This window comes from Semicossyphus pulcher, unplaced genomic scaffold, assembly GCF_022749685.1.
Source record: "Semicossyphus pulcher isolate SPU_LCO1_2020_fin unplaced genomic scaffold, fSemPul1.0.p SCAF_11, whole genome shotgun sequence".
Classification (NCBI taxonomy): Eukaryota; Metazoa; Chordata; class Actinopteri; order Labriformes; family Labridae; genus Semicossyphus; species Semicossyphus pulcher.
In genome coordinates, this window is record NW_027211615.1 from 27,809,025 (window position 1) to 27,950,712 (window position 141,688).

The following is a 141,688-nucleotide window of genomic DNA, read 5'->3' on the forward strand; positions in this document are numbered from 1 at the left end:
TTTTTAAACTCTACTTTCATTTAGAACGTTTAAGCTGCTATTTGTACTTTTAGATTAGTAAAGGAACCACTTGTGGTTGGCATCTCAGAAGCAAAGCTGGTTTGTTATTATAAGCTGTTATAAGTTTGATATCTGTGACTGTGTAAAGTATAAATGGCAGTAGACCCTCATTGACAAGGCTGAAACACTCCACATGTCCACCCTAAGAGCACCTAATCTCTTGGTCCACCTGAGCTTTTATCTGATGTTACATTTTCATTTATCAGATGCTTTTGTCCAAAGCGACGAACATCTGAGAGTTAAAACAACACAAGCAACGATCGAGACAGGAGGGAACGAAGTCAGTCAGAGCCAACAAACAGCTTCAAGTGCGATCGGACACTGGTGCTGTTTTGTAAGCAAGCAACAGGGTTCTGGGAGCCAGCGGAGGGATATGAGCAGTGGAGGGACCTGTGCCGTTTTGGGTTGATTGAAGACCAGTCACGCTGCTGCGTTCTGGATCATCTGCAGAGGTTTGAATGTGCATGCAGGAAGGCCTGCCAGGAGGGAGTTGCAGTAATCAATGTGTGATATCACGAGAGCCTGTACCAGCAGGTGTGTTGCATGCTGTGACAGGTAGGGTCTGATCTTCCTGATGTTGTACAGGGCAAATCGACATGACCGGGCAATCGAGTCCACGTGAACCTTAAAGGTCAGCTGGTCGTCAGTTGTGACGCCCAGGTTCCGGGCAGACTTAGTGGGTATGAGTTCAGTTTGTCCAAGCTGGATGTTGATCTGTGGTTGCATAGAGGGACTTGCTGGGATGACAAGGAGCCCAGTGTCGGATAGGTGCAACATGTACTACAGTAAGATAAAACTAAGTACTTACCAAGTGTTGCAGATTTTTCCTGCTTTGTTTTTTTGTATTTGTTGGAGCCAAAAAGATTTTATCAGTTTTTCTTTTATCTTGAGACGGGACAATGGATGGTTAACCAGATTTTTCTTTTTGTAAATAATATTTGTTTTGTCTTTCTTTAGTGCCAATGTTTCCGGAAGTCTTCCAAAGATCTTGCCTTGAACACAAAACTATTCTCATACCACTGATAAGTTAACTCAAAGGAGCAGTGCGTACGATTTAGTGCCATCTAGTCGTGACTGAAGGAGAAGCACGGTGGCCATAACACTCACTAAACACATCTGACTCGCTGCTCCTTGTTTGTGTTATTTTGTCAAAACATTCTTCTTGTTCTTCTGGGAGATGCAGAGCAGATGTAGTGATCTAACTGTCCTTTAGTTTATAGAACAAAACAATTTAATTTTCTTACCACAAATCAACTATTTTGCATGTTTCGTACCTGCACTTTTTCATCCAGATCAATGAAAGAAATATTTTTCTTTTTTTTAAGGGATGAAAGTTGAAAGTGTTTCATTCTTCATCATGAGACACTTTGTAACACAGACTGTTAAGTATTAGTTTGTAACTCTGACACAGAACACAGAGAGGAGCTTTGATTATGAGTGTGCATAACGCCAGGCTCCAGGTGAGTGTGGAAGGGAAGGTGACAGGCAGTTTCTATTTTTCATGATGGCTCAAATTTATTTCTTTACATTCGAACAGTTTCATCCAGACCATCACATGGAGGCTCGGAAGTTTGTCAGAGTTTTTTCTCATCTTCTCTTGGCTGCGTCAAACTCTGCTCGCTTCTTTTAGCTCAGATGAAACCACAGAAATGTGATGCTTTGTTGCTGTTTTGTTTACGACCACTAGATGGCAGCAGTGCACTTTGTATTGGTCAGTGAGGGAGCACAAACGGACAGAAATTAAACCTGTCTGAGACACAGAGATGAACAGCAGAGAGGTGGAGGTTTCTGCAGGATTCGATGAAGACGTTTCTGTCTTGTTACCGTTAGAATCCATCGAAACCGACATGAAGTCACACTGTAAGAAAACCTAGAGGCAGAGTGTTCACGATCCCTTTCAGCATCACCTGGATGATACTGCAGGTTTCTGGAATCATCCATCCATCCATTATCTATACCACTTATTACGTTCAGAGTCGCAGGGAGGCTGGATCCTATCCCAGCTGTCATTGAACGAGAGGCGGGGTTACACCTGGACACACAGAGACAGACAACCTGTCAGGCTCACACTCTTTAGAGTCACCAATGAACCTAACGAGCATGTGTTTGGACTGTGGGAGGAAGCCGGAGAACCCGGAGGGAACCCATGCATGCACGGGGAGAACATGCAGACTCCACACAGAAAGACCCACTACGTCTGAACCGGAATTCGAACCAGGAACCTTCTAGCTTTAGTGCTAACCACTGCACAACTGTGCAACTTCTCCTCTCACATTTGAACAAAGGTCAAAGTAACGACTGTGTCATAGGATCCAGTTCTGTAGTAAATGTGTTTCTGTTTTGGAAACGTTTCAGCCTGAAGCGTGTTGACTGTAGCTGCTCTGTTCAGTGCTGAAAGGATCAATACTTGCACTAACGCACAGCATGAGGAAATAAATAGCCTCTGCATTGATCGGCCTCCTGCAGACATGATGTGTAAAGTGTTAAAGCTGTCGCCGCTGGAACCGAAGACGAGACTGAATCATCCTCGTTTCATTGAGACGTCCTGAAAAGCTCAGGTGGCTTCTTGTCATCTCACCTTGATGGCTTCATCCTCACAACAGAGAGGGAGGGGGGGGAAGGAGCTCTGCACACACACACACACACACACACACACACACACACACACACGGAGAGAGGTGAGCCTCCGCTGCCTTCCAATCCCTAAGCTGCTGCATGGATGAGAAATGAAGGATTATTTCTATAAATCTGCTGCTCGTCTAAAACGCACACACACACTGACACACACACACTCACATCTGCAGTGGGACGTAAGCAGATTACTTTATGAGGAGCCAGGCTGTGTCGTGGTGTCAGAGTGTACAGGACTGTCAGTCCTCCTGTCTCTCTCCGTCTTCTTCTTCTTCTTCGTTGGTTTTCAGAGAATGGTGCGATCTTTTCCAGCAACTTCCGTCTTTTAATCCACACACATATTCAAAAGTTCTGATTATAACAGCCTCAGTCTTTTGTTGGTGGACACTGAGCAGATGTTGAGGGCTGATCGCCTTAAACAGAGAGGAGCAGTGCAGTTTGTATGTGGAGGTTTTGAACTGTCTAAAGTATTTCCTGTTATTTTTTACCTTCTGTGCATCTTTAACTTTTGATCACAACTGGACGTCAGACATCTGAGTTACTTGTTTTCAGTTAACACCAGTGTTAACCTGACTTCTTCTCACCTTCCTCTCCTGCAGCCTGAACGCTGCCTCGCTTTGATTGTGAGCGGTGAGCTGCTGACAGCCGAGGATTATGTAACAGCAGCTTTATGTTGTGATGAGCTGTCAGCTCCTCCAGCAGCCTTTTCAATCTTTGCAAGACTTTCATCCTTTCAGGTAAACATGTAGTGGTAGTGTAGATGAGCAGTGGTTCTATTGGTTATGTAATGTTTGACCAATATAACTCGAATCATTAAAAGTGTCATTATATTTACGTAAAAAGATCTGAATTCAAACGTTTCATTGTAGATAAATATGTAAATGATATGAACTCTATAAAAGGTAGATTCATCAGTATTTTTGTAGCCTGAGCTCCATAAACAACAAATAAATCCATAAAAACATTAACTGGAGTTTTTAGGCCCTTTCAGTAATACTGAGTTAAAAGAAAAAAGTAATAATATGATAAATATGTTGTCAACATCGAGATTCTCCTGACGCCGTTGGTAACCATGGAGATAAGCCCCGCTTCCTCTCCTCCATCCTGGAAGTGAAGGGCGAATATTCGCCTGTTATTTAAATGTGAATTTTGATCGGGCGGTCAAACTCGCGCGAGTAACGCGGGGCGAATATTCGCTTCGCGTTCGGTGTGAACGCACAGTTACAGGCAGAGATGTGGAGCTTAGGGATTGCAAGTGTTCTGGTTTCTGTTTGTAGGTTTGTAGTACGAGCAGTATCGACCAATCAGGTATCAGCAGGATGTGATGTATGCAGGAAACACAGTCCGTGTGGAGAACAAAAGCAGGCGGAACGTAATCCACCGTAACGACATCCCGGCTCCCATCAGTGTTACCTGACAACGATTTAGCTTCTTATTAATCTCTATAAACAGACATCTGCAGCTAACAAGCTAACAGCTAACAATCTGTGACAGATCAACAATTCAACTTGAAATTAATTCCCTTGACGTTGTGTCACGAAAGCCGCTCAGCGCTCAGATGTCCCGACTCCCTAGAATGCATCATAAACGATGGCTCCGCCCTCCATTCAACAAACATGTCATGTGAAGGTGGTTTTCTTCTCCTCCTGAGGACAGACCTGACAAAGCTTCATGTTGTTCCTAATCTGCATCATGATGTTGTTACTTCAGCAAACTGAAGAGCCGTTAATTAAAGTCGATCACAAGAAAAACTGGTTCTTTTTCTGTGAACAATGCAGCACGCGGGAAAGGAAGTCTTGACTGGAAATCGTTTATCGCTAACGACACGCCCAGCATGTTCCCCGTCGTCCCCAGAGGCTTTAACTCCGTCAGACTACAGCCGATGATATCTGAGATTGTTGGTAATAAGACAAAAAGGTTGTGAAACCGGGGAGGTGTTTATTATTGCTGGATTATTGAGAGTAAGGTTGTAGATTTACGAGCAAAAAGCTTGGGTATTTTTTTTAAGTTTAAAGGTCCATTTTTTAAGTAAATACCCCAAAAATTTCAACCAAAACGCTCAGAAAACAGCGTCTGCTTTTCTCCAAGAAACCACATAGCTTCAATTCGGATGACCCAAACACACCTGTGTGCGACGTCTGTGTCCTTCAGAATGATCTTCTGAATTTGTGAGATGTTTTTCTTTGAAATTTTTACCACTTATATGTTAAAAGTTTTTCCTTTAATCGTCAAAATTTAAAATCTTATATGGGAATATCACCCCTCTTCTCTCTCTTCTTGTCTGGCTCCGTAAAGTATTTGTGAAAAGCTAAAAACGGTGTTATTGGTCTAACCAGGCTCTAACCAGCTGATCACAGTAAACTCGTTAAAGGTCATATTTTGCTAACATAGTTGCGATCATCACACTGATGTAAAACATTGTGAATCCTGAAATGAAACTATTGAAGTGGCAGAACTTCTTCCAACCAATCCCACGTCTCCGTCATACACCTGCGTGAACAGTGAAAGAAGACACATTTAAAAACATAGATCATTTATTAAAACACATGCTGCTACAGTTGTTGATAAAAACAGCTGCTGTCACACCACTGAGATCCGAACAGTGGGAGAGTTACGATAATAATATAGACCGGGGGCGTCACGTGTTCTCCACAGGAATACAAAACCACAGCACGCCCTCACACAGGAAGCCGGACGGACTCAACAGCGCTCTTTCAAAATAAGAGTCCTTTAAGAATAATAATAATAATAATGTGTGTGTAGAATCAGTCCAATGAGTGCTCTTTGATCAGTTAGATGCTGGTTGAATACTGTAACAGTGGTTTTGGATCCCACACACACACACACACACACACACACACACACACACACACACACACACACACATCATCAGAGTTTGATAAAAAGCCGAGTGAAAGCAGATCCGTCTCAAACAGGAAAACGTTCCTTAAAACAGGCATCGGAACGTTTCTTTTGTCACAGAATCAAAACAGACACTCGATGACACCTTCAAAATAAAACATCTCATGTAGTGCAAAAACAACTTTGACAGAATCAGTAACTTTTTTTGTTGCACAATGCATATTGGCAAATCCTCCAGACGACACACAGCAAAGACTCACAACATGAAACACAGATATGTTTGTCTGATTAAAGCCGACCTGCCGAGGCGCCGGATGCTTCAGGCGGACATTTTTCTCATCCACCAAATATGTTTAAACGTTCTCCAGATTTGTTCCTCTGAATTTGTTTCGGTTATCACGAGCAACAGCAATTTTTAAGCCAGAAAGTGTCTCAGATGTTTCAGGATAAATGAGCGTGTAGCAGTTATAGTGTAGTGGCGCTGCCGCTGCTAACGTCGGCCTGCAGAGATTCAAGTTGTGTCGCCAAATTTGTGTCCGGCGTGTAAAAGGTTTCCCAATAAATGGCTGATATCTGATCAGATTACAGTACATTACACAGTATGGTAAGTTAAGGGTTTACATGATATGAGAGACGTTGTATCAGCACTTTGGAAACAAATCAAAGGCCATAAAAAAAAACACCTGCTACAAACACAAGATGTTCTTTTTTTAAAACGGATCCGTCTCATTCAAAATGATACAATCAGTGAATCAAACCCAAACGTCTCCATCAAACAGATCCAACGAGTCAAACCAGGAACAATGTTGTAAAAAAAATCAGAAAAAAGAAAACATTCGATCAGATAACGTTTTTATCGCACGCTGATGTAAAGCTGATTTCAGTCGCTACATTGACGTTCACTGTTTTGGGTTGTTTCGTCTTAACACGGTAAATTGTCACTGTCGTCGGGTAAAATCACAGAAGTCTTTAAATCCAGAGTTTTTATTGTCTTTTGTCCTTGTGGTGAAATCTGTGAACTTTAGGTCCTTTGTAGCCGTTTAATCTCCTTTTACGAAGCTCCAAAAATACATCAGTCAGAAACGGTGTTCCTGAAAAAGTACTCCAAGATATGTCGCTTCTTCGGTGCGAAAACGTCTCCGTCTGTTTGTCCACAACTCTGGTGAGTGAATACTTTAAAGCAAAGCAGCGTTGTGCTTCTCCTGAACGCGAACAAACATCGAGCCTCTAAAAAGCATCACCTCTGATACACACGTCAACACGTGGAGCTGGTCGGGTTGGGCCAGAGTTGTGAGTGTCAGATCTCGTCTCCGGGCTGTGCTATGGTCCGCTGCTGGCCAAACATCAGGAATACGTATAAAATATTCTGCTTTTCCTCACAGCACCTTGAATCAGCGCTAACAGCTCAGACTGGGTCTGCATGGAGGGAAAGCTGTGGACTCTGAGCCACCAAATAGTTGATGACTGGAGTTATTCTATGGTTTATTTCTGTGCAGATTGAAATGTGTTTTGTTGTGTCGATCGAACTCCTTCCTTTCCATCGTTTGAACTGTGGAAGACAAGGATTTGAGTTTTTTTGCTCTCTAACGCAGCGTGTGCATAGCTCGTCGTTGTAACAAAAAGCTCGGATAAAGATGTTGGCAACAAACACTCGTTCTGCGAGCGACAAACATTCAAAGAAAGGAGATAAAAACAATCAAAGATGGGATGCAGAAACGACCTGTACACAGACTCCTGCTGAGGATGGATGTGACTTAAACAACACAAGTGAAATGAGGCTGCTCGTGTTGAACACTTTGCAGAGACGAAGGATCATCTTTGCTCCGTACATCACGAGTTAAAGTCGCACCGGGCAGGTTTGGAAAAGTGGCTGCATTTGGAATCAATCTACTTCCTAATAAAACAGTTGTGGAGAGAATTTTTACACTTTCTAACTTTTGTTAACCTCCATGTTTGCTCGCTTGCAGTCCCTCGTTACTCGCAGCTCGCAGTTAGCTTGCAGTCACTCCTTATATTTGTTGTTTCGCTGCTACATTTCTTCCAACAACTGTAATCTATTGGCAGGACTGTCGATCATCTCATCTGTATGCAACACAAGCTGCACAGAGTCGTGAAGACATCGCTCCACAGCGCAGTGCCTTTAAATAGACATTATGGGCCTTTCTCAAAGCGGACTCCATCGCGGTGTCACGCTCACAGCTGAATGGAGCATGAGGTGAAGGGATTAAATACAGCGCCGAGCTTTGAGATGAACTCCCAGCATCGGTCTACTCGTGGACTCCCCCTCCACACACAGATGTATTGGACAGCGTTCAGTGTGGCTGACGCTCCATGCAAGCGTGCAAGCAAAGTGTGCAGGGAGAGGGTTTAGGGAGTGATAGATACAAACACTGTAGACTTCTAGAAAGTTTGCAGCCGTCTCCAAACCCCACCTGGTGCAGCTTCACTGAACAAAGATGTTACAGTACGTGGGCTTGATTTAGCGGAGCACTGTTTCCTTCAGAAGGAAACTAAAGGAGTCAGTTTGAAGGATCAGACGGTTGCATCATCCAAACCTTTAGACAGCTCTGAAAGATGTTTGATTTAAAAACAGACTTTTACAGTTCTCAGTGTGAAGGCTACAAACTATATAAATACAGGTGTGCTTAAATGTACAAACGTATGTGTTTCCATGTACAGTGTGTGTGATGAATGCATGTTTCGGGTGCAAGTGACATTTTAATAACGTTTGCGTGTGTTCAGTCTTTTTAAGCACTTGTATCAGAACGGTTCATGTTAACTACTTCATACATCGAAGGCCTCAACGGGAGAATTTTGATACGTCACGCACACGAGCGCGAAACAGTGCAAACACAAGTGAACGGACTCCGACAGGACACTCTGTGCCGACGCCTCACAGACTGAAGACGCTCGTTCGTCTCCTGAAGCTGCACGGACTCGAAAACTACGACTGTGTTGATGTGTAACTGTCAACACGAAGCAGAGGATTAGCACCCTCACGTTACAGAATTACATTAAATACTCTTCTCAGAGCATCAAACCATCCATGTTTAAGAATACACCACCATCGTATCGGAGCCCCTGGATGACCCCGAGGCCGCCGTCCTGACAGCACGCCCAGACCTCTACACGAATCTGTCTTGAATGAGGCGTCTGTTCCTCTCAGCCAACAACATCTGCCTTCGCTCCCAGTTTGTCTGAGCGGACACGCGGCCGGTCCAGAAAGTCATTTTATATTCCAGCTGTGACGGCGGCAGCCAGCTGGACATCAGCCTGTTGGATTAATGTGTGAACACGCAGGTCGCCTACAGCTGACACTCTGCGCGCCTTCTGCTTACATGTCAAACAACAGATTATACTTTAGAGTGAATTTTAGGATGTACTTTTAAAGGCAGCTTTGTTTTCTTATTAGCAAATACAATACTGGTCTAAAGTAGGAATTCGTGGGGGTTTTGGGACCACATGTTTAAAGATATAATTACGAAGATCTCAGTTTCGTTCTCTTTGGTGATAATCTATTTCACTTTCACTTCTTGTTGAAGTTGTATCTGTAGTCATCCATCTTTTCTTTGTTTGTTCAGCCATAGTAGATTACTGTTTACTCGCAACACTTGCAGAGACCGGAAAAGCAGCCGCTTAGCTCCGCCTACCCTCTCTGACAGACCAACCACTGCTGGCTGATGGAAAACGCGTCACTTATACCCCTTTCCCACTAAATTTAGTGCGTTGACGCAGGTTTTTCAGACGCGGGAAGACCCGCTTATAGATGGTGATTGTCTCTTTTCCCATTCCCAGTGAAGTATCCTCCTGTCGGTCTCTTTTCTGCTGCGTCACCGCCTGACGTCACAAACGCGCCCGAGACAGGGTTAGTAACCAGTGAGGATGTTACGGTGGTTAGGTCTTTATTGTATCTGTTACTCATTCAGTCTGGTTATCAAACTCGGCGCAGACAAATTTGGAACGATGTTCGAGCGCTGCTCGGACGCAGACGGGCGGAATTTGTGGAGATGACGAGGAGTCGCAGACGTTACCGACGGAGCATAGCATGGCGCCGGAAAGGGGGCGGAGATTAATGCCACAGGTGCCACAGACAGCCAGTCTGTAATACTGCAGATGCAAAGGCTTTCATCAGTGGGCTGTAGGTTCAATCACCATTGTGTTACCTTATTCGGCGATAGAGACTTAACAGTAATTATTTAAATGAAAATCTTCGAGATTTTGACTTTCAGGAATGACGCAGAAATGTCTCTCTAGTATTTGCTTCTTCTTCTTCTTCTTCACTGGAAACTTTCACCTCCTCAAGCCTCTGAAAACTCACTGGTCTGGATCAGTGGTTCCCAACATTTGTGCCTTGTGAACCCTGAAAAATGAGTCCATGTCGACTTCAATCACAGGCTGCGGGTTCAGTGTGGACGTGAGCTGTAAGCTGTTCAAACCAAAGAACTGTTTGTCTTTTGAGGATTTAATTTGAGGCAACAAGAGGTGAAAGAAACGAGCAGAAATTAGCAACATTCCTGCAGCTAGAGATCAATGTGTTTAATAAATAATGTTGTCGACCTTTCAGTTCATATTTCACCTGCTCAAACCGCCTCTTTTTGCCTTGTATAGAGTTTCAGCAAGTGCCTGTATGTGTTGGTTTAATAACTTCTTTTTTAACGCTGGTGTTTGAGGAGTTTCTGAAAGCTTGGATGGAAACACAGAGGTGCTAATGTATTCAGTTATGTGTCAACAGAGGGCAGAGGACGAGGGGAGCGAGAGAGAAGGAGAGGAGGGGAGAGAGGAGGTTTGCCGCAGTGCTCTCATGATCGCTCTCTGATCTTCTGCAGTGAACCCTCTCTCTTCATCACCCCTCCTTCTCTCACTCCCTTCTTCTTCTTCTTCTTCTTCTTCTTCTTCTTCTTCTTCTTCTTCTTCTTCTTCTTCTTCTTCTTCTTCTAACCTTCCCTTTTCCTTTCTATCGACTCCGTCGTCTTTGATTCGCCTGCATACTAAATTGAACTTCCTCTGCTTATTCTCGCCTCGTCCTCTCTGATCAATAGACTCCACATATTGAAGTCTCCTTCTTAGTCATCATATCTAAACTTCTGTTGGTTCGGGGGAGGTTTTGGAAAGTCAAATTGTACCTTGAACGTCACTCCTGAAAGTGGCCTTTTCTTCAAGACCCAGTCCAGTGTATTTTATCATTTAAGATATTTACTGAATTAATTTCTGCTTCACTGTCGGCCCAAAATGTTCAGAAAACTACCTTTAATTTCCGCCTAAACTTTCAATAGATTGTTTTAGGCAAAGACAAGCTGACGTGGCTTATTGTCTCTGCTAACCAATAAAGAACACTTGAAGATATTTGTACGTTAAATGTCTCCTCTCTCACGTCCTGTTGAGGGTCGTCTTTAAGACACTGAAACACGTGGTGACTTCTGTACTTTCGTCCTGTCAGTTATGATCTAAATATAAACTGATATATTATGTTGTCCTGCGTCGGAGGGTAAGTGCTTCAGCAGCGTGGTGTAAAAGAAAAAGCGGCCGCTCTCAGACTGCCTGTGATAATGAGGCTGTGTTCAAGGACTCACTGCTACCACAGCGTCCACCTTGCAGTGTTGAAAGCAGAAAGTTCTTCCTGTTTCCCGCTCAGAGAAGCTCTTATCACATACTTTAGCGTGTTTATCATCCTCCTCGTCTGTGTTCACTCCAGCTGAGTGGCTCTGTGCTGCAGTGACTCCTCTCCTGAACACACCGGTGGCAGGTAGAGACTCGTGGATCGGGGTGGATTTGAAGGCAGGACGGATTTAAGGATGATTGGGAGGCGAAGCAGGAGATCAGATGCGGATCTGGTAGCCGTCGTTCAGGGTGCTGAGCTCCGGAGGTTTCCTGTCCACGGACGCTGGCCTGAGAGACAGAGAGAGGAGAAATGATAACAGAGAACGGCGGAGGACTGCAGAAATCCTTCTTCCTAAACGTTGCACAGTAGAACTAGAACGGAACCGAACTGTCTCCAAACCAACATCCATCCATCATCTACACTGCTCATCCTGTTCAGGGTCACGGGGGGGCTGGAGTCTATCCCAGCTGTCACTGGGTGAGAGGCAGGGTTACACCTGGGCTGATCACCAGGGCTGACACAGAGACAGACGACCTTTCACACTCACATTCACACCTACGGGCAATTTAGAGTCACCGATGAACCTAACGAGCATGTCTTTGAGAGGAACTGTGGGAGGAAGCCGGAGTACCCGGAGGAAACCCACACATGCAAACTCCACACAACCGGGATTCGAACCAGGAACCTTCTAGCTGTGAGGTGACAGTCCTTCCTAAATGTTGCACCGTAAAAAGGCACTCTGTTTCACGGTGTATGGGATTGTTCTAAACTAAAACAACACTGGCAAACAGTTGTTCAGACTGTATCTGAGATTGTTGCAGTAAGAGTGCCTCATCAAGCAAAGACGAGTACAATAAGTATCCAAAAGATTTTACTGTTCATTCAAAACTTGGATAGACTCTGGACTCGTGCAGGCCAGGAGGATGATAGCTTCGGATGCACCTTCGATAAACGTGTGGCTGAAGGAGACGGCGTCTTGTATTGTAGTGGAGAGGCTGACTCACATAACCAAAGGAAGAGAATCTGAACGTGTGTGGAACCTTTAATGGAGTTTCTGAGACGTTAAAGCACACAGACATCTTGTATCTCGCCTGTATTTTTTATCGTAATTAACTTTTTAATCATTTTTCTCAACAGGTGCAACACTGCAACACTTCTTTACTTAACTTATTAGTTCTGTACATGTTTTTGTTTAGGATACACTGACTCACTTATTACTGAAAATCTTCATCTTTAAGATTCTTAAATACAAATCATTTAAAAATAGGCCTCATTGTTAGATTATAGAAGTGCTGACCAGACATCTCTACTAAGAAGAACAAAATCACTTTGTCGCAGCATGAACACAGAAACAAAGCGTTTCATTATGTAACAAAGGTTTTAATCACTTTGATGATGGACAACTGATAACGAACGAAGCTTTGCGACAGTAAAAGAGACGGAGAAACCATCCTTTTGATTTGTTTCTTTTTCTGCAGACTTCAACCTTCGAACATTATTTATATCAAACTGTTTCAGAGGTCAAGAATAAACCTCCGGGACTCTAAATGTTTTATACGGGAGGAAAAAGCTTCTAGTTTCTATATTTGGAAAGCGGAAGTTCTTAAAAAGGTTGAATAAAAATAAAAGTGTTTGCGGCGCACATTTAAAGTGAAAGAGAAGAGAAGAGGAAACGAGGGAGAATCAGTCTCTCACATTTCTCAGTAAGAACTTCTAAAAGGCAGAAAGTCATCAGTTTTAATCCTCTCTCTCTCTCTCTCTCTCTCTCTCTCTCTCTCTCTCTCTCTCTCTCTCTCTCTCTCTCTCTCTCTCTCTCTCTCTCTCTCTCTCTCTCTCTCTCTCTCTCTCTCTCTCTCTCTCTCTCTCTCTCTCTCTCTCTCTCTCTCTCTCTGACACTTCAAGGAAGTTATTTGTTGAAGCCAAATTGGAGAACTGACAGTCCTTTTTATCCCTCCTCCTGTCCTCTCTCTGTCTTCCCTTCTTCCTGCCCTCTGCCAGACCTTGTCCTCATTACCTTTCCTTTCTTCCACCTTTCTTCCTTCTCTCTCTCTCTTTGCCCTTTCTGCTCATGAAATTTTTTCTCCCTCCCTAACTCTTCTCCTCATCCTGTTCTTGTCATCTTGAACTCTCTCGCTCCCATTTCTTCGCTTTCTTTCATCTTTTTTCTAAATCCAGGAGAAGTTCACAAAGTTGTCTTGTAATTTGTATTCCATGTATTTCCCACCATGGTTTATATTTCTAACTCCTGTTGTATCAATTCATTTGCTCCGTGTGGTGTAAAGCGATGTGTTACTCACGCTGCTAAATGAGCCTGTGCCGCTGAAGCGTCCGTGCTGTGGGCTGTTTAAAGCAGCAGCACATCATTACAGTCGCTCTCTGTTGAAGTGGCAGCATGTTGTTAAGTGTCTAAGTGCTCTGCTGATAACAGTAATAGCTTTTTAAGTACCACTTTCAAGTGCTGGTCTGCCGTTCTCATCGCTTCAACTGTTTCTCTGAGCTGATCACACGATTAACTTTTACGGAGATCAAAATGACAAAGAGTTTCACTGGACCCCGAAGCACACTCACACTAATAAGGAAACTTTTTAGGTCCTTTGGCTCAAAAGGAAAACTGTCCTCTCTCTAACAAGCCGCTTCTGTTAACAGCATGAGCGTAGATTTAATAAGAAAGTGTGTAATAATAAGTTTCACCTCTCTGAGCTGGATCATGAAAATATTTAGCGTCTGTAGCGGCTAACAGGTTTCAGAGTTCAGCTGGAGGACACGTCAGCAGACGTGATGACAGACAGCGTGACGAAGGGTCGGACCGGCCTGAAGGTCTCCTGCCGTGTTGATCACACCGGATTTAAACTATTTCATTTGACATATTTAAAAAGGTGTCCAAGTCAGACGGACTAATCTGTTAGACCCCGTCTCATCACACCTGTGCTGTTTTTAACCTGATGAGAATGTGTTACATCATCGATCCAGAAGGTCAGGACGCTGAGAGAAACATAAATCAAGTGTGCAGGTAACAAATACAGAATGGAGAGACAAGAGAGTTTATCAGTCTGAATATTAGACGTCCTGTTTTCTAATAAATATATGAGCTAATGTTTTAAGTTCTACAAGATGAACTGTTTCAGAAGGTTTGAGGTTTATGTGTACAAACTGAAAAACTACGAGCTACAGTCGTGAGTGTTTCTGAAACTAGAAAACTTTTCCCGATTTTCCACAACTTCCACTCAGAAATCTTCTCTCTGGAAAATATCCTTTAAAATGTTACAATGTTGGAAACCTGAATCAGAGCTGGGTAACTGCTACATGTCACATTTATAATCTTTGAATTATGTACCGGCAAGTTCAATATGGATTGTGAAAACAATACATATGCAGACATGTATCCATGCATTTTATTTACCCCATTTTCTCGTGATAAGTAATTTACGGTTGTTTTCTCAAAATCTAGAGTTAATAATCTCGTAATCTCGAGATAACAAAGCTGGTTTTCTCCTGATGACGGGGTAATTTTCAGAACAACAGGCTGGTCGCTGTGATGTTACAGAGCAGGACATGCTGCCATCGCTCACACTGATGAGGTGAGTTCAGCCTGTTTCTATGTTTGTTTGTGCTTTTGCAGCTCTGAGGATACGAGTTATGATCATGATGTTACAGAGGTGCAGCATCGCGAGATAAATAAGTCAAGATCGCGAGAAACCAACCAGAAATTAAATGAAATGCATGGATGCATTTCCGCCTAGGGTTTCCGTAGATTTCTATGTAATAAGGCTGCAAATTTTCATTCTCTTTTAATCTGAGGATTGTGCTCTAGATTACCTCATCGTCTGGCGTCTAAAATGGCAAAAATAAATAAATAATATCCATTTAACTTCTGAGAGTCCGAGTTGACATGTTTAAGTTTCTTGTTCAGTCTGACCAACAGTCAAACATTTGAAGATATTCACTTTACGTTGATTTAAAAGATTGAAAATGGAACTTTGGAGAAGCTGAACTTGTTGGCATTTTGCAAATAACTGAAACATTAGTTTTCTCTTCAAATAGTTGCTTAGTTGCTCTTGGATCGCCTCTCACAGGGAAAATAAGCTGGTCTGAACTGAACTGAAATGAGACAACACGACTCGGATGATTATAATCACCAGAAAGGGAGAAAAAAGTAAAGAGTGCAATAAAGTCAAGATATGTTGCAGTCTGCATTTTATGTTAGATATTAAATTACACTCAAAGCTAATTAGCTTGAAAAGGACAAACCAAACACACACACTGAGATCAACAATATCAGCTGTGATGTTTTATGTTTTTATAGCTTAAGTACATTTGGCGTTTTATGATCTGTTATCCCAAAGGATCTCATACCCGGGTCAGTTCTACATAATTTAAGCTTCTCATAAAAAAGGTCACTGCAGTGCCACATCAAATAGCCACAGCGGGTATGTCACTAATTCTGGTGCAGCTTGTGTGAGTGTGTGTGTGTGTGTGTGTGTGTGTTTGTGGTGACGCTGCAGTACGGCTGGGCTGCAGCTGTTGTCAGATTGTGTTACATCCCACCACACAGCTGACAGCACACACAAACACGGTCAGCGTCCTGCATGTGTGTGTGTGTGTGTGTCAAAGTTTTCCTGCCATTGAATCTGAGTGGTGAGTCACCCTGTTTTTAAGAGCTGCTGGTAACCCTGAAAGAACTTCATGCACCTGGATTTCAACTACAACTCATCATGCATGTTTCTGTAACAGATCTTACATTTACGACGTTAGACTTTATTCATTTCACTTGTCTGACATATTTTCAAACCAAGAAAACTATTTAGAAAAGGCCATATGTGTGACAACTTGTCTTTCATTTGCCCAAATGTTCCCAAATGTAAGTAAGATATGATGTTTTTTCAGAGATTCATACACTTAAAATCTATTAAAATATCCAGTCATCATTCCTTTCAAGCCGAATTAAGAAGCAGTTCCTAATTATTCAAAAATATATTTTTTCCGGTTCTATAATAAATGTTTGGTGAAGACTGAGCAAAGGGGCTTTAAATTGACTGATTTCTCAATGGGGTTTGGTGCTATGTTCTCTTTGATTCTATACATGGATAAGTGTTTTCCTGCTGAATCAGTGTCCTGACATCCTGCCCCTCTGTCAGACAGAGAAAGGCACTCTGCTGCTGAGTGTTGGGCACGCACACACACACATGCACGCACACACACACACACACACACACACACACACCATGATGACAACGCCTGGTGTCAGCTTAACAGAACAAGGACTCTTCTGATGGGCGATAATGCTGAGCTGTCAGCAACAAAGACTTCAGATATAAACTCTCCTTGACCCGGGGAGCAGAGCCATGCAGGGAGGAAGGGTGAGAGGGGAAGGGAGGAGAGGAAGAAGGAGGGAACGCATGGGGGTTGATAGATACGAGCATCCACCGTTCAAACACTCACGATTTGTCTCTGCGGTGTGGGAAGCGTCGCTGGGGACTGCTCTGACGTCTTCGTGGTGATAAGGATTTCCCCCGGCTCCGCTCCTTGATTGGTGACTGGGCACTGGATGATTTAAGGATCTGAAACAACAACAGTCAACATCACTGTTTTCACCTGTATTAATCAATATGTTTACATTGATGTTGTGTAAAACTATTATCCATTACCATCCACTCTGTAGCTCTTCTGAACTTATTAGCCTCTTTTAGCTTGTTGCTTTGATTTAAAGCAAATCTACGCTGTAATTCAGTCGCACCGCTCTTATTAGTTGCTCATTTCAGCAAACGAGCTGTGATCGACCCACTGTAAGCTACCTACCCTCTACCACACAACAACGTTAGAGCCCTGCTGCTGAAGAAAGTGGAACAAACAGCTGCTAAAGAGCCGGAAAGTTTCTCAGGAGCTGGTGAAGACCAAACCAGAGCAAAAAGAAGTTTAACATGCATGTTAGCTAACATGCCTTATTAAATGATGAACAAGCCAATAATTTGTTCTCTTTGTACCATAAAATTCAGTGTATAAGACGCACTTTTAATACATTTTCTGCATCTAAAAAGTGGGCTGCAGCCTACATACCGGTGTGACCAATATACTAGTATGTGCAGACAGTATTTTATTGTGTTACTGTATTTTACCCAGATGATGGCGCTATAATCCAGCTAAAGCTTTGTCACTGACATGCGACGTCATGATTGCCAGTGCAGCCGCCATGATCCTCACAACAATCAACGTTACCGTAGGCTGAGCTCAACGACCGCACCGGGAGCCAGCAGGACCGCAAACTCGACACGGTGAAAACAGATGGTCGGCTGTAATTTGTGTGTGTTTCATATGAAAATAAATTGAAATATTGTTGAAATAAATTTTATACAAGTTTATATTATTAAAGCTGTAGAAAACATTTTCCCTCTGATATACTTCCAAAAGCAGACTGCGTCTTATATTCCGGTGCGTCTTATATTTTGGATTTTACGGCCTGTCTTTTAAATCTTTTTCTGCCTCTTTGAATAGTTAGAAATTAAATGTTGAGAATTTTCCAAATTAATCAATTAAACATTTAATCAAATTCCTTGTTATTCTAGGGGCTTGTTTTCTCTTCACAGTCCAAAACCCAAAGATATTCAGTTTACAGTGACATAAAACAAAAATGTAATCCCCACATTTTGTCTGTTGATTGATCAGTTTCGACTGTACTTGGATACTTTCTGAGTCCGTGTTGTCATGACGAAGCAAACAAAGCAAACTGCCACAAACTCACTCAGTGAAAATGGTGAGGCTCAGCACACATGCTGGTTTTCTATCACCACCCGCCTGCATCGTCACACAGGCATTTTAATGTACAGAAATTAAGCTAGCATGACGCAAAACAATCACTGCTGCTATTCAGCCACAGGGCAGAGAGCGCAGCTGCAATGAGGGGGACCCCAGGAAAACAAGCCCACTGTGCAGAAGCGTGTGTGAGGCTCTCTTCCTTTCTAATCTCCCTCAATCTCCAAAAACTGCTCCTGTGACAAATGAGCTGTTCAGAGAAACACAATTTAAAGCTACAAATGAAGCAGTTTGTGTCTGTGTGAGTGTTAAACAGCTGTTTGAAGCGATCATCAAGCACTCAGCAGGAGGGGAGAGCTGCAGGATGAACATGGATGGAAAGTTTTCCCGGACGAAGCAAAAGCCAGGAAGTGGCTCATATTCCACAGCTGGTCATGTTCGTCATGTGATTCTGACAGATATATGGGTCAGTGTGTACGTGTGTGTGTGTGTGTACGTGTGTGTGTGTGTGTGTGTGTGTGTGTGTTTGCATGTTTTCCCCATCTCACATGTCTTGCAGTTTTTTTAAGCCTAATGCTAAAGCATGTTATATTACACGACATGTTATTTTAGATCTACTCCATGATGCAGTAGGCAGGTAGTGCGATGCTGGGAGTCCTTCACAGTCAAAGAAAGACACGCTTTCTAAGCTGAGACTGTATATAAGAAGTGGACTAAGTCATTGTGTTGTCACCCAGTGGTTTGTGTTGCCTTGTGTTTGGCATTTTGACCATCACCATGTTGGATGACCATATTTAGACGAGAGGGTGGAGCTCGGGAGGAGCGAGGTGTTGACAAACAGTAAATGATAGAGCTAGCTTGGTGAGCAAGGTGCATCAATGAATCAGGGTAGCTGTGATACTATTTGGGATGCTGATTTTGGCCGTCGAATAACAGGATTTAAACAGAATGTATTTACTTAAAAGTAAACAACATCTTAGTGTCTTGTAGGGCTGTCACGGTAACCGCAGGACCGCAATACTACAGTTATGTGACGCCAACTGCGGGGTGAACCCAGTGACCATCAGAACACCTTTTTTTTAAAAATATAGACCCAGTGATGTTGTTAGGTAAATGTCCGGCATTAAAATCTAAAGAGATGCAGTGAACTCACTGTCCATACGTCTCAGGGAACCACCTCATCTTTCCAAACAGAACCATACATGATGAACAAACTCATTTTTAGAACTCACAGTAATCAGCAGAAGAAACCCGACTGTCAGAGCGCTGCTGTTTCAACCCTCTGCACATCTAATCGGCGCAGACGAGCCCGTGTGCAGTCTCACGACATGCTATAGTTTAGCCGCTACACCCGCTTCACTCCGGCAGCAGGCTGAGGCGGCGCCGAACCTTAAGGGGCGTTAGTGTTTCACCGCGGTAGAAAAATGAAGTACCATGACAGCACTAGTGTCTTGTATACAGCAGGAAGCTGAGTTAAAGCTTGGTAGGGACTTTTTAATTCTTATTTCTCCTCTAATTTACAAAAACAAACATCACACTGTGTTGAAGACGACTTGAAACTACAGATTGAGACAGGAAAATGTTTACTGAGGGAATAAATCAGGAGAGAAGGAGGCTTATTTTCTCACAGACTTCTGTACAATTGGACTTTCTTATGAGGAACCAGTGGAGTCGCCCCCTGCTGGACATGAAAAAAAACTGCAGCTACTTCCAGATTTGCGTCGCTCCAGGCTGCATGCAGCTCTTATACACAACCTATAGTTTAAATATATACTTGTGAGGACTGTGAATGACTTACTGTAGTCATTCTAGCCTGAACACTCAAACAGCCCTTTGTATCGGGAGAGGATAAACAAACACACCTCAAGGTCAGTTACCTACTACTGTGTATTTATAAACATGGAGGAACTTGAGCACTCACACACACACACACACACACACACACACACACACACACACACACACACACACACACACACACACACACACACACACACACACACACACTAAGGTCTGTAATAAACTGACATTCTGCGGAGTACAGTAGAGATTAAACATAAATCCCACAAACCTCTGAACAGCTGATCAGAGCCTGACTTTGTTTCCATGTGCATGTGTGTGTGTGTGTGTGTGTGTGTGTGTGTGTGTGTGTGTGACAGCTGCATACTCGCTGACCTACATATCATGCTGACATGCAGACACTGCAGTCCATGTACCACTATCCATCTCACATGCAACACACACACACACACACACACACACATACACACACACACACACACACAGACCCACATAATGCTTTCATGGAACCGCATGTGATGCATGAAAACAGAAAACTGCCAAACAACAAACAGCAAAGTGAAGCAAAAGAAACACCCGGCGGTTCATTCAACATGTAACCTCAAACAACCACTTCTCTGTGTCACACTTTCTTCCTCGCGCACACACACACACACACACACACACACACACACACATTCCTTCCTTCTCCATCATGCCCCAAATCATTCCCGACAGTCAGTATTCCATGTTCAGCCCAAAGGAAACCACATCCATCTCTGCCCTCATGGAAAAACATAATAAAGGTGCTTCCCTTGTTCAGTTCAAAGGAAACAAAAGTCCTTGAATTGTTGTTTTTCTTTCGGTGAGTTTAGCAGCGAAGATCATCACAACAACACAGCCTGGAGTTAAAGCTGAAACCAAATATCTCGATGTGAAATGACTTCTTCACAGGGAGACCAAAGAAAAAGTGAAGCGCACAGAGGAGCTGAAGCAGAGGACGCGTGCAGCTAATCAGTCGCATTGTTTACCGTATAAACTCATCTCAGCGCGAAAAATCTAATCTGAGTCACCGTGAGAGGAAAACGAAACGCAGCAGAAAACATGGAGTCAGTTTGTTAAACTCAGTTTGGACCCGACAAACTGTTTTATTGTGTCTCGATCTGATGTCGGAGTCTCTCTTGTTTTCAGCTATGCAGTAATAATTCTTTGTTTTGTGTTTTGGCTCACAAAGCCTCCAGTAGTAATTCCACTCTGAACTGATTTTGTTCCACTCCTGGAGACCGGCCCGATAACTCCCTAACAGCCCATTTTCACTCTGTTGTTGTTTCCGTCCTGCTGGATTTACTCTGTGGTTTGTCTGCAGCCTGTTTCTCTTGCCTCTTGCTGCGTGGTGCCAATTTTCTTTCACAGCTTCAGGCTGCAAACTCTACTTGCTTATGAGAGATTAAAACTAGGCAGCTGCTGATAATGTCTGCATGTTTTTAGTCAGACGTGACACCATCCTATAGGAGAGACGGAATGGCAGCCAGCAGGGCTCAGAGTCGTGTTTGTTTCAAAGTTAAGAAAGTGAATGTGCGGAGCGAGTTAAGTTATGTTCATAAGGTAAACTAGTTAAATGATCAACCTAGACGCTGGTTTAGCTCAGCGGTTAAATCGGCGACCACATACAGAGGCCACAGTCATCGATGCAGCGGCCCCGGGTTCAGCTCCCGCCCTCAGCCCTTTGCCGCGTGTCTTCCCCCGCTCTCTCTTCCCCTGTTTCCAACACCATCCACTGTCCTCTCTAATGATAAAGGTTCGACTCTTTTTACTAACTCGAGTTAATATGAATGACTCACTCATCTTGCTGAACCTCCCCTTGTTTTATATTGGTCATGCGCTGCTGATGTGTGGGCTGGGTCGCAGCTCGTTTCGCACGATTGACTCTCAGCATTAAGCACAAGGAGTACAGAGCTAATAGCAGTGTTAGCTGCTCCTTTGTGATACCAGGGCGGAGAAGATTAGCCAGTTCATGACTGAAGATTTGCTATTGTTAAGCTCTGTTGATGAAGAAGGCTTCCATGCATCGATGGTATACTGACTTTCTGGGATTTCTTTTGGATTAAAATTGTCAAAACAAGTCAAAAAGTATCGAACCCTGGAGTGTTTACGTGTGTGCGTCTACCTTCATCCTCATGTCCCGGCCGTGTTTCTCCAGCTCCTTCTTCATCTCCTGAGCTCCCAGTCTTGCAGCGTTCAGCACCAAATGCTTCCACTCGATTGGCTGGAAGACGTGAGGGTCGTGAGGCACATACAGGCCAATCTTCACCTGGGAGAGGCAGGGGTTAAAATCAAACACACCCTTAATATTCCTACATCCATAACACACCTCTACCCTCCTCTCCCCCCTCTTACCTTCTTCAGAGTGTGCTGGTATCTCTTGTAGGAGCTCTCGAACTCGGCCACCAGTTCTCCCAGCGTGCGGTGCGTCAGCGGTTTGTCCATCAGGTCCTGGCGGCGGCTCATGCCCAGTGATCCGTAGCGGCCGTTGCAGTAGACGCCCAGCACGACGTGGTGGAAGCAGTGGCCTGAGAACTGAGTCTTAAAGCTGATGGGGAAACGCTCGAGAGAGGTCAGGCCGTTGGTCAGGTAGCTGGTCAACACATCGGAGTTAAGGAAGGATCTCAAGGGGAGTCATTTCTGGTTCTTATTATAATTATAATTATAATTTATGTGTTAAATTAACTTGAATAAAAAGCCTTTTTCAAGCTGCTTTTTTTTATTAAAAAACCTGAAATAAACATTTGAGAACAAACCTGAGAGTGAATGTGTATTTGTTTATGTCCCAGCAGAGGAGGCAGCACAGCAGCTCGAGTCGTGTGAAATCAGATTCAGTCTGACTCTCGGGGGGACAATCCTATGAAAATACCACACAGGGTAAACAGTGGCTCAGTGCCTGCCAGTTTGTGTTTATGCAGCTCCTCCCGTCTGACTGAATCTGTCTGATTCATTGTTGTCTTTTCTCTTATTTAACCAGAGAAACCAGAGACGAGCTGGCACCTCCGGGGCCTGAGGAGATGCTCAGGGTGTGTGTTTGGTAGTTGAACTAGCGAGTAGTAACTACGTGCACCTACTGACCTTTGACCTCTTCTCAACTCAATCCTTAGGTGTCATAGCTGTGGAGAAAGTTGTACAAACAGCTTGTGGTTCGCCCATTCTACATTCCTACAACACCCATGGTGCATTGCGCCCCTCCCTCTGAAAGGAACGGCACAGCGAGAGACGCTGGAGTTAAATACGACCGTTTTCGCTGCAGGCAATGGCTCAGAGCGGTACAGAATCTGAAATACGACGAGAATATACCGGTGGATCGTCTAAAAACTCTCCAGGTCTGCAGTCTACATCTCAAACCTGAAGGTTCTGAACGAGACATGACATCGGAGGCGGGCGTCCTAGATTGAGGAAGTGTAGTTTAGCGAGCTCCCTGGCCTCCAGATGATGCGTTTTACGTAGTCTGGCGGAGGTTTTCCAGGGCCGATTGGAGAAGCAGATAGCGTCCTCCAAAGGCACAGACCATGATGAAATTAGCTCCCCATAATAGCATGATAGGACTAAGGTTGAAAATTGGCGAACTGGCCCTTTAACACCAAGGTTTCATATGCACGATCAACGAGTCGCAACTACGTTTATCTGTAAGTGACAACAATTAAATATAGTGTTCAGTGCTTAGGCTTTAGGGTGGAGATTGGGATTGGGCCGTGGAAGCCCGAGATGAGAGCAAGTATACCTTTTCCCAGGGTCGTGTTTGCCATGACACCATCCACATCATTTCCACCAGTTTTTTTTTTATCTACTCTTCTCTTTTCACACCTTTCCTTTTTCTACTGACGTGAAGTATCGACTTTATTTTAAATACAAAAAGCAAAATAAATCTTCTGCAGGCACTGAAATGCAAAATGAAACATTTCTCCACCGTGCCTTAAACTCTTTCGTACTTTGCACCTCCGTGCTGCCTCCCAAGCCAACAAACAAGGCTCACATGAAGTTCTAAATTTGGAAGAGTTCATTTCGCTTTGGGCCGTTATGTTTCCAAAACAACTTTCCATTTTAAATTGAGAATTTCTGGATTTCTCTGCAAACAATGACGTTTTTTCAACACACCCTTTGAGGTGTAAAACCTGCATGCATCGAGAGAAAAGGACACCTGGAAATGAGTGAACATAAAGCTGAAGTGATATGGACACACAGAACTCAGATCAATAACATAAGGATCCAAAAAGAAAGTTAAGAAGAGTTCTGTTGTTGTGATTTGTTGTTGGTTCTGTTTGAGCTCATTTCACAGAAACAGGTCGACAACTTGATGATAAAATGTTTCAGAAGGAAACTTTAAAAACTTGAATCCAAATGGTTCTGAATGAGGTCTATATTTAGACAGAACTCATGCTGTGGACTTCAGAGTACACTGACTGGGATCCAAATGGAGCAATCTGTTTAGCCACACACACACACACACACACACACACACACACACACACACACACACACACACACACACAGATCTGGACGGCATCTCTGTCGGCCAGCAGCTCACCATCTGCTCTGTTCAGTCCAGGGAGGCCCGTCATTGGTCAGAACGTCTGCCCGTCACCCCAGCAGCCTGGATGCACCAGCACTGCTGTGTTTCCATGAAATATTCACAAAGGGCCACAAACACAACTAGACCACTGATCTCACACACACACGCACACACATACCAGCATGTATCGGCATGACTAAGTGTGTGCCTCTGTGCCCAAGGGAAGCCTGTTCACGTGAATAAGTTGGGCGACTCCCTGAAGAAACCTCTGAAACTCCACAGCCTACTGAAGTCCTTTAGCTGGACACAGATTGCCGTTTTCCTGCAGCCGCTACAAGTTCATACTTTGACCTGTTAAATGACTAAACCTCTGCATGAGTTAGGGAGCAGTTTCTCTAGTTTAGCACCATAATCTTAACTGTGATGCATTTTCTGTTGCATTTCCACACAAGCAAGAAATATCTAGTTGCACTTCACATTCATCAGACTGACAGTGCAGCTGTGGCCACGACTAGAGATATGTTTGTGTCTTGAAACATTTGATGAATACATTACCCTTTAAACAAACCGCAGCGTAAGTAGGCCTGCATTAAATACGAGAGGTTTGCACCACAAATATTTGCAAGAGGGACCAATAATGTGTCTCTTTCTGCATGTTTCTCTGCAGAACATGTCATCGTCAGCCCTTCCTTCACCAGCAGAACAAACAGATACGTGAGGGGTAGACAGGGAACATTGTCCACTAATCTACATAGAAATGTAGAACCTGCAGGCCGGGACGTGTATGTTAGGGACGGCGTTTGTACGTTTGAAGTCCGAATAATATTGCCGAATCGCGTATCAGCAGGCTGCGGCGGATGTGAGAAAAACATCTCAAAATCGTATCAGTTCATCTTTGGGTCCAAACAGACATTGGTGTCAAATTTGAAGATATTCCCTCCGGGTCTTTCTGAGATATCAGATTCACAAAAGTGGGAAGGATGGACATACAGACATAAGAACAACCTAAAAACGTAATACCTCCTGCAACCGCTGTCGTCGGTGCATGCGTGTAATCAAACACACTCAGGATCACAGTAACTGCTACAGTGCTAAGTCTCACTGCTTAACATTTATGTCTGAGGCCGGGCTGCTCCACCTAAAGCTGACTCCAGAAGATGTCTCCAGAAGCATCACACACCCTGCTGGTCCTCTCTGATGAATGGCTCATCAAACACACACACGTCACGTGATGGAGGACATGTGACGCTGCTAATAGTAGCTCTTTCTCCTTCTCTGAATCTCCGTCTTGGTTGCGATGGAAACCACTATGAGAGAGCTGTCCTAACCCTCTCTTTATAAGACACAGTTTAAGGCTTTAAGACTAAATTTAACATAATAATTATAAACCAAGGATCAGCTTTATCTGTCCGCCTATTCCCACCCTGACTGTAGACAGGATTAAACGACTCCTACACTTCATGCAATCCTTCAAACAGCCTGCTGTATTTCTCTGTACATATCTCAGGTAAGTGAGAAACCTTATCTGAGGATATAATGCAGAGCTAATCCACTGGATTTCTAAAATCATTCTCTCTGTCATCATTTCTTTCCCTCGTGTCGCTGTGTCTTTCCCTCTCACACGTTCTCCCCTCGAGTTTCTCTCTCCAGTCCCCTCCTCGCTAAATTTCAAAGCGGCAAGATTCAAGATAAGAAAAGGCATTAAGTCCTCCTTTTGTGCGCCGCTTTTCACTGAGTCATGTGCTTTTTGCTCCTCTTAATCATAAGGAAACACCAGGCTGTGAGTTTCAGGAACAGAGGGGAAAAACATCCCTAAAGTATGTGGACAAACAAGTGTCCTGGTTTAAATAAAAGACTGTGAGGAGTATTAAGCTGGTTATGAAACAGACTGAAGTTAATAACGCTGCCTCAATATGAGCTACAAAAGCAAACAAGACCAGCAGTGACCAGACTGATTAAGTCTTTATAGTTATTTTTAATGCCTGTATCCACTGCCGGGGGGTAGGCGTCAGACGAGGCGATGAACTTTGTGCTGCCAAATCAGCCTTTTCTCTTTATTTTCCACAGCAAAGACTCACAGCGAGTGACCTTTTTGAATGTAGAAAGGAAGCATGATGAGATTTTTCGTTAAAAAACACGAGTTACACACACGCACAAGACAAGATCAGCAAAGAGATAAGAGGTACCACTTTGTCCACAGGGGTCGCCAAAATCAACAAACCAAGTTGCTCACAGGAGCTTTAATGCTACAGGACAGAATAGCCAAAGGTTACAATCAGCAGTCAGACTCGGGTTACATGACTCTGCAGTAGACCCGGGTAATTATCGCCTCGGCTCTGATCAGCATTGATGGGAACACAAAACCTGTGTTGACACGCTAACCTCCGCCCCCCTTTCCGGCACAATGCTATGCTCCGTCTGTAACTTCTGCGGCTCCTTGTCATCTCAAACTCCGCCCTTATTTCCCCCAGATCTGGCTTAAAAGACCTTCAACCCTGACCTCAACCCAATCCAACACCTTCGGCATCAACTAGAACAAGACAAGTCTTCACAATCCACAGTTTTGGGTGAGATTTTCTTGCATTCACATATGTTTAGAATAATGGAGGCCTGACGCCTCAAACATGTCGCGATGGATGGACCCATTTCTCATGGTTGATTATAAAGTGGAAATGTTGCTCACTATGCCGGGAAATAGAGCATAACATACATACGATGAGTAACAGGAGATATTCCAAGTCTGTTCAGCTCATAGAAACGTATTACTCAACTGTGAGCCACAAAGCTAATAGTATGCTAACAAGGCTCAAAGTCAAAAACATTACGTGCAATTTACAGAAGTAAACGTGTGTTTTTTTATGCCTATAATGCAAAATTAGAGAGCGAGGACAGTGGATGGAGTCAGAAACAAGGAAAAAGAGAATAGGGATGACACGCGGCAGAGAGGCGAGGGTGGGAGTCCAACCCTCTGCACATGGGACGCGTGATTTGACCGCTGAGCTAAACCTGCGCCCCGACTTGAATGTATGTTTAACAAGTACAGCAAGATATGTGAGATAAGTTGTAAGTTAAGTTATTCTGTATTCTAAAATGTTGAATTTCATTGTTAACATTGTTGTTTCATTGTGTTAACAGGATGCATTAGATTATACACAGAGCTTTTGACTGCTTCCTGATGCTATGGTTATTCGTTTTAGATCCCAGGGCATTAACATCCAATAACGAACACACAGTGTTCAATGTCAGGGATAATGGACGCCCTGCAGCCAATCAGAATAGAGTATTCATCCAGGCTATGGTCAACTATCTGGGTGTCCACATACTTTTAGTTCCAGACATCTGTAGTCTTTTTTGCAGCCTCCAAACTTCCTGCAAATTTAATAACTTTCTGCAGTCTTCATATATTACTCTGTTTATTCTGTATTTTGTTATTTAGAGATCAGCTCGTCCTTTATTATTCAACACCAGGCTGCTTTGTTTTCTAGCCTTAGTCTGCAAAACAACAGCCAGTTGATGTCTGATACAAAAAGACACTGAAAGTCAAACACACAAACCCCAAACAAAGAGCTGCTGAGACCCAAGATAAACCCTGAACATCCTGGAGAGAAGGCGGATCAGTGTTAACAGGGACGGAAAGGAACCAGCGGCGGAGGACGGACTGAAGCCAGAGACACGGACAGGAAGACGGACAGCTCCAACTGCCACAAGCCACAACAACAGATGCTATTCATCCCTCAATCCCTGCTGCTTTATCTACCACTTTCTTCTCCTAACACTGCCTCATCCTTTATTATTGATAACAAAACCAGTGGAAACTGTTTGGGCTGCATAAGGAGAGCATAATCTGTAGAGAGTCAACTGGTTAGGCTGGTATCACATTATCCTAACAATGCCAGCTGTGTTAGCAGGGTGTGTCCGCGTCTGTCATTAACATTTAAATTGTCTCTCGTCCCTTGAAGGAGGCAGGTAAGGCCTCATAGCTCAGTGGTTAGAGCACTGGTCTTGTAAACCAGGGGTCGCGAGTTCAATTCTCGCTGGGGCCTGCTCCCTTTTCAACCCGGATGACCTCAGGGCCGGAAAGGTGACACTCCTCAAACACGCCGTCGCTCCCTGATATGAGTGTGAGCGTGTGAGGTTGTTTAAAGGGCAATCACAGTGATAGATTGTCGTATCTTTTCTCCCTCCCTCTGGCTCTCACGTCCCGTCTTTCTCTCTCTCCCCCCTCCTGCTTTTTTTTTTTCCTCTTGAACTCTTGCCACATTTTCCATTTCTCTCCCTCCCTCCTCCTTTCATCTGAGGGCTAAAGTCAGTCTCAATTACAGTCACTGTCAGCTGCCACCCTGACAGCCCGGGAGAGGAGAGCCACAGTGAAAGCAGCAAATGTGAAACTTGAAGACTCTTTCGCAGAGAAACAGAGAAATCTCTCATGGGTTGACACGTTCACACCACACGCCATATATTAGCTCCTTTATACCCTGGAGGACAGGGCTCCATATCCTGTAATAAAACTAGAAAGAAGAACAAGAAAACTTTTATGTACGTTTGTTTTTTCTTGTATAACTTAAACTAAGTATTGAGAAAGTTGTCTACAAGCTATGTGTTTGTAAAAAGGGTATGTATAATAAGCTTCCGCCTGCATCTTCTCAGTCGCTAATTTTGGTTTTTCATTCTTATTTAAAGTAATAATCTCAAAGATTTTCATGTAAATAAATGTCTGTTAAGTCTCTATCTATCACTGAATGAGGTAACACAATGGTGACTGAGCCGATGGCCCACTGATGAAAGCCTTTGTATGTGCAGTTTTACAGACTGGGTGACTGTGGTGAGATTCGTAGAAAAAAATCACAAGCGGCGCCCAGTTAGTGACGCGTTTTCCATCAGCCAGCAGTGGTTGGTCTGCCAGAGAGGGTAGGCGGAGCTAAGCGGCTGCTTTTCCACTCTCTTCAAGTGTTGCGAGTAAACAGTAATCTACTATGGCTGAACAAACAAAGAAAAGATGGATGACTACAGATACAACTTCAACAAGAAGTGAAAATCCAAAGAAGAAGAAACAAACTCGACGCTCAGATGAAGCAAACAGTCTGAAAAGGAAAGCGACCGTCAGCCAGGAAGATCAAGAGTTACAACCGGAGCCGACCGTGGACGTCACACATGCAGCACTGTCTGGATATCTGGGAAGTGTGCTCCTGCAACTACCGTTTATCGCCACAGGTGCCGCCAAAGAGAACGAAACTGAGATCTTCGAGAGTTACCATTTTAAACCCTCAGTGTATTTTTTTGTAAGTTTTATATAACTTTAATGTGTTTTTGGGTTGGTGGTGGAATTGTTAAATACTGACTAAATAAACGACTACTACTCGTGTAGCCTGTACTGGTATATTATGATGGCAAAAAGCACACAAATAGAATGTGAAAACATAAATCGCTAACTGTATGTAATCAAGCAGAAGCTCTGATCTAAGGATATTGGATATATTGTTTTTTTACTTCCTTTAACTGATAAATTGTAAGTTTCATGTAGACAGATTAATGTCCAACACAAGATCAAATAGCTTGATCTGTCTTACAAAATCTCATTTACTGGAGCGGCACTAGCTTAGTCTGGTGGACTGAGGGTTGCTGGTTCAAGTCCAGTAAAGAGCAGTTAGTTTGGAATGTGGACTGGGAGCTGGAGAGGGGCCAGTTCACATCCTTAGCACTGTTGAGGTGCCCTAGAGTGAGGCACTGAACTCCCTTGCTTTGCCAGAGAATGTCCATCCATTATCTATACCGCTCATCCTGTTCAGGGTCACAGGGAGGCTGGAGCCTATCCCAGCTGTCATTGGGCGAGAGGCGGGGTTACACCTGGACTGATCACCAGTCAATCACAGGGCTGACACACCTTTCACTCTCACATTCACACCTACGGACAATTAGAGTCACCAGTGAACCTAACGAGCATGTTTTTAGACCTGGGAGGAAGCCGGAGTAGCATGCAGACTCCACACAGAGAGGCCCACTGTGTCTGACATGGAAACATAAATTATAAATCTTTTTTTCTTATCCTTCTGATTTAGGAATTTATCTTGTTAACGCTTTTAAGTGTGATTTTGGCAACAATAAACAGGAAGACTTTTCTTTGTAATTGCTCATGTTACAGTAGTTAAACTATATCAGATTTAATGCGTGATTATGGAGTAAATTTGCAGCCACAGACAGACAGGGTTTAGAGCTCATCAAGGAGCAAGGATCAAGAGCGGCCTTCGATAGATGTTTGTCCACAGCGGCTTCACATCAGCACATAATGATGAGAAGCGACCGCTAAGCTGTTAAACACGTCTTTGTAGTCTTTGTAGTCGAATCAGAGCTTCGGCTGTAGCTGACCAAATCTCTTTAGATAAAACAACGCGGTGGATTTTCTAAAAATTAAATGTTGCACACTCTCCATACTGCTGCTTTATAATTTAAGCTCCTCTGGATCATACTAAGCTTCTGTGTGTGTTTGTGTGTGGATGTGTGTGTGTGTGTGGAGGGGGGGGTTAAACTTTGAAGAGGGCTGGTTGCCAAGCAACACGGTTCTGTAAGAGCTGGATAGATTGGTGGTGGTGAGGGAGGGGCATTAGGACATTAGAGCAACATGTCTCATTGATTTCACCCACAGATAACAAAAAATAACCTTTTGGCCCAGAGCTGCGCACGAGTGTGTGTGTGTGTGTGTGTGTGTGTGTGTGTGTAAGGATACATTCCCAGGATGACGGCCTCGAGACATTTGATTGGCAGAGACTCCCTGATCATCTCTCTTGCAGTCTCCATTAACCTGCAGGAGAGGGATGAAGATGAGGAGGAGATAAAAAGGAGGAAGTGGCAGAGGAAGGAAGAGCACGTGTGAGAGTAGGAGGCAAGGAGAAGGAGCGTAGAAGGAGGAGCAGAATACGGGCAGAGGAAAAGGGTAGCAGCAGGGGGGAGGAGAGGAGAAAGGAGGAAGAGGCAGAGAAGGAAAAGAGGGAAGAGAGAGTAGGAGGGAATGAGAGAGAGAGGAAGCAAAGAGGAAGGAGAGAGAAGAGGATGGGCAAAAAAAGAGATGTGAAGAATTCATTTAAAGCAGTTGTTTAAATATTGAAATTCACAGGAGCAGTACACATCAGGTTTTAAACAAGGTCACATCATCTCGCAGCTCAAGATGTAATATGTTTTTGTTTTAGATCTCAGACAGATTTCCTTCAGTTATACAGAACAAAGGTTTTGATTTAACGACATACAGACCCATGCGTAGGGCTGAACCCGGCGGTCAGCCAAAAAATAACAACAACAACGGCCCGGGAAACACTTCAAAATAAAAGCATTGTGTACAAACGAGGGGAGTCAGAATTCCAGATCCGGCTTTTACTTTGAAAAAGCATACCGGAAGTGTTGACCTACTTTACTCTCCATGCCTGTGACTTTAAGAGATGTTAATATTGCTGTCAGAGATCAATAGGTCTCATCACGACAGCATTGTGAAGACTCATCTGTTGGCCTAGTCTTGCTGATGGATGGACAAATGTCAAAGTTGTGTTTCGCTCCCCTTACTGTGCGTTCACACCGAACACCAACAGACTCGAATTTGCGACAAGATTCCATACAAAGTCAATGCAATGACGCGAGTAGAAGCAAATTGCATCGGGTGGCACAAATTCGCGTCATGTGGTGTAGCGAAAGCCTATCAACATCAAGATTCTCCTGACGCCGTTGGTAACCATAGAGGTAAGGCCCGCTTCCTCTCCACCATTCCGGAAGCAAAGGACGAATATTCGCCTGTTATTTAAACGCAAATTTTGATCTGGCAGTCAAACTCGCGCGAGTAATGCAAGGCGAATATTTGCTTCACGTTCGGGTGAACGCACAGTTATGGCAATCTCTTGATGTAACGTGGTCATAAAACTCCCCGAGAAGTCTTAAGCCAGTCTTTTATTCTGCTTGACATTCCTTTAAAACCAAACTTGTTTAATTTTATCAGTAGATTTTCGTATTGGCTCATTCAAATACAGCTATAGCTCGCTATAAACCAGAAGCATGCTGGGAAATAATCTCAACAGGAATCTATGTTGGCTTTTACTGAGTGACCCTGCAAGTTGCCATCTCTTTGTGAAACCTTACAGACTGTGACTGAAATGTGCTTAGATGTGAGGGGGTGTCAGTGTTTTAATACTGTTGTATTGTATGGTAGGTACAAGCCGGGGTCTACTTACCCACATAGAGGACGGCTCTTCTTGATTTCAAAGAACTGTGTGCCTGTGTGGTTGTATCTGATAGACGAGTTAGGGGTAACAGAATGTTGTACTTGTTTATCCTTTGCTCTACTGTCGAATGCTGCTGAAGCTTGGATGTGATAAGACACAAACAGACAAAGCACGTTTAGCTCTCATCATGACATCTGTTAACATGGTAAAATGCACTGTGCTCTGTGTTGTGTTAAAAAGGATACTGCAGAGCCTTCATGTAGTTCTGGACGGCCACCAGCCAATCTGGGACGGACATGGACGGCTTGAAGGTGGGGATGGAGGGAACAGAGTGCTGCAGAAAGAGAGAGAGAGAGATTTAAACAGCAGATCAACATGTGGTAACATTCAGAGCCCCAAATCTACCTCCTGCCATGTGTAAACATCTCTCACTGTGACACATCACAGCTCACACTCACTGCCGGGAAACACTCCTCCACTATTTATACAACTCTCACATCAAAGAACAAGCATGCAAAGCTAACACACCAGTAACGCATATTATTTCTTAGCTACCAGTGAGACACAGAGGCCGTCTAAGAGCTACAGAAAATGTAGGATAATCCATTTCTCCATGCAAACGTAATGGTTGTTGAGAAGGACAGGCCTGTGAACAACATTTAGATCACAAGAAAGTACACAGCTACTTCCACTGATACTATCACCGCTGATACCACTCGTGGTGGATGTGGTATTTAGTAGTGGCCTGTGTTGTACAGATAAACAAACCTCGTGTTTAATCTGTAGTAGAAAGCTGACAGCGGAAAGCCACAGGAAGTAAATAATATAGTAACGAAATGGTTGACGCACAGCAAAGATCGGTCTGTAACCCGACATGTTGGGGTTATGTAGCGTGCACCACCTTACTGCAGAGCGCTGGGCCAACAGACACCCACACTGTGAGCAGAGAGAAACCACGCCGCTGTCTTTGCACCTCAACAAGACGAAACTTCAGGGAGGAAACTGGAGGTCACAGATGTGGCTTCATGAAAGGACATGACCACATCAGCAGAGAGTGAGTCAGGCTTAAACACAAACCGACACTTCCTCTAACACAGGCAGCCTGTGTGTGTGTGTGTGTGTGTGTGTGTGTGTGCAGGAAGGGTGAACCATCAGCCCTATCATTTCCTGTGGGTTTTTCCTTCACTGTTTATTTTCAGCGTATAAAGTGGGTCAAGGAGGAAGACAACAGCAAACATGGAGGGCGAGCCCGGATACATGGGTGCGAGTATAAAACCGGAGCACATTTGACCTCCAGCTTTCCTTCTTTAATTTAAAGCTTTATAAATTCTGATAGCATCTTTCTCTTTTTAAACGAGGATGTGCATCGGCAAGATTCTGGGCGCACTATCCGTATCGTGAAACAGAGGTTACGATTCCAGTTTTTGACAACATAATATCGCATTACTCCAATGCAGGGCTGCACATTTAATCCAATATAAGTCCTGATCATGATTTTTTGTCTCCCCACGGTTAAATAAACATGAATGTTGACGTTTAAAATGCTCCGCCCGTAGAAAACTCTGCTGCACATCAAATCAAGCGCTCCCTAAACTAACAGCCGCTCCCCCAGGGGGCGACGGAGAGGTTTGGGCTTCACTTTTGGGGGAGCCGGCATGTCATGTGATGAGCGCATTCCTTGCTGTCGCAGTTTAGAGTGGAAGAAATGTACAAATTAATGTTTTTGATGTGATGTTATATTTTGTGTTCTATGGGATGAAAAGCAATATCTCCTATACAATTCAACTTCCGATTATTCTTGGTAAATTTCATATCCAAAACAAGTCTGGCTCCACACCCTGCTTTCCTCGTTGTATGGTTGAACTCAAACAGTATGGCACCTAAAGTGAAAATGTGAAGAACCAAACGCTACAAGGACTTTTGATATTTTAATCACACTACATTTTATTTAAACTCTAAAAGGACTAAAAACAACTGGACTCTGGACTCCTCTGGCCTGCTCAGGGTTGTATGTATGTTCCGACAATTGCATACACTTATTGTAACCTCTTTGGTGTTAATAAAGGTTAAAAAGTTTAGAGTGGAAGTGTAAACAACAGAGACTGGTGTTTCAGTTCAACGAGTGACAATGTTAACTGGTGACTTTCAGCCGAATGCATCTCTGGTTGTCGTGGTTACAGCAGCTGTTGAAAACATGAAGAGAACACGTAGCTATCCTCGTGAATGCCTCTTTGTTGTTTTTCATTACGAGCTCAGAATACACTTCTCTGTTACGTCTTTGAAGTGTCAATTGTGTAAACGTGTCATGAAGGCGACTAACGCTGAGTCACGTTTTGAAAGCTGCATGTTTTTACGCTAAAACGGGAAGAGAGCGAGTCCCTTGTTTGGAGGTGTTTCAGGTTTAGGGCGAGAAAAAATAATCATCAAAGAGGTCATGAAAGCTGCGTCTGCACTGCAAAGCAACACGACTAACTTGTTGAAGCAGCTGAAAAAACAGCACAAAGTGCAGCATGATGAGTGTGTGAAGGCCGAGAGGAAGAACGAGCTGCTCCCCGACCTCCAGCGTCAAGACATCCAGAACAGAGACGCTGCACAGAGACACCCTATCCACCCAACTCCCACAGACACACTGAAATTACCCATGATGCACCACATTCATGCTAAATGAGCCTGAATGCAGCACAAAATGGAACTGAAAGTGTTGCTCTGTTTATTTAAATGTGACAAACACAACAAAAAAATCCCTAAAATGAATAAATAATGGTTAGCATGTTGGCCATAATCGTGCAGCCCTACTCCAATGTGTTTTTTTCCAACTGCCGAACCGAAAAATGCAACTACAAATACACACAATCATATAAACTTTTAATGGCACCCAAGGATGGTTAAAAACTCACACCAAGATCTTTATAAGGGATTTAAACTGCAGTTAGCCAATCAGACAGTTGGCACAACAAACATTCAACAACTTACTCAGCCAATAAAGCAGTAATTTAACCACTCAACCTCTCACATTACACAAACAGTGAGTCAATGAGCTGCTAAAACAATCAGCCAACTGGTCACTCCTCTAGTTGTCAGGCCAGGCAACAGTCATTGAGTCCACACACCAGTCTGCCTGCCAACCCAGACCAGTAAATAGACGGTTTTACTGCCACATAATCTCCCATGTAGTGAAATCCTCACTAAGGCGTAATACACTGGCTGCATCAGCACACACACACACTCTCTCTCTCTCTTAAGCTGCTTTCTGCTGGGTAAGGGAGTGAGATGACTGGTGATCCCTCGCCTTCATCATCCTCTCCTCTCTCTGCTACGGAGGGATGACGGTTAGAGCTGCCACATTTATGCTGGGGCATCACATTCAGTGCAGAACTTCCATACGAAAAGAGTGCATTTTAAACGAAGTGAGACCAAGTCTCAGACCTCACCAAGCAGCCGTCTCACAGAGCAGATAACGCAACCACAGTGCCTTTTTAAAGACAATAAGTAGCACGACAAATGCATTATTTCTGATGAAACATTTAAACATTTAAACTGCATCATTTCAGCTCGCACGACCCCCAAAACTGTTGCGATCAGCTGTGGGTGAAACTCAGCATCATAACAGATGAAAATTGACATAGCCTGAAAATTTCAGTTAGTTACGTCGGTTACAGCTGTCGCACTCTTTCAGACTCAAACTGTGTGTGACCCTGCAGAGGAGGTGGCGTTTTTATGAGGTGTCAAATACATCGAGGCGAAGTGTTAGCGTAGCCTTCATTAGCCTGGGAAACAAGAGGCAGCCAAATGGCTCAAACATAAACATGCAGCCCTGCCTCCTCTTTCTCAAACATTCAGCTGGGAGAGCATCACTTCATAGTTCCAGTTTAGACTGGGAATTAATCTGTCGATACCTCACTTCCTGTTTTCTCCCAACCCCCTCAGCTGTTGTCCTCCTTCTCTTCCTGATCTGCTTGTTCTCCTTCGCTCCCAAATCCTCCTTTTTGTTTGTTCCTTCTCTTTTCCTTCCTTCCCTCCTCTAAGTCCTCCCTCCTCATCACTTTTTTCCTTTAGCTCTATATTTCATCCCTCCATCCCTCTCCTCTCCAGAACCAGGAGGCAGGCTGGCAACCCAACCCTCCCAGCAGCAGAGACCAAAACCAGAGGGACTGAAACCAGAGACAGAGAGACATAAACGCAGAGCAAGGAGAGAGAGAGAGGGAAAAGAGGGTTATGACCTTCCTGGTTTTTCAAATTTGAATTGTTGGAAGGAAATGGGGGATGGGAGAGGAGAAGGTGGTTGGTGGAAGAAAAACGAAATGTCAGTGAGAGGTGGGAGAGCAAAACAAAATCTATACAAGGCTGAAGGAGAACACGAGTAAATGATGTTTATTCCTTCTTATTAGAGCCAACACGTGCAGTTTAAAGCCAGCATTACACCAAACTCATGACAGTTTTCAGAGAACTTCTGTCATCTCGATTGTCAAGCCTGTTTGTAATCTTGACGTTCTGATTAAATCAAACATATTTATCATAATTAAGTTATAATTCTAGTCTTGGTTCACGCAGATAATAGAGTTCAATGACATTTACATTGTCAGCAAGCAATAGATGCACTAAACAGGTAAACATGGAGAGGACTTTGGGGACAAGTCACTGCACACACAAGGGCTGCTGTCACATGTCCTTACTGAATGTGACTTCATAGTGTGATGCTTGATGTTAAGACACAGTGTTAGCTCTGGTGAACTGGTGAGAGATGAAGTAATAGGAAAGAAGGATATGCTTCCTTAGCAGCCTGCTAGCTTGCAATGCTAACCCTGCTAACAAAAGACATCATACCCTGCAGACAATCGCAAACCACTGCACACAGAGGGACAGCCGAGGCCAAATGCTGCTTCGCTCCATTGTTCCATTTCCTTCTTGTTAAGTTTCACCAGGAGCATGATGGGAAATAATCTGCACAGGAATCTTGTCGTAGTCTTGTAAATTGTGATCCTGCAAGATTCACAGTCTTTGCAGAATCTTTTAGACTATAAAGAAGTGTCTTAACATAAAAACAGCACAAGTGAAGAAACAGTTACTCAGGCTCCACGGTGCTCGTCTGTTTTAAAATATCAACTTTAAGTATTTTACAGCTCAGCATTTAAAGTAAAAGATACGAGGACCTCTGTGACGCGAGATGCTTCAGACAGCAGTGCCCTCTGTAACCTTTAAAGCACTTCTGCTCTGTGTGCAGCAAAAATAAAAACAACCGAGTAAGATGAAGCGGGGGGAGAGACGGATCGTATTTCGCGCTGCAGAGATATCTTTAGAGCGGGACATCCCGAGGAAAGCCTCTCTCTCTTTGCGTGTGTGTGGCAGGAGAGACAGCTGAGAAACAAATGATTAAGCAAAGTCTCCACCTGACGCTCCCCGTCTCTTGCCCCCCGTCCTTTTGATTTGGTTATATATAAGGAGATGACAGGCTTCGGTGCTAAGCTTTGTGTTTGCTGCAGGACCACAGTAATCACACTAAAGATTACACTATGCTGTAGTCTGTAAGTCTTTGCCTCAGAGCACATCTGTCAATAATAATCCAAGCTGCCAGGGTATCACACATAACAGAGTCCAAACCAGAAGATATTTGCATCCTGAATTGACAGCAAATACACACGCTTCTGCAGACACACTGAGCTATAAGTACTACTGCATATGCTAAAATCTTATCCCTAACGCCCACATACAGTTTCAGCTTCTTGCAGACAGGTGCGTAGGTGAACACATCCAAAGGCAAGGACAAAGGAAAGGTCTCGCGCTCCTTCCTTTAACTTTAGAAATGCTAGTTGGATGAGAACATTTCTGGCCTTCATCAGGTGAAGCTGTTGCAGATGCTAAACACGCCTAGTTTAAAGGAGCAGTCGCCCCTGGAAAAAGCCGCTGTCAGTCAAAGCTGGTGTTCCCTGTAATCGATAGAAGTGATAATATTTGAAATTGGCGCCATAGCTGTGGAGAAAGTTGTTCAAACAGCTCTTCGTTTCGCCCAGTCTACATTCCTACAACACCCAGCATGCATTGCGCCCCTCCCTCTGAAAGGAACGGCCTAGTGAGAGACGCTGGAGTGAAATACTACCATTTCGCTGTATGCAAGGGATCAGAGCAGGACAGAATCTAAAAATTCTTCAGGTCTGCAGTCTACATTTCAAATCTGACGATATAAAACGAGACATGACATCGGAGGCGGGCGTCCTCGATTGAGGAAGTGTAGTTTAGCGAGCTCCCTGGAAAAACCTTTTCCAGACTAAAACGTGTCACCTGGCAGAGGTTTTCCAGGGCCCATTGGAGAAGTGGATAGCGTCCTCTTAAGGCACAGAGTAAAATTGTATTTTTTTCTACCATAATGGCATTGGCTCCACATAATAGCATGATAGGACTGAGGTTGAAAATTGGCGAACTGGCCCTTTAAAAGAAATCTGTCTTCTGCTTAGCTTCTGTAGAGTGCATCCAGTTAGCATGAAGCACAAACTGGTTCTGCGTAATAGTGATGTTTAAAATGAAATGAAACAAACATTTTAGAGGTACTGAATATGTTCCATTTATACATCTTTCTAGATTTGCTTACAGAGCTTGGTCAGGGATCTTTGCTCAGAGGGGTTCTAGTCCAGTTTGTATCCCAGATTATCCAGTGCCCAGATAGTATTAGAGGGATTATTTATCCCCTCTGCCAAACCTTCAATTCTCTTAATGAGGCTACAGAGACTGGCAGTATGGACTCGACTCTGGTCACTGACAAAAACACAGATGTACACGGTGTTAAGTTGACCTGAGGGCGACCTGCAGGGCCTACTTGTACTTTCTAAATTTGTATTTGTATTTCTTCTCATCATAGTTTGTATTTACTATAAACGTCTTCTTTATTACTCATTGTTTTTGCACACAGCAGCTGTAATGAATTTCAAAAACACAAAACAACCTACCCCAGCTAGCATATTTCATTCATTTAATAATTAAAACAGAGTCACACCCATAAATTCTACTGTTAGTTGGACATTTCTTCACACTGTTTGAAAGTCATTCCTCGTCTCTCCCTCTCCCTACCTCCCTCTCCGCAGGCACAGGTGGGTCAGTGTATTAGCGACTGCATCTGTGGTAACCACCTGTTGCCCCACCTTTTGCACACACACACACACACACACACACACACACACACACACACATTACAGGGTCAGGTTGCATGTCAACAATACAACAATACTGCAACGTAAACCAACGGACACTTCAGGTGCATGCACACGGCAGCCATATTGATCAATGCAGTATCTGGGGACAACAATTAAACTCAAACAGACTTCGTTTAAAACCTTTTTTAACACGATTGTCGAGTTTAATTTAATGAGAAACCAAGTACAATACAACATAACAACACGGACAACGAGGTACTTTTCAAATCTTTAAAAGTTTGAACGAAGCTTAGTCGCCTAGTTTGTTGGAAGTATCCGTAAATCTTCAATTTAATTAATACAAATAGTAAAACAATTGTTTTCTAAAAAATAGTGCCGTTGTTTGTTTGTGTGCACACCATGTCCTCTTGTCGTCCTTATGTCCACAATAACAGAAGGAGTTCGGCACTGCCAGCCAACCGGGTCACTAATGACCACATGGCCCATTAGCAAAGCTAAACAACAACCAGATTCCCTCCTTCCCTGAAACACAACGAGCATTCATCCAAATCACTGACGGGAAAAGTATGAGAAAAATCCGGGCTGAGGGGCCTCGGCAGCAGCAGACAAAGATGTGCATCGTGTGAGCTTAAAACCAGCACATCTTTTGTGTCTTCCACTGGCTTCCATATTAAACTAAAGGCTCTATTACTACTAGTACTAATGCTGGTACATATTTATAGGCTTGAATGTAAGCAAGTCATATGTTAAGCTAGGTTCAAGATGTGAACATGACTCTTTGGGGTTTAATATGAATCCTGAATAGCTCCTTTAAATATTCATTAATTTTTGTCAATTGGTTGTTTGCAGCATTATTTCAGTACCAACTCTGGATGTTTTATTCGGGGAATGGGTCGTGGTTTTACAGTTTGTGCCGCATGAATCAAAGTTTACTATAAACTAAATACAGAAGGTTCTGTGCTGCATTTAAATACTCTGTATTAAGCAGTCAGGGGTCAGGATCAGCTGCACACAGAGCACACGTTTCAAAGACACTTCGATATGTGCATAATTGCATTCTGGGTTGGAGCCACTGTTTACTGTAAGCTTACACCTGTGGTAGTATTTTTGATAAGAAACATGAACTGTCCAACCTGCTTGTCTAGTTTCAGTTCCTGATTTTCATAAATAATCCTTAGGAGGCAGACGTGCAGTATTTTTGTAGCCAAGATGCCATGGATCTAATGTGTGTGTGTGTGTGTGTGTGTGTGTGTGTGTGTGTGTGTGTGTGTGTGTGTGTGTGTGTGTCTGACATGTGTGATTCAGGAGTTAGGAGTCACTATGAGTCACACACACACTGTGAAAAATCAAAAAATAAAAGCAGAGTTAACATCACTTGACAGGTTTGGCGCCTTAATTTAGCACGCTTGTTGTCATGGTAATGTGATGCATTTGTGTGTGTGTCTGTGAGTATGAGGTGACACCTGAGAGTGTGCGTACTTGTGAAACAGAGTGTGAATACAGGTTGACATTACCACCTAAACTGTGTAACTGTGAACACACACATTTCAACAGGCAGCCACCGTGGCTGAAGCTGTATGTGAGACAGGTAATGACGTCGTCACAAACAGCACAGCAGGAGAGAGCAGACGTCTTTAGGAAGCAATGCCACGGTTTGCAGATGCACGTATTTATTATTGAATATTTTCCAGTGCTTAAACAATGACTGTATTAATAAATTGGTCTACGGCTGCAAACATTAGTCAATAAATCAATGACTCATTGGCCAATTATAAAATGCCAATTATATGTTCAATCAAGCTTTGCAATTCTATCATTTATCTCTATAATCTGAATATACTGGGTTTTGACAGCTGTTATCAGCCATTCTGTAGACTAAAATGATCCACAGATGAATTGATTATTAATATATATTCATAAATTGATACAATAAACATTGTTCAGCAAACATCCAACATTTTCCGTGAGGAGAGAACATGCCATCAACTGAGAAAAGGTTTTGGTGAGGCCTGCAAACATGAATGTTCTAGAGCCTCACCGATTAGATCGGTAAGTCAACATGATCGGGGCTGATATGGGTACAGATGTGTTTATGTCAGTGTATATGTTTTCCTGTATAAGGAAATATAATATATATAGAATATATAACACAGGGATCAATGTTTGGGGTGATCTAGAAAGTTTTATAACCAAGAGGCTGCAGACTCCATAGCTTACAATCCTCTCAACACAACAGCTTAGCAGATGGAGGTCCAAACAAAATGTTACATCTTCTTTAACAGAGTTATTCATTTAAGAGAGCAGCCAGAGAGTTCTTTTGAGAAGCCATATCGGTGCAAACTCAGTACACAATCCAAGTATTTTCATTCAACATCAAAAATCCCCCACATAAGTCGCAGTATTGATTTTAAAATGTTTGCAGCTTAAAATCAGTTTCCTTATCAGGCTCAAAATCTCCTATCAGGTATGCCTGTCTCGTCATACAGGATGCTTCAGCAGCTTACAGGCACCTCTGACTAACCCTCACCCATCCCGTCTCGTCGCGTTAGAGCCCAACAGGGCTTCTTCAAATGCTAAAAACTGCAGAGACCTTCAGATTCCTTCACAGTGCAGTAGCCACAGGGAACCCCAGAGGGTTCCACAAGGAAGCCCTTTCATAAAGAGCCTATAAATACTGAAAGCACTTCCATGAACCTCTAAGAGACTTCTGTCATGTGAACATCTCTCGCATCTAAGTGTGTTAATTTTTCGTGTCTCAAGTTCGACCAATGATAACATGCTTTCAGAAAGAGTTTAATACTATATCGCTGATCAGGATCAATAATATGTACTTTGAACGCTAAAAATATATATTACTCATAACAATAAGATGATTAAAAACAGAGGGAGGCAGGGACAGTTACACTAACTATACTAGAATTGTAAATATACCTTTGGCTATGAAACATACTTACTAAAAAGGCAATAACACAATAAACCAAACTGCAAACTGCAAGTGCCTTGGTCAACAGCAGTGCAACTGCTAATAATTTGAGAAAAGGTAAGTGCTTGGAAGTAAGGACAACATGTGTGAAACACAGGCGAACTTCATTCACAAACTTCAGCAGAGGTTAGTTCAGACGAACCAAGAGCGATATAATCCAACTAGTTGTTATATTTACAAGAGGTTAATAAATAGTGCGAATAGTTAAAATATTTAGTGCAAATAGTTAAAATATTTTCTCCTTAAGTGTTATTTTATCGACAACTATAAATACTAAGGGAGGACCAATCACTTACCTTTGGAAGGTATGCAGCATTTCGTATCCTGTCCACCATCTCTTGTCCCTCAGGGTGCACAGCAGCCACATGGGACCACATCCTGTCCCAGGTCACACTCTCAATGGGAAAACCGGTCCTGTTCACATAGAAAAGAACCCCTCCATCCTTCTCCTCTTCCTCCCCAGGGGACCTGGGACCGTTGTTAGGAGGAGAAGCTGAGGACTCCTCCTGGGTGCTGCAGCGGAGGAGGCAATGTGCGCTGGTGCTCTTGGACCGGCCATGCCTGCTCAGTTTGGCCGGAGAGGTGCTGGTCCGGCTGGGGGAGTTGGGTCCCGTCATTGATCCGAAGAGGGTAAGTAGGAGGAGGAGAAGTAGGAGCAGGCAATCCTCCTACGGCTACAAGAGCTTCTTTTTGTGTGTTAATGTTGGACAGTACATGTTGATCCTAATGGGCAAACCTGGCAGGGTAAAAAAACAAAGACTTCTCAAAGCGGGCTTGCAATGATGTAAAAATGTCATACAGGTATAAAGTACAGTACACTATCCGTATGGCAAGGATCAGTTTTCAAACATGTTTTAATAAAGGTAAAGTGGTGTTTTTATTAGGTGCTTCCCACTGAGAGGAGCACCCAGGGAAGATCTGTGCCTGTCCTATTTTGGAAGAAGTATGATGGTGCAACAGCAGAGTACGAAGCCTTGACAACATGTCAACAAATCCCTGTAGTAAGGCAAATCCTGCAATGAATATACTAAGCATATATATCACAGCAAAGTGGAAAGGATGTGGAAATCTTAGGCCCAAAAAGACCAACAGATCGTTCTTAAATAGCACATTAAGGTATAGAAAATGCTCGAACAGATAATAAAATCCATACATAGAATCCGACAAGTAGCCACAGATTCAGAAGTTGTTAAATGCAATATTAAGTGCAAAAAACGTCATCAAAAATCAACAAATTACTGATTTTATCAACAGATGATTAATTTTATGCGGTCTTAAACCTAATGGTAACACCAAAAGACCTAGATCATGAGTATAATATACATGTATGAGTAAATTTAGATATGTCTGCAAATCCAACTACTGAGTATAACAGCCGCAGAGTCACAAGTTCATATCGAGATCAGGGATTTTTCGTTTCTGCTGAAATATCCCAACCGTTATTAATCCAACCGTACCGTATTTTCCATCGGTGCACTTATTTCACATAAACGATGGATGCTGTGATTAAAAAGGCATTTGACTCGAAGAACACACAGTGAGACGAGGTAGGTCCCATTCATAACAAGGCGTCGTTGTCCACCACAGGCTGTAAAGTCTTGTTTTGGTTCGAGGCTTTGTAACTTCACCCCTTTTTGTGGCGTCAAGCTCGCACGAGCTAAAACTCGTTGGATGGGAAATACTGTAAAAGTAAAAGCACTTGGTTCGTCGACCTTGCGTACGCGGAGTGTAAGCGCTACAAATTGTTGCAGCATACTCATATACACGTTACTTCTTCGTCTGCTTGGGTTTTAAGTGTGCCAATACAGGTGTAGTCATTAAAAATTCTACCAATCGAAACGTGTTCTCGTTAAGGCGTTTTTTATTTTGAAAATATCATCCGGAAGTCCTTCTGTTTTGCTAGCTAGCTCACACTACTCTGCGGGGGCCGTTGCCTCCCACCATCCCAGTCCGGGAAAATGACCTCCTCTGTCCATTCCTCCCCGTCAGCAGCCTTCACCGCGCCTCGGTATTCACTATTTCCCCAGTAAATCCAGCATCATGTTGAAAACGAAGGCTTTTTCCACCCCTCACATGATTAAATCATTGAGGATGAAACGGTCCTACGAGCTACCTACTGCTCTCCGGTATCTCTACACTGCTCGTATCCCCGGCACTCGCCAACGTTTAACGGCTTCTCATTGGTCAAGCCAACAAAGAGGGGCGGGCTGTAGAGTGCGCTCCACCATGTTTGGAAATTTCGGCGCTATCTGATTGGTGGATTTTGATAGACGAAGGCGTCAACAAGTGATAAATCTGCAACAAATGGGATTTTCCTGCCCCTTGTTTCAACTGTTGATTTTGCACATTTTGTCCATTTTCATGTGTTTCACAAGGATGTTCTCAGAATACAATGAAATAGAATTTTTATTGAAAAGAGTAGAAAAAAATGTAGTACTACAAAAGTGTATACACAAAGCCCACTAAATACAGACATAATATCAGTTTATAATAATCCCAAATGCAGTTACACATTTTAAAGACTGCAAGATGTTAAATAGGGAGGTAATGTTCATATCATTGCTTCTAGAGCCCTATCTATCTATCTATATATCTATCTATCTATCTATCTATCTATCTATACTGTATAAAAATATATAAAATACAGTCATTGATCTAGCTATTTATCTAGCTAGCTATCTAGCCTTCTAAACAGTACATATTTATGTGCCAGTCAACCTTATTAATGTTGGGCGGTTGGTTTAACTTTGCTGCATTAGTTTAACTTACACTTCCCCCTTCTGGACAAAAGGCTTGTTACAGGAAGTAAGATGAAGAACTTGGTTATTCTGCCACATTGATACTAGAAAATAACACTTGTAACTGTTGTGCAAATATATACAACACAATAGACACAGAACATTTAACATTCTTGTAAAAATCTTAAGCGATAAGTATTGATGTATCAATGTAAAATAAATAATGGTATTCAATGTAACTATGTAACTGTTGGTTAGTTTATAGTAGCATAGAGATTGCTGGGGTCGGCAGAGGAGGCTTTCACAGTGCTGTATGTCACTGCGTCATCACCTCGAACCTATAGGATATAAAAGAGATATAATGAAACACATGAATTGAATAGAGATGATCCCGTTTTTCTATATTCAATACAATCGCTATTATAACGACCTACCTGAGCTTTACTGTTGCCCTTCTTGGTGTGCCTGATGGAGACGTAGGAAACACCTTCTTCAGGATCAGCCTACAGACAACATCATAGCTGCTCAGTGACATGTTGATTTATAATGACTCACTTTCACATGTTTCTGTTCAATTCCTGCCCATGCTTTATCTTTTAAATCCTGGCTGTGAGGTTATGTGATGTCCCTTTCAGTCTATTTCAGGATGTTATTATTGCAGGTATAACATTATCTTTTTTAAAGCTGACTGAACCTGCATATTTATCTAAGCTTAACATAGTTTTCTTCTGTTCTGGTGCAATGCATTTGCATCAACTTCCATCCATTTTCCTTTCTGAAGAAGAAATACAAACATGCATAAGACTAACTTTGTCCTGGGTTTAGTGTGTGTGTGATCTCATCGTGTCGTGTATAGTCCTGACGGGAGCACATGGACTCACTGCAGGTTTAAGATGGACTTAACATATAAATACATAAATTGCCAGGGTACACTATATGAAACAGCTGTAAAGTAATATCATCTGTGCAGGTCGCATGGATAGTATTTAAAGTGGTAATCTTAAAGACCTCAGTTTCGTTCTCTTTGGCGGCACCTATGGCGCTTAACGGTAATTGCAGGAGCACTCTTCCCAGATATCCAGACAGTGCTGCATGTGTGACGTCCACGGTTGGCTCCGGTTGTAACTCTTGATTTTCCTGGCTGACGGTCGCTTTCCTTTTCAGACTGTTTGCTTCATCTGAGCGTCGAGTTTGTTTCTTTTTCTTTGGATTTTCACATATTTTTTTAAGTTGTATCTGTAGTCATCCATCATTTCTTTGTGTGTTCAGCCATAATAGATTACTACACTCCACCAGAAATATCATCTCTATAGGGCTAATAATTTTCAGTTTTTGTTGTTGTTATTTTCTGTTGTATTTGTAAGTTTATGAGATCTTGGATTAAAAAAATAGCATTGGGCCCCTCATAGCTTATAAAAAATTTGCCTTAAAGCCCCACAAACAAATTGGTTTTCAGCCCTGGTTGGCTGTATGTTAATTAATCTGCATCCACTTCAATTCAATTCCAATTTTCCTTGAAAAGTTGCGGTTAATATCCTTTTAAATTGGGGCTTCCAAGCAAAAGGATGTCCCCCGGTGCTCTTGTAGTTGTTGTCCATGCCATATTTGAATATAAGATGTTTCACTTTAAAACTCACCACATTTTTATCCATCGGTGTTTTGTTCCCTGAAGAGACAATAGAGAAGGAAAGAGGGTTACACCAGCTGCAAAAGAAGCACATTTTGTTAACGTGGCGTTGCTCTCACCTTTATTTCGCCTCCGTCTTCTAATTGCCACAGCAGTTATAAAGAGTGCTGCTAAACCCACAGCCGCAATGACGTACACCCACCACAACCCTAGAAACAGAAAAAAAACAAATCTTCACGGTTTAATCCAATTATTTATAAACCTGGTACTTATACTAAGACTATTTTGACATTATCAAGAACAATTCGGCTTTTTTTTCTTACAGTAGCACTAACTCTGCTACTACACTACTCAATGTTGCAGTGTATAGTTGTAATTTTAATAGCCTTTATTTTTATTTTTGTCTCTAATTTTATTATTTTCACAAGGGCTTAAGGAGGGTGGGTTAACAGATGTGTGATTTCATATGTCTTGTAAGCTACTGGAGGCCTAAATTTCCCACGGGATCAATAAAGTATCTATCTATCTAACTCATACTGAAAGTTTGAATTTATTGTCAATATTGACAATATGACTTTATATAAAAAAAACGCAACATAATAAAGACAGAAATTAAAAAAGTGTGATATGTTTTCTCTTACATGAACCACTAATACTGAAAGTTTCACTTTATTCTCAAAAGTTTGATATTTTGACCTTTTTTCTGAAAATGACTTCCTGCTTCAGTCTAATTTTTAAAGTCTTAATTACTGTAAGAGCAATGTGACTTTTTGCATTTACCACATTTGATCTCTTTCCCCCAAAAAGACATTTTGACTTTATTCTGACTTTTATTGTCGAAATCCTTCCCTCCCTCCATTATCTAAACCACTTATCCTGTTCAGAGTCATGGGGGGGGCTGGAGCCTATCCCAGCTGTAATTGGGTGAGAGGCGGGGTTACACCTTGCACTGATCACCTGTCAATCACAGGGCTGACACATAGGCCGTTTTTGGACTGATCAAATAACCCGCTAACACCCGGCTCGACACGTTAATCTCTGCCCGCTCTCCGGCGCGATGCTATGCTCCGTCGGTAACTTCTGCGGCCCCTTGTTATTTCAGCTACAAATTCCACCCTGCTCCGTCCGACATCGTTCCAAATTTGTCGCCGCCGAGTTTGATACGCAGAGTGAATGAGTAATAGATACAATAAAGACCTAACCACCGTAACATCTTCACTGGTTACTAACCCTGTCTCTGGCGCGTTTGTGGCGTCAGACGGTGATGCAGCAGAAAAGAGAGCGACAGAAGTATACTTCACTGGCAATGGGAAAAGAGACAATCAGCATCTATAAGCGGGTCTGCGTCAACGCACTAAATTTAGATGGGAAAGGGGTAATAGAGATAGACGACCTTTCACTCTCACATTCACACCTACGGGCAATTCAGAGTCACCAGTGAACCTAACGAGTCTTTGGACTGTAGGAGGAAGCCGGAGCCCCCAGAGGGAACCCACACATGCACGGGGAGAACATGCAAACTTCACACAGAAAGACCCACTACATCTGAAAAGGGATTCGAACCAGGAACATCCTAGCTGTGAGGTGACTGCGCTAACCACTGCAGCAATTTTATTCTTGAAACGTGAAATAAAATGCATTTTTTTATCTCTTCTGTAGGCATTCCTCCTTTAGACTGAAAGGTTGAGAGACCAACACAGATAGACAGAGAGATGTACACAAGGACTGATGAAATATTTACCTTCTGGCTTTGTTGTTGTATCGTTGTTTTCAAGTGCTGTTCTTCCTTTCTTTCTTCCTATATCCGTAAATGCAGTTTGTTATTTTTCACATCAGGATGGAGTGATATTAAACACTTTAGTTTTCTTACCTGGGGACAGACGGCTGAAGGTAAACTGCACACTCCTTCCACCTTTGTTCTCCTTCACATTACACGTCAATAACTTATTTGAATCGACAATAAAATGAGAAGTCTCAAAGGTGACAATGGCCGCGCAGTTAAGCTGTGAAGGGTTTAAGTCTCTGTGATCCTTATCAACATCTTTGCCCAGAAACAGCCAGTCCACTGTGTGTTCACAGCTGTGCCGAGTCGACAATCTGCATTTTAACGTCACCTTGTTGTCGTCCTTTTGTTCAGTCACTGGTGCAGATGGAGATATTGTGAGAGAAAGGCAACAAGAGTAAAACTAACTTCTTCATTACAATTATTGTTACAAACATAGTGACGTAAATACTCACTGGTAACAACAGATACATCAACCACAGCCTCTCCATTTTGTGTTTGCCCTCTTATGTGCTGAATGCAGAAGTATCGACCAACATCCTCCTTTGTGACGTTCTTTATCACCAGAGAGCAGTTCGCTGTAACTCCCAGTCTGTCCCGTTTATATTTTGTACGTTCATGTACTCGCCCACCTCTAACTAAATCTACTGCTCCTGTCTTAGTAAGTTGACTGAAGCTCCATGCAGTACCGTCACAGTTATCATTTATCACATTATCACAGGGCAGACTGACATCCTCTCCATCTCTGATAATCAAGGAGCGGTTATGTGTAGTTTTGGCTGTAAAACAAATGACAACGATTATTTTAGACACAACAGAAGTTTGTAAAAGTCCCTCAAACTTGTTTTTAAAGACCCAAATGAACTTAGAAGAAGTTTGAGCAATCAAACACTGGTATTATTCATATCAATAAGTCTTGTAAAGGGTCATGTATCCTTACCTGTAACCAGAAGCACCTGAATCAGATATAAAAACATTTGAATCCATTTAAATTCAGCCATCGTTCTGTTCAGTGTATCCCTCTATCGCCCTACGACCTCCCTCCACAGTTGTCTCTAACTAGAACTTCTTGGTGGAATGCATTTCAGTATGTGCACACTTCCTGTGAGTATCACTTCTTCTTTGTGGCTTTTGGCCTATTTTTCCATTTGCTGTATTAATGTAGGCAGTCCTAACCTTTGTTTGTTTTAATGAAGCTCTAAGTTCAGTTAGGAAGACTATGTTTTGCATGCTAGTTCTCCGAGGTGGAAGTCTCTGTAAGTGTTGCCCAAGAAAAGAAAAAGAAACAAATTTGACGCTCAGATGAAGCAAACAGTCTAAAAAGGAAAGTGACCGTCAGCGAGGAAAATCAAGAGTTACAACCATATCAAACGGAGCCAACCGTAGTCTGTGTAAATTGGTTAGTTTACTCTTGCTACTACTGTTTAATGCCGAAGGTGCCACCAAAGAGAACGAAATTGAAATCTTCAAGATGTAGGTTTTAAATGAAGTAAAGTCATTCACTACATTTGTACATCCATCCATGACCGAGTAAAATATTTCCACGGATATTGTGAGCTAGAAAGAAAACTGACTTCAAATGTAATCAAATGCATCGGATCAAAAACAGGCCAATCAGATCAAAGTGTCGTGCATCGCTTCAAAACAGTGGTGCCAAAGTTTAACCAGAAACGGCCGTTAAATCACTCTCTTGATCGCCACCAAGACTCCATTAACAAAAACAGTCATTTTAGCTTGCTGAACACGGGACTTGCTGGTCTACTGCTGCCTCATTAGACGTCGTAAAACATGTCATTTCAGAACCAAACTAACCCTTTAAAACAACACACAATAACACATATAAACTAAACGATTGAGGCAGCACTAGACCATCAGCAACTCCCGTGTTCTGCAAGGTAAAATTACTGTTTTTGTCAATGGAGTCTGGTGGTTGTAAGGAGAGCGATCTAACTGCTGTTTCTGGTTAAACAAAGGATCTTACTCCTTGACAAAAGGTCCATCTTTCCACCAAAACATGAAAACACAGGGCCCAGGTTCGAAAATAACAAAGTTTCATTTTAATTACAACCTGTAGCTGAGGGCTACAGATTACACAATAAGCTTTCGTAACCCTGCTTTATCAAGCCATTTATGGCATTAGTTGGAACACCTATTACTTTAAAGGTTCAGTAGGTAACATTATCAAAACTAACTTTTTGTCATATTTGTTCAAACTGTCACTTTTAACATGCAGAAGTACATGAGAGAGATAATCTGTGAAAAAAATATCTCTGTGATGTGTCCAGGCAGTGCGTGACTGTTTCGGGCTTTCTTCTGATAGTTCTTTGTGCCTGTGCTCTCATGGCTAAATGTTCTCAACACCAGTGTGTTAGTGCTTAGTTGGCTCTGTTTTTTTTCCACAGTCTCTGTTAGCAAACTAAGTGCTAGTGGTTTTCCAAATAGAATTAGCTGTAGATTACCGTTCACAGCAAAAACACTGATTTCCGCTGATGTGTATCTGCTTCGATAGTGTTGGTGGTGTAATACAACGGCTACAGTTGTTGTCATTTAATGTTTTTACATATTGTATATCTGGCTTCTTTAGTTGCTGTTGTTAGTAGCCGTTGTTAGTAGCCTGCGCGCGCATGACAGCCTCCTCTGCGGGAAGGGCTTTTGGAGGAAGGACTGAGCGCCGCAGAGAGAGAGGGTGAGGGACCTGGAGGTTGTGATCTTTCAAAGTCTGAAGCAAAGTCCGCTCTCTTCTCCATCTTACCTACTGCAGCTTTAACTACATAAACCTTTACATTGTTCCAACAGTACAATCATTTCCTGTCTTGAGTTCATTGCAGAAGACGCATGTCTAAGGTAACCTTGGCAAAATGTGTTTATTATAAAAAATCAGCGGGGTGGGAAAGTAACTTAACTTTTACTTTGAGTCCTTTTTAAGTGAGCTACTTTTTACTATAACTTGAGTCATTTTTTTGCACAAGTACTTCTACTTTTACTTAATAACAATTTCAGTCAAGTAACAGAACTTCTACTTGAGTAGAATATTTCAGTACTTTGCTTTTTCCTCTAAAGCCAGATGCTTTTTTTTCAGTGTTGATAAAGGACGTCACAACCCACAACCATCTCGTGTCCGCTTGTGTTCGAGTTTTAACCAAAGTAAATGTGGTGATACTGAAAAAAATACACGTATAACAAAAAATCAAATCAACGTTCAGATAGCAGGATTTTTATTAAGACAAAAACTGAAAAAGAAAATACATAAAAATGATACAAGAATACATCTATAAGAAGTACAACATGACTAAACACTTTAAATATATTATTCTTTCAAGTTCTGCGAGCGTGAAGTTCAGTCAGTGAGCTTAATAAAGATGCTAATTTTTACATAATGCTACTAGTTAACCTACTCCCTCCCTTCTGGACCGTCTACAGTGATATATTGTGAAACTGATCATAAAATAAATGTAACAGAAATAAATCTGGCCGCATGTTCATGTAACTGAGATGCTACTACTTGCTTCCCTCTTACTGAAGTGTTTTTTTTTGATAATTTGTTTGGCCTTTCATGCCTTTATTGATGGAGAGGACAGTGGATAGAGTTAGAAACAGGGGAAGATAGTGTGGGATGACATGCAGCAAAGGGCCGAGGGCGTTGAACCTGGGGCCGCCGTATCGAGGACTCGGTATATGGCCGCTAATTTAACCGCTGAGCTAAACCGGTGCCAATACTTAAGTCATTTTATTAATTGGAAAAATGATGGAGGCTACAGTCTTCGCTCTGTGACTCATTTGTAACGCTTGTTTTGTATCCGTCCCCAAAGTGCGTCTTGAAATGGGGAATAGGGGTTTTAAGTTACGCTGCTCCTGCGGCTGGAAATCTGCTGCTGGAGGATTAGAGAGCTGATCCCTTTAAATCTTTTTAAAAGTAGATTGAAGGCGTTGATGCATCAGGTTGAAGATGCATGACAAAAAACTTCCTATGTGAGCCAGGGCATGTTGACCTGTGTGTTGTATGTCTGTAACTTTGTTTTAGCCAGGACGCTCTCATGAAAGAGACTTTTAATCTCAGAGGCCTTTCCTGGTTCAATAACTACATGAATCATAATCAATACTACTAATAACAATAACATACAACAGCAGTTGGGTTCTGCACAAAAATATAAATACATTTTAAATAATGTTGACAATTTTGACTTTAGATACAATGTCTAATCTGTGAGAGGCACTGACTTGTTTTTTGTCACAAGTAATCAATGTTATATCAGTTAAAAGACATCAGCTGTAACTATCCTGTGTCCTCTTTGTTGTTTGGTTTGTTGACTGTAGCGTAGAGGCTGCTGGGATCAGCGGAGGCTTCAGATGCAGGGGAGGACATCTTCACAGTGCTGTACGTCACTGAACCTTCATCATCACCATCAGCCTTCTGAGGGAAAGAGAAACAAGACAACACATAAATTACACAAATAAACATGTAACATATCTCAATACATTACAATCAATACAGTGAAGGATGGCAGCACCCTGACATTAGACAACACAGAAACAGAACACAGTGAGTGATGAAGCGACATACAACAAAACGTGCATTAACAAAAACAGGTTGTTTCTTTAAAGTAATAATCTCAAAGATTTTCATTTAAATAAATGTCTGTTAAGTCACTATCTATCACCGATTGAGGTAACACAATCGTAACTGAGCCTATGGCCCACTGATGAAAGCCTTTTATTGCAGTATTACAGACTGGGTGTCTGTAACGCGTTTTCCATCAGCCAGCAGTGGTTGGTCTGCCAGAGAGGGTAGGCGGAGCTAAGCGGCTGCTTCTCCGCTCTCTGCAAGTGTTGCAAGAACAGTAATCTACTATGGCTGAACAAACAAAGAAAAGATGGATGACTACAGATACAACTTCAACAAGAAGTGAAAATCCAAAGAAGAAGAAACAAACTCGACGCTCAGATGAAGCAAACAGTCTGAAAAGGAAAGCGACCGTCAGCCAGGAAAATCAAGAGTTACAACCGGAGCCGACCGTGGACGTCACACATGCAGCACTGTCTGGATATCTGGGAAGTCTGCTCCGCAATTACCTTTTATCACCATAGGTGGTGCCAAAGAGAACGAAACTGAGATCTTTGAGATTACCACTTTAAATTGCACAATTGACGTGTTCCAATGTCAACAACCCAAAGACGTTCAGTTTAACATCATGGAGGAAAGAGAGGTTAAAATATTCACATTTAAGGAGCTTGATTTGAATTGTTTTGAACTTTTGAACTCTTAAAATATTACTTAAGCTGACTGTCAAAAGTTTGTGGTTACTTAAAAAGTGAACAATATAAAACAAAGCATTCCCATCAGCCTGAGCTGTACTTTATTTTTAGTGCTGATTAGCTGTTTTGTCAACATGGACGTGGTTAGCATGCTACATGATGAATTGTGTCCAATCAGAAAGCTTACCTGAGCTTTACTGTTGCTCGTCTTGTTGTAGTTGATGGAGGCATAAGCAACACCATCCTCAGGGTCAGCCTGTGAAGACACCATACACAGATGATTTCTCAGTAGCATGCCAGCATTCTAGCTTAGTTGCATAACTTGACTTCTCTTTTTCTCTGTTGCAAAGGGAAGTTAGACTGTAATACAGAAAACATGTGACTGTGTCTCATTCTGCCACATTTTGCAGAACAGAATCAACATAAAGTGGGTGTAACTTTGAACCTTGGATCAGGCTGAGTCACTGCAGGGTTCAAGTTCTGTCCCTGCAACATCACAGTCTAGTTACAGTTTTTACATCGACAGATTCTTATGACATTTTCCCCCAAATACTCCTTTCAAGCTAAATTAGAGGTTTTGTACAGGTATCCTTACCAGGGCTGTACAGTGCAACATATACAGTGGGGCAAAAAAGTATTTAGTCAGCCACCAATTGTGCAAGTTCTCCCACTTAAAAAGATGAGAGAGGCCTGTAATTTTCATCATAGGTATACCTCAACTATGAGAGACAAAATGAGAAAAAAAAATCTAGAAAATCACATTGTCTGATTTTTAAAGAATTTATTTGCAAATTATGGTGGAAAATAAGTATTTGGTCAATAACAAAAGTTCATCTCAATACTTTGTTATATACCCTTTGTTGGCAATGACAGAGGTCAGTTTTCTGTAAGTCTTCACAAGGTTTTCACACACTGTTGCTGGTATTTTGGCCCATTCCTCCATGCAGATCTCCTCTAGAGCAGTGATGTTTTGGGCCTGTCGCTGGGCAACATGGACTTTCAACTCCCTCCACAGATTTTCTATGGGGTTGAGATCTGGAGACTTGCTAGGCCACTCCAGGACCTTGAAATGCTTCTTACGAAGCCACTCCTTCGTTGCCCGGGCGGTGTGTTTGGGATCATTGTCATGCTGAAAGACCCAGCCACGTTTCATCTTCAATGCCCTTGCTGATGGAAGGAGGTTTTCACTTAAAATCTCACGATACATGGCCCCATTCATTCTTTCCTTTACACGGATCAGTCGTCCTGGTCCCCTTGCAGAAAAACAGCCCCAAAGCATGATGTTTCCACCCCCATGCTTCACAGTAGGTATGGTGTTCTTTGGATGCAACTCGGCATTCTTTCTCCTCCAAACACGACAAGTTGAGTTTTTACCAAAAAGTTCTATTTTGGTTTCATCTGACCATATGACATTCTCCCAATCCTCTTCTGGATCATCCAAATGCTCTCTAGCAAACTTCAGACGGGCCTGGACATGTACTGGCTTAAGCAGGGGGACACGTTTGGCACTGCAGGATTTGAGTCCCTGGCGGCGTAGTGTGTTACTGATGGTAGCCTTTGTTACTTTGGTCCCAGCTCTCTGCAGGTCATTCACTAGGTCCCCCCGTGTGGTTCTGGGATTTTTGTTCACCGTTCTTGTGATCATTTTGACCCCACGGGGTGAGATCTTGCGTGGAGCCCCAGATCGAGGGAGATTATCAGTGGTCTTGTATGTCTTCCATTTTCTAATAATTGCTCCCAGAGTTGATTTCTTCACACCAAGCTGCTTACCTATTGCAGATTCAGTCTTCCCAGCCTGGTGCAGGTCTACAATTTTGTTTCTGGTGTCCTTTGACAGCTCTTTGGTCTTAGCCATAGTGGACTTTGGAGTGTGGCTGTTTGAGGTTGTGGACAGGTGTCTTTTATACTGATAACGAGTTCAAACAGGTGCCATTAATACAGGTAACGAGTGGAGGACAGAGGAGCCTCTTAAAGAAGAAGTTACAGGTCTGTGAGAGCCAGAAATCTTGCTTGTTTGTAGGTGACCAAATACTTATTTTACCGAGGAATTTACCAATTAATTCATTAAAAATCCTACAATGTGATTTCCTGGATTCTTTCCCCCCATTCTGTCTCTCATAGTTGAAGTGTACCTATGATGAAAATTACAGGCATCTCTCATCTTTTTAAGTGGGAGAACTTGCACAATTGGTGGCTGACTAAATACTTTTTTGCCCCACTGTATGCTGCACATGCTACATAAAAATCTCTCTGTGCTATGACTGAATTTTCCGCTGTAGTACGTGTGCGATACGGTTTTGCGTCTGCGAGTGAGACAGAGACGCTTGTTGGTGAATCGATGGCACATTACTATTTTACTTGGTAGTTGTAGCCTTATCGTGTGATCAAAGACCATGTTCCGACTGCAGTGAGTCTATACATCCAACACCAATTCCCACAACTCCTGGGGATCAATCCCATATTTCCTTTGCCTCTACAGGATTCGGGCTAGGCTAGCTTCTAGCTAAATTGAATGAGAGTAAACATTGAAGCGGTATTTTCAAGTTCTGAACCAAAGCCCAAACGACGCCATGAGGAAGAAACTAAAGAAGACAAACAGCCCAATGAAATTTAGGACAACAAAAGGGGGGGAAGCGTATCGATGTAACGCAGCGTGGAAATGTGATTTCCCTTGGCTAACATTTGATGCAAAACAGCAGCTCTTGATCTGTAGCTGGTGCAGGGAGGCTCAGGAAGGTTCAGTATCGCCACCGGTGTCACGTTCTGCCACGATATGGATTTTGCAATATTGTCGTTGAATATGCATGCGGAGCTCCTGCCGTCACAGGTGATGTCAGCGGGATGGTCGAGGTTGTTGTCAGCAGCACCTCGTCCCGGTGCACGGCTACATAAACGCCAGACTGTGCTACTTTTAACGCCTACACCTGCAGCACACATACAGCGTGAGATTGTGTGTGTGCCGACAGAAAGTAGGAGACGATAAGATTTTGTTGTTGTTAATACACCTTGTTTTTCATTACCAAATGAGTATTATGTCTATTTTTATGAGTTCATAATAGTTCCACAATTGAACACATATCCAGTAAGAACCTTTACATAGTGAGAAACAAAATTTGACAATAAATAATGCCAAATAACAAATTATTTCAGTGCCAGTGGAAAATGCCAGTTTTTGGTCTTAGAAAAGTTATCTCATCAAAATAATTTATGAGGCTTGAACTGCTCATTGGAAGCGTAATATTGTTAGTAATATTAGTTTTTTTATATATGGTTGTAATGTCCCTACAATTTATCATTATGGGCAAATAAATGACATATTTGTCGGAAATCTTTCTTGTTAAGGTTTAGCTTTTGTGTGCCCTGTATGCTACATTAATGCCAGTCATACCTAAAATGATGAACTGCATTAATTATGGTTGTTTTCAGAGATGGTAACTGATGTTTAAATCGTGCTACAATTTTGTGGCCTGTGCTACAAAACTGTGAACCTCTGCAGCACCAGTGCTATGTGCAAAGAAAGTTAACGTACAGCCCTGCATACAGACATGCTTCTATCCATACGTGGTCTTTTTGCTGACCCAAATCAACACACCACGGTTTAGTTTAAAGTAATAACGTTTTTAATTATGCTTTTAAACTCACAGTGTTTTCATCCGTCTTTGCTTTGTTCCCTAAAAAGACAAAAGAGAGTCAAGTTTGGCTTCCAAAGTGAAAATGAAGGTTAAATTAAATCTCTTGTGTATAACAGTCATCTGCGCTCTCACCTTTAGTTTTCTTCCGTCTGATGAATGCCACCACGATCAGTACGATTGTTAAGAGTGCTGCCAAACCCGCAGACACAATGATGAGCATCTTCCAATCTGAAAGGAGATGAAAAGCATGCAAATTATTTTAACAGTGTAGCTAAAATATGTGCAGCTGTGCCTGCATTGATCATATCTGGTTTATTTAAGAGCATCTTTGAGTTATTTTCAAATTTTGACTGTTACGACATCGAGCAGCATTTCAGGATTCTTAAAATAGAAGCCAGCAATGGTAAGGAAAACATTGTGGGTTTTCTTAGAAACCAATTAGACTTGTGCATAAAAAATATCTCAACCAACAGACCAGTGTGGGTCTGACATTTATACTAAAGGAGAGAGAGATGTTTGGTCTCTACCTGGTTTTGTTGGAGTGTTGTCCTCTGTCCTTTGGTCTGTCCCTGCTGATGTGCCTCCTTTTGATTCTGTTGTTTTTGATTTAAAGTAACAAAACAAAATAAATCATCATAAAATACAAACTCGTTACCATCTGTAGAAAGTCTAAATGATAAAGAATACCATAATCTTGAAACAGAAAATTAATCAAATAAAAGCCAAATCGTACCTGTTTTCTGACATGAGGACTGTGGGCCAACATTACAGAGCAGCGTTTGTCCGCTCTTATTATCTGTCACGCTACAATACAGCAGCTCATCAGAGTTCTGATAGAGATGAGGAGTTGTCAATGTCACTCTGGCTAAACAGGTATGCTGTGATGGATCCATGTTGGTCATACTACCTTTGTACATCCACTGCACTGTGTGTCCACACTCTCCATATGTGAACACAGCGCAGTAAATGATGGACTCTTGTCTTTCAACTGGTGAAAGATTGTGAGAGAAAGAAAGCAAGAGTGAAGTTATCTTCCTCACTGTAATCAGAACATATAACAGTATATCATTCCAACAAGACAGTTTGAACTGTAACATTTAGATGTCAGTACTTACTGTTAATAACAGACAGATAAACCAGAGCATCGTCACCATGTTGCTTTCCTGATTCGTTGAGCTGTCTGCAGGTGAAACGTCCAACATCCTCACGTGTGATGTTTGTTACAACCAGAGAACAGTCCGCTGTGACTCTCAGTCTGTCAGAATGATCTTTTGAAATCTGAGTTTTACTTATATTCCCGTGTGTAATCAGTTCTACTTCTGCTAGCCAATTATCACCACTGAAAAGCCAAGAAGTTCTGTCACAGTTCTGCTGATCTTTCATCACATTCCCACAAGGCAAAGTGACTTCACCTCCAGCTCTGGCTGTGAAGGAGGAGGGACCTTGTCCAGTTACTGCTGAAATAAGAGATATCATTAAAATAAGACGCCTTTCTTTTTTTGTTAATAGTTTTGAGTGAAGATTAAAGTAGGGATGCACCGATCGATCAAACACCGATCAAAATTGGCCGATAGGGGCTCTAATTAGGTGAATTAGGTGACTTTCAAAGTCCCGATCTCTCTAACTGATCGTGTGACGTAAAACTTATGAGCCACATTCGCGCACCACACCGAGCAGATTGTTTTTTCCCCCGTAGTGACAGTGAAGGCAAATAAAACACTCACTTGTGCGTAATCAGGGGAGGCGGCTGCAGGGCCGATTGTCATTTGGTTTTGCGTCTTTGAACACACGCTCTGCTGGAATTACCACGCTACTTCAGCCAAAGTTTAGAAGTTGGGCAACATTTATCCCAGGGAAGCATTTGCATTAATAGTCTCCATACTGTATGTGCAGCACGCTTACTTGTTCTGAACAGTGCAGTTATCAAGTGCAATGGCAAGTAAAAAGGTCATAATGTATTAAGTTGTCTCTCTGTGTTATGATTTTGATAATGTTAGAAAGGTTGGAAAAATGCAATTAAATTGGTGATCGGAGCGGTGATCGGCCGATCTCACTATCGGTGTCGGCCCTAAAAATCCTGATTGGTGCATCCCTAGATCAAAGTAAACAGAACAAACAGTAACACGTTTCTAATCACCTCATCTCGAAATGATCAAAGCAAACATAGCCAACCAAAGCCAGCAACTTAAATGTCTGTGATGTGGAGCCTCTTACCTGTAAACAGCAGCACCAGTATCACTAATAAAGACGTCTTAATCCTTGACAAATGAGCCATTTTGCTTCTCGCTCTGTTTCTCTTGTTCTCACTCCCCTGACTGTCAACGTTTCTGAACTTCTCTGAAAGAGTTAAAGCATTTGCTTCCGGTTTTTAGTTCAGTGTCACTTCCTTCTAACGCACAAGTCTTTCTTTTCATTTTGTTAGAGACAGTCCATCAGCTTTTCATCTGTTTGAATTTTGTATAGATATAGATTTGGTTCCATGCAATGGTGGACAAAGTACACCACTTCATTACTCGAGTCAAAGTATAGAACAAATAGCAAAGACAGTAAACACAATAAACAGAATAAAACGATCAAGGGGCAGGAATGACAGTTAAAATGTGTACAGAAAAGAAAACCGTTACAACAGTAAGATGATGATCGGTCACAGAGGCAGCTTTAAATAGGTGGGTTTAGTCCAGTTTTGAAAGAGGGGTGTGAGGGAGAGTGTCTGAGGTGATGGGGGAGAGAGTTTCAGAGGGAGGGGTCGGAAATAGAGAAGGCTCAGTGCAACCAGGTCCGGTGCTGGATCAGATGAGAGGGGTGAGGAGGTTGGCGTTGGCGGATCTGAGGTTGCAGGTGGGAGTGTATTGGTGAAGGAGGTCAGTGAGGTAGCCGGGGTAATATGATCTCTGGTGTGAGAGTGGGTGAGAAGACGGGCGGCAGAGTTTTGAATGTATTGTAGTTTATTGAGGATTTTGGAGGAAGTGCCATAGAGGATGCTGTTGCAGTAGTCCAGTCGTGAGGGGATGAATGCGTGGATGAGTGTTTCGGCTGCTGAGAACGAGAGGGAGGGGCCAAGACGGGCAATGTTTGTGAGATGGGAAAAAGGCAGTTTTTGTGATGCGGTTGACATGCCGTTCAAATGAAAAGGATTTATCCAAGATGTCACTAAGGTTACGGACATGTGTGGAAGCAGGAACAGTGAAGCCATCAATGCAGAGGGAGAAGTCGGGGCAGATGATGAGGATTTCAGAGTTTTTCTCACTTGTCTCTGGGTTTCGTAGATTTCTATCTTTTTGTTCAGCTGCAGCCAGTGACATTTGGATTTAGACGTTTGTCTGATGTTTAATACAATTCTCAAGCTGTATAACGCCAGGGACACACCGGACGAGGAAGCAAAGCACCGCGCAACGAAAATCTTGCAATCTCGACACAATCGGTTAACATGGGCGCCAAAAGGAAATTGGCTCGCTTCTCGGCGCTTCGTGGCTATTCCCGGCGCCTCCGCATCCGGTGTGTCCCCGGCGTAAGAACACTGTAGTCCAAATGATGACGTAAAATTAAAGACACTACTTTGTGTGTCTGCTACCTGGTAACTTGGACATGGAAGTATAAAGTAAATGGTTCATAATACAGGGTTTGTACGGGTGCTTGAAATCCTTGAAAATGCTTGAATTTTAATGTTGTGTTTTCAAGGTTTGAAAAATGCTTGAATTTTGGGTCTAAGTGCTTGTAAATGCTTGAAATTGTAATCTTATATATTTCACAATTAACAGCAATCTGACTCAACACATCGATTAAATGGAGAGAAATTATATAAATTATATAAATAGTCAAAAGTAAAAGAAAAAGAAAACGCTCTCTCTGATGGGCTTGCGTGTGTGACATGCTGGTCTGTTGTCATGTGTGACGTAACGTCGCCCCCAAGAGGACAGTGCGGAGACCAACATGCCGGGAGGCTGCCGGTTCAATGAATGTTGGCTGGAAAACGATAAATATAAACTATGGATAAGATGTGGAGCAAACCCACGCGTAGCCTGCTGCAAAGTCTGCTAAAGAGACATCGGACTTATCGCTATGCGAGAGTCGGCACTCTCCAGTCATATGAAAGGTAAGTTACACAGGTGTACTAGCTACCATGTTAGCCCTACATGGTAATTAGCCTATTATTTGTTTATGCTAACCGCCTGTTTATGCTACATGCTCGGCATGTGTGATGTAGAAGCACTGTGCCATTTAACGTGAAGATGATGTGATGATTCCCAGCAGCCGTACCGCTGTCACCCGCGGGGTGTTTGTAGCTCTGGGCCAGTTATCGCATGACCGCGGTCGGTCAGTGACGTGTCTCGTCTAAACATACTGTGTCGTGCCCGAGCCGGCGGCCGCGGAGTGGGAGGCTCCCGCTGGATACGCAGGCACGACAGGGTGTTTCTCATCGAAACCCTTCACAGACCGACTGACCGCGGTCATGCGGTGACCGGCCCAGAGCTACAAACACCATGGAGTGACAGTGGTGCGGCCGCTGCTTGTGTCTGATCGTTGAAGGCTTATTAATAACAGTATCAATAACAATATCGATTTTAACAGAAGAAAAGATATGAAACAATAAAACAATTTCTCCTCAGAAACGCATCAGGCTGATGTGCCCTGTTAAGGTCTTAAAATGATAAGACTACAGCTGATATCATTTGGCCCACCCAATGCAAATCTTCATGCCTCTCTTACTGCATGTCTTCTACTGTGTGTGTGGTTACACATACACACAATATTTTCAACATCTTACTGATACCTGGGAGTAAGTTTTTGAAATATAATTTCTGCTTATTTCTGGTGGTAGGAAAAAAGCATCAAGATCTGCAAGAGCATTTCAAAATCCAGGTCCTACAGTGGGGGATCTTTTCCAGGAAGCCATGCAGCAAACACAGCTACAGCAACAGCCACACCAGCAACAAGGCAGGTGGAGAGTGCGGTGGAAGCAGCCAGTGGAGTAACAGCGCTCCGTCTACCATCATTAGCATTTTGTTATTTTTCCCCTCCTGAATGGGATGGATCACACTTTGATTTGCACAACATACAACTGAGTTAATGTGTTAGTATGCAACAGTTTGGTTAATAACAAAGTGAAATTGCCATTTTGTGTGTGCATGAATTTCTATCACATTATGCAATTAACAACTGCTTACAGTACTTAAAAAGTTTGAAAACTGACCTTGAAAGTCCTTGAAAAGTACTTGAATTTGACCATGAAAAAAGTGTACGAACCCTGCTAATAGCTTCCAAAGACCAGTTTACTTTGGTGGACGCCATGCAAGAGCTAGAGTCCACAAAAAATCACCTAACAGCCGCTTGGTTTTCTGAATTAAATAAGAAAAATGAAGCCCCGCTGTCGCCGTAAAAAGTCTGAATTCAACCATCGTACCTCTCCCTATGTCCTGCTCTGCCCTTAACTGTCAGAGTCTTCTGTAAGACGGATGTCATATCTACTTCCTGTTTTCAATAAGGTGTCATTTTCTCACAGTGACAATATTTTTTCCTCTAAAGCCAGATGCTTTTTTTTCAGTGTTGATAACGGATGTCACAACCCACCACCATCTCATGCAATAATTTGACAAGAGGACATATCAAACATTCACAGGTGAAACTGGAGGAAAATTTAAATGATATTAAAACAATCAAATCAACGTTTCACTACGAGGATTTTTATTGAGACTAAAACTGAACGAAAAAATACATAAAAAATGATACAGTAACACGTCCATGACAAGAAGTAGATTATTCCCAACAACATGAGTAACACTTAAATGTACACAGTAAATCATTATTTTAAGTTCTGCGGGTGTGAAGTCGCGGCCTGTGTTCCTGGGTCAGAAACCCTGATTGGTACATTTGCTCGGTTACAGGAATGTACTAATAATAATTCTATAATACTAACAATGTACAAATGTTTACATTATTCTACTAGTTAACCTTCTACATCCCGTCTTTTACAGTGATATATCATGAACATTCTTATAAAATGAATATAACAGAAATAATTCTGGCTGAGATGTGAGGCTTGCTTCCCTCTTACCTAAAACACTGTGGCAGGCATGCTACTTAACGTTATGCTCTCTGTTGTCTGTAACCAAGTCTTGCTCACGGAGAAGTCTCACTCTGAAATCTCGCGCGAGACCGTAGTTGTTGCAGGAAGAAGGAGAGAGGAGTGAGAGAGGACGAAGATGGAGAGGGAGAAGTGCCGTTTGTTGTGTTGTGTACAGACAGCGTCGCTCAGTGCTCTCTAAAAGATTGTCATGGCTGAAGATTTATCTGATTTCTACGATTCACTCCTCTCCTTCTTCCTGCAACAACTACAGTCTCGCGCAAGATTTCTCCTTGAGCGAGACTTTACAGCGTTACAGACAACAACAGAGAGCATAAGGTAAAGTAGCATGGCTGCCACAGTGTTGTCAGACACTTATTATAAAAGGGAAAAGGGGTTTAAGGTACGTGTCTGCTGCAGGAGGATTTGGGTCTTGGGGAGCCGATCTTTTTAAAAGTTATTTTAAAGGCGTTGGCGGAAGATGCATCAGGTTGTAGATGCATGAAGTAACTTCCCAGTATGTGAGCCAGGGCATGTTGACCTGTGTGTCTGTAACTTTGTTAAAATGTGCAGCAGCCTGTTTTAACCAGGACGCTCTCATGAAAGAGACTTTTAATCTCAGAGGCCTTTCCTGGTTCAATAACTACATGAATCATAATCAATACTACAAATAACAATAACATACAACAGCAGTTGGGTTCTGCACAAAAATATAAATACATTTTAAATAATGTTGACAATTTTGACTTTAGATACGATGTCTAATCTGTGAGAGGCACTGACTTGTTTGTTGTCACAAGTAATCAATGTTATATCAGTTAAAAGACATCAGCTGTAACTATCCTGTGTCCTCTTTGTTGTTTGGTTTGTTGACTGTAGCGTAGAGGCTGCTGGGATCAGCGGAGGCTTCAGATGCAGGGGAGGACATCTTCACAGTGCTGTACGTCACTGAACCTTCATCATCACCATCAGCCTTCTGAGGGAAAGAGAAACAAGACAACACATAAATTACACAAATAAACATGTAACATGTCTCAATACATTACAATCAATACAGTGAAGGATGGCAGCACCCTGACATTAGACAACACAGAAACAGAACACAGTGAGTGATGAAGCGACATACAACAAAACGTGCATTAACAAAAACAGGTTGTTTCTTTAAAGTAATAATCTCAAAGATTTTCATTTAAATAAATGTCTGTTGAGTCACTATCTATCACCGATTGAGGTAACACAATCGTAACTGAGCCTATGGCCCACTGATGAAAGTGAACAGTAATCTAATGGCTGAACAAACAAAGAAAAGATGGATGACTACAGATACAACTTCAACAAGAAGTGAAAATCCAAAGAAGAAGAAACAAACTCGACGCTCAGATGAAGCAAACAGTCTGAAAAGGAAAGCGACCGTCAGCCAGGAAAATCAAGAGTTACAACCGGAGCCAACCGTGTACGTCACACATGCAGCACTGTCTGGATATCTGGGAAGGGTGCTCCCGCAATGACTGTTTATCACCATAGGTGGCACCAAAGAGAACGAAACTGAGATCTGTAGCCTCCTGAGACCCGAGCTTTTGATTGGTATGCATTTTTAATTTCTCCTACCTTTTGGGGATTAATAGGACCTCATGTGAGTCCCTTGTGTATAACGGCGTTGTAGCTTGTTGCTGTTGATCAAATTTGTTAAATTTGTCTGCCATATCAAGCTACAACAGTTCATACGCATTAAATAAACAAGTTTCAATCATAAAATCTGAAGAGGTTTTGTACCTGGTTGAGTTTTCTGTAGAGACCGACTGTAACACATTTTGGTCGGGATCACGGCCATCTTGAATGTACACTGATCAGTGTAATGTGCTTTTGTGACCACAGGGTGGTGGACAAAGTGTCCATGAATGAGACCAACGGGTCTTAGTTTTGCAGAATTAATTATTATGGTGCTGTGAAGCCAAAATGTAATGTCCCTGTATGAGGACGCAGGGTCTCAGGAGGTTAAGATTACTTCCCAAGCCCTTACTGACATGTTCCAATGTCAACAACCCAAAGACGTTCAGTTTAACATCATGGAGGAAAGAGAGTTTCAAATATTCACATTTAAGGAGCTTGATTTGGATTGTTTTGAACTTTTGATCTCTTAAAATATTACTTAAGCTGACTGTCAAAAGTTTGTGGTTACCTAAAAAGTTAACAACATAAAACAAAGCATTCCCATCAGCCTGAGCTGTACTCTATTTTTAGTGCTGATTAGCTGTTTTGTCAACACGGACGTGGTTAGCATGCTACATGATGAATTTAGCTCTATACATACATAGCCTGCAGACAAAAGTTATCCAACCAGAAAGCTCACCTGAGTTTTACTGTTGCTCTTCTTGTTGTAGTTGATGGAGGCATAAGCAACACCATCCTCAGGGTCAGCCTGTGAAGACACCATACACAGATGATTTCTCAGTAGTATTTCAGCATTCTAGCTTAGTTGCATAACTTGACTTCTCCTTTTCTCTGTTGCAAAGGAACAGAACCGCACATGAAGTGGGTGTAACTTTGAACTTTGCGTAGTGTGTGATCTCACCCTGTCCTGGTTGGTCTCTGGATCAGGCTGAGTCACTGCAGGGTTCAAGTTCTGTCCCTGGAACATCACAGTCTAGTTACAGTTTTGATTAACAGATTCGTATGACATTTTCTAAGTTCGAGGTTTTGTACAGGCCCTTCTGCTGACCCAAATCAACACCACATTAAGTAACTGTATAACCATTTTAAGCTTTTACACTCACATTGTTTTCACTCATCTGTGATTTGTTCCCTGACAAGACAAAAGAGAGTCGAGTTTAGCTTCCACAGTGAAACTGGAGGTTGGATAAAATCTCTTGTGCATCACAGTTTCCTCTGAACATGCTCTCACCTTTAGTTTTCTTCCGTCTGATAAATGCCACCACGATCAGAAAGATTATTAAGAGTGCTGCTAAAACCGCAGACACGATGATGAACGTCTTCCAATCTGGAAGGAGATGAAAAACATTAAAATCATTTTTTTTTGTGCCCTGCAGCTTTTGAAGGATGGAGATATTGACATTACTTTGAATTTGTTGCGCGAATGGACAAGAAATTAACGTTTAAGTGCAAACTGTGTCCAGGCCAGAAGATCCACTGCTGTGAACACAACATGGACTATAACCAAGCACCTGCAAAAGCAACATGCGAACACAAAGCTGGTATCGAAAGAGTGATGCTCAACCCGAGTGTGTGCCGACCACAACCAAGCAGCCAAAGCTTGCTTTTCAACAAGGTAACAAACGCAGAGATTAACAGGCTTGTAGCATCGTTTAGTCGAGGAAGTGTTGCGTGTTTCTGCAGTAGAATCGCCGTCTTATACTCGGTAAAATACTGACAACTCCTTATTAGGATAGAGATCTGTGCTGATACGTGGGCATAAGTAATCTCAATGTTGTTAACTCCAAATTGTGCGACAAGTTTCCATCTGTCACGGGCAGTCATTCAGGCACAATCACAGTGATGACTCTGGGATGCAAAAGTAATGCAACGAGTAGTGTAATGAATTACTTTCCAAAGTAATGCATTACGAGTGATGTGTAATGCATTCCTTTTTTTGAGTGACGACCCCAACACTGCACAAGAGATGAAAAAGTACTGTAGTGATAATCCAATATTTAAACATGCCACCATTTAAAAAGTCTTTATGGTCATTTCTGTGGATACATAAGTGAGCAACAACAAGTCTGAGACTAAGACGTGAGCATCAATAAATATCTCCACCAACAGACCAGTGTGGGTCTGACATTTATACTAAAGGAGAGAGAGATGTGAGATGTTCAGTCTCTACCTGCTTTTGTTGGAGTGTCGTCCATTTTGTCTCCCCCTGGTGATGTGCTTCCTTTTAATTTTGTTGTTCGTGATATAATGTAATGAAGGAAAAATAAATCAAAATTAAAACAAAATAAAAATAACAGATCATTAACAGACTTAATGAGAAAGAAAAGTGTACACTTCAAACATAAAATTCATCAAATAATATCAAAACTATGAACCTGTTTTCTGGGGGACGTTCAACAGCAGTGTTTGTCCGCTCTTATTATCTGTCACGTTACAATACAGCAGCTCATCAGAGTTCTGATAGAGATGAGGAGTTGTAAATGTCACAGTGGCTGAACAGGCATGCTGTGATGTCTCCGTGTTGTTCATACTTCCCATATAGATCCACTGCACTGTGTGTCCACACTCTCCATATGTGAGCGCAGAGCAGTAAATGATGGGCTCTTGTCTTTCAACTGGTGAAAGATTGTGAGAGAAAGAAAACGAGTGAAATTAACTTCCTCACTGTAATCAGAACTTTTATAAAGTTTCAGTATATCATTCCAACAAGACAGTTTGAACTGTAACATTTAGATGTCAGTACTTACTGTTAATAACAGACAGATAAACCAGAGCATCGTCACCATGTTGCTTTCCTGATTCGTTGAGCTGTCTGCAGGCGTAACGTCCAACATCCTCACGTGTGATGTTTGTTACAACCAGAGAACAGTCCGCTGTGACTCTCAGTCTGTCAGAATGATCTTTTGAAATCTGAGTTGTACTTATAGTCCCGTGTGTAATCAGTTCTACTGCTGTTCTCCCAGTATTACGACTGAAAAGCCAAGAAGTTCTGTCACAGTTCTGCTGATCTTTCATCACATTCCCACAAGGCAAAGTGACTTCACCTCCAACTCTGGCTGTGAAGGAGGAGGGACCTTGTCCAGTTACTGCTGTTGAAATTAGAGATAAATATGAAAAATAAGACGTTTTTCTTTTTTTTGTTAATAGTTTTGGGATTCCTCAGGTATTCCGCAACAAACAGTAACACATGTTTCTAATCGTCTCAACACATAATGATCCAAGGAAACAGCCAACTACTTAAATGTCTGTTAGAAATCTTTGTAATCTGTCTTCTAATAGTGTCTGTGTTGTGTAGTCGCTTACCTGTAAAAAGGAGAACCAGGGTCACTAATAAAGACGTTTTAATCCTTGTGAAATGATCCATCTTTCTTCTCTCTGTTTCTCTTGTTCTCACGCCCCTGACTGTCAACGTTTCTGAACCTCTGTGAAAGAGTTAAAGCATTTACTTCCTGTTATTAGCTCAGTGTCACTTCCTTCTAACGGCATGAGTCTTTCTTTCCACCCATTCTTCAACTTTTTACATTTTGTTAGAGAAAGTCCATCGTCTTTGGTTCCATGTGGATAAAAAAAAAAGGACACAGGTCACTCATTTGTCTTCTCGACCCCACTGATGATCAGAGAGAATCTATTCGAGTCAGATTTCAACAAGAGAAACTCCAGGTGTAAAGTTTTCACACAGAGGGCGTCTTCATAGTATCATGAAAAGCAAAGAGTGAGTCAAACTCCTCAAGAATGTGACACCTCGGCCACACGGTGCAGTATGGTGACACTTGAGAGGGGGTGATATTTTTAGTGGTTTGAGACGTGTTTCTTCCTCATTGTGGCTTCTTTTCTTGTGAGAACTGAGGGTGTTTGAGTATGAGTGTGGGCAGCAGAGATCTGTAGGTCTTAACCCTTCATTGGCCACCAGGGAAGCTTCTTAAAGCTCTTCAAGTCTACACCTTCCAATCCTACACGTCAATATGAATAGATTTGTTTGCTCAGCTCTGTCTCTGCTGCCGTCTCTCTCTGCAGTTTCACTTCCTCCGCCTCCCAGCCTCCTCCCTCATTCATATACATGTAGCATGTTTGTTCTCACAATAAGTGATAGTAATAATTAAAGGTATATATGAAGGTGTGACAGTGTGGCTCTGCATCTTAAAGGGGCCATATCCTTTAAATGGATGTTCTCCTATTTTCATGGCTTTCACATGTTTGGGAGTTTATTGTTCACAGTGAAAAAGGGAAAACTGCATAATTCCGTGTTTTTCCAGAGTTACAGTTTTCCTCTGCCTCTGAAACGGGCCGTTCAGAACAGCTGCAGGTTTCTACGTAGAACCCTGCTTTCGCTGAAATCGACCAATCGTCATCATTCACCTCAGGCTGCCCTCTCGCACAAGTTTGTAGTCAAGTCATTGTCAAGATTACCTCTTACCATTCCGACACCTCCTGCCGATTCTGGCTCGTACATATAAGGCCGAATAACCGATCCTAGAGCAGCCATGTTTTCACATCTTTGGAGTGACAGTGCAGCAATACTGTCAGCCAATCGTGGCTAAGGTCTGACCTTTAAATGGCAAAATGGCGTGTTCTTTTCAGGAAAATAAATACATTAAAATATGTATAACATTTTTAAAACGAATCAAACTGTAACCAGCTGTTGTGGCAAAAAGTTCCACAAACTCTCTTATCTGCAACTTAATTTCAATCTCCAATAGATAATAAAACATGGTTGAAAAACTCTTAAAACTAGGTTAGAAAACTTGGTTAAAAAATATATTCAAAGTCTTCAAAAACTCAGGCAAGCAAACACTAGAGACTGGCAGAATCTGATGCAGAAAGAGTTTATTCCCGTATAAATACAACGAAATAAACCCGAGTCCATCCGGACGAGACTGCCCACGGGTCAGCCGCTCGGGTCTTATATACTCTAAGCCCCTCCCTCGCTGGGCTTCAGCTTGCCCCAACACCTGTTGGAGACCCCCCCCCCCCCGCTCTGGCTCTCTTCCCTCAGTTGGTTTCCTCTCAGTTTTGCCTGACCCATTTCCAACCTTTCTGCAGGCCTCTTCTTCACTACGGCCAATTAGGCGCGTTCATGCACTGTACAACAGAAAATGGAGGGGCTGGGGGGGACACCTGTTCTTCTTGGCCAGCTGCCAACCCTGCACCTGGCTTTCATACTGAGCCCAGCGAGTTTCTCAGCTTAGGATTCTATTTTAGAGTTTTAACACTTTAGATTATAAAAACTTATTATAAAACATTAGAATATAAAACCTTAACTATAAAACACTTGACTGTTAAACCTCAACTATAAAAAACTTGACCGTAAAACTTTAACTTTAAGGCATTAAAACATTTAATTTATAAATCTTATGATTATATAACTTCAACACTAAAACATTTGATTATAAAACTTCAAAATGTTTTCCAACACAGCGTGATTCAAACACACAGTAATAGAAAATGAATTGCAGAGCTAAAATGTGTCCCCATTAAAACAAAAGAGTTCCACTGTTAATGACAAGACCCAGTTAAAGAAAACATAATGCATGAGTGGTTATGAAGCACAGCTTCATTAAAATCATATCTTAGTTATAATAAAGAGACTCTGTTCAGGCTGGGAGCTCATTCAAACCTACGACCATCTAACAAGCTAACATGAGAGCTGTAAATAAAATCATTTATTCTCTACAAGCACAAAGAGAAACTTTGGCAAAGTTTCACCTCAAAAACAAATGTTTGAAATCCTAAAATATCTTACACTGAAACAATACTTTAAATGATTTATAATTTGTCTTGTTTTCTTCTTTTTTTGAGGTGATATTGATCAGAAGTTGTCGATCACTGAAGGTCTGACAGTAGCAGCAGGGCCTCCAGTGTTTTCATAGATGACTGAACCATCATTTTCATCGTCATCATTTTGCACCTGTGAAAAGCAAAACAACTTGTTTGAGATACTGACATAAAACTATAGAAATAAATGCCCCTTTTCCCCGCAGTCACTCAGATTCAAAACAAAGCGTTCTGTTTGTTGTTATTCTATTTATAGAACCACAGGAAACCTTCAAACACCACAAACTAAAGTGTTTCATTGTTCAGTTTTTAAACTCACAGCATCGTCGTCCGTCTGTGTTTTGTTCCCTGTAAAGACAAAAAAGAGTCGACTTTAGTTTCCTGAGTGTAAATCCAGGTTTATCAAATCTTGTAGTTTATAAAAATAACATTTGAAAAGGTTCTCACCTTCAGCTGTCTTCACCTTGGCCCATATGTTGACCGCCACAACACTAATGATGAGCGCTGCTAATCCCACAGACACAATCGTAAACCTTAACCATCCTGGACCTTAGAATAAAAACATTCAAATCATCATCAGTCTGTTTCATTTGAAATCATCTTTAACTCTGGCTGTGTAGGAGGAAGAATTATGTCCAGTTACTGCTGCTAAAGATGAGTAGTACGAACACTTTAACAGGTTAATGTATTTCTCACTGTTGGCTTTGAATGCACCACCAGAGAAGTAGATCAACTCCTCCCCTCGTTCAGCCCCCTGATTAGTTTGAGGGTATTTAAAGTTGTAATCTCGAAGATCTCAGTTTCGTTCTCGTTTGTGACACTTATGGTGATAAACGCTAATTGTGGGAGCACACTTCCCAGATATCCAGACAGTTCTGCAACTCGATTTGAACTTGAACTGCAACTTGATTTTCCTGGCTGACGGTCGCTTTCCTTTTCAGACTGTTTGCTTCATCTGAGCGTCGAGTTTGTTTCTTCTTCTTTGGATTTTCACTTCTTGTTGAAGTTGTATCTGTAGTCATCCATCTTTTCTTTGTTGGTTCAGCCATAGTAGATTACTGTTTACTCGCAACACTTGCAGAGAGCGGAAAAGCAGCCGCTTAGCTCCGCCTACCCTCTCTGACAGACCAACCACAGCTGGCTGATGGAAAAAGCATCGTTAAAGCTGCTTTCCCACTGGTCAAAAAACCTGCTAACACCCCTCTTTTTCGCTTAGTGAGAAATGCTGCATTCAGCATTCAGACCCGGGTCAAATGACTCTGCAGTAGAACTGGGTAATTATCACCTCAGCTCTGATGACGACACCCGTGACGACACGCTAATCTCCGCCCCCTTTTCGGCGCGATGCTATGCTCCGTCAGTAACTTCTGCGGCTCCTCGTCATCTCAGCTACAAATTCTGGCCCTCTCCGCCCGAGCAGCGCTCGAACATCGTTCCAAATTTGTCGGCGCCACGTTTGATAAACAGGCTGAACGAGTAATAGATACAATAAAGACCTAACAACTGTAACATCCTCACTGGTTACTAACCCTGTCTCCGCTGCGTTTGTGACGTCAGACAGTGACGCAGCAGAAAAGAGATCGACAGGAGGATACTTCACTGGCAGTGGGAAAAGAGACAATCGGCATCTATAAGCGGGTCTTCCCGCCTCTGAAAAACCTGCGTCAACGCGCTAAATTTAGGTGGGAAATTGGTGCATCTGGGCAGCGCTTGTGCAGCTCGACTTAAATCAATGTCAGTCAGCGCTGTCTGTAATGTTTCTTTAAATCATGTCTGTTCAGAAGTTCCTTACCAGTAAAAATGAACTAGTATCATAAATAGACACTTTAATCCTTCTGAATTGACCCATCTTGCTTCTCGCTCTGATGCTCATGTTCTCGCGCCCTTGACTGTCAACATTTCTGAACTAGTGCTTCTTTAAAGGAGTTACATGATTAAGGCCTGATTGTTAAAGTTTTGGCTCCAGAAGCTGAGAGAAACACGAAAAGAATTATAAGTTACTTTCTTCTCCTTGTGTTGTTGGCGTACCATTGATAGCAGGCCTTGTTGAGTCGGTCCCTGTTGTCTTGCTGCTCTCAGTTGTTCTTATTGGAGGTGTTGTTGATGGTTTTGTAGCATCCTCACCTGGAAACATGAATAATGTATCTGTGAGAAGAACATGTACCCTCTGAACTGATGTCATCATAAATCTTTAAATGAATCAAAAACTCACACATACTTTGTGGTTTCACACGATAAAATCATAATCTCACCTGCTTTCTCATCGGAGGACTGAGGACTAAAGTCAAACGGATGCTTTTTGTGAGTGTAACCATCTGTCACCTCACACTTGAACAAATCAAGATACTTTGAGCTCTGGTTGAACAAAGAAGTACGAAATCTCACAGTAAGCGAGCACTCTGCAGGGAATGTTTCAATGTCCTCCTGTTCACCTTCATACAGCCACATGACTGTGTACTCACACCTGTCAGCTGCCGACACAGAGCAGGACAGTATCACCCACTCACCATCTTTCTGTTCGATCACTGATGAAGAGCAGAAAGATAAAGTATTATTGTAATGTTTCACTGTGTAGTCCTAAAATACAGTTTGATCTGAAGAAATCATGACACAAATACTCACTGTTAACAACAGACAGATAAACCAGAGTGTCTTGTTGTCCTGAATATGATTGTTGACAATAGTAAACACCAGCATCCTCCACTGTGACCTTCTTTATAAGAAGAGAACAGTCTGCTGTAAGACTGAGTCTGTCTTCACTACTTTTAAGAATCTGCCCATCTTTAACCAGTTCTATACTTCTTCTGAAGACCCAGTTAGTCCTATCACAGCGTGTCTTGTCATCAGTAACATTTCCAGGAGGCAAAGTGACGTCGTCTCCATCTCTGTTGAGGGAATGAAATTCTCCTGTTGTTGCTGTGGGAAAGATAACAGAGAAAAACACGAGGAAGTGATCTGAGATCTTGTCTCGTCTTATCTCGTCTTTCACATCATGTGACGTATTAACAATCAAAATGCTGTACCTAAATATATTCAGCATGTAATACAGAGAGACTGAGTACACAGCGACAATGAGGAAGTAACACATCACCAGTCACAGAAAGAAGACTTCTTATTTCTTTAACACGCACCAGAAGAACAGAAACAAGAGAGGCACGATGATTCACTTCAGATGGAATAAAACATGAGAAAGTGATCTGAAACATTGTCTCGTCTTATCTCATCTTTTACATCATGTGACGTAACAATCAATGTTTTACCTAATATGTTATAAAATAAATGTGAGGGGTAGAAAGTGCTGATATCTGTCGTCAAACGGAGGAGTCAACAGTGTTGTCGGGTAAAATGTATACTACTGTGAAAATCAGATACCTGAAAACGCTACATAAGCAGTACTAAAACAACCCACCTCTGAATAAATGTTTCATAAAGTCATGTTTTATCGTGTTTGTGGTTCTTCTGTGTTCTTACCTGTAAACTGAAGCAGCAGTATCACAAACAAAGTCATTTATTCCATCTGAAGTGAATCATCGTGCCTCTCTTGTTTCTGTTCTTCTGGTGCGTGTTAAAGAAAGTAGAAGTCTTCTTTCTGTCATTGGTGATGTGTTACTTCCTCATTGTCACTGTGTACTCTGTCTCTCTGTATGAGATGCTGAATTTATTTAATTACAGGATTTCATTTCCTCTAAATTTCTGAGTTGATATAAATACATTTGTTTGCTCAGCTCTGTTTCTGCAGCCTCCTCCCTCATTCATATACATGTAGCACGTTTGTTCTCACAATAAGTGATAGTAATAATTAAAGGTATATATGAAGGTGTGACAGTGTGAACAACAATGTGTAGGTAAAGTTAAAGGAAAAGAGAGAGACTGACGCAGAACGACACATTTGCTTTTTAAATAAGATTCTTATGTTTTTTCTCTCCCAAATATATGCCAGAAAGCTTCCGTGATGATAATAACCATTCATTTGATGTGTAATAAAGATAAAGATTGTTCATTTAAATTAGTTTCTTTCTTTTTCGTGGGGTAGGGAGATATCGGCCGATTAATCGGCTATCGGCTTTTTCCTCGTACAAACTATCGTTATTATATCTGCCTTTAGAAATCCACTATCGGTCGACCTCTAGTTATGTGAGAGGATTACATTAAACTCTAAAGCCATACCAAATGTTTCTAAACTCTGAACTCAAAATGCCTCAAATAAACATCAAACTTAGCCGTCTGACTTCAATGTCTGTTAGAAATGTTTGTAATGTTTCTTTTAATAATGTCTGTCTTTAGTATTTTCTTACCTGTGAACAGAAGCACCAGTGTCACAAAGAAAGACATTTTACTCCTCGTGAAGTGACCCATCTTGCTTCTCTGTCTCTTGTTCTCACCCTCCGAAGTGTTTCCTTTAGAGACTTAAACAACTTCCTGTTTTTAGTGAGTCCAACCTTCTTCCAGTGAATTGTGACACTTGGTCTGTTGTTGTTGTTTTTAAGTGGTCTGAGAAATGTTTGTTCCTCATTTCGGCTCAGTTTGTTCTTCTGAGAACTGATGTAGAAGTTTTGTAATGTGAATGTGGGCACAACAGCAGCAGAGCTCTGTAGGTTTTAACCCTTCATTGGTCACCAGGTAAGCCTCCTAAAGCTTTTGAAATGAAGCTACAAAAGTCCTTTTAAAGTCTCAGGCTACACCTTCCAATCAATTAAAATCATCATCAGTCTGTTTCATTTGAAATCCTGCAGCCAAAAGAGAATCAGCTTCTTCTTTTCCCACCGTGAACATCTCTAATATCTCTCTACCTGCAGACAAGTGTCCGTCTGACATTCATACCTCAGACTTCATCAGGAGGCACACAGAGAGAGATGTTAAAACAGACGTGTGTGCTGTAGAGAATATCTGAGTGTGGCTCTAACGTTCACACTTAAGGCATCATAAGGAGAGAGAGATGTGAGACGTTTGGTCTCTACCTGCTTTTGTTGGAGTGTCGTCCATTTTGTCTCCCCCTGGTGATGTGCTTCCTTTTAATTTTGTTGTTCATGATATAATGTAATGAAGGAAAAATAAATCAAAATTAAAACAAAATTTAAAAAAACACATTGTTTACATCATTAACAGACTTAATGAGAAAGAAAAGTGTACACTTCAAACATAAAATTCATCAAACAATATCAAAACTATGAACCTGTTTTCTGGGGGACGTTCAACAGCAGCGTTTGTCCGCTCTTATTATCTGTCACGTTACAATACAGCAGCTCATCAGAGTTCTGATAGAGATGAGGAGTTGTCAATGTCACTCTGGCTGAACAGGTACGCTGTGATGTCTTCATGTTGTTCATACTTCCCATATAGATCCACTGCACTGTGTGTCCACACTCTCCATATGTGAGCACAGAGCAGTAAATGATGGACTCTTTCAGTTTTTTAACTGGTGAAAGATTGTGAGAGAAAGAAAACGAGTGAAATTAACTTCCTCACTGTAATCAGAACTTTTATAAAGTTTCAGTATATCATTCCAACAAGACAGTTTGAACTGTAATATTTAGATGTCAGTACTTACTGTTAATAACAGACAGATAAACCAGAGCATCGTCAACATGTTGCTTTCCTGATTCGTTGAGCTGTCTGCAGGCGTAATGTCCAACATCCTCACGTGTGATGTTTGTTACAACCAGAGAACAGTCCGCTGTGACTCTCAGTCTGTCAGAATGATCTTTTGAAATCTGAGTTGTACTTATAGTCCCGTGTGTAATCAGTTCTACTGCTGTTACCAAAGTATTACGACTGAAAAGCCAAGAAGTTCTGTCACAGTTCTGCTGATCTTTCATCACATTCCCACAAGGCAAAGTGACTTCACCTCCAGCTCTGACAGTGAAGGAGGAGGGGCCTTGTCCAGTTACTGCTGTTGAAATTAGAGATAAATATCAATGATAAAACATTTTATTAATAGTTATGTGAGAGGATTACATTAAACTCTAAAGCCATACCAAATGTTTCTAAACTCTGAACTCAAAATGCCTCAAATAAACATCAAACTTAGCCGTCTGACTTCAATGTCTGTTAGAAATGTTTGTAATGTTTCTTTTAATAATGTCTGTCTTTAGTATTTTCTTACCTGTGAACAGAAGCACCAGTGTCACAAATAAAGACATTTTACTCCTCGTGAAGTGACCCATCTTGCTTCTCTGTCTCTTGTTCTCACCCTCCGAAGTGTTTCCTTTAGAGACTTAAACAACTTCCTGTTGTTAGTGAGTCCAACCTTCTTCCAGTGAATTGTGACACTTGCTCTGTTGTTGTTTTTAAGTGGTCTGAGAAATGTTTGTTCCTCATTTCGGCTCAGTTTGTTCTTCTGAGAACTGATGTAGAAGTTTTGTAATGTGAATGTGGGCACAACAGCAGCAGAGCTCTGTAGGTTTTAACCCTTCATTGGTCACCAGGTAAGCCTCCTAAAGCTTTTGAAATGAAGCTACAAAAGTCCTTTTAAAGTCTCAGGCTACACCTTCCAATCAATTAAAATCATCATCAGTCTGTTTCATTTGAAATCCTGCAGCCAAAAGAGAATCAGCTTCTTCTTTTCCCACCGTGAACATCTCTAATATCTCTCTACCTGCAGACAAGTGTCCGTCTGACATTCATACCTCAGACTTCATCAGGAGGCACAGAGAGAGAGATGTTAAAACAGATGTGTGTGCTGTAGAGAATATCTGAGTGTGGCTCTAACGTTCACACTTAAGGCATCATAAGGAGAGAGAGATGTGAGACGTTTGGTCTCTACCTGCTTTTGTTGGAGTGTCGTCCAGTTTGTCTCCCCCTAGTGATGTGCTTCCTTTTAATTTTGTTGTTCGTGATATAATGTAATGAAGGAAAAATAAATCAAAATTAAAACAAAATAAAAGAAAACCACATTGTTTACATCATTAACAGACTTAATGAGAAAGAAAAGTGTACACTTCAAACATAAAATTCATCAAACAATATCAAAACTATAAACCTGTTTTCTGGGGGACGTTCAACAGCAGCGTTTGTCTGCTCTTATTATCTGTCACGCTACAATACAGCAGCTCATCAGAGTTCTGATAGAGATGAGGAGTTGTCAATGTCACAGTGGCTGAACAGGTACGCTGTGATGTCTTCATGTTGTTCATACTTCCCTTATAGATCCACTGCACTGTGTGTCCACACTCTCCATGTGAGCACAGAGCAGTAAATGATGGACTCTTGTCTTTCAACTGGTGAAAGATTGTGAGAGAAAGAAAACGAGTGAAATTAACTTCCTCACTGTAATCAGAACTTTTATAAAGTTTCAGTATATCATTCCAACAAGACAGTTTGAACTGTAATATTTAGATGTCAGTACTTACTGTTAATAACAGACAGATAAACCAGAGCATCGTCAACATGTTGCTTTCCCGATTCGTTGAGCTGTCTGCAGGCGTAACGTCCAACATCCTCACGTGTGATGTTTGTTACAACCAGAGAACAGTCCGCTGTGACTCTCAGTCTGTCAGAATGATCTTTTGAAATCTGAGTTTTACTTATATTCCCGTGTGTAATCAGTCGTAATGCTGTTCTCCCAGGATTACGACTGAAAAGCCAAGAAGTTCTGTCACAGTTCTGCTGATCTTTCATCACATTCCCACAAGGCAAAGTGACTTCACCTCCAGCTCTGACAGTGAAGGAGGAGGGACCTTGTCCAGTTACTGCTGCTGAAATTAGAGATAAATATCAATGATAAAACATTTTATTAATAGTTATGTGAGAGGATTACATTAAACTCTAAAGCCATACCAAATGTTTCTAAACTCTGAACTCAAAATGCCTCAAATAAACATCAAACTTAGCCGTCTGACTTCAATGTCTGTTAGACTCAGGAGGCAAAAGTAGAAAATAAACAAATCTTTAATTATTAAAGTACAACAGAAAATCACTCACAAGGAGGAAAAAGGTCACTATTAAAGAACAACAGAAAATCACTCACAAGGAGGAAAACCTACTAACAAAACCAAGGGCTTGACAAAGTATCAAAATAAAAGTACAAAACCTGACAAGACGGGCATGGAGCAAATGCTGACAATTCCTGAAGTGATGACGGCACGGAGCTGGTTTACTGGCACACGAGACAAGACGAACTGGCAACAGACAAAGGGAGACACAGACCATATATACACAGGGTAATGGGGAACAGGTGGAAACAATCAGGGCAGGGAAGACAATCAGACTGGCGGGAAAAACACAAGGGGCAGGGCAAGTTACCTGAAACGAGAGGAGAGTAGAATTTCAAAATAAAGCAGGAAACCATAAGACAACATAGACACAAGACATTTAAACACCGCCAGCTTTCTTGGCCATGACAGTACCCCTCCCTCTAGGGACGGCTCCTGATGGACCAGGCCTCTGAAGGTGACTGTTGTAAAAGTCAGAGATGAGATCAGGGTCCACAATGAATTCATAGAGGCTCTGAGGGGAGCTTTTGATCCAACCTCATCCGACCGAGAGAAAGCTCGTGCACTGAGTAACATCAAACAAGGTATGGACTCAGTTTCTGATTATGCCATCCGCTTTCGGACCCTAGCCACTGACAGTGGATGGAACTCCACGGCTCTTTATGATGTCTTTCTTAAAGGACTCTCTGACCAGATTCAAGATTTGTTAGTGCCTCTGGACCTACCATCTTCCCTAGACGCTATCATAACTCTAGCCATAAGAACTGACAACCGTTTACAGGAGCGCAAACAGAACCGCAACCAGATGACATCTTTGGCTGATCGCCATCGAACCCATACTGCATCTTCTACAGCCACTTGGCAGAGCCCTACACGCTTCCCTCCACCGGCTCCTCGGCAGGAGGAACCCATGCAGCTGGGACAAGCCAAACTGTCAACAGAGGAGCGTCGTCGCCGTCTGCAGGAAGGACGGTGCTTCTATTGTGGGCAGCAAGGTCATCTCCTCGCCACGTGTCCAGCAAAAGGGCAGGCTCGCCAGTAGTCGGGAGGGTACTGGTGAGCCGTTTCTCCTCCTCTGAATTCCCTCCCCGAGCCTTATCGGATATCAAGGTAAAACATCATGACACCACGATTTCTCTTGGGGTGCTCATTGACTCAGGGGCTGATGAGAGTCTCATTGACTGGGATTTTGCCCAAAAACTTTATTTGAACACTGAGCAATTATCCCAGCCATTAGAGGCCAGTGCTCTTGACGGGAGCTTGATATTAAAAGTGACTCATAAGACTGAACCTCTCGAAGTCATTGTAGGTGACCACCATGAACTCATGTGTTTTCACTTGTTTCATTCTACCCAGTACCCTCTTATTCTGGGCTTCCCGTGGTTAAAGGAACATAACCCACACACTGACATGAGTACTGGGAAAGTTTTGAACTGGGCTGAGGGGTGTACAAAGAAGTGTTTTAAGTCATGTCCTGATTTGAGTATGAAACCTGTATTTAACACTGTCTCTGTTCATCCTAACACAGACCCTGAACACCCTGACCTGATATCAGTTCCGAAATGTTACCATGAGCTGGGGGAAGTTTTTAGCAAAAGTAAGGCTACTTCTCTTCCTCCTCACAGACCTTATGATTGCCCCATTGACTTGATCCCTGGGGCCCCTATTCCTAGAGGTAGACTGTATTCAATCTCTGGCCCTGAAAGGGAGGCCATGACGGCATATATTGAGTCGTCATTAAAGGCTGGCCTTATTCGCCCCTCTTCATCTCCGGCAGGGGCAGGTTTTTTGTGGGGAAAAAAGATGGGTCCCTCAGACCTTGCATTGACTATGGGCCACTTAATGACATCACTATTAAAAATCGGTATCCTCTGCCACTCATGTCATCTGCCTTTGATCAGCTTCAACAAGCAAAGATTTTTACCAAATTGGACCTGAGAAATGCTTATCACTTGGTTCGTATCAGAGAGGGGGATGAATGGAAGACAGGCTTTAATACACCTAGTGGTCATTATGAATACCTAGTTATGCCATTTGGTTTAACCAATGCTCCTGCGGTGTTCCAAGCCATGATCAATGATGTTCTGAGAGACTTCCTGAACCACTTTGTCTATGTTTACTTGGATGACATCTTGATCTATTCCCCAGACTCGGACTCTCATGTTGGCCATGTACGCCAGGTCCTCCAAAGGTTGCTGGAGAACCAATTGTATGTTAAAGCTGAAAAGAGTGAGTTTCATGCCGGCACTGTATCTTTCCTTGGCTTCATCATAGCCCCTGGAAAGATGCAAATGGATCCGGCTAAAGTTAGCGCTGTGGCTCAGTGGCCTACACCTGATAGCCGCAAAAAGGTTCAGCAATTCTTGGGATTTGCTAACTTTTACAGGCGGTTTATCAGAAACTTCAGCGCCATAGCAGCACCTCTCCATGCCCTCACATCTCCACAGACTCCGTTCCAGTGGTCCCCTCAAGCTGAGGAGGCCTTCCAGCAGCTTAAGACACGCTTCACCACCGCTCCCATCCTCACACTTCCTGATCCCAGCCGACAGTTCGTGGTGGAGGTGGATGCCTCCAATGATGGGGCAGGAGCGGTCCTCTCCCAACGCTCTGAGAAGGACAACAAGCTTCACCCCTGTGCCTTCCTGTCTCGGAGGCTTTCGCCGGCTGAGAGGAATTGCGATGTTGGGAATCGTGAGTTGCTGGCTGTCAAAATGGCTCTGGAGGAGTGGAGACATTGGCTAGAGGGGGCGCAGAATCCTTTTGTTGTATGGACTGACCATACAAATTTGGAATACATTCGCAAAGCTAAAAGACTGAACTCCCGTCAAGCTAGATGGACATTGTTTTTCAATCGTTTTAACTTTGTGCTGTCTTACAGGCCGGGGTCCCAGAACACGAAGTCCGACGCCTTGTCACGTCTGTTTGACCCCGAGCCTACTGCCAAGGAACCTGAGCCCATCCTACCACTGAACCGTGTGGTTGGAGCGGTGACTTGGCAAATAGAATCTGAGGTGAAGCAAGCTAATGGTGAGAACCCAACACCTAGTGGTTGTCCGGTGAATCGCTTGTTTGTCCCTGTTACTATGCGTCCACAGGTGATCCATTGGGCTCACACCTCGCTACTCACCTGCCACCCGGGTGTCAAAAGAACCATGCACGCCATTTCCCAGAGATTTTGGTGGTCCTCCATGGAGCAAGAGGTCCGGGAGTATGTGGAGGCATGCCCCATCTGCGCCCGCAACAAGACCTCCTCCGGAGCACGGATGGGTTTGCTGCAGCCACTCCCCATCCCTACTTGTCCTTGGGCTGAGATCTCTCTGGACTTCGTCACGGGGCTCCCGGTCTCTGAAGGTAACACCACTGTTCTCACAGTGGTGGATAGATTCTCTAAGATGACTCATTTCATTCCTTTGCCTAAGTTGCTCTCTGCCAAAGAGACAGCAGAAGTTATGATGACTCATGTGTTTCATATCCATGGATTTCCTAAGGATATCGTGTCAGACCGGGGGCCCCAGTTCATCTCTAGATTCTGGAAGGAGTTCTGCAAACTCATTGGAGCCACCGTCAGCCTCACCTCTGGGTACCACCCAGAATCTAACGGCCAGTTCGTACTGTCACAACTGAACAAGGACTCGAACCCAAATGCACGACTCAGGAGGCAAAAGTAGAAAATAAACAAATCTTTAATTATTAAAGTGCAACAGAAAATCACTCACAAGGAGGAAAAAGATAACTATTAAAGTACAACAGAAAATCACTCACAAGGAGGAAAAAGGTCACTATTAAAGAACAACAGAAAATCACTCACAAGGAGGAAAACCTACTAACAAAACCAAGGGCTTGACAAAGTATCAAAATAAAAGTACAAAACCTGACAAGACGGGCATGGAGCAAATGCTGACAATTCCTGAAGTGATGACGGCACGGAGCTGGTTTACTGGCACACGAGACAAGACGAACTGGCAACAGACAAAGGGAGACACAGACCATATATACACAGGGTAATGGGGAACAGGTGGAAACAATCAGGGCAGGGAAGACAATCAGACTGGCGGGAAAAACACAAGGGGCAGGGCAAGTTACCTGAAACGAGAGGAGAGTAGAATTTCAAAATAAAGCAGGAAACCATTAGACAACATAGACACAAGACATTTAAACACCGCCAGCTTTCTTGGCCATGACATTATTAAAAGAAACATTACAAACATTTCTGTCTTTAGTATTTTCTTACCTGTGAACAGAAGCACCAGTGTCACAAATAAAGACATTTTATTCCTCGTGAAGTGACCCATCTTGCTTCTCTGTCTCTTGTTCTCACCCTCTGAAGTGTTTCCTGTAGAGACTTTAAATAAACAACTTCCTGTTGTTAGTGAGTCCAACCTTCTTTCAGTGAATTGTGACACTTGGTCTGTTGTTGTTTTTAAGTGGTCTTAGAAATGTTTGTTCCTCATTTCGGCTCAGTTTGTTCTTCTGAGAACTGATGTAGAAGTTTTGTAATGTGAATGTGGGCACAACAGCAGCAGAGCTCTGTAGGTTTTAACCCTTCATTGGTCACCAGGTAAGCCTCCTAAAGCTTTTGAAATGAAGCTACAAAAGTCCTTTTAAAGTCTCAGGCTACGCCTTCCAATCTTACACATCTTGCTCAGATAACCACTGTAAAATACATGATCCAGGAAAACGAAACATAATGCATGAGCTTTATTAAAATCATATCTTAGTTATAATAAAGAGACTCTGTTCAGGCTGGGAGCTCATTCAAACCTACGACCATCTAACAAGCTAACATGAGAGCTGTAAATAAAATCATTTATTCTCTACAAGCACAAAGAGAAACTTTGGCAAAGTTTCACCTCAAAAACAAATGTTTGAAATCCTAAAATATCTTACACTGAAACAATACTTTAAATGATTTATAATTTGTCTTGTTTTCTTCTTTTTTTGAGGTGATATTGATCAGAAGTTGTCGATCACTGAAGGTCTGACAGTAGCAGCAGGGCCTCCAGTGTTTTCATAGATGACTGAACCATCATTTTCATCGTCATCATTTTGCACCTGTGAAAAGCAAAACAACTTGTTTGAGATACTGACATAAAACTATAGAAATAAATGCCCCTTTTCCCCGCAGTCACTCAGATTCAAAACAAAGCGTTCTGTTTGTTGTTATTCTATTTATAGAACCACAGGAAACCTTCAAACACCACAAACTAAAGTGTTTCATTGTTCAGTTTTTAAACTCACAGCATCGTCGTCCGTCTGTGTTTTGTTCCCTGTAAAGACAAAAAAGAGTCGACTTTAGTTTCCTGAGTGTAAATCCAGGTTTATCAAATCTTGTAGTTTATAAAAATAACATTTGAAAAGGTTCTCACCTTCAGCTGTCTTCACCTTGGCCCATATGTTGACCGCCACAACACTAATGATGAGCGCTGCTAATCCCACGGACACAATCGTAAACCTTAACCATCCTGGACCTTAGAATAAAAACATTCAAATCATCATCAGTCTGTTTCATTTGAAATCCTGCAGCCAAAAGAGAATCAGCTTCTTCTTTTCCCACCGTGAACATCTCTAATATCTCTCTACCTGCAGACAAGTGTCAGTCTGACATTCATACCTCAGACTTCATCAGGAGGCACAGAGAGAGAGATGTTAAAACAGACGTGTGTGCTGTAGAGAATATCTGAGTGTGGCTCTAACGTTCACACTTAAGGCATCATAAGGAGAGAGAGATGTGAGACGTTTGTCTCTACCTGCTTTTGTTGGAGTGTCGTCCTCTGGCCTTTCGTCTCTCCCTGATGATGTGCTTCCTTTGATTTAGTTTAATGTGATTTAAAGAAATAAAAAACATAAAATTCAAACATACAACTAACAACTGAAGTAAGACTCACTGTGACAGAATATTGTTTAATAAAAAAATAATAATTGTACCTGTTGTCTGACATGAGGACTGTGGGCCAACATTACAGAGCAGCGTTTGTCCGCTCTTATTATCTGTCACGCTACAATACAGCAGCTCATCAGAGTTCTGATAGAGATGAGGAGTTGTCAATGTCAATCTGGCTAAACAGGTATGCTGTGATGTCTCCGTGTTGTTCATACTTCCCTTATAGATCCACTGCACTGTGTGTCCACACTCTCTATATGTGAACACAGAGCAGTAAATGATGGACTCTTGTCTTTCAACTGGTGAAAGATTGTGAGAGAAAGAAAACGAGTGAAATTAACTTCCTCACTGTAATCAGAACTTTTATAAAGTTTCAGTTTATCATTCCAACAAGACAGTTTGAACTGTAACATTTAGATGTCAGTACTTACTGTAGATTACAGACAGATAAACCAGAGCAGCGTCAACATGTTGCTTTCCTGATTCGTTGAGCTGTCTGCAGGCGTAATGTCCAACATCCTCACGTGTGATGTTTGTTACAACCAGAGAACAGTCCGCTGTGACTCTCAGTCTGTCAGAATGATCTTTTGAAATCTGAGTTGTAGTTATAGTCCCGTGTGTAATCAGTTCTACTGCTGCTAGCCAATTATCACAATTGAAAAGCCAAGAAGTTCTGTCACAGTTCTGCTGATCTTTCATCACATTCCCACAAGGCAAAGTGACTTCACCTCCAGCTCTGACAGTGAAGGAGGAGGGACCTTGTCCAGTTACTGCTGCTGAAATTAGAGATAAATATCAATGATAAAACATTTTATTAATAGTTATGTGAGAGGATTACATTAAACTCTAAAGCCATACCAAATGTTTCTAAACTCTGAACTCCAAATGCCTCAAATAAACATCAAACTTAGCCGTCTGACTTCAATGTCTGTTAGAAATGTTTGTAATGTTTCTTTTAATAATGTCTGTCTTTAGTATTTTCTTACCTGTGAACAGAAGCACCAGTGTCACAAAGAAAGACATTTTACTCCTCGTGAAGTGACCCATCTTGCTTCTCTGTCTCTTGTTCTCACCCTCTGAAGTGTTTCCTGTAGAGACTTTGAAAAAACAACTTCCTGTTTTTAGTAAGTCCAACCTTCTTACAGTGAATTGACTATTTTTCTCCCCCCATTCTTTAAGTAGTAATATTTCAGCTGACAGAGCGCATCAGCTTTTCATCGCTTTGAATTTCCTATAGATGTCTTAAAAGCTAAAGGTGGAGTGGTTAAAGGTTCAGTAGGTAACATTATTAAAACTAACTTTTTGTCATATTTGCTCAAACTGTCACTTTCAACATGCAGTGGTACATGAGAGAGATAGTCTGGTAAAATTATCATGTTCCTCTGGCTCCTCCTACTGCTCCTAATGGCAATTTGCAAGAATCTACCGCTCCACAAAAACCAATCAGAGCCGAGTAGTCTCTCAGGCTGCTGTCAATCACATGCTGCGCAGCACCACTCCTCGCTCAAGCTCAATTTCTTCAGTGAGCACAGCATCAGCCGGCTTGTGTCCACAACCACCAGGAATTTAAAAAATGCCCATCCCTTCATTGCCAACTAACGACCGTTACACCGAAGAAGACAAAAGAGAAAAAGCACGCTAAAAGAGTTGGACCGAGACAGAAACAAAACCAGAGGAAACATCAGAGCGGCATTTCCGAGGTGGAGAGAGCTACAGGACCTGAAAGGATTAAAAAGCGATGCTGAGTTAGACAGTTCTGCTCGACAGGTAATTACCCCGGCTTCATTTCTGCTGCATTTGCTTCACATTGCTAAGATGTCGGCGGCTTCTGTGATGTTAGCTTGTTCTCAATGCGGCTACTGTTCAGCGTTGTTTCATGGCGGAGTGGCTGAAAACATTTCTGTGAAGTTCCCAGGCAGTGTGTGACCGTTTCAGACTTTCTCCTGATAGTTCTGTGTGCCATGCGCGTGCATGACAGCCTCCTCTGCAGGGAGGGCTTTTGGAGGCAGGACTGAGCGCCGCGGAGAGAGAGGGTGAGGGACCTGGAGGTTGTGATCTTTCAAATTTTGAAGCAAAGTCTGCTCTCTTCTCCATCTCACCTACTGCAGCTTTAAATCTGTGTGGATAAAAGGACACAAGTAATGAGACAAACTCCTCATCCTCCAGACTGTGATGCCTCACACATGGTGCAGTATGCTGACACTGTTTTTAGTGTTCAAAGACGTGTTTGTTCCTCATTGCGGCTCAGCTCTTTCTTCTGAGAACTGATGTGGAAGTGTTTATTTTTTATCAACAAGATTTCCGGACTGAGGTTTCCACCCATTTCCTCTGCCCTAGACCCTTCTGTTCCTCCTATGTGCCCAGTGGTCCTCGATCAGTTTGAGCCTGTACCACTCTCCCTATTATCTGAGGTAGTGCATCACTTGTGGCCTACAAATATCCCCCTAGATAGCATTCCTTCTCAGCTTCTAAAAGAAGTTTGTAATACTGTTGGGTCAAGTATTCTGGCGTTGATTAACACCTTGCTTACTTCAGGGTGTGTTCCAGCTGCTTTTAAACATGCTGCAGTGCATCCCCTTATCAAAAAGGAAAACCTGGACTCTTCTGTTCTCTCTAACTTCAGGCCTATTTCCAAGCTACCTTTTTGTCTAAAGTTATGGAGAGAGTTGTTCTTACTCAATTACAAACATCTTCAGATAATCATGTCATTTTTGAAAAATTCCACTCAGGTTTTAAACCACGCCATAGTACTGAAACAGCTCTCTTTAGAGTTTTTAACGATCTTCTTCTAACCGTTGACTCAGGGAACTCTGCCAGCCTGGTGCTTTTGGACCTGACCGCTGCCGTTGACACTGTGGATCATGGGATCCTTTTATCACGCCTTGAACAGTGTGTGGGCATTACAGGTACTGCCCTCAAATGGTTTCAGTAGTACCTGACAGATAGGAGTTTCTCGGTGCACTTAGGCGAATAATCTTACTTGTGGGGTCACTCTAGGCTCCATTTTGGGCCCTATCCTCTTCTCATTGTGCTGCCCCTGGGGTCCATTTTTAAGAAACATAACATTCCTTTTCATTGTTTTGCTGATGATGTACAAATATACTTGCCTATAAAAACACTAAAGATTCTGTGCAGCCTTTGCTAAACTGCTTGAACGACATAAAGACTTGGATGGATCTAAATTTCCTCAATCTCAATGAAAATAAGACTGAGGTCTTCATGCTCGGACGACCAGACCAAATGGACGACTCTGATGCTCTCCTTGGCCCGTTTGCTTCTTACAATCGTCCTTTTGTTAAGAATCTTGGTGTGATTTTTGACGGCTCTTTCAAACAAATTAGTTCTGTTGTCAAAACTAGCTTTTTCCACGACTCTCGACTTCCAAGACTCTTGGCCCAGGTAACGGTCTATCTCACTCCCAAAGATCTCGAGAGAGTTATTCATGCTTTTATTACCTCTCAGCTAGACTGCTGCAGTTCTCTGTATGTGGGCCTGGACCAGTCGTCCCTCCGTCGTCTGCAGTTAGTGCAAAATGCAGCCGCTCGTCTGTTAACTGGAAAACGAAAGCGTTAGCACATAACACCAGTACCGGCCTCCCTCCATTGGCTTCCTGTCCGTTCTACAATTGATTTTAAGATTTTTTTGCTTGTTTTAAATGAGCTGGCGCCACCTTTGTCACAGTTTCGGTGTAAACAAAAGGTTGAGGACCCAGATGCAGACTGAAATAATAATTTATTTAAACAAAAAGGCAGAAGGCGAAACAAAGGCTTACTGATCTGAGGAATCCAAGGGGTGCAGGCAAACAAAATCCAATGGCAAAAAGGTCCAAACAAAACAGGCAATAAGTAATCCAAATGAAAACCGGAAGGTGAAAAATCCACACAGGGAACACTGAGAATCATACACATGCATGGACATGGACATGGACATGGACATGGACATGGACGGACGACACTCCAGAGGAAGGACGACAACGAACTAGCAACAGGACAAGGGAAGACAAAGACTAAATACACAGGGGAGGTGAAACTAATCGGGCACAGGTGAGACAATCAAGGGAGCAGGTGAAACCAATAAGGGCAGGGCCCATAATCCAACAGGCGGGAAAACACACAAAGGCAGGAAGTAAAACAAGACAAAACATACATAGGGCAAGAACTTCAAAATAAAACCGGAAACACTTAAAACCAAACTCAGGACTGTGACAGCACAACTCAAGGAGACGATCTCTAGTCAATGAAACACAAATGAATTACAGAACTAAACAAGACTAAATCAAGACAAGAACACAGAATAAACTAAATACAACTCATGAATACCTTAACTAGCAGAACTCCTGCATACTCCAGTTAGAGCACTTAGGTCGACAGACCAGATGCTCCTGGATGTTCCCAGATCTAGACTAAAAAAACGTTGTGACCGAGCATTTGCGTTGGCTGCTCCTAATCTCTGGAACAGCTTACCTGTTCATGTGGCTTTCGACTTGAGTTGAGTCTGACACCTTGTTTTTATTGTTCTTTTATTCTTATCTGTTGTTTGTACCTGTTTGTATTCTTTGAGCCTGTTCAGCACTTTGGCCACTTTGGCTGTTTTTAAATGTGCTATACAAATAAAGTTTGACTTGACTTCAGTTAGGTGTGAATGTACCATTCACCCAGCTTCACACCTCTTCACAGCCAAGGCTCGATACGCCGTTTAGATTTATTCTTTACAGGACAGGGTGAAGAGGCGTCTGCTCATCTGTAAATAACAACTAATGAACATAAAACAAATCTATACATGAATCACTTTGCGTGGCTGTTTGTCACATCCAAGGGCGCTTTCGGATGTCACTTATACAGGTTTCGGGGGTTGGGCTCATCAGACAACCTCTAATGTCCACAGTGGAATTCTATGATTTCCTTTACATCACTAAACGAACCAACAAATCCATTGAAATGTTTCAAATCGGTCAAAGTTTGAGGCCACAGCAGCAGTTTTTCTTAAACGGGGGGTAGCAGGTTTATTGACTTTCCACAAAAAACCTCTAAACCAGCAGGTTAGGAATATCACATCTTCATAATTCTTCATACACACATAGTCCAGACTCTTACAATTTATATTCAAAGAGAATTTTGATAACGCACTGCTTTTTCTTTGCCCAGTATTCATATTTTGCAGAAATGAGTGACATGTTCTCCAGTATTCTGTGGTGTTTCTTTGTTGTCCTATGTGGTTCACTCTATGAACAAAATGACTGTTTTAATCTCAAATTCAGCCAAACTAAATATCCATGTCACTAATATTCACGCACACACACTACTACTATAACCATTGAAGTATGATTACAAATGCCAGCTCAATACATTTTGCCTGCTAAATACATACACAGAAACGTCCGTTGTCTGTGTCGTATTATTACCGTAGATAATATACATCAAAACAGCATCTAACATGTCCATTTTATAACCCAGTGTTTAGCATTAATACCTGCACAATACTTACAAATGAGACCATCCTGCACTACAACTGATATAACTGACAGTAACCATTATAACTCTGAGATATGAAAATAAAACGCTCAAATATCAGCATGTGACAAATATTAAATGTTGCGATTAAATCCTCCTTAAATACTACTACTACTCTACTGCTGAATTTCTATAATGCACATTTCTCCATCCATCACATACAAAGACATAATGAACAACCAACAATATTTACAGCAGTGCTGAAATCGACAATCAATTTCTCTTGTTCATATAAAGTTTTTGGTTGATTATGTTATTGATCATTGACGGTCTGACAAAGGGAACCTGGCCTCTTCATAGCTGACCGAAGCATCATCTTCATGGTCGTCATTTTGCACCTGTGAAAAGAAAAACAACTTACATCATATTGTGAAAATATATTCTAAATGATAAATATATCTTTCCCCACTTAAATTCAAAACAAAGCGTTCTGTTTGTTGTTATTCTATTTATAGAACCACAGGAAACCTTCAAACACCACAAACTGAAGTGTTTCATTGTTCAGTTTTTAAACTCACAGCATCGTCGTCCGTCTGTGTTTTGTTCCCTGTAAAGACAAAAAAGAGTCGACTTTAGTTTCCTGAGTGTAAATCCAGGTTTATCAAATCTTGTAGTTTATAAAAATAACATTTGAAAAGGTTCTCACCTTCAGCTGTCTTCACCTTGGCCCATATGTTGACCGCCACAACACTAATGATGAGCGCTGCTAATCCCACAGACACAATCGTAAACCTTAACCATCCTGGACCTTAGAATAAAAACATTCAAATCATCATCAGTCTGTTTCATTTGAAATCCTGCAGCCAAAAGAGAATCAGCTTCTTCTTTTCCCACCGTGAACATCTCTAATATCTCTCTACCTGCAGACAAGTGTCAGTCTGACATTCATACCTCAGACTTCATCAGGAGGCACAGAGAGAGAGATGTTAAAACAGACGTGTGTGCTGTAGAGAATATCTGAGTGTGGCTCTAACGTTCACACTTAAGGCATCATAAGGAGAGAGAGATGTGAGACGTTTGGTCTCTACCTGCTTTTGTTGGAGTGTCGTCCTCTGGCCTTTCGTCTCTCTCTGCTGATGTGCCTCCTTTGATTTAGTTTAATGTGATTTAAAGAAATAAAAAACAACAAGTTCTGATTAAACACATCACATTTAGCAACTGAAGTAAGACTCAATGTGACAGAATAGTGTTAACTTTAAATAAATGTAATTAAAATTGTACCTGTTTCCTGACATGAGGACTGTGGGCCAACATTACAGAGCAGTGTTTGTCCGCTCTTCTTATCTGTCACGTTACAATACAGCAGCTCATCAGAGTTCTGATAGAGATGAGGAGTTGTAAAGGTCACTCTGGCTGAACAGGTATACTGTGATGTCTCAGTGTTGTTCATACTTCCCTTATAGATCCACTGCACTGCGTGCCAACACTCAGGATATGAGTACACAGAGCAGAACAAGAGGACCGCATCTGTCGTCTCATGTTTATCCACTGATGAAGACATTGTGAGAGACAAGCAACAAGAGTGAAGTTTACTTCATCTCTGAAATAATCATTTTTGTGATGTTTTAGTTTATTGTTTCAACAAAACACTTTGAGCTTAAATCAATATGATGAAAATACTCACTTGTAATAACGGAGAGAAAAACCTGAGTGCCCGGATCTTGCTTTTCTGATTCGTTGATTCGTCTGCAGGTGTAACGACCGTAATCCTCAACTGTGACATTTTTTATAACCAGAGAACAGTCCGCTGTGACTCTCAGTCTGTCTGATTTAGCTTTAACTATGTGATCTTTATTAATCCGCCCAAGAGTAACCAGCTCTTCTCCTACTTCCCTTAACTCAGGATGGAAAAGCCAAGAAGTTCTGTCACAGTTCTGCTGGTCTTTCATCACATATCCACAAGGCAAAGTGACTTCACCTCCAGCTCTGGCTGTGTAGGAGGAGGGACCTTGTCCAGTAAATACTGCTGAAGCTGAGAGATAAATATAAAAAAGACAATACAAAACAATTTCTTAAACAACAATGTTCAAAACAAGAATCTTCTTTGTTGTCTGACATCTAAGGCGAGTCACTGAAACACTAGTAATGTGTGTAAGGTTTCTTTCACAGTTATCTGTGTTTTGTTTTCTTACCTTTAAAAAAGAGCAGCAGCATCACAAGTACACACATTTTAATCCTCTTGAATTCACCCTTCTTGCTTTCTCTGGTTCTTACGCCCTAACTGTCAAAGCCTCTAATCTAGTGCTTTTTTAAGAGAGATAAAGCATATACTTCCTGTTGTCGCACAGCGTCACTTCCTTAGAGTGACTTGGATCTTTTTTTCACCATTATTTAAGTTGTTGAATTTATGCAGATAATGGACACCAGCTTTTTGTCTCGCTGAAGTTCTTTTAGATACTTAAAGGCTTTTAAAGTGTGTCCATGTGGATAAAAGGACATTAAATAGTTATGTTTAACTAGACGAGTCCTCAGATGTGGAGATGTGGTTGATAATACGATACGATACACTTTATTGTCCCCTTAAGGAAATTTGTCTTGGACTCCAATGCTGCACACACTTCGCTACCAATACAGTAGGATCAGCAAATTAAAGACAATAGAAACCAACACAATCCACATGCAAACAAGAGTACATGCCAGTGAAAGACCACAAACATGTATTGCACAGATCCATATAAAGGAAAGCAGGAAGTAAGAGGAAGAAAAAAAGAAATACAAATAAAAATAGAAGTATATGAATAAAAATATAGAAACACCATGATGCTATTGCACAATCCATATAATAAGCGCTTTGACGTCATCCTTGTAGTTTCACTTTGTCAACCTCCCGAGCCTCCCCTTTAATTCATGTGAACTCTTCATGTTCTCGTTCTCCATAAATAACTGTTTAATTGTTACAACTGACGACCTCTAACATGATTGCAGCAGTGTTATAACTTTAAAGTGTAGGATGATTCACACCCACCATCCTTCAACTTCCGCCAGCTTCCTGCAGCCCGCTTGGATCCCACCAAAATAAAAGACAAACAGCCTCTGGTTCTGGTCTGTTTGGTGACGATAAGGATGGTGCTGTCCGTGGTGCTGAAGTTGATGATAATTTTGAGTAACTATACTTGCTTAAAAGTTTAGCCACTGTGTTTATTTAACTGCAAATCATTAATTAAACAAATGACACAAAATTAAGACTCATTACTTCTGGACGTAAAAAACGTACCTGATGTTCAACAGTCACATCTTACAGCTAAAAGGAACGTTTTATTTATAATATATAATGAATGTCATTAAAAAAGGAAATGCGTATGTTAATAGATGCAATCTAGGGACACTGTGCTGAAGCAAAAAGCATCAAATATTACTCAGACATTAAAGAAACCCAGACAAATACTTAAGGGTACCAACATTTTATTAATCCCAATGTATGATATTATATTCCTTAAAAATTTTTCTAAAAGTTTGCACTTAGCAAGACATGCAAAGGAAACTGAACAGCCTACAAAATTAACGGTAACAACCAACAGTTGCACATTCATCACTTAGAACAATTTGAGCCACATTATTATTAATAGTGTTTTAAATAAGCAGTGTACACATATATAACAATGTTGACTTCTTAGTTTTACTTACTTTAACCTTCTGCCTTTTTTGTTAACAACAATACATCCATGAAATGATCATTTACATTATCATAACCAAAAAGGAGCCACTTCTCTATTAGTAACTTCATTATTTATTGATTTTTAAAGGGAGAACCTTAGCATAGTTCCATGTAGGAATCGGTATAGTTTTATGAATTTGTTCCGGTGACATTCAGATTTACTTTTGATGTGAATAGTTACTTGGTTTTCCCATTGGTCAGCTTCAGCTTTTCAGTTATCAGTGTAAAACAGACGTACCGCTTGAGGTATTCTCTTTTCTCTTATTTCTCTAAGTTGGCCTGAAATATCTAAATATTTGGTACACTTGATTAACTTTGTATTCCCACTCACATCGAGGTTCAAGGTTGTCTTTATTATGCCTATAAGAGGGCAATTTACTTTTGCAGGCAGCAGTTAAACATCCATCCATCAGGCCAACGATAAATACAACATAAAAGACACAAGAATAACGAGAAGTCCAATGGACAATAAATACAACTAGTAAAGGCAAAGCAATGAGGAAAGCTAGTTTGAGTTTGTGTTTGTTTGTTTGTGAGTCTTTTGATTGTAGATGAGTAGTTTGTCAAAAACAGAAAAAAATTAATAAGTGAACCAGATGTAAAAAAATTCAAGTTTTTCAAGGACATAATGATCAGTGAAGTTAAAGTTTGTTTTTTAGTAAATTAAAAACATTTTACTGATCATACTTAATGATTTTATCCAATTAGATATTTGTGTGAAATTGTTTCATAATATAAGTATGAATTCTTGAGTTAAAAACGCCTTTTGAGAGGTCACAGTGACCTTGACCTTTGGCCTTTGAACACCAAAATGTAATTACTTCATTCTTGAGTCCAGGTGGATGTTTGTGCCAAATGTAAAAACGTTCTTTCATGGAATTCCTGAGCTATCACATTTACAAGAATGGGACAGCAGGAATTGTGTTTTTCCAGGACATGATGTTCTCACAGTGAAGTTGACCTTTGACATTTTAGGTAAAAACATTTAATTCTAGAGATTTGGGTGTAATTGTATTGTATGAGAGTATGAATTTTTGAGTCTTTTCTGAATCGGAACCAGCTTTATTGGCCTGGTATGAACACATACAAGAAATTTGACTCCGGTTTACCTCTGCTCTCTATGTACACTTAGACATTAAATATTAAACATATATGTACAAGCCTACATTAAACATTAAATATAACACTAGTATCTACAAGCTTACAAAAGACAATAGTGCAAATATGAGGAGCGCAACAATGTTGAAATATATAAAACAGATGGGTTTCTTTTGAGAGATCACAGTGACCTTGACCCATGACCTTTGAACACCAAAATATTATCATTTCATCTTTGAGTCCAAGTGGATGTTTGTGCCACATTTTAAGAAATTCCCTCAAGTCTTTTTAAAGATATTGTGTTTTTAAGAATGGGATGAATGGTCAGATTTATGTATTTTTTGTATTAAGTTGTTTTATTTGGGGGACATTTTTAGATTGTTTCCAGCCTACCTTTGAAGCATCTGAGATGAGTAGATAACATTTGTGTCCGTACCAATAGTCAGTGGCAGACCGGATTGGTGAAGTTTTAGAAATCTGTTCTTTATGGATTAGTTTGACCGGTGAAGATAAACGACGCTTCTAGTTTTCACTCCAAACCGGCAGCGACCCTACGAAGCTAACAATTCTAAATGACTGAAGCCTCTTTTTTGTTTGGTTTGTTGACGGCGGCGTAGATGGTGCAGGGATCAGTGGAAGCTCCAGCAGAAGAAGAGGAAGCTTTCACAGTGCTGTAGGTCACTTCATCCCCTTCATCTTCTTCTTTTTTAACCTGAACACGAGAAGATAGAGGGAACCAGCAACAAACATACAGTTAGATACATGCACGACAAAGTCCGATGGAACAGGAGTTCTGAAAGTCAGCTTACCTGGGCATTCCTGCAACTCTTCTTGTAAGTGACAGAGGCGTAGGACACACCATCTTCAGGATCCGCCTACACAGGGAAGACGACATAGTGGGGTTTTATTTTGGCAGCGATTAGAAGAAACCTGACTTCCTGCCACACACTTAAGTAGTCTGATGCAATCCAGGCTAAAGGGCTTACTTCCCTTTTCTTCTATGATGCAGTGGAAAACTAAACTCAAGAGTCATTTTGTGTCTCATGCAACTACAATTTTAAAAAGAGTTCAAACAAAACACCTGAAACAAGTGAGTATAAGTTTGTATTTTGTAGTGATCTTACCGTGTCCAGGCTGGTTTCTGGAGCTGACTGAAGGGCCACTGCAGGGCTGAAGCTCAGTCCCTGCACAAACACAGGCCACAAAATAAAAACCAAAGGCGGATGTGTTAGCTTCCTGGAGTCTCTCAATGAGGCTTACATGGTGGGCAGATCCATAAACTGAAGTTCATCAAGAAATATTTATGTATGAATAAAACAATAGAGACATCACATGATAGCAAGCGAGCTTATGAAGAGCCGGTAGCCATATTTCTATGCTTTGGATGAGGTGTGCTTCCAGGTTCCCTCTGCTTCCAGTGTTTATGCTAAGCTAATCACCTCCAGGCATAGTGCAATACCTTTTCTGTATTTGTGTTACATGGGTAATGCCACACCTTTAGGAGACTAGCAGCAGGTACTAAGTCAGTAGGAGCCATTCTTCTTGTATTTTTGTGTATATTTGTTGCTCTCACCAGTTTGCCACAGGTGGTGGTGTAGGTCGGTGGTGGTAGATTCACTACAAAGGGCACAGGGGAAACAGCTGACAGTGACGCATGGGTGAGGGGAAGACACACGGTTTTTACCGCTCGTTACGCTTGATCACCACCTCCAGTATCATTGAAAAGTAAGTTTTCGCCGTTTGTTCGATTGTTTAATAAATGGGAACATCACCTGACAGTGATCGCAGCTCCGACCTTCTTTATTTCTGCATTCATTGATGGAAGCGCGTCAAAAACATGGTCTCCCTCCTGCACTCAGCAGAGTGACTAAAACAGGTCAGGATAGTCTCTACTAAAGTGCTCAAGGGAGAAGTGAACGTGATTGATTTTGTCGGCCTAAAGGCACCAAAGAACACGTTTCTCTCTCTGTCTCAGCATCATACTTCACAAGATCCAACAACACGGATATGTCTTCTCTATGTTGGCGCTATATCTCATTCAAACAGGATAAACCAACATTTTTAAGGGAAGATAACATGAAACCATAAAAGTTGAAACTAAAGGAATCCTTCAGTGTCCTTAAAAAAACTCTCACATAATCACTTTTGAAGGGAGAATAGAAGGTCACGCATTACTCAGTTTGAACTTCAGAAACATGTCGATAAACAAGTCGTTTGCTCTGTAAAGTATTGTTAAACTCACAGTGCTGTCGGCCATCTTTCTTTTGTCGCCTGAAAGGACAAAGCTAAGTTTAGCTCCCACAGAAAAAATCCAACTTTTTTAAACGTCTTATGAAATGTTTATCTGTTAATGTTCTCACCTTCAGTTCTCTTCCACCTGATGACCATCACAACGACTATCAGCAAAACCACTGAACCTATAGCAGCAATGACGTACAACCACCAACCTGGAACTGAAACCAGAAAACGTTTTGGCTCCAGAAGCTGAGAGAAACACGAAAAGAATTATAAGTTACTTTCTTCTCCTTGTGTTGTTGGCGTACCATTGATAGCAGGCCTTTTTGAGTCGGTCCCTGTTGTCTTGCTGCTCTCAGTTGTTCTTATTGGAGGTGTTGTTGATGGTTTTGTAGCATCTTCACCTGGAAACATGAATAATGTATCTGTGAGAAGAACATGTACCCTCTGAACTGATGTCATCATAAATCTTTAAATGAATCAAAAACTCAAACATACTTTGTGGTTTCACACGATAAAATCATAATCTCACCTGGTTTCTCATCGGAGGACTGAGGACTAAAGTCAAACAGATGCTTTTTGTGAGTGTAACCATCTGTCACCTCACACTTGAACAAATCAAGATACTTTGAGCTCTGGTTGAACAAAGAAGTACGAAATCTCACAGTAAGCGAGCACTCTGCAGGGAATGTTTCAATGTCCTCCTGTTCACCTTCATACAGCCACTTGACTGTGTACTCACACCTGTCAGCTGCCGACACAGAGCAGGACAGTATCACCCACTCACCATCTTTCTGTTCGATCACTGATGAAGAGCAGAAAGATAAAGTATTATTGTAATGTTTCACTGTGTAGTCCTAAAATACAGTTTGATCTGAAGAAATCATGATACAAATACTCACTGTTAACAACAGACAGATAAACCAGAGTGTCTTGTTGTCCTGAATATGATTGTTGACAATTGTAAATACCAGCATCCTCCACTGTGACCTTCTTTATAAGAAGAGAACAGTCTGCTGTAAGACTGAGTCTGTCTTCACTACTTTTAAGAATCTGCCCATCTTTAACCAGTTCTGTACTTCTTCTGAAGACCCAGTTAGTCCTATCACAGCGTGTCTTGTCATCAGTAACATTTCCGGGAGGCAAAGTGACGTCGTCTCCATCTCTGTTGAGGGAATGAAATTCTCCTGTTGTTGCTGTGGGAAAGATAACAGAGAAAAACATGAGGAAGTAATCTGAAGCATGAAAATAGCTTTTATGCTGACAGTGTGAGCATACTAATTTAAGACACAGCTTAAGTTTGAAAATGAGTCACATCCTTCGTTTCCAAATAACACAAAACTCAACATGCTAAAAAATGAATACAGAGGTGGCAAAAGTACGTACATTCTTTACTCAAGTAGAATTGCAGATACTTATGTAAAAGTACAAGTACAAGCTCTGAAATGTTCTCACTGTAGTTAGTGAAAAGTCGCCCTAAGAACGGCATTTCTTCCGTCTGTTTTTGTGCGTTATAATAAGGACACTATTAAACATATTATTCCATCTGGAAATAATGGACATTAACTTTGTTACAATTTGCAAATCATTTGTATGGAAGAAATCTTCCTGCTTTCTTTCAAGTTGTCATTTACATCATGTGATGTGTTAACAAATCAATGTTTTCCCTAATATGTATCAAACAATGTGAGTAGAAAGTGCAGATATTTGTGATTAAACAGAAGGTCGATAGTAACACATTGTAAAGTACTGTACTTTAAAGTAGTAGATACCTGAAAACCCTTCTTAGGTGCTATTAAAACAGCCCACCTCTGAATGTGTTTATAGTAACTCTGTGTTCCTACCTGTAATCTGAAGCAGCAGTAGAAAGAAAGTCATTTTAAACCATCTGAATTGAATCATCGTGCCTCTCCGTCGTTTGTTTCTGTCCTTCTGGTGCGAGTTGAAGAGAAAAGAAGAGTCTTCTTCCGGTGATTGGTGGTGTGTTACTTCCTCATTGTGACTGTGTCCTCTGTTTCCCTTTTCTAAGTTGCTGAACGTAATTAGGTGGAGCATATAGGCTTCTCATTTCCATTAAATTCCTGAACTGGAACGGCAGAAGACTTTTTTACTTTTCTACATTGTTTTCTAACCCTGGAGAAAGATGATACGTGATTGTTGTTTATTCGGCTTTGAAGGTGGAAGTGTGTGTGACCATCAACCAAAACCACAACACACATCTGTTCCACTGTTGTGTTTCATTTGTAACTTTCTAATTCTTATTTTCTTCTTTCTAAGAACATGCTACCCTCGCTCATGTGCACAGAATCTTATAAGAGGAAAACAACTATTATATTTGCAGTGGATATACAGTATATCTAGAAATATTTGAAGAACACAAGAGGCCACATCAGATTTTCTGACGCATGGGTTTGTACATGCACACAGCTGTTGTAAGAGAGCACCTACAGTTTACAGTTGCTGGGTTTATTTAATATTGGGTCAACCATTGCAGTGAGACAGCGCTCGTGAAAGCTGTAAATGATCTACTTATTGCTTCTGACAGAGGACTCTGTACTTGTCCTGTTAGATCTAAGAGCTGTAAAGTTACAGAGAGTAACTTAGTCAGGGAGTTCCACAAGGTTCAGTGCTCGGACCAGTTTTATTTACGTTATGCTTCCTTAAGTAATGTCATCAGCAAACACTCCATCCATTTTAATTGTCATGCAGATCATACTGAATTATACTAATTAATGAAGCCAGCTGAAACCAATTCACCCGATGCACAAGATGACGCAGCTTAACTTCCGGGTTATGTGTGTGGGGCGCGTGAATCATTTCCGATTCAGATTTGTTGTCAATGGAAGGAGATCAGAAAGACTGCGAGAGATCCGAGGAGCATAGATTTGAGTGTTTTCAAAGTAAAACAAAAACGACGGACTTATCAAAGTCAAGAAAAAAAAAAAAACTACATTGTTGTGTGCCGTTATGTGCCAATTCGTCCAGGTACAACGCCGAGATTAGCTTTCACCGTTTTCCGGTGGATCCTGAGCTACGTGGATCCTGGCTAGCTACGATCCGGAGAGACAACTTCACTCCTACTGCAAATACGCATATTTGTAGTAGGCATTTCCAGGTAGTGTTAGGGTTGTGTTAAAAATTTAACCCAAAAGCAGAACAGACCAGAAGCCAGTTAACGATTTGACAAAAGGAGATTTATTGTTCAAAGAAAATGATGTTGAGAGCTGATGGGCTGACGGGCAGGTCTGGAGTCGTGGCGAGAGCAGGGCTGAGGGCAGGCAGGCAGGCAGGCTGGAAAAGCACCGAACAGACTGAGCACACGGGATGTTGCACCTGAAGCACAGGAAAAAAGCAAGGTCTAAAAAACAGGAACAAGCAAAATGACCAAAATACTTGTAACAGGATTAGTAGGCCGTAGCGCTGGTACCACGTAGGTGACGGAACGATCTCGCTATGAGTGGAAGGAGAGCCGGAGTTCATATACTGCAGTGTTGATGAAATGATGATAAACAGGTGTGCCAGCCAGGTGGAGCAGGAGGGGAGAGTAGCCACGCCCACAGACACACACAGCACAGAGAGAGACAGACAGGGAATCACAGGAGACAAAAAGGAGGGGGAGAACAGGAAAAGAGACAGGCACCGCCTAAACCATGACAGGTAGATTAATTCGTTGTGTCGGCTGGGGGGAAGAGAAATCTCAACAGTCTGTTTGCCTGGAACAACTACGCCGTACCAGCTCCAAGGCTAAACGTCTGGGAACGCCGGCCGAGATGCCCCTCTCCAGACTTAACATTAGCCGAATCCAGGCTGCTGGAGCCTGCTATAACAGCCAAGATGGTGAGGATCACCGGTGCTAAGGCAGCCTCTGCCAGCAGCGATGAGCCAACTCAACTCAGATCAACTGTAAGTTATGTAATCAGGGTCTCACAAAACAAAAGAACTTAAGGTTATGCTTAACACTGTAGAGAGGTGTGATTTATGTGGTCTCTGCTTTATAAAACACAAAGATAACAACACAGTTCAAATAGTCTTACAGTCATAATTACACTCGCAAGAGACCCATGTGGATTCAATGAGCTCAGTTTGTGATGATAACGTTTTTCGCTCCCACGGCAGACATTTCAATTTAGCGAGACTATTTTCTGAAGCTTGGCATCACTGTTTAAAATGACCCATTGTGACCTCTAGGATAATCACAGCTTCATGAAACTTAACAGCCATAAACTAGAGACCCACAGGTGTAAGAGGATGTGTGAATTCCCAAGGTATCTTGACAATGAGGTCAACTTTAGGTCAATAAGGTTGATTTGGTCTCAAAAACTTGACATTTGGAGATTTTTGTGAAATTGCATTTTTGACAATTGGATGGTGAGTATTCTCTCCTGGGAATACCTCACAAACTCCCCTTATTGTCAGTATACCTTGGGAAGTCACACATCCTCTTGCAGCACCGGATCTCAAGTTTACGGCTGTGAAGTTTCATGAAGCTGTGATTATCCTAGAGGTCACACTAAGTTCTTTTATACAGTGGTATCAAGCTTATAAAATGGTTACGCTAAAATGAGATGACTACTGTGGGGGCTGACATCATCACACATGAATACAATTGGGCTCATTGAATCCACAAGAGTCTCAGCTTTCCAGCCACACTGTTTTTGATGTACCTGTTTGTGGGCCTGCCTCTCCCGGATCTTGCCAACCGTTCTGGTGTTCACCGGACCACAGCCAGCAGAATAATTACAACCTGGACGCACTTTCTGTACAATCTGCTTGGTTCTATCCGCCTGTGGATACCTCCAGAAGAAGTCAGAGCTCACTTACCACCGGAGTTTTCATCATTCCCTTACACAAGTGGTACTTGACTGTACAGAGATTTTTTCTCTCCTTTTGCAGAGTGAGGTGTTTTCAGCGTATAAATCACATACCACATTCAAGGCCATGATTGGCGTTGCACCCCACGGTCCAATCACCTTTGTGTCTGCGTTGTATGCAGGTTCTCTGAGCGACCGGGAGATTTTCAAGCTCTCTGGCATTACCAAACTCCTCACAGCAGACATGGCAGTTATGGTAGATAAGGGATTTCTCGTGGACAGCCTTGCTCCCTGCAAGGTTTACCGACCTGCCTTTCTTTCAAAGGACACACAAATGTGTAGGGAGGACGTCCAGCAGACGCAGTTTATCGCCCGGTTGAGAGTACACGTTGAGAGGTGCATCCGAAGGGTTAAGGAGAACAAACTCTTTGACAAACCCACACCTTTATCTGTGTGTGGAAGCATTGATCAGCTGTTCAGTGTGGCTTGCTTCCTGGTGAACTACCAGAATGGACCACTGGTGAAGGCTTGGGCAGCTAAACATTGATTGTAACTCACAGAAGTTACAGCCTAAACATGAAGGGCACCTCTATAGAAAAGTTGAGGACTAGTTAAGACTGTGATCATAACAAAATTAGTACTTCATCGCTGCTGGCAAATACTTCAATAGTCAACCAGGAATAGGGGTGAGCACATTATTTTTTAATCAAGCCATTTCGAGTTAAGAAAATCCACTAGATTTGATGTCACCTTTTGTTTACATTGTTACGCTGATAAAGAATAAGTCCGTGTGGCCCTTGTCCCACTAAACAAGGGTCCCTTGATTGTCACTGCCAGTGTATGAAATATTGCAGCTACCTTAGCTTTACGCTCGGGCATCCATAACTGATGCAATTTGTATTTTAGCCAGTGACTGATAAATTAATGTACAGGAAAAAGGACACAGGCCAGCCATGTCTTTTATTCAGGCCAGGAACTGATGGCTTAAAGCCGTATTACAAGGATCTGTCTTTGAGCCGGTGTGCTCGTTTTCATGTTCATTTGTGACTGTTTGTTCTGTCTCCTGTACCTTATAAACTGTACTGGTCCACCGCATACTAACTTTGTTCCTGTGAGGCTGAAATTATCTATGGAGGTCAAATGTTTGTGAGGTTGTGTGTGCACACCATGCATGTGTATGTGGACACGGGTATTAAGAATTTACACTAGTTTCTTTTCTCTCTTCCACATAAGATTGCCTTGAATCAACAAATGCTGAGGTATTGTACAGCTAGACAATAGAGGGAATTACACGAGACTGTTGTAGTGATTCAGTAAAGTATAAATGCCTCAGCCTTGGCTCCAACCAAACAGTGTACCCAGCTCATAATTTGTTTTCTCTTTTTCTACTCAGTCAGATTCATCTTCATTATCATCTCTTTCATGAACAGTGAACTTAGAGCTTTGTGCTACATGTTTTTTACACTAGATCTTTTGGTTGTTCTTAACCTGACCGTCATAAACCAGAGCAATATTAGCCACAGGCAGTCATCTGGGCTACTTGACACTTGGATATGCTGCTCCTGCCTTTATCTGCCTGCTGTTTAGTTGTATTTTTATTTAGTGGTGACATTGTAAAAAATGTTTTATACTTTATCCACCCTCAACTTGTACAGTAGCAGCTGGTATATCTGTGTAGAGATGGTAGGGAGGGCAATGTCTGTTGCGTTTCTCTTTTTATGTATTTTTTATAAACACATTTTGAAATTCTGAATTCATTCAGCGCTTTGAGAAGGTAACAGGTGACTGCAGAGTTGAGTGACCTTTAAAAATGGTCTTCTTTGGTGAGGAGGTAAAGGAAGCATAGTAAAATCTGTTAAAATACTCAGCAACCATGTTTCAGCTAATTTATTATAATAAAGCCAATGGGCTTAATCACATTAGGTGATTTTAATTAAAAAAATTCAACAAGGACAAAGTGACAGAGGTTATTTTATGTGAAACATTGATGTCAAGGACTGACACACACACTGAAAAAACAAAAGGAAAAAAACTGTTAGCTACAGCAATAGTTAGGCCAAAAGCTAAAGCTAAAGCTAGCAGGAAGAAAACGGCCGCAAGAAAAAACTGAAACAACACAAGAAAACTTCAGACCCTAACATTTTCTCCATAGATTTATGTTTGTGTCAGGTTCAACAGAGATCTGACCAGCTCAGTTCTATACATTTAAAAAAAAAAAAAGCAACATAAGAACATATATAATTGTATACTTATAAACTTCACCGTGCAGCAAAGCTACTCTAAGGAGAAATCTAGTTTGCATACGCACATCTGTGGAATTCTTAATACAGGAGCAGGACAAACAAAGGATAAGCATCAAAGATAAAGTACACACACTGCAAGACTTGCTCCCAATACATGCAGACTTGTGTGGAATTTACTGTCATCTTCCATCTCACCATTTTCACTTAAGTTTGTCAGACAAATGAAAGAAAACATGACAGTGGAGGGGATTCCCCCCCCCAAGGGTAAGTGCTAAGGGGAAGTCAACGAGAACTAGAACAACATGAGAATTGGAACCATAGGCCACATGAAATATTTTGGCCACTTAAAAACAATCTTTTTTGGGGGGGTACACTACTACACTGACATCAAACTTTCAAGCAAACTGCCATGTAGAAGTAAAAAAAGAAGCGATCCCCTTTCTCTCTAATGGCTCGAGTGACTTCTGAATCTTTGTAGATCCTCTGGATTACCATGTCCTCTTCTGCAAGCACTACGAAGTCACACCACTCCTTTCCTGTGACCAGGAGCTGGCCTTGGACCTGCCAGTAGTAGCTGTGCTGCCTTTTCAGTTTCATGGTGTCATTCTGAAGTTTCAGGTATTTGCAGTCAACATAGCTTTTGGCATTTGGGCACTTGATTTCCAACAGCCCAAAAGGCGGATTTTCGGTGGCATCAAACACAACCCCATCAGGAGTGGTTCCTAACCAGGGAGCATCTGGGTGTATGACAAAGCCACAAGGCCAGTAGTTGGCATTTTTATCCCTACAATATTCCTGAATGGCAACAGGCTCCAAGGCCAGGCCCCTCTTCATCACTGCTGTTTGAGCCACACCCTTTCTTCTTCTCTCAGCAAGGTGTTCGGCTGAACTCTCACCGCGCACATGGCAAATCTCTCTAAAGTTGGAAGATGTCACCCTATTACTCCTGACTCTGTGCCACTCTACAGAAACACTCTGTTCCCTTGTAGCAGCCTCTATTTTTCTGGCCATATCCAGATTGGTTTCTAGTGACTGCAGATGTAGCTGCTGCTGGAGACTGCAGACGAACTGGCAGCTAGTAGACTCCAATCTGTAACCATCTAGAGGTAGAGGTGGTGGAGGGGGCATCTGGGCGGAATAAGACAATCCGGCTCACGGGCACTGGGTGTTGGTACGAGATAGGGCTACCTTCCCGAACTTTCCCCAACGCTGAGTCAACCTGTGGGACATCAGCACTGATTGCCACGGTGGTGATGAGTGGTGCAATATCTGTTGAAAAGTCCTTATAAACGTCAGCCACTTTTAGGACACCAGGATCAGGTAACTCCCCACGCACTGCTTTGTAAAGGGTGCTCCTGTGTGGAATTTACATTTCATAATTCAAATTAGAAGGAATAATCTGAAGCTGAAAGACTATCACAGTTTATATAAAAAAGTTATAAAATAACATTATTACCTTACACCATTAGCAACAGTCCTCTGCTTTGGCTCGGTAGACAACACAACCATGCTGCTGACCCGGCCTGGCTTCACACCCTGTTGATAAAAATAATAATAATAAAAATAAATGAAATGGTCACGGCTAATTCGATACGCCTCTTGATATGTGGTCAACGATACAATGCATGTAGGTATTTCATGTATTATGATTCAGTGTGATACGATGCCACACAGTATATTTAGGTGCTCAGTCACTGTGGTTTTGTGTATTGTAAAACTATGTCTGTCCCTTCATTAGAATTCTCAGTCGAATCAGATTTGGCTGCTCAATACGAATCACTGACAATTCATACTAGCAGGTAAAATCATGGATACTAACTTTGCATCAATAGGCTCGAGAGAACTTTCCAATCCTGTGTGGAGAGCTGAGATACCTGAAACCACCAACTTAAAAAAATTTTTCTCTCCACTGATCAATTCCACATTTTAAAGGATTTTCAGTCCAATTTTTTTTCTCTCTCTTCCTCTGAAGTGATGTCGTCTTTTTATTTATTTTATTTATTTATTATAACCTTTTATGGTCTTTCATTTCTTTTATTTTAATTTAATTATTTCATTTATTTTTCTCTTTATTTGCATCGCTTATTGCTCGAAATGCCTCTGTTCCTGTTTTGTAAATTTTTCTTCTTTTGAATACCCTCGGTTTGGCCTCATTGTTGAAAGTTCCTCAGATCTGTTTTGTATTCCGTAATCCTCCTGAGTTCCTGCCTTTTGTGACGGCCCCTGCATTGTATAAGATTATTGTATTAATGCATGTGTTTGTTTGCAGAGGAGCTGGTCAAATAGCTGCCGCTATATGGAGCACCTGGGCCCATTGCTCCGAGTACAAACACAGCAGCTTCCGGCGGTCTCTCTCGCTCTCTCGCTCTCTCGCTCTCTCGCTCTCTGGACTCAACGCCAGCACCATTGTTAGTTTGGTTTGTGTTGCACTCTTCAAACATCTCACCACACCATACTCACACACCCACATGTACACTACTGATGATACAGATTTCACACATCTCATAGTATTTGTAAACTCCTTAGTTAACTTACGTTATTTTAGTAATAAATTAATTTGTTTACTTTTGGCAGCTCGTGTCTCTCCAAGTTGTTTGTCACGGCCTTAAGGGCCGGGTTATGACACTTTGCTTTGTCTGTCAAAGTACTTTGTAAACATTCTGTTTTTAAAGGTGCTATATGAATACAATTATTATTATTATTATTATTATAATTATCCAGATGCAAAACAGCATTTTTAAGGATTTGAGGAAACCTCACAACCTCATAGCAGGACAGAGGACAGTTCAGTTGATCGCCAGTTGCAAGCCAGCTCTGTTCTGGGGATTTAATGTGTTTTTAACACTATTACACTGAAGTAGATCTGAAGTTGACAACATAAACGTTGCCTGTCTTACAGTTAGCGTTCAAACATCTATAGCATTCATGAAATCTCCAGAAACTGGTTTGTGTTGGTTGTTCTCTGCTCTCCGTTTCTTTTATCTGCATGCTGTTCAGTTCTCAGTGCTGCACAAAAAACTAGATGTGATTGTAGATTTGAGTCAAACACTACTACCCAGACTTATCTATTTTAATGTCCTTATATTACAATATTTAATAAACAGAACGTAGACATCTTTGTTCTGTTTTTGTGATAACATAACTTTATCATTTTAACTCGACCATGACCCAAACAAATCTGATCAGCTCTCTCATTTTCAGAAGGCCGAGTGGTTCCACTGCGATTCTTGGCAACAGTTTGTTAGAGTACAACTTTTTGGCCCTGACAAAGGCAACATGAGCTGACGCAACAGTCAGATTTGTCACCACTGGTTCTATGCGGTCGGCTTGGTGTGGAGCTGGCGTAACACATTAAGCATCAGTGAATCTTCTGGTGCACGCTTGGTTATTCAGTTCTGTCAAGGATTAGATAACTGTTTCTACAGGCTGACAAACATATAAAATAAAACCACTCAGCAAACCCTTGCTTAAATGTGGTGTTATAGTGCTGACATGCTGACCATAACTCTTGGCTTGTGCCAGCGTTGCTCCATCTCTGTACAACTCAGGACCGGGGGAACAGCAGGGATGTTCAGCTGAGAGTAGTGTGCGGTCTGACACAGCAGTGCAACACTATGGTTGCACAGTGCTGTTTTGGAACCATAGTGTCTTTGGGAGCAACATATGACCCTTAAGAGGCAAGTGCTGCAGAATATATCCTGCAGTGGAGCTGAACCACATGCATTCACCCGAGCGTAAAGGTTAATAGTGTTGTGAATCCTTAGTAATAAACAGCAATGTTAAAGTCGAGTGGTTTTCAGTTTTGTGTTTAGTCGTACACTGTTCTCACTCTAAGTTTTTTTGTTCTGTATGTAAAGTAAGTGCAACTGAAAAACCAGGATGTTTATTTTACAGTGCCTTAGTTTGCATGTATTTACATACAGCATGTTCTAGTTACATATGTATTTTGTGGAAATATTGTAATATCTTGTATACATGAGGATACTTGAAGTTACCCGATGCTGCAACGGGCATTTGGATTCCCTCCGGAAGTCATGCCAAAGAAGTTCTTGAGCTCTGTGGAAGAATAAGTCCTGCAGTCAAGCTGAATGTAAGCTAAAGTTTGTTGCTGCAGGACAAAACAACTCCTCACCTCACAGTTCATCCCTCCCCTTGGGCTGTTTGGCTTTTACTTTACATACAACAACTATGTAGGAAAGCAGAGTCCATCCTGCCTGAGTGTTTCCATCCTTTCCATGTAGAGTTTCAGTTTTTGCTTCCTGTTACTGTATTCAGAGTTCCACCAGCTAAACCAATGGATTGACTCACTACTCTGACTACTGCCATCTCCCTTCTTAACTCCAGGAGGACAAGGTACCTGTTTGCATATTTTTAATGCATTGTTCTTTTGATAATGTTAATTGTCCGAGTAATTTTACTGGGTACATATGTTTTTTTCTTTTGCCCCTGTGTTGTGTTTTTGCGTCAAATGGATGCACCCAATGCCGTGTAACTGACTGACTGATTCCAGCAGCCACAAAGTATACCTCTCATTACCAAAACACCCGCAGAGCCAAAGGTGGCAGAAAAGGAAACTTCTCTGTGAGCGAACATCAGGATACATTGTCTTCTAAAGTCATGGGGATTTTAGGTCTCTTTCTCCAGTCCCCCACTTCTGTCTCACTGCTGGGGGCTCTGGTGCTCCTGCTGCTTTTCTACTTCATCTCCTCCTCCAGCTTCCGCTCCAAGGTCGACAGGAAGGAGCCTCCAGGACCAAAACCACTTCCACTACTCGGGAACCTGCTGCAGCTTGATCACAAGTTACCCTACAACACACTAGTCAAGGTGAGCCAGAGCGAACAGGGTAGCGTTCTTGTATAGTAGCATGTTGTTTCAGCCTCAGTGGAAAGTCTTTTAGCTTACACATACAATGCATGACATAATGCCCCTGTTCTTAGCTGTCCAAAAAATATGGATCAGTATTCACCGTCTACTTTGGACTCAAGAAAGTGGTGGTCCTGGCAGGATACAAAACGGTGAAGGAGGCACTCGTCAATCATGCTGACGAGTTTGGAGAGAGAGATCCAATACAAATCCTGCATGAAAGAAACCAGGGACATGGTACGGAAAGGAAACAAACAATCTAATGCCGTTCCTTTACTTCAGCTGCATTCTTATTTTATTCTTTTTAAAACTACTTCAACTAAGGTATTCTATGGTCGAATGGGGATTCATGGAAAGAGATGAGGCGCTTTTCCTTGACAAACCTGAGAGACTTTGGGATGGGCAAGAGGGCGAGTGAGGACAAAATAATCGAGGAATGTGACCCTCTCATTGAACTGTTTAAGAAATTCAAAGGTAAATGTCTTACTTTATACTTACGTTTATTAACAACATTGTCCTGTCAAAAAGAAGAACAACAAGTGATGTTAATTTTCAGTTTCCTTTGTTGCAGGAGAAGCTTTTGATACAACCCAACCAGTTTACTATCCAGTGTCTAATATTATCTGCTCAGTGGTCTACGGCAGCAGATTTGAATATGATAATCCAGTGTTAACATCCCTGTTAGATCACATAAACAGACTCGGTCCACTTCTGGGCTCCCCTTCAATGAAGGTACTGTATCACGTGTTGTCTTAAAATATGAATAAATGACACATGAACTATTTGTGCTGGGCAGACGAATGTTTTAAATTTGTTTTACTCTCTGATATCTATGTTAAATGTTATTTTAAAAAGGAGGCATGATTGTCTTTACACAGGTGTACAACCTGTTCCCCATGTTTTGCAAATGGATCGCTAACAGGAAGGAAGTCCACAGATTGGGCGACGCCACTCGGAAGCAGAACTTAGAGCTGTTCAGTCATTTGAAAGAGACCCTCAATCCACAGAGGTGCAGAGGCTTTGTGGATGCTTTCCTGGTCCGAAAACAAAATCTGGAGGTTTGAAAACATATTGATTGGAATAGTGCAAATCTGTGTGCCGCAAATGCTGCACCAGTTGTACACATCATCCAAGTGTATTGCGTTCTGCATTCATGTTAACAAGTATAAAAGTTTATGAGCATACAAGTTGGAAAAAAGTTAAAGGGATAGTTCGGTTTGTTTGAAGTGGGGTTGTATGAGATACTCAATAGCAAGTGTACTACGCAAAGTGTCAGCACGGCCCCGGATTTTGAAACCGGCCGGAGTGCAGGCAGGAAGCTAGGCTATATGCCGCTGCAGATAGGGTCACACCTGTAGGTTGTTAGTAAGGTTGTTAATAAATATAGAGCAAAATGATAAGAAGTTTTATCCAAACAATCAGGGGCGGATCCAGACTTTTCATATTTTCTCTGTGGCGACCTGTGCCCCAAGAGTTAGAGAAAACTGAAGGCAGAATAATAAAGTGGTAGCAGGTGGCTTTGAAGTAAAGGAAATGATGTGACGGGGGAAGAATAAATTCTAGTGGTTGTTAGACAGAATCCAGTTGAAGGCTTCTCACTGGGTTTTGAATGGTTACGAGCTGCTAATGGCTAACTTACTGTATTATGTATCTGTAAGAGGAAAGCAGGAAAACTTCTTTGACATTTTTACTATTGAAATAAAACTTTTTTAATAACTTCTCATAAAAATGTACTTGCAGGAATCTGGGATTACCGACAGCCACTTCCACAGTGAAAACCTTTTGATGACAGTTATGAATCTGTTTTCTGCTGGCACTGATACAACAGCAACCACTCTAAGATGGGGGCTTCTGTTTATGGCCAAGTATCCAAAAATACAGGGTAAGGAGCCGAAGAGATCCTTACTTTAACAGAAAAATGTCCAGTCCAAGCTGCACAAGGTGCAGAAATGATAAATTATAAAAACAAAGTCTTCTCATCTCCCAGACCAGGTTCAGGAGGAGCTGAGCAGCGTTATAGGACGTCGTCAGGTGCAGCTTGTGGACAGAAAGAACCTGCCGTTCACTAATGCTGTCATCCATGAGACACAGAGACTTGCCAACATCGCTCCGATAGCCATTCCTCGTAAGACGAGCCAGGATGTAACGTTCCAGGGTCACTTCATTAAGAAGGTCTGACTGAATAAAACACCAACTATTCCTTCCATACTGAGTGACGAATGTTACACGAGTATTTAATAGGTGTTAACAGTATCATCTATAATAAAGAGAATATTTCTCTTTTCTGTATTGTCTACAGGGAACTGCAGTGTATCCTCTCTTGGCATCTGTCCTGTATGATGAGAGTGAATGGGAGAGCCCACACACCTTTAATCCCGCCCACTTCCTGGACAAAGATGGGAAGTTTGTCAAGCGAGACGCCTTCATGCCCTTTTCTGCAGGTTTGTGAGCTCCGACATCGCTTCTTTTCGATGTCCAGTCTTATAGCAGATGATCTGAAGCTCCAGTTCTTTCCTGCAGGTCGCAGGGCTTGTCTGGGAGAGAGTCTGGCCCGGATGGAGCTCTTCATCTTCCTCGCCACGCTCGTGCAACACTTCCGTTTTACTCCTCCCCCTGGAGTTTCAGAGGATGAACTGGATCTGACTCCAAAATTGCTCCTCCTCTATGACCCCCCAACTCATAAACTGTGTGCTGCCCCCCGTATGTGAGGAGGAGGAATGCAAGAAGGTTAAAGTATTGTTATTCTTCTAAATCAATTCCTAACCATATTCTACAGACCCATCACTCATCTTCCATTTATTGGGAATATCATTGATGAACCCTGATTCAAATCAATAACTTCTAAATATGTGTTCAATCATTTATCAGAGAGCATTATGGAACTAACACAGCACTGTTAGACGTCTCAAATGATATTTCTCTGAAAAATGATTCTGGATGCTGCTTGATTGAAGTGCAACGTTTGATATGTTGGACCATAAAGTCGTATTTGATGATTGTGGTTGGGACCACCTGGAACAGTCCTATCTAGGTTTAGATCATATCTAGAAAGCAGAGGTTATGTTGTTACTGCTGGTAGCAAATCACCATCACGCGTGGAGTCCCCCAGGGTTTGATGCTTGGGCCACTGTTATTCAACCTGTACATGCACTCAAATTACACAAGAAACTAATGCTGCTTGTCACGATTAGGCAGACGACACTCAGATTTACTTAGCTGTTTCACCAAGTGACTATGGTGCCTTAGAATCACTAATCATCAGTAAATGTTTGGATGAAGTAATTGTATTAAACAGAGAGAGTCATTTTATTAGAAAACAAGAAGGAACAGAAAGGTTATTGCTCAGCTTGTTTCCAGAATTATAAAGTTAAAAAACTCAGATTTGAGTTTCAGCAGCTACGTCAAGAAAATAACTAAACCTGCATTTTAACAGCTACGACAAACTAGAGGACTCAGACTTATTCATGCCTTTGTTTGGGTGGACTACTGTAATATTCTCTTCTTCAGTTGAGCAGTAACACAGCAATTAATATGTTAAACATCATTTATGTTATCAGTGTATGATGACTACTTACTGTGTATCATAATATGAAGAATAGCTTTCTAGGAACATGAAGATGAAATATTTTGTCGAAACTTAACAATGGTGTATCAATTTGTTCACTTGCAAGGTTATGTTCAAAGGCAGTGTTATTTTCAGTGCATGACGCGTTACATTCTTTGTGCTACAGAGTGCAAAGCAGCGTTATAGGTTGTAACAAACACCTGTGAGAGGAACAGGTAGCTCAGACATGCTTTTAACGACAGCAGGGCGGGCTGAACCATGAATGGCACAAGGTAGTGTTATAACGAGAGGAATTGTTGTTTCACTTTTTGGTGTCACAAAGGTTATTATTTCTAATATCGAGTGCTGTGGATCAGAGCTGTCAACGAATATTCTAAATTTGAATATGTAATCGAATTGTAATAAAAAACGGATATTCTGATATTAACATGAATATTCGTTGTGACAAAAAAATCAGCACTACCGCGGCTGTTTGCGAGCTCGCAAGTTCTCGTATGTCCTCATGCGCACTCTTGGTTACGGAGCATCTCTTGTGGACATATTGTGCAAAAAACATTTGTGGGGTTTTTTGAAGGAATAATCGAGCGTCATTTTTGGCCGTCACCAATTTTGACAGCACCACTGTTGATCCAGATTCGTCCTAGAATATGGAAACATGCTCTATTCTTTAAAAGTCTGATGCATTGTTACCACAGCTAGTAGAGGCTAACCTGGACATGACAACGCTCGTCTGGAAAGCTTAAAGTCGAGCTGAAACGGCACTTCGAGAGTATCTAGCTTCCGTATCGTGACGTATTTCCGAGTGAAACAGGACGTGCAGGCAGGACATATCATTACAGGGATTTGATTTGGTCGTTGAGAAGTGGGCGTGTCATATCATTCTTGGCGCTCTGCGGCTTAATATTGCAGATTGATTGACAGGTGGATGTCATGATATTATTTGTTGAAATCGGTTGGGACTAGCTTAAGCACACGTGACATTTTGTTTTACAGGAAGAAAAAATAATCTGCTTTTGATATAAGAATATGAAGAAATTGATTTTCTGTATTTTTTTGGCCTATATTGTCAAATCGCTGCACAATATTACCGGGGATGTGATCTAAAAGGATTAAAATGACATTTTTCATTTCACCTCGACTTTAACTGCCAGCATGTAAGTTCCTGCGCTGCTTGTAGTTCCCTACTTTGTCAAATTATTAAATGACATTTGACTTATTTCATCAACATCGCTTTTGACGGGCTGTCAATCTACTTTGTTACGTTCTCTATTGTTGTATACCTGTTATATAAAACAGCATACAACTGTTCCTGCTATCTGAAGCCTGTTTTGTTTGACAGTTATTGATTGCATGTTTTATTGCGCAATGTTTACAATGGTTTAAATGTTCCTGTTTTGACTTCTTCACTTTGTTTTAAAAGCACTCTGACGAGCTAACCCCCTGTAATAAAGGTGCTATAAATAAAGTTGAATTATTATTATTAAATGTGTATGCAATTTCTTTTGGGGGGGAAACATGTCTATAGCCACATTAAGATTCAGCCCTGTGTGAATCCTGAGTCACCCCCAGATTTCTGCTCCACCTCTCTCTTATAAGTCAACAACAGTGACATTTCAGATAACACAGGAACCAACCGTTCAACAGTTAAACAAAAAAGAACAGCAAATGTTTACTGGCATTTGTGTGTGACTTCAAAACGGTATCACTACCCTTTAACTGGCAGCCACAGAAGAAAGGCTTTCATTGATAAAAGGAAGCTTATTTTGTCAGTGCAACACAACCTAGGAACAGATTTTAGAAAGTCATGGGGATACTGAATGTTTTTCTTCAGACCTCCAGTTCTGTCTCACTCGCGGGGGCTTTTGTAGCACTAGTGTCGCATATGTGTCTCAATTAAAGCTACTGGACCAGTCCTAGGTTCTAATGGATTGGGGTAACAGAACAAAAACAACACCAGAGACCATACACTTTAAATGCAAAAGCCGGCACTTTACTGATAGAAACACAGAAATAAGGCAAAACTATGTTAAAGTGAAACAGTTTTTCAATAACTGGTTAATTCTCCTGCAGGTAAAATAAAAATAGAAAAAGAAAAGATAAGTTGTTCACTTTTTTCCCTTTTTAGGTTCTTTATTTTGGATCAGACCTGTCTGTAAATCTATTTCTTGGTTTAGGTTCAAGGTTTGCACCTATTTTAAGCTATTTATTAGTTATTTTCTTGAGTCAACTCCCTTTTTCCCTCCTTTGACAGTTAAAGAAGTAAATTCACCCTTTTTGTCAAAATGAAGATGAACACAATTATACCTTGTCCAAAACAGTGACAATCATGAACAAACACAGTATAACTGTAACACTTCAAATTCAGTTCACGTTCAGTTCAAAGGTAACTTCTCAAATTCAGTTCAATTCAATGTTACCTTCCCAAATTCAGTTCAGTTCAAATAATAAAAGTTCCAACACTCCTACCGCTCTGGCAGTGAGTTCACCAACAGTTCATCCGTATCAGCGGAGTCCCTCACTGGCAAGATGAAGTTGAGTTGTGAGGCCAAGCGCATAGACTGTATAAATAATGGACGTAGTCTCAGTGACCTCACCCATTGGTTTCTGAAGCAACGTTTTGAAGCCCGGATTGCGCCGCCACTGGGGGTCGCCATATAGGAAATGCCAGAGCCGGCTAATCCAGAGGCAGGCAAGGAGGCGGAGCGCAACCAAGCTAAAGCCTATGGCTGAGCTCTATGGGCGGGCCACATGAATCAGCCAGCTACGGCTATGAAGCTAGGCTATATGCTCCTCAGTGTACATAGCAGTTATTAGCCATAGACTTTATAAATAATTAATTAGCTAGTTTGACTAGCCAGGAGGAGATTCTGTCGGTGACTGACTGCAGGTGTTTAGTTATCAGACTAAAGAAGTAGCGGACTCGCTGCTCGCTCGCCTGGTGAGAGAGCGGCGAGCCGACACGTAACGGGAAACTTAAAATAACCGATCTTCTCATCACTGCAGTCCGCTGTAATCTCTCCGGGGAAAAGCCAACAACTCCTGACTCCTATTTACTGGCCGACGATTAAATAAATGTTTGATAAACACTGAACAGGCTAACAAGCAGCTAAAGGGAGCACAGTATACCTGCTACTTAGTGCTACAAATATTTCAATACAGTAACACTAGCATTTAACTCACCGAAAAGCTGGAGCTCTGACTTCTTGCACGGACAGAAAGTTCCATAAATCCCACAGAGAGATTATTTGTCCAAACTTTGAATGAAAAAATCACCAAAAGTCTCCAACAACACAAACAGGTGAAGTTAAGCTCAGTGTCTGTGTGTCTGTGTTCACATCTAGCAGACAGCCAGCAGGATCCACCTGTCAATCAAGTGATCCGGCCCCGATGATTTAAGGCTTAATATATTTAAAACGGGTGTGTTATAAAAAAATTCACCCCCCGTACAGTTATCATGAACAATAAAATTAGCTATTTATAACAAAAACGTTTTTTGTACCAGGCTGTAAACATGTTTATTTCAGCTGTAAAAATGGGCATTTTCCCACCTGCTGTAATGTTATTTCTTGTTTTCTGGAGCCAGCCTCAAGTGGCCACTCGAGGAACTGCAGTTTTTTGCACTTCCGCATTGGCTTCATTTTTCAACACCGGAGGTTGCCGCTTGGTCTAGCGTTGTCCATGGGTCTGGCTCGCCATCTTGAATCCTGCGTCGCGTGTCCTCTCGTTGCACACTCGCGGCGAAAAAAGTATCTTCCGATCGATTTCAAAGGCAACAAACACCAAAAACTAACTCAAGCAAACTCTTAATGAATCAACAACCAAGTAGGCATCAATTGTTAGCTCTTAAATCAACTCTTTCTACAGTTTTTGCTAGTTAATTTCTCTGCATATCCTGCTACCGTCTCCTCTGTGTCGTCTCTCCCTCGTCTGCCACACTGTGCATTAAAGATGAAAAGCAGCAAATCTCTTAAAGGGGAAGTGTCATTGCAATTGCTTACAGCCACATTTTTAATCATTTCCATTAAAAGTACTGTTTGACTACTTTTAAATGACTCTCAACAGATTAAATGGACATATTTTTAACAATTAAATGATATATATATATGATTTTATATTTTAACATGGGTTACACACTGGTGGTCCTGCTGCTGGTCTACCTTGTCTTCACGTCCAGCTTCAGCTCCCGGGCAGACAAGAAGGAGCCTCCGGAGCCAAAACCTCTTCCCCTGCTCGGTAACCTGCTGCAACTAGACCTCAAACGACCTTACAACTCATTAGTGAAGGTGAGTCAGTGACTGGATTAAAGTGCGTTCATCTCATTTATATTCCCAGTTCAATTCCTTTCTTTTTTCCCATTTGTATTTAAGTACAAACTTTATATTTACATGTAGTCAGATCAAATACAGATTTGTTTACAACATAAGTATAAAGATCCCTGCAGTTTGCAGGACACATTTCTGAAGACTTGTTCAGTGCTAACTTAGCTTATTTTAAGCTAAGGAGGTATTACAAGAGACTGCAGAGACTACAGCTCAGATCCAACTGCTGGACTAAACTAAAGCTGACACTTGTTGCACTTTTCCTTGAACACGGGGGGTATTTTATGTGGGTTTTTACACTAAAACTGTACACTTATACTTCTATGACATTGCCTGTTCTGTTTTTAGCTTTCAAAAAATATGGATCCATGTTCACTGTGCATCTTGGGTCCCAAAAAGTGGTGGTTCTGGCGGGATACAAGACGATGAAGGAGGCCCTTGTGAACAATGCGGATGAGTTTGGAGAGAGAGATCCATTGCGTATAACACATGAAAGTAATAAAGGCCATGGTAAGGAAAGAAAGGATTCAAATCTTTTTCTTCTTATCTTTGTCTGTAATATCCTCTGCACTCATACTTTTAGACGCAGTCCTTTGCTTTTTGCGCTCAATTTGATGCTAGTTTACAATATAAACTAGGGTTGGAGACCACAAATCCATGGTGATTTTCCAGGATATTTCAGCTTGGATTAGCAGATCCGGCTGTGCTGCAGAGATGAGGACAATATCTGCAACATCTGCAGGCATTATTGTAACATATAGCCAACTCGGATAGATTGAGAGAAGGATAAAATATCTGGTCCTATTGGGAATAAAACCATCTTTATGTCTAACTACAAAATGTGATAGTTAACCTGAATGTAGCAGTTAATTCCTGAGCTTGTAAAAACACTTTATGTTGCATTGAAATAATGCCATTGCTTAAAATTTGGCCTTTTTATTCTCTGACATTGACATCCGTCCTGTACGATGAGAGTGAGTGGGACACCCCACAGGCCTTTAATCCCGCCCACTTCCTGGACAAAGATGGGAAGTTTGTCAAGAGAGATGCCTTCATGCCCTTTTCTGCAGGTTTGTTTTACTCAGCCATCTCTTCTTGTCAGTTTCCTCACAGATGAGATGAATATTTTTTTATTCTCACTTGCAGGTCGCAGGATTTGTCTCGGGGAGGCTTCGGCCAGGATGGAGCTCTTCATCTTCTTCGCCACCCTCCTGCAGAACTTTCGCTTCACTCCTCCACCTGGAGTTTCAGAGGATGATCTGGATCTGACTCCTCGAGTGGGTTTCACCCTCAGCCCTTCACCCCATAAACTGTGTGCCGTTTCCTGCCTGTGAGGAGGAGGAGGCCCTGAACATGCTGCTTGCACCAGTGTTATGGATCCATGTCAGTTACAAGAGCAGTTCACACAGTGTAATACCCGCATCATTGCATCAGTAGTGAATATGTTTAACACAAAATCTGTTAAATTGCTCTCTGAAAGTGGACAGAGTTCTTACGCCTGATGGGTCGTGTTTTTCAGGACTTGGCCGTGCACAAGTGTGTCTCCTTTGGTACCAAAATACAAAGTTAAGGTTTTATTTTTGGCTTCAGAAATATTTGGTCCTTTGGACGTACTTTTGTCCAAGTTAATATCAATACATACATGACCTGTTTCATCTGAAAGGCTTCTTCAGCTCTGAGTGATGATTCAGGATCATGTGAGCTCAACGACCCATCAACACCAGTGGGTACTAATGACTCTCAGTGATACTCGGTCAACACCTCAGGTTAACGACTCACCCCTGACACATCTATTAGCATACTAATGACCTACAGAGGCTTATATTTCTAACTCTCTCCACCAGTCAGGTTAGAACTGAAGGAGCCTGTTGGATGAGAGGTGAAACGTCTTCAAGAACTTCAACCAAGTCCAGCTGCCTTTTGGATTAAGCCTAGAATGACCATGACCTGGATGACTGAGAACCTTACAGACATGGTTCTTATGAAGGCCAGTTTGAGAACAACAGTTAAGTCGATTGTAAATCTAAAGGAAGTGTAGTTGCTGTTTAGCCATTTGAGCGGATAACAGGAGCAAATATCTAAGTGCATCTTTGTACATCAATGATCACCAAAATAGATCAGTCAAAACTAAACACATCACCTTAATACAAACAGTGTTGGTTGGATTAACCGAGGATAGGAAGAACACAAGCCAACATCCATCTGGTTGCAAAAGTTACTGCCGACTGACTGGACCCGGGGTGCAGGAGCCGACTGGACCCGGGGTGCAGGAGTCGGCCGGGGAGCCGACTTGACCCGGGCTGCAGGATGCGGCCGGGGAGCCGACTGGACCCGGGGAGCAGGATGCGGCCGGGGGCCAGGAGTCGGCCATTGAGCCGACCGGAACACAGGAGCAGGAGTCGGCCTTTGAGCCGAACGGGACACAGGAGCAGGAGTCGGCCTTTGAGCCGAACGGGACACAGGAGCAGGAGTCGGCCTTTGAGCCGAACGGGACACAGGAGCAGGAGTCGGCCTTTGAGCCGAACGGGACACAGGAGCAGGAGTCGGCCTTTGAGCTGAGTGATCAAAGATCAGTTTAACATCATGACAGGGACATTTGAAGTACACTTAAACAGGCTGTCCAGAGTCTCAGGAAGGATACAAATCTTAAAAATATTACTTCACTACATTTTAATTGTTAGGTCGGAATAAAAATGTAAAAAATGTACCCCCTTGAGCACTGTGTTAACACATCTGTAATTATGCCCACAAAACCTACAGAATGAAGTGACCTGTTGAATAATGAGATGGTCGGAATCATTAGTCCCGTGTTACGATGGATTAATACATAAGAGAGTTTAAGCCAGGTTACTCAGATGGATCATACTAAAGAGCACAAATATTCATAAAGGTTCTTAGACCTCCGTTTAGAGTGTGAGAAACTGCTGACTGAGAATCACCAAGATAAGTTCAAGGCTGCGAAGTGAAAAACAAACTCAATATAAGGAGTTCCTGTATCTCCCAGAAAGTTACAGATAAGGCCACATCCCTGCAGCACCCCAAGAGTGGGAGGCAGAGTAGGTGAGAGCAGGGAGGATCTTTTTTATAGGGTGTTGACCCCGCTGATTGGATAGATCGAGTGGCTGTGGACATGGACTTGTCCCTCCACCAACAACGAGTCTAAACCGTCACTTCCCTCCATCAGTTTTTAACCAATGATTGAAGCTTAGTTGCTAAAGCTTATTTGCATCACATGCATCACACATAGAGTATATAACTTGCAAATGTATTAGGAAAGGTTATCCTTTTTATGGGCGGCTGAGTGCAGATAACTGCGTGCAGACTGCAGTGAGCCGAACAGAAAAAGGTCCTTGTACAAGCATCAATTTTCTCAGCAATTTCATTAAAGAGATGTGTTTATTCTACTGAATCGTGGTAGTCTTTTCCTGAAATTTTGAACACCTGACATAATTTACAGTTTAAAATGTACAAAATTATCTTTAAAAGAGTAGATTTGCAAGTTTTAAGTGTGATTCAAGTATTTGTATAAAAAGTATGAGGAAGTTTCTGTGACGCTTGCACTGATGAGTGCTACAGGAAACACGATGTGACTCAACAGGGAGGAACATGAAACTGTCTCTTTCATCATTTCTTAAAACCACAACATGAGACACATGACATGCGATCATTGCCATGTTTATTTATAATGCTCTGGACAAAGAAAGATAGAAAGACCTGAACTAAGACACAGCAGATTAGAAGAGAAACATCAATGTTTCATTTGGAGACTTATTGTCAGGTTGTAAAGTAAAGAAAGTTCAGCAGGAAAGTGACTAACTGTTAAATAAGATAAGCTTTCATTAATCCCCTGGGCAGGGTTTGCAGCCAACCAAGGAAGAAAGCACTAGGGATGCACGATATTATCGGCACGTTATCGGTATTTGCAGATTATGGCTTGAATATAACGGATATTTTCCACCGATAAAACAACGCTTTAATTCTGTCTAAATGCTTGATGATGCTCTAAAAAAGCATGACTTAATGCTACGACATCAACCTGCGCAAAGTTATCAACAATATACAAATAAAGAATAAAGTCGATGAATAGAACTTAACCAACTTTCACAACTCTTAACTGTCTAACAGTTAGCTCACATTCTCGTCATTTTACCGACTTAGCAACATCAAACACGTCGAAAATACACTCCAAAGCCGATGCTAACAGAGGGTAACTTAAACATCAGTGCAGAACTAACTTACAGATTCATGGACGCACACACGATAAAAAGAGTCCGTCGGCGATCACTGATGTCTCTGTAGTAGGTGCAGTAAACAAGTCCGGGCATGTCTCCCTCCCTGCCGTGTTTTGGGGGGATGCTGCATTCAGGTGCGCTCAGAAACGTGAGCGATCAGACACGTGACCTTTTGTACAACGCCTCTTCCGTCAAGCGTGAAGAAGGGTGAGAGATGTCTGTGGTACGGCAGTTTTTGGCCACTACAATAAGAGTAGGCATGATATCAATTCCACTACCAGGTTGTCTGCAATCAGATATAAAAAAACATGTGCCTAATATATCGGTATCAAAATCGGATATCGGCAAAAAATCAAATATGGTGCATCCCTAGAAAATACAGTAATAATAATAAAATAATTTAAAATAAAATTAACCCAAACTTTCTGAACAGTAATGATGAACAGTGGCAAGAGAGCTGCTGCCCAACGCTCAACGCCCAGAAGTATCACCAACAATGTGCAAGTCAATACAACAGTTGATAGGCTGAGCAAAGCCAAAAACAATGAGCAATAAAAACACAATTAAAAACAATGAATGCAGAAAAAAATGTAATGTTCAAAATGAGAGAGAATGAAATTAAATACCTAAAATACAAAAGGTAAAAACAATCAATCAAAGGCTCCGGAGAACAACAGAGTTTTTAACTTGGATTTGAACATGCCTGAAGCTAAATCACATCTGAGTTCATCAGTTCAGTGGTTCCATCCATAGACTGTATATAAGAAGTGGTGCCACCCCTTGGTCTGTGAACCCTCATTTTGAAGCCTTCAGTTTGGCATTTTGGCTGTGGGCATCTTGGTTTTTTGGAACCAGAAGAGACCATATTTGGAAAACAGAGTGTACATGAGAGTGTACACTCACCTCTGTGTCATCATTGATTTTACTCTAAATGCTAAAATGAACATCACAATGTATTGAAGAAGATGTAAAGCTAGCGACTGAGACTATAAACGAATTAGAAAAATGTTTACTGAGGTGATAAATGAAGTTAGAAGTAGGGTTACTTCATACAATCACTCGTGTCGCCCCCTTTTAGCCAATGGATTCACTTAAGAAACCAAGAGGCTATGTCCACTTCTCATGTACAGTATATGGTACCATCTGTTTTTGGCATGGAAGCCTCGAACTGCTTCCTCCCTGTTTGGACCTGACTCAGAGGTACAACCAGGAGACTGCTTTCTAAAGATCTTACTGCTCGTCTTGCTTTATATGCTAATTCAAAATATACTTTGGTCTGACTGAATCCAGTGTAAAGATGAAAGAACAGGGGTTACATGCTCAGTTCTTTTGGTTGGTCCTTTGGACCCTTGCAGCAGTTCTGAATAGTCTTAAGTCCTCTAGACCATAAACTCTTACATTAGTCATTAGTCTTTTCTGGAAATAGAAGCCTGATTTAGTGTCTCTAAATCGTGACTAATTTGTCCATGATGATAAAATGCCGTTGAACAAACTGATTGCCTCGACATTGCTGCATACGCACAGATCCAAGTCTGTAAAAACACCCACATTTCTAACTTGGGTTTTCATCTCTATAGCTCTGGAATCAAGTCGAGCAATAACGTTTTGTCTTTTTACCAAAAACAATTATGTTTCTTTTGTGTTTTTTTAATTGGAGGAAATTAAACTGCATCCACCCATTTACTTGTTTGAAGCATTGAAAGAGGGAACAAAGTCACTCGATTGAAGAGCTAAGTAAATCTGAGTATCATCTGCATAGCAAGATAACGGCCATGTATGATTTGACCAAGAAGAAACAAAGAAAGTCCAACAAAAACTACACACAGCTACTACTTTCATAAGCAGTGAGGCACATACTCAACTGTCTACTCCTTTAAATGCCGAAACACTGTTAACGGATTTTACACATTGCGGGAAGTAACATTTCTTTAGATTAACGGGGTTTGCTGACATTGCTGTAGAGGCTGCTGGGATCATCGTCTATCTTCACTGGAGACTTGACCGTTGAATAAGTCACATCCTCTTCCTTTTTGGCCTTTTGGAATGACAAAAAAAGTGATATTGTACATGAGTCACATGATTATCTCCCAAAATGGTTACATAACAGTCATGTTGTGATGAGCTCTTTTGGTTTTCTGCTGGTTCCGGTTTAAATGTACATCTTGACAGTTAATGAAAAAAAAAAAAAATCAGGAACAACCTTCCTCTGCCAAGTGTTTTAAAACCTGTTACAGAACCATTGGTATAAATATGATATACAGTTTCCATTTCTTTAAATGGAAATCTAAAGATATCAAAATTCAAATACTGAAGGGAATTTGTTTGGAAAGTGAGCATGAGGTTCTTTATTACACCTTGGGAATATGGTAAATATCACCCCCTGGTAGGGTCCAGTTACTGGAGAGGACATAGCATAGTAGCAAAGTTTTAAGTGTCCAGTATTATTACCATTCTGGAAAGAGGTTGATAGAGCTTAAATTGATATCTTTGATGCTGACATGCATCTCTTTATAATATCATATATAAAAATTAAATCTGTGGACACAAAAATTTAAAATCCAGTTCCTTATGAAGCTCTCTGTTCCTGCAGTCTTTATCATGTTGAAACAGTTTCCACAAAAATGATCTGTAATCATATTTTAGCTGTCGCTCAAAGATTTGGGTCTAAATTTGTGCGCACATGCAAATTAGAGTAATAATACAGAAAATGTACAGCACCGTAAAGCAAATGTAGAAGTAGAAAAAGTAAATACAGGTATAAGGGCCTGTGTCCACTAATTCAGTTTTTTGCGTTGGCAGCACCCAAAGACCTCAAATGCAAAGTGCTAATCACCGGCGCTTACTGTTGCTAGGTTACGAAAGTTGTGTGGCGTCACTTCCACTTCCCATGGTAGTGATTGTCAAGTCAAATCACTCTGTATATTTTTTTCATTCAAAGAAATTTTACAAAGAAAACAAAAACAATGAAAGCAATCGTGTCCTGTTGTCAGCTGCAGCTCGACACCTGCAAATTGTACCCTCGAAACAACGAAAGGAGCAACTTCTCCTCCGCCATTGTTGTTGACAAAGTTGTTATCAGAAGTCCCGCCCCTTCGTGATTTTGATCGTGAAGTGACATTGACGAGCACGGCATTGTTCTAAAAGTTAAACTAGTTTCAACTTTCAGAGCACAGCAACCAAAAACAGGTAACACCGAAGGCGTTTATGCGCTGAGGACGCTGAGCTGCATTGGTGTAAAGAAAGCAGGCGCTGCTAGCGCAAGAAGCACCATTAGTGGGCACATGCTCTAAGTCACTCACCCTTCCCTTAGGAGACTCCTGTTGTGTTTTATGGCTTACAGTGACGTAGGTCAGATTGCTCTCTGGTTCATCCTGATGGAAAACAACACAAAGGTTTACTATTACTGCATTTTGAACACGTGGTATTGTTTCTGAATTTTATATAGGATTAAAACGTTAAGGTTTATTTATGTAAACTTTCACAGTGAAGAAAAATCTCAGCTTTCTCAGACGCTTTTGCTTCTGCTAAATGAAATTGTAACGTTGTAGAAAATCAATCTTCCAAATGTGTACTGTTGCAATACAGCTTCTGGCCACCAGAGGCATCTGAGTTTTAACAGGTGGAAGGGCCTTATGTCATAAAGCACCACCATCAATGACAACTGCTGAATTTATCTGGAACTTTATTAGACTTTATAAAGCAGAGATTCTTAACAAGAAGGCTGTTCATCATGGATAGAATAACTGCAAACCAAACTCCAAATAAACACGTTTTCTTGAATAGGCTGATGAACATTTCCTGCCTTAATTAACCAAATACAACAGTTAAGAACCTCAGTAGATACAGTCTGCAGATTTATGCCTGATCAGTGGCAAAATGTTGTAATAAATGAACAGTAAATATTGTCTTAATTAATGTAGGTACATTTTAAGAAGCATATGAGTAGGTGTTCGAAATAGCTCAGTTAGAATTCCTTTAGTGATTGTGGCATCAAATAATGTTTACTCACATGTTGTTGGGCGAGTTTTTGGGCATCTGAAACAAAAGATACAAATTAAATATAAGTCTTCACATATGATTCTTCTGTACACGATGCACAATGAAAACACTCCTTTTGGAGTGGATTGCAGATGTTTGTATTACACTGCTGCTAACCATAGCAAGTACACTTAATGCAAAGGTAATTCTCTCTTAAATTCATAATACCAACATATTAAGTAATATTTAAGTTAAGCTACAACCAGTCACATCTAACAAACCGACTGCGGTCAGGAAGCCGCACAAGAAATATCCAGCAGTGACATTTTTAGATAAGTTATCCTCATATTATTTTAATTATTGGACTTTATGTTTAAATGTTTCATAATGTAGACAGCATGGTCCAGCCATAGGTCATGTCACGGTCCCTCTACTTGGTACACTCTGCTGTTAGGATGTTATCAGGAGTATGGGACACACCTGGGCCCGGCGTGCCTCATGCATTAGAGCCAGAGTAGCAGCCAGTCTTGGGCAGACCTCCTCTCACCACACACCTCTGTGTTGCTCTTTGTTTGCACACCACAACATCCATGCAACACATTTACACTCATCCACACCATGCACAGCTGACTTTACAGATTATTCACATCCACTTGTTTTGTTAGTTTTGACTACTTTTGTTGCTATCTTAATTAGTAAACCTGTGTGTCTCCCGTTTTTGTCGCAGTCTAAGAGCCGGGCTGTGACAGTCAGCGTGCATTATAGCTCCAATATATCATGTCATATTATAGCATAGCATAGCATAGCATAGCCTATCAAAGCATATATATTATAATATCATAGCATAATGTTTCATAGCAAAGCATAGCATATACACAGTATCATGTCATAGAACAGCATTCCATAGCATATACAGTATATATAATTATAGCATAGTGTATCATAGCGCAGCATATATATGTGTATATATAGTATCATAGTATAGCATAGTGTATCATGTCATAGCATCCAAAAATTCCCCTTTGAATTTTGGGATCGATAAAGTCTGTCTGTCATCTAAGAGCTCATTTAATTGATATTGTGCCTCACGTGTATCACATTACTGTCAACACTTTAAACTGACCTTCTGTCACTTTGGCTTTTTTCCTGTATTTGATGAGAACAGCGGCGAAGACAACCAACAAAACCACCACCCCGATCACCGCACCGATGAGGATGAAGTTCTGATGGTCAGCATTAGGATCAGGATCAGACGGGGGATCTGTGGTCAGAGGAATTCATTTAATAAAATGCCATTCATAAATTTTCTTACAAAACCCAATAAAAGACTAATTACTTGATTACAATCGATTTTCAGGATTTCTACATGTTTTGAATCGTATTTGGGTTTTCAGCTGACTGATTACAAGTGATCCTACCTGTGAACACAGGTGTGTAGGCGGCCTGTATCTCCTCTTTATTGTCCTTGTTAGCAAACTGGCAGGTGTACGTCCTGTCGTTGCCGCTCTGACGCTTCACAGTCAGACGAGAGAAGCAGTCAGCCTGTCTGGAAAGCTTTACCACACCTTCACTAAGAACAGTTCCTGTCTCATCCACCCAGCGGAGGCCGTTCTGTTGACAAGCAGGGAGACGTGTGTATCTCAACAGAGAGCACTCTAACGTGACTTCATCGCCCCTCCTTGGATCAGCGTCGGCCGGAAACAAAGAGACTGAAAGAAAACAAGCAAAAGTTCAATGTAAAAATGTCTTTTCATCTTTTCTGATGAGTGTTTGGGTAAAAACAGCCAAAGTGGAATCAGGATCCTTCAGTGGCTTTTCAACAAACTGAATGAGGAATAAAATGAACCAAAGAAATCTTTGAAGAAGATTGATCATCTAACTGATACGTCAATCACTGTAAGTTGGTATAAAAGGGACTTTTTGAGGAATAAAACTGCAATCACAAACGACCAATCACATTGGCTCCTCTTTTAGCCATCCAATCCACCTATGCTTGTGAACTGAGAGGGTCCTTCATGTTGAAGTCTGTCCCCAGTGAGGCCTTCAACTCCATGCAACATGTGTGCTTACGGACCCCAAGCACAAATGTGATAATTATAGATAAGAGACTCACTTGTCAGAAGATTTAGAGACACCACTATATGATCATAATTATCACCCTGCCGACACGTGTAGAGACCAACATCCTCAGCAGTGATGTGTTTAATGACCAAAGAGCAGTCAGCGTCCACACTCAGCCTGGCAGCTCGGGGTGACCTCTCAACAACATTTCTATTTCTGGCCACAGTTAAAGTCCCTGTTTCAGCTCCGTTATAAAGCCATTCAATGTTTGAGCATGAGGAAGGTCTATTGGATGAATGAGTGCCACAGGGCAGGGTGGCATCTTGTCCAGGTCGGTGGAAGCGATGAATCCTTTCTTGACCGCTGCCCACTGGAAAGAAAAGAAGCTCTGTAAGAAACGACACATGAAACATAAAAGCATCTCTCTGGAGATCAACACTTAATCTGAGGATTTATTTCATCTCATTCTGAAATGAGGAACAGAAAACATCATCCAGTTCTGAGTTTAGTTTCTGCATCTGCAGCCACATTCTGTCCTGCTGTCCTCATTTCAGACTCTTTGTTCCATCTCGTACAAAACCACAATACAATGATCAGTTAAAAACAAGATGGCTGCCATCTCTTCCAAATTTATCCTCTGCAGATCCTGAGACAAAAGTGGACAAGATACAAAAACTTATATAAATATTGTTTTTGAAACTTGTGTCAGAAATTTAAAATAAACCTTTTATTCTAATATTGCATAAAAATGTGTCACATTTTATGAAAGCACGAAGATACAGGATATTTGGACTTCATGGTCTTTGTTGCAAAGTGTAAAAGTAAGACATACGTAGTTTGGTAAGATTTGAGACTAAGTCACTACTTTATACAACAATAAAAAGTCTTTGCATGTTTTAAAAGATAATGTACCGTGACTTTTATTTGTTATTCTTCTGTGATACATCATCAGGAAATATTTCTCCGTCGAGAGCAGAAGAACTGCTGAATGTAAAAGGAGGAAACAACTCTGACGTGAAGGAAATAGATCAAATCACAAGTCTCGGCTGTGTCGCGGTTCTTGTAACTTTTTGCTAATGTTCGGGCATTGAAATAATGAGTTGTTACACACCGGTGGCTTTACTGTGTTTTACAGTGAAATAACTCAATGCTTATATTCTACATATTTTTTCTAAAACAACTTCCTGTTTAAAAAATAATGTTTAGCTTTTATACCCATCAAGTCCTACTGAACACAAAAAGCTCGAAAAAGTTAAACTGAAGACTAAAATTAAAGCTCAGCAGGTTTTAGAAACCTCGAGAGCACAAAGAGCAAACGTGTCATTACATTATAACTAGCCTGAATGAAACGTGAAAATATCACATTTCTGTAAAGTTCTGATTAAAATGTAAAAAAGAAATCAGATTTACCTTCAAACAGAAGCACAACAACGATGATTAATTCCAGTAGAGCCATTCTGTGTCCATCCTCTGTCAGCAGGCGGACGTTGAGTGAGACTTTATACAAGTGTAGGTCTGCATGTGCAGGATACGGGGCAGTTTCCTCTTTGTGGCTGAATTAATGTGAGAATAACTTGAGAAACAGACCAACCCACCACCCAGCCTGACGCAAGCCTCACAGCGCCTGTGTTCCTCCTGAAGTGACTTCACACACCGCCCACTAAAAAACATGTTGCACAAAATGCAGATGTGTCAGAAAACAGATTACACAGAAATACATTTCACTTCCTTGTACGATAAACTTCTCAAACTGAAGGACTTTAATAGAACTAATGCCAGGTTTTAAACGTACATTTAGACACAGACTATCTTTTACAGATGATCCAGGAAGTGATTATTTTTCATTAAAACATGCAGAAGCTGTGTCCCAGTTTAAGGGCTACATCCTTCGAAGGCCGTATTTAAAGGTCGACTGCGTCACAGCAGCGTGTCGAAGAATCGAGATGGTGGACTCTTAAACGGCCGAGGAACACACTTTAAATGTAAAAGCTTTTGGTTTCAACTCAATCCAAGAGCCAAAGATGCAAATGTTAAAAAAAAAAAGGGGCCTTGAAACAAGTTATCTTTAAATAATAGGTTCACTTACGTGAGGTTGGTTATGTTAGCGAGTTAGCCAGCTAGCTACCTGTTGCTAGGGGACAGAAGCGGCGTTTAGTGATGCAAGGCTCAGGCCAGCTGGTGACACAAACAGGAAATCCTCCGTAGACCACACGTCCCATGTCAGTACTGCTTTAGCGTCTAGACAGGCTGTGAATGACTCATCCTCTTTACCCCGCGTCCTTCAAAGGATGCAGCCATCCTCGTCTTTTCCACGCAGGATGCAAAATATTCTCCGGTTAAAACCTTGTATCTCTAAATGTCAAGAAGTTGAAAACTGAAATGTGATTTCTTTGTTAAGCTGGATAAATGAATCAGAGTCAGAATCAGGTTTATTGCCAAGTAGGTTCACACATACAAGGAATCTGTTTTGATGGTTTTGGTGCAGAAAGATGAACACAGAACTGGAATAAATAAGATAAAAAATAGGCAGTAAGAATAAAAATATAAAAAGCAATATTACGTATAATACAAAATATGTACAACAGGTGAGATTAAAAACTGTACAGGTGTGCAGGATATTAGTGAGTGCAAAGAGCTTACAGTATAAAGTTAAAAATAATGTTAATGTAACACAGTCTGAATTTGAGACTTAACACTCGTTAAGTGTTGAGTGACTGAGGGGCTGGATGAGAATCACGTGGGGGGGTGGAGGGGGGTCGGGGCCTTGTTGATGAGGCTGGCAGCAGAGGAGAAGAAACTGTTCCTGTGTCGGGAGGTTTTGGTCCTGATGGAGCGCAGCCTCTTGCCAGAGGGGAGGGTCTCAAAGAGACTGTGACCGCGGTGAGAGGGGTCGACCTCGACCTTACCTTCACACCTCAGGGTCCTGGAGGTGTACAGGTTCTCGAGAGATGGCAGATTGCAGCCAATCACCCTCTATGCAGAGCGGATGATACGCTGCAGCCTGCGCTTGTCCTTGGCAGTAGCAGCAGCGTACCAGACGGTGATGGAGCAGGTGAGGATGGACTCAACGATGGCGGTGTAGAAGTGCACCATCAGTGACTTTGGCACATGGTACATCCTCTGCTGTCCCTTTTGATGAAGGAGCCGATGTTCAGCTCCCACTTGAGGTCCTGGCTGATGATGGTCCCCAGGAAGCAGAAAGACTCCATAGTGGAAACAGTGGAGTCGGTGATGGTGATGGGGGCGGGCGTGGCTGCTGTCTTTCTAAAATCCACAACCATCAAATGTGCATTTTTGTTTTTTTTAAGTTGAGTCCAGGCAGAAATATTTTAGAAATATTAAACAAGGCATAAAACGATAATCTGTGAACAAGTGGTTTTAATTTTTCAGAGTTAAGTTTGCCTAATTTTTGCTGTTTTAACTCTGTATCTATGAATAGTATCACTGATTACATGATATGAGAGTGATCTATGTTGCTCACAGCACAGAGTTATGGAAAATGTTGCAATTTCCATTAAGTCATGTCGCAGTAATCTAAAGAGGAAGAGACATGTTTGGTAAGAAACCAAAAGCATGAAGACGAGACTTACAGCGACTTCAGACACTCTGTCAGGACGCACTTTCTGTGGGCGCATATTCACTGGAAACATGAAGTACAGAGAAGTAATAGTTTATAAAAACTGGACAGCGTGAGAGAAAAAGGGAACTTCAGAGTCACTATCCCACAGACCAGTGGTTCCCAAACGGTGTGCCGCGGCACACTGGTGTGCCGTGGGATTTTGTGACAATCATACGTTATTATTGCAATATACAACTACACAAAAAAAAATATATTTTTAATTTACTATATCAGTACTTTATATGCGCTCATTTCATAATACAGAGGCAAACTCTATACCTAAAAACAATTATTTAAAAAAAAATCCTCAGTGAACCCCATATTTCGCTGTTAACGCAGTTGCGCAAGTGGGAATTATAAGACTGTGACACATCAAAGGCTGAAGGACAACATTAAAAAAAGAGGGAAAATGAAGCGCTTTCTTGTGCGGCTGCATGGACATGTTCCCGCTGGCATCAGCTGCGCCACAGGCAGCGAGGGAGCGCGCTATATATGCCGAACACCTTCAGACCTTAAACGAGAGGTTTGAGCGCTATTTTCCATGTGTGGCTGACATCGAGGACTATGACTGGATCCGAGACCCATTCAACCAGGAATCCTCAACAGAAAAGCTCACTATGAAAGAGAGAGAGGAGTGCGCAACGCTCCGTGTGGACCGCACACTGAAACTCAAATTTAGTGAGCTCCCACTGGATCAGTTTTGGTTGGCTTCTGCATCAGAGTACCCAAGCATCTCCCACCACGCAATTGAGCAACTTCTTCTTTTCCCCACTACCTACCTGTGTGAGTTGGTGTTCTCTACGCTGGTTTACATGAAGAACAACAGGAGGTCACGGCTCTCTGTTGAACAGGACTTGCGAGTGGCCCTCTCCTCAGTGCCACCAAGGATTAAAAAAATCTGCGCGCCCCGACAGGCACATGTATCTCACTCATTTGTAAGTAGGCAAAAATATTTACAATAGCACATGTTTCAATGCTGATTGCTGAAATGTTACATTTATATTTTGTAGTTCAGAACCATGGACAGTGCAGCTTCCTTGCATTGACAGTTCTCTGTGCTGAATTTCTGCCGAGTTTCCTTTGCCTCATTTTTAATTTTGTGACCTGTCTGGTTTGAATGAGTGAGTTGCTGCTTTGATGAAGCCTAATTTGATAAAGTTTCAAATTCATTTTTGAAATATTTCGTTAATAAATATTTCATGAGTAATATAGTTGTCTTTGTCACATTTTATTTGACATTAGTAAATAATTATGCACATTTACAGATATTATACATGATATGAGTGATAACACGTGTTATAAGGGCTATTTGCACAATAGGTGTGCCTTGAGATTTTTACTTGTCCTTTGGTGTGCCTTGGGCACAAAAAGTTTGGGAACCACTGCCATAGACTATATACAAAGATGATGTAACCTCCTGAAGCCAATGCTCAAGTGCCTTTAATGTACATTCTTTCTAACGGCCAGCAGGGGGCGACTCCACTGGTTGTAAAAAGAAGTTGATACAGAAGAAGAAGAAGATTATATAGAAGTCTATGAGAAAATGAGCCTATTTCTCACTTGATTTATAGCAGCAACAAACGTGTGTCTAATGAGTTTATGTTCTCATTCGCTACTTAAAGTCTTCTTCAGTAAGTCCATTTCGTCATCCAAATTATAGTAATAAAGATTTCACAGCTTCCTGTCAAGCAAAAAAAGACAGGTAGGAATTTGTATCCGACTTCACGTCAAAATATGGTCTCCTCCAGCTCCCAAAAAACACAACAAGATGGCTACCGCCGGAATGCAAAACGTGAGGCGCCAAGAAGCTGGTTAACAAACCAACGAGTCACGTCACGGTGGCTATATTCACTCCTTATTTACAGTGTATGGTTAATCCTCTGGACACCCTGAATATCACAAATGTCATCCTAATCCATTGATAAATGCTTGTTTATATATTTTAGTTAAAGCCAAAAGTTTAAACCTGCTTTTGGAACAAGAAGAAAAGTCAGCTGTTAAGCAGGTCAGTAGGATTCATCCTCTGGGGATCATCAACGTTTGCCCTAAATCTTGTCTTGTATCTATCCTAAATCTGTCCAGTAGTGGACTAAAGTGGTGACAGTGAGTATTTGGGATTTGATGAAATATGATTTATTGATGTTCATTGCTTTGCTTCACTTTTGTCTCTGTGTGTTTTTCTTGCTGCTAAGTGAGAGTTCAACAGACTGCTCTCTGATATCATCACACTGACTCAGAGTCAGTCAGAAAGTAACTGTGTGCTTTTTCTATGTGTTAATCTTTGTCATATTTTAGGTTTGAAGAGCACAGACACAGATAGATGCATCTCTCTCTCTCTGCCTCTATCCCTCTTTCTCATGCAGTCGAGGCAGGTGAGTCCGGTTCTGCTCGATGTTTCTGCCTGTTAAAGGAAGTTTTTCTCGCTCGTGGTGGATTCATGTTGGGTCTTTGAAAGGAAGTGAAGAGTTCCCTCCCTGTCTTATGCTTCCTGTGGGAGGCTGATATTCAGGACAACAGCACGGCCTCGAGTGTGATATTACTTTTATACAACAGTTCTGCAAGCGGCGAAGAAGTAAAGGCTAGCAACAGATAAGTATGTGTTTGTGTGTTTAGTCTGTCATTTGGCTCCATCAACAGAGCTACTTCCACAACTTGACTGAAACTGGACTGTTTCCAAACACCAGTGTTGTGACCAAGTCATCTTTGCTCAAGTCCCAAGTAAGTCTCAAGTCATTTGGTCCAAGTCTCAAGCAAGTCTAGAGTTATTTTTTCTGGGGCAAGTCAAGTCACTTTTTTTCCTCCCAACATCCAGCACTCTTACCTGTAGTATCCGGTCTTTATAAAGAGAAAACACAAGGTGTTAACAGCCTGTCTAATAATTATATTATTGGCCAATTTATATAACCTACCTAACAGTATGACAGTGAATTGTATCTGTGTTATCTTGGCACAGACGCAGCCGTGATGATGGTCTGCTCTGAGACCGTAACAAGTTCGACTGATGAGGATTCTCTTTGGGGGCTTTGATGTTGCGTGTTGCCATAGTGAGGAGTTTGACTGACAGCCAGCCACCCAATCATGACAAATCACATACCGGGGAGCTTTTTGAGTCGTCCAATCATGATTCCCAGTTAGCGCTGCATACTTGATAGTTAGACAGAAACTTTGAATTATATCATTTTATATTTAACAGCTAACACTCAAACTTATGAACACACTCAAGTCATCCGAGTCATCATGCCTCAAGTCAAGTCGAGTCTCAAGTCATTGACTTTTTTTCAAGTCAAGTCGCAAGTCATCAAAACAGTGACTCGAGTCGACTCCAGTCCAAGTCCACAGCTGCCAAACACAAACAGCCAATGAATAGAAGTTAAACAACTTTCTCAACTCTTAACTAGCTAACAGTTAGCTCACATTCTCGTCATTTTACCGACTTAACAACATCAAACATGCCGAAAATACACTCGCAGCCAAAGCCGACGCTAACAGAGAGTAACATGAACATCAGTGCAAAACTAACTTACATATTCATGGACGCAAACACAATTAAAAGAGTCCAATGATGTCTCCGTAGTTGGTGCAGTAAACAAGTCCGGCCATGTCTCCCTCACTGCCTTGTTTTGGGGGGATGCTGCATTCAGGTGCGCTCAGAAATGTGCGTGATCAGGCACGTGACCTTTTGTACAACACCTCTTCTGTTAAGCGTGAAGAAGGGTGCAAGATGTCTGCTGTATGGCAGTTTTTGGCCACTACAATAAGAATAGGCATGATATCAATTCCTCTACAGGGGAGACTCCATGTTCTCTGCAATTAGCTGGAAAAAAACATGTGCCTAATATATCGGTATCTCAAAATATCAGCATATCGGCAAAAAATCCAATATTGTGCATCCCTATTTAGAACATAAAAACCACACATAAAATAATGCCCCAAAATAATTAACGTAAACACAATCATGCACACCCTTTTTACTGAAGAGTGAAATAATTTTTAAGAACATTTAACTTTCAATTTCTTAAAAACTTTACGTCACTCTTCAGCAGCCCACCAGATGGTTAGACTGATTACAGACCACATAGCTCAGAAATGACATGTACTGAGGGAAGTAAATAGCAACTCCATGCAGTTTATATTTCTGTTTTTATTGAGGAATAAAATATGTTGTAAATACTTTGATGAAAGTTTGTTGCCAAAACACCCACAAGATGGTGCTAATGTTGTGTGATGCCTCTGTGTCTCAGTGACAGCAGCAGGCGATAGTTAGAGGAAGGTGAAGCTGTAATTATAAAAAGTTTTACCTCAGGATATCAATAAGTGTGAAACTATGAATATGACTGTGACACAAACTTAATAGTTTGTACATTTCCCCCCTCATTCCCTTTCTTCTTTTCAAAGAGGCAGCAGAGATGGTGTCATGTCTGCCCGTTAGGTTAAGTTTTCTTTTATTTTTTCTTCCTGTGTCATATCTGGTATTTCCTGTTTTATTTTGAAATCACTCACCTCTGTCTCTGTTTCAGGTCCGTGTCCTGCCCCTCCCCCGCCGTGTGCTCACCTGCTCCTGATTGTGCTCTCCCCAGCTGTGTCTCATCACCCTCATTACCTCATGTATTTTACCCCCCCTGTCTTCCCCTGTCTCGTTGCCAGTTCGTTTGTACCCTTGTGTCACGTTCCAGCATTTTGTTCCCAACTCTCGTTTTTTGACCTCTGATTTGGACCCTGTTTTGCCTTTTCGCCTCATGTTTTTTGGATACCTCTGCTTGATTCTGCCTGCTTTTTGTGTACCGAACCTTGCCTGGCATTAAACCATTCTGAAATCTGTCCACTGGTTTTGAGTTTGCTGTTGAGTCCTTCCTTTTGGTCCCCGGTTCATGACAGATGGAGGATGAATATATTGTAGCTGGTCAGTTGGATTTTGGGGGCATTTTCTGTGATTGTCGCTGCCGAACGATTTCGCAGCAGCTTATTTGAAAAGTTTTAAAGCAATATGAGATTTTTGAGGCTATTTTTCTGTGCAACACATTTCACATCCACTTTGAGTGACTGGGACAAACACTCCAATAAAGCCATCTATTGACTGAGCGAGCTGTTTGTCTTCTGTCCGGTCGTTTTTCTATCAAAATGCCGAATAAAATGTGTAAAAACTGAATGAAACTAAAGTAAATAGCCATGAAATGCTCAGGTCGCACTGCGCTTACACATTCAATGCTATCCATATGTGTGAAGGAGAATCTACACGTTATTTAAATTTAAATTTAAAATGATATGTAATACACCAAGGTTTAAACAAATGGGGCGAGCTATTCCGTGGGCTGTTGTCGTGGTTACTGTCCCCCCAAGAAAGTAGCTGTCACTCATAACACTCTAATAATCCTGAGGTAAAAGTATCAACTTTTTTTAATCATTATTTGTTGCTATTTTCTCAACATTCTTACCTAGTAAGCCCAAAAAATAATAATTTTTAGAAATGTTTTTGTAATTGACCAAAATTTAAAGGTCGAGAAAAAGTTGCAGCAATTGGTTGAATTGCAGGAAGTTGCAGGAATGCAACAATGCAACTTCCTGGAGGGACTGATTAGTATAATTATGTAAAAGAAGATTGTTGAAAGATTCAGTCATCGTGTTAAAAGCAGCTCAGGTCTCCAGCTAAGGAATATTTGTGAGTTACTAATTGAATGAGTTAGCTAACGTTTTCACAGCTAATAAAATGCTAGTTATAGCTAATGCTAAGATTATTTTTTGAGCTTTTAGACAGGACAGATGAAGTGAGACAGGAAATGTGGGCAGAGTGGGGGTTGACATGCACCAACTGAGCTAAACCAGCGCCCCCAGTACAATCACTTCAAAGAATTTGACGCTAAACTGATCAGACAAACGTCTCACACACTGAAAACACTTCTGTCATATTAACACCAAACTCAACGAAACAAAGAGTCGACCACTTTATTTACACATTCAGGAGACCAGCAGCGTGTTTCTGTTCAACATCACCTCTTCTTTTAGCTCGCGTTTGGTCTCCTCCAGCTCCTGGGGAAAATATAAGCTGCCAAGTGACCCACCTACGTCTTCTGCTGAGCAGGTAGCGCACAGTGGAAACAGGTTTGATGACACTGAACTATGCAGTTAATGTGCCATAAATTTTAAATTATTAGCGAGAAAAAGCTGAAAAGGGAATTTGTCTTATTTCCTATAGTGCTAATGTTAATAAGGGTGACTATTTACATTACAAGTGCTAATTTGTTCCTTTATTAATGTAGCAGACGGATTAAGAAGGTGACAACATTCCTTAAAACAGTCAGAAAAGTAAAGTTTAAAAAGAGCGAGGAATGTATCCGGAACATAAAACATCAGTTAAAAACAACGGATGATGTTCGACTTTCTCCTGAAGTCGGTGCAGAAGCTGATCAGTGCCGTTCAGCAGCTGGACGAGCTTCTACGTTTTCATAGGTGACTTCGATGACATCATTCTGCACCTGTGAAACACGACACAACAAATTACTGAACCATCTACAGAGTCCACAGTCTCAGCAGTAAAAACTAAGTCGAAAAGTAAAGTTACATTTTACCAATCATACGAGTTTGTTTGTTACTCACATCGTTGTCTTTATTGATTGGTTTGAAGCTCCCTGGAAACAAAAGAATAAAAAGTTAATGATCTACATATGATCTATATTAACCAGTTGTACCAAATGATGGTGTTTGTTTCCTCACCTCTGTGTCTGATGACAACAGCAGTGCAAACGATCATTAAGATCAGTGCTGTTATACGCAGAGCCAACATGACGTAGCTCAGAGAAGACCACTCTGTGGACTCTGTTGAAGATGTATTAGAAAACAACATAAATTAATACGCAGGTACAATATTAAATCACCTGCAGAGCAACATAAGAGTCGTATCAAACACCGGCCTTGTATCGCTCAGTTAGCGCTTCAACGTGGGTTCTGATGGCCTGCTTCCTATTTTATATAAAACTCCACAGGCTGCAAAAACAAGTCAGATTATATAGAAGTCAATGAGAAAATGAGCCAATTTCTCACTTGATTTATTACGAGTTTATGTTCTCGATCGCTTCTTAAAGGTGAATAAATAAAATAAAGGGAGCGCTGCACTGGATCAAAAAAAAACAGGTGTACTTCAAGGATAGGGCAGGTAATGAATAGAAACAAAGGAGATGACTGTCCAGCTCACTGAGAGGCGGTCAACAGACATCCGAAGCGCTCTGATAATAAATACAAATCCTCCACACCCAGGATTTTTTACAGTAAGCTGGACAGTCATTTCCTTTGTTTCTATTCGCTCCTTAAAAGTCTTCTTCAATACGTCCATTTTCTAATCACATAGAGATGATAAAGCAGGTCATATATTTAAGGGCGTGGCTACCTGTGATTGACAAGTCGCTTTCACAGCTTCCTGTCAACCAAGAAAGAATGGCAGCAATTTGTATCCGACTTCTTGTTAAAATAAAAACCCTAACCCCCTCCCCTAATATACGGTGTATGGTTCATCCTCTGCACACCCTGAATATCCACCAGGTGTCATCATAATCCATTGATAAGTGGTTGTTTTGTCTTAATCTGTCCAGTAGTCAGTGAAGTTCAGTCTGGACTAAAGTGGTGACAGACAGACAGTCAGACAGACAGGCTTAGAGCTATGTCATCAGCATGGCTAAAAACAACATCATCCTGTCAGCTAGTTTGTGTTTCCAGATAAAGGACGATCTAAATATATTCTGGTGATTTCCTGAAACCACCCCAACCACCGCACCGACGTTGATGAAGGTTGGATCAGTAGGATCAGGGTCAGGACGAGGATCCGGATCAGACGGGGGATCTGTGTTCAGAGGAAAGAGTTAATAATATGCCGTCTACTTTTTTTATTAAAAAAACATAATCTAATAACTCGAATACAATCGATTTACAGGATTTGTATGTATACTTTTGTTTTCAGTCAAGTGTGGGTTTTCAGCTTTTTCTGACTGATTATAAGTGATCCTACCTGTGAACACAGGTGTGTAGGCGGCCTGTATCTCCTCTTTATTGTCCTTGTTAACAAACTGGCAGGTGTACGTCCTGTCGTTGCCGCTCTGACGCTTCACAGTCAGATTAGAGACGCAGTCAGCCTGTCTGGAAAGCTTTACCACACCTTCACTAAGAACAGTTCCTGTCTCATCCACCCAGCGGAGGCCGTTCTGTTGACAAGCAGGGAGACGTGTGTATCTCAACAGAGAGCACTCTAACGTGACTTCATCGCCCCTCCTTGGATCAGCGTCGGCCGGAATCAAAGAGACTGAAAGAAAACAAGCAAAAGTTCAATGTAAAAATGTCTTTTCATCTTTTCTGATGAGTGTTTGGGTAAAAACAGCCAAAGTGGAATCAGGATCCTTCAGTGGCTTTTCAACAAACTGAATGAGGAATAAAATGAACCAAAGAAACCTTTGAAGAAGATTGATCATCTAACTGATACGTCAATCACTGTAAGTTGGTATAAAAGGGACTTTTTGAGGAATAAAACTGCAATCACAAACGACCAATCACATTGGCTCCTCTTTTAGCCATCCAATCCACCTATGCTTGTGAACTGAGAGGGTCCTTCATGTTGAAGTCTGTCCCCAGTGAGGCCTTCAACTCCATGCAACATGTGTGCTTACGGACCCCAAGCACAAATGTGATAATAATAGATAAGAGACTCACTTGTCAGAAGATTTAGAGACACAGTTCTATCATGATTAACATCATTATTCAGCCGACACGTGTAGCGGCCAACATCCTCAGCAGTGATGCGTTTAATGACCAAAGAGCAGTTGGTGTCCACACTCAGCCTGGCAGCTCGGGGTGAGCTCTCAACAACATTTCTATTTATGGCAACAGTTAAAGTCTCTCCTGCCTCTCTGTTATAAAGCCATGAAATGTTTGAGCATGAGGAAGATATATTGGATGATTGAGTGCCACAGGGCAGGGTGGCATCTTGTCCAGGTCGGTGGAAGCGATGAATCCTTTCTTGACCGCTGCCCACTGGAAAGAAAAGAAGCTCTGTAAGAAACGACACATGAAACATAAAAGCATCTCTCTGGAGATCAACACTTAATCTGAGGATTTATTTCATCTCATTCTGAAATGAGGAACAGAAAACATCATCCAGTTCTGAGTTTAGTTTCTGCATCTGCAGCCACATTCTGTCCTGCTGTCCTCATTTCAGACTCTTTGTTCCATCTCGTACAAAACCACAATACAATGATCAGTTAAAAACAAGATGGCTGCCATCTCTTCCAAATTTATCCTCTGCAGATCCTGAGACAAAAGTGGACAAGATACAAAAACTTATATAAATATTGTTTTTGAAGAAATTTAAAATAAACCTTTTATTCTAATATTGCATAAAAATGTGTCACATTTTATGAAAGCAAGAAGATACAGGATATCTGGACTTCATGGTCTTTGTTGCAAAGTGTAAAAGTAAGACATACGTAGTTTGGTAAGATTTGAGACTAAGTCACTACTTTATACAACAATAAAAAGTCTTTGCATGTTTTAAAAGATAATGTACCGTGACTTTTATTTGTTATTCTTCTGTGATACATCATCAGGAAATATTTCTCCGTCGAGAGCAGAAGAACTGCTGAATGTAAAAGGAGGAAACAACTCTGACGTGAAGGAAATAGATCAAACATGAAAATATCACATTTCTGCAAAGTTCTGATTAAAATGTAAAAAAGAAATCAGATTTACCTTCAAACAGAAGCACAACAACGATGATTAATTCCAGTAGAGCCATTCTGTGTAAAGTGAGACTTTATACAAGTGTAGGTCTGCATGTGCAGGATACGGTGCAGTTTCCTCTTTGTGGCTGAATAAGTCTGAGAATAACTTGAGAAACAGACCAACCCACCACCCAGCCTGACGCAAGCCTTTCATCGCTCATGTTCCTCCTAAACCAGGGACCTTTAAAGGGCCGGACTATTTTTGCCGACATCATGATGTCGTAACACACAGATATATCGGCTACTGCAGTTTTATTATTTGAAATCAATCAATAAGAGCCAACAGATACTTGTACCAATCAGTGAGCACGTCATGTTGTTGCATCAACAACAAAAACTGTAAGAAGGCAACAGGCGATCCTTGCAACATATTAACAAAGATTCATTTCAAATGTGAATGTCTTTGTCATTCACTAACGACACATTTGAAAGAATGTAGGTTAATGATAAAAGTACATAATAATACTGTACAACAGTACAGTAGAGGGAAGTGTAAAGTGTCTAAACAACAATACATTTAGTGTTTAAATCTCATTGTGATTCATTCATCATTCATTTTAACTGTTGCTGGTTTAGGCTATAAAACAGCCACACATTGTCCAGAAAGTCCGACCTGATAAACCAGGGTTAAACCAGCTGCCCTGGATCAGGGCATGTGGGATCCAGTGACGAGAGAGGGAGAGAGAGGGAGAGAGAGAGGGACGATTTTTGCCAATCAGGTTTGTGAGCAGTGGCGAGTTTCATGTTGTCCCTCAGATGTCCGTGCGGTTTGGACTTCATCCCTCACGTTAACACCTGCTCGCATACATATGTTGTCCCAAACATACAGACTCCCT

At 41.6% G+C, this 141,688-nt stretch overlaps 9 protein-coding genes, 1 long non-coding RNA gene and 1 other non-coding gene across 16 annotated transcripts; 2 read left to right on the forward strand and 9 right to left on the reverse strand.

Moving 5' to 3' along the window:
• Positions 1-5,207: 5,207 nt before the first annotated feature.
• On the reverse strand, positions 5,208-44,354 carry vash2 (vasohibin 2). Its single transcript, XM_069657207.1, has 9 exons — positions 44,017-44,354; positions 42,856-43,295; positions 32,680-32,768; positions 32,444-32,500; positions 30,958-31,032; positions 22,076-22,313; positions 21,846-21,989; positions 16,592-16,710; positions 5,208-11,439 (listed from the first exon to the last, which is right to left on the reverse strand). Exons 2-9 carry the CDS (start codon positions 43,174-43,176, stop codon positions 11,370-11,372), a joined length of 1,113 nt encoding a protein of 370 aa, XP_069513308.1. The 5' UTR covers positions 43,177-43,295; positions 44,017-44,354; the 3' UTR covers positions 5,208-11,369.
• On the forward strand, positions 28,207-28,279 carry trnat-ugu (transfer RNA threonine (anticodon UGU)). The gene has a single exon. It is a non-coding gene; the product is annotated as a tRNA-Thr (tRNA).
• A 668-nt stretch (positions 44,355-45,022) lies between the features above and the next one.
• Positions 45,023-49,732, reverse strand: LOC138585188 (uncharacterized). The gene is made up of 8 exons (XM_069657470.1): positions 49,648-49,732; positions 49,163-49,486; positions 48,795-49,064; positions 48,666-48,722; positions 47,044-47,133; positions 46,935-46,963; positions 45,732-45,800; positions 45,023-45,635 (listed from the first exon to the last, which is right to left on the reverse strand). The coding sequence occupies exons 1-8, from the start codon at positions 49,706-49,708 to the stop codon at positions 45,552-45,554; spliced, it is 984 nt and encodes a 327-aa protein (XP_069513571.1). The 5' UTR covers positions 49,709-49,732; the 3' UTR covers positions 45,023-45,551.
• Positions 49,733-51,910: 2,178 nt separating this feature from the next.
• On the reverse strand, positions 51,911-60,844 carry LOC138585093 (uncharacterized). Of its 2 annotated transcripts, none has more exons than XM_069657333.1 (8): positions 59,807-60,844; positions 58,708-59,049; positions 58,343-58,580; positions 58,120-58,187; positions 57,725-57,820; positions 57,603-57,631; positions 54,148-54,216; positions 51,911-53,118 (listed from the first exon to the last, which is right to left on the reverse strand). In XM_069657333.1, the coding sequence occupies exons 1-8, from the start codon at positions 59,865-59,867 to the stop codon at positions 52,981-52,983; spliced, it is 1,041 nt and encodes a 346-aa protein (XP_069513434.1). In that variant the 5' UTR covers positions 59,868-60,844; the 3' UTR covers positions 51,911-52,980. The 2 variants fall into 2 exon arrangements, with proteins under 2 accessions (XP_069513434.1, XP_069513433.1); XM_069657332.1 differs by having other exon boundaries at positions 58,120-58,185; positions 58,326-58,580.
• A 2,424-nt stretch (positions 60,845-63,268) lies between these two features.
• LOC138610565 (uncharacterized) lies at positions 63,269-68,813 on the reverse strand. The gene is made up of 9 exons (XM_069683344.1): positions 68,628-68,813; positions 68,072-68,413; positions 67,700-67,939; positions 67,495-67,545; positions 66,556-66,651; positions 66,428-66,456; positions 66,226-66,282; positions 66,004-66,072; positions 63,269-64,629 (listed from the first exon to the last, which is right to left on the reverse strand). Exons 1-9 carry the CDS (start codon positions 68,686-68,688, stop codon positions 64,492-64,494), a joined length of 1,083 nt encoding a protein of 360 aa, XP_069539445.1. The 5' UTR covers positions 68,689-68,813; the 3' UTR covers positions 63,269-64,491.
• A 1,483-nt stretch (positions 68,814-70,296) lies between these two features.
• On the reverse strand, positions 70,297-77,276 carry LOC138584675 (T-lymphocyte surface antigen Ly-9-like). 3 transcript variants are annotated; one of them, XM_069656966.1, is made up of 10 exons: positions 77,200-77,276; positions 76,645-76,986; positions 76,270-76,512; positions 76,055-76,105; positions 73,719-74,012; positions 73,349-73,621; positions 73,125-73,220; positions 71,544-71,645; positions 71,416-71,444; positions 70,297-71,229 (listed from the first exon to the last, which is right to left on the reverse strand). In XM_069656966.1, exons 1-10 carry the CDS (start codon positions 77,258-77,260, stop codon positions 71,131-71,133), a joined length of 1,590 nt encoding a protein of 529 aa, XP_069513067.1. In that variant the 5' UTR covers positions 77,261-77,276; the 3' UTR covers positions 70,297-71,130. The 3 variants fall into 3 exon arrangements, with proteins under 3 accessions (XP_069513067.1, XP_069513084.1, XP_069513077.1); XM_069656983.1 differs by lacking the exons at positions 76,055-76,105; positions 76,270-76,512; positions 76,645-76,986; positions 77,200-77,276 and adding exons at positions 74,568-74,648; positions 75,392-75,441; XM_069656976.1 differs by lacking the exons at positions 76,055-76,105; positions 76,270-76,512; positions 76,645-76,986; positions 77,200-77,276 and adding an exon at positions 75,392-75,528.
• Positions 77,277-83,671: 6,395 nt separating this feature from the next.
• LOC138585368 (uncharacterized) lies at positions 83,672-84,509 on the reverse strand. Its single transcript, XR_011305593.1, has 3 exons — positions 84,394-84,509; positions 84,266-84,294; positions 83,672-84,079 (listed from the first exon to the last, which is right to left on the reverse strand). It is a non-coding gene; the product is annotated as an uncharacterized lncRNA (long non-coding RNA).
• Positions 84,510-90,211: 5,702 nt separating this feature from the next.
• On the reverse strand, positions 90,212-99,333 carry LOC138583817 (uncharacterized). Of its 2 annotated transcripts, XM_069655834.1 has the most exons (9): positions 99,251-99,333; positions 98,309-98,602; positions 97,939-98,211; positions 97,715-97,810; positions 97,532-97,624; positions 97,414-97,442; positions 96,296-96,355; positions 95,981-96,046; positions 93,834-95,883 (listed from the first exon to the last, which is right to left on the reverse strand). In XM_069655834.1, exons 1-9 carry the CDS (start codon positions 99,306-99,308, stop codon positions 95,740-95,742), a joined length of 1,113 nt encoding a protein of 370 aa, XP_069511935.1. In that variant the 5' UTR covers positions 99,309-99,333; the 3' UTR covers positions 93,834-95,739. The 2 variants fall into 2 exon arrangements, with proteins under 2 accessions (XP_069511926.1, XP_069511935.1); XM_069655825.1 differs by lacking the exons at positions 93,834-95,883; positions 95,981-96,046; positions 96,296-96,355; positions 97,414-97,442; positions 97,532-97,624 and adding exons at positions 90,212-90,756; positions 90,937-90,965; positions 91,065-91,166.
• Positions 99,334-109,077: 9,744 nt separating this feature from the next.
• LOC138585313 (cytochrome P450 2K4-like) lies at positions 109,078-118,541 on the forward strand. 2 transcript variants are annotated; one of them, XM_069657600.1, is made up of 9 exons: positions 109,078-109,284; positions 109,398-109,560; positions 109,648-109,803; positions 109,901-110,055; positions 110,202-110,381; positions 111,064-111,205; positions 111,311-111,495; positions 111,623-111,764; positions 118,354-118,541. In XM_069657600.1, the coding sequence occupies exons 1-9, from the start codon at positions 109,078-109,080 to the stop codon at positions 118,539-118,541; spliced, it is 1,518 nt and encodes a 505-aa protein (XP_069513701.1). The 2 variants fall into 2 exon arrangements, with proteins under 2 accessions (XP_069513701.1, XP_069513702.1); XM_069657601.1 differs by having other exon boundaries at positions 109,648-109,797; positions 109,895-110,055.
• Positions 118,542-120,883: 2,342 nt separating this feature from the next.
• On the reverse strand, positions 120,884-130,595 carry LOC138612000 (uncharacterized). The gene is made up of 7 exons (XM_069685291.1): positions 130,513-130,595; positions 130,385-130,401; positions 126,836-127,126; positions 126,541-126,678; positions 125,449-125,474; positions 124,739-124,810; positions 120,884-123,474 (listed from the first exon to the last, which is right to left on the reverse strand). The coding sequence occupies exons 1-7, from the start codon at positions 130,593-130,595 to the stop codon at positions 123,373-123,375; spliced, it is 729 nt and encodes a 242-aa protein (XP_069541392.1). The 3' UTR covers positions 120,884-123,372.
• A 6,722-nt stretch (positions 130,596-137,317) lies between these two features.
• LOC138585327 (uncharacterized) lies at positions 137,318-140,925 on the reverse strand. The gene is made up of 7 exons (XM_069657619.1): positions 140,821-140,925; positions 139,786-140,106; positions 139,091-139,381; positions 138,860-138,925; positions 137,806-137,907; positions 137,689-137,720; positions 137,318-137,567 (listed from the first exon to the last, which is right to left on the reverse strand). Exons 1-7 carry the CDS (start codon positions 140,864-140,866, stop codon positions 137,499-137,501), a joined length of 927 nt encoding a protein of 308 aa, XP_069513720.1. The 5' UTR covers positions 140,867-140,925; the 3' UTR covers positions 137,318-137,498.
• Between the last annotated feature and the right edge of the window lie 763 nt (positions 140,926-141,688).

Excerpts from the sequence above, each read along its gene's own strand:
- LOC138612000 (XM_069685291.1), bottom strand. The coding sequence starts at position 130,595 with ATGTACCATGTGCCAAAGTCACTGATGGTGCACTTCTACACCGCCATC. Across the intron at positions 125,475-126,540 it reads AAAAGCCAAAGTGACAGAAG|ATGCCCAAAAACTCGCCCAA; the intron begins GTCAGTTTAAAG and ends CTTTTGTTTCAG. Across the intron at positions 123,475-124,738 it reads AGGAGTCTCCTAAGGGAAGG|GCCAAAAAGGAAGAGGATGT; the intron begins GTGAGTGACTTA and ends TCATTCCAAAAG.
- LOC138583817 (XM_069655834.1), bottom strand. The coding sequence starts at position 99,308 with ATGATTCAATTCAGATGGTTTAAAATGACTTTCTTTCTACTGCTGCTT. Across the intron at positions 97,811-97,938 it reads GTCCTCCGATGAGAAACCAG|GTGAAGATGCTACAAAACCA; the intron begins GTGAGATTATGA and ends TCATGTTTCCAG. Across the intron at positions 97,443-97,531 it reads CAGGTGGAAGAGAACTGAAG|GCGACAAAAGAAAGATGGCC; the intron begins GTGAGAACATTA and ends TTGTCCTTTCAG.
- LOC138610565 (XM_069683344.1), bottom strand. The coding sequence starts at position 68,688 with ATGGATCATTTCACAAGGATTAAAACGTCTTTATTAGTGACCCTGGTT. Across the intron at positions 68,414-68,627 it reads CCTGGTTCTCCTTTTTACAG|CAGTAACTGGACAAGGTCCC; the intron begins GTAAGCGACTAC and ends TAATTTCAACAG. Across the intron at positions 66,457-66,555 it reads CAGACGGAAGAAAACTAAAG|GGAACAAATCACAGATGAGT; the intron begins GTGAGAGCATGT and ends TTGTCTTGTCAG.
- vash2 (XM_069657207.1), bottom strand. The coding sequence starts at position 43,176 with ATGACGGGACCCAACTCCCCCAGCCGGACCAGCACCTCTCCGGCCAAA. Across the intron at positions 21,990-22,075 it reads ACCAGCACACTCTGAAGAAG|GTGAAGATTGGCCTGTATGT; the intron begins GTAAGAGGGGGG and ends TGCCTCTCCCAG. Across the intron at positions 16,711-21,845 it reads GCCGGGACATGAGGATGAAG|ATCCTTAAATCATCCAGTGC; the intron begins GTAGACGCACAC and ends TTGTTGTTTCAG.
- LOC138585188 (XM_069657470.1), bottom strand. The coding sequence starts at position 49,708 with ATGGCTGAATTTAAATGGATTCAAATGTTTTTATATCTGATTCAGGTG. Across the intron at positions 48,723-48,794 it reads CTTCAGCCGTCTGTCCCCAG|GAAGAAAGAAAGGAAGAACA; the intron begins GTAAGAAAACTA and ends TTACGGATATAG. Across the intron at positions 46,964-47,043 it reads AAGACGGAGGCGAAATAAAG|GGAACAAAACACCGATGGAT; the intron begins GTGAGAGCAACG and ends TTGTCTCTTCAG.
- LOC138585327 (XM_069657619.1), bottom strand. The coding sequence starts at position 140,866 with ATGGCTCTACTGGAATTAATCATCGTTGTTGTGCTTCTGTTTGAAG. Across the intron at positions 140,107-140,820 it reads TGTTGTGCTTCTGTTTGAAG|TGGGCAGCGGTCAAGAAAGG; the intron begins GTAAATCTGATT and ends TTTTCTTTCCAG. Across the intron at positions 139,382-139,785 it reads GTCTCTAAATCTTCTGACAA|TCTCTTTGATTCCGGCCGAC; the intron begins GTGAGTCTCTTA and ends GTTTTCTTTCAG.
- LOC138585093 (XM_069657332.1), bottom strand. The coding sequence starts at position 59,867 with ATGGCTCATTTGTCAAGGATTAAGACGTCTTTATTAGTGATACTGGTG. Across the intron at positions 57,821-58,119 it reads CAACACTCCAACAAAACCAG|ATTGGAAGATGCTCATCATT; the intron begins GTAGAGACCAAA and ends ATCTCCTTTCAG. Across the intron at positions 54,217-57,602 it reads CAAAGACGGATGAAAACACT|GCTGACCCTGAGGATGGTGT; the intron begins GTGAGTTTAAAA and ends GTGTCTTCACAG.
- LOC138585313 (XM_069657600.1), top strand. The coding sequence starts at position 109,078 with ATGGGGATTTTAGGTCTCTTTCTCCAGTCCCCCACTTCTGTCTCACTG. Across the intron at positions 109,285-109,397 it reads CCTACAACACACTAGTCAAG|CTGTCCAAAAAATATGGATC; the intron begins GTGAGCCAGAGC and ends CCCTGTTCTTAG. Across the intron at positions 111,496-111,622 it reads AGGGTCACTTCATTAAGAAG|GGAACTGCAGTGTATCCTCT; the intron begins GTCTGACTGAAT and ends TATTGTCTACAG.
- LOC138584675 (XM_069656966.1), bottom strand. The coding sequence starts at position 77,260 with ATGGGTCACTTCACGAGGAGTAAAATGTCTTTATTTGTGACACTGGTG. Across the intron at positions 76,513-76,644 it reads TTATCTGTCTGTTATTAACA|TTAAAAAACTGAAAGAGTCC; the intron begins GTAAGTACTGAC and ends ATCTTTCACCAG. Across the intron at positions 76,106-76,269 it reads GAACGTCCCCCAGAAAACAG|GAAGCACATCACCAGGGGGA; the intron begins GTTCATAGTTTT and ends CAAAATTAAAAG.